General features: G+C 42.5%; 1 protein-coding gene across 1 annotated transcript; it reads left to right on the top strand.

The window, feature by feature from the left end:
* The first annotated feature begins 25764 nt into the window (after positions 1-25764).
* On the top strand, positions 25765-130513 carry LOC143934033 (ras-interacting protein 1-like). The gene is given in 12 exon segments (XM_077457280.1): positions 25765-25777; positions 25780-25897; positions 38852-39450; positions 57521-57897; positions 69171-69809; positions 75713-75750; positions 89544-89695; positions 91126-91241; positions 97462-97702; positions 102109-102281; positions 107830-107977; positions 123182-130513. Coding segments are annotated over 12 exon segments (2814 nt in total). The 3' UTR covers positions 123382-130513.
* The last annotated feature ends 13666 nt before the right edge of the window (positions 130514-144179 follow it).

The raw sequence follows: 144179 nt of genomic DNA, 5'->3' as shown, positions 1-144179 counted from the left end.
GGTGGAGGAGATTTCAATTGTTGTTCCCGGTGCTCTGTGGCTATTTTTATGCAGTTGCTCTCACCAGAGTTATGGCCCCTTCCGGGGTGGATCAACCTTCACAGTATCAGCCACTGTGTAGCTCTCTGGCTTGCCTCTATTGCAGTTCCGGGAAACCTTCGTTCCTCCGTTCATATGCCGTGTTCGGTTATATGTAATGAATAAGAGGCATATCCATGGTGCAGTATGTCTTATAAAGCTTCGTATTTATTAAATAGGCAAAAATATTACTCACAAACGTCCGTTCATATGTGTATATTGAAAGGAAAGATTCCGTTCGGCTAGCACGCCTTCTGAGTTAGCGGTGTATGCTTTCTGGCCACGCCCTACGCGTTTCGTCATCAAAGACGTCCTCTGGAGCCTTAAAGGGTATAGCGCCAATCCTATTCCCCCCCCCTCCCTATTTCATTTTATTCCTTCCCTTATTGGGTAGGAATTTAAATAGGGGCTGCTCTTACCCAAACCACAATCCATAGCGTGACCTAAAACCCCCTTACTTTTATCTAAAACCAAAAGCTACAATTTTTTAAATATTGCAGTTTACCAGTCTGTTTAAAAGTGGGCTATGTTTTTTTTTTTTTTTTCCCTTTATTTATGCTTTTCTTTTAACCTTCTAAGAGAAAATTATAAGCCCGATGAGGATGGCTCTCCCTGTCAGCGCGAACCAAGGAATGCCGGTTACCGCCATTTCCTGGTTCACGCGATGATCAGCTGTGATTGGTCACAGCTGATCATGTGGTAAGAAGCCTCTGTCAGAGGCTTCTTACCACGATCGGGGATGCAGCTTGTCAGACTGACACGCCGCGACCGCGATCGCCTGCTGGACGTCATACGATGCCCAGTCAGGATAACTGAACCACTTCCCAGTGGTCAATATGTATTTGCATGTTTTTTGCATTGAAAAAAAAAGGATTAAATACATTTATTTATTTGTAAATAACTTTTCAATGCTTTGTGCCATTGCCGACAGCTGAAGTGTAAGCAAAACAGTGGCGGTAGGTATCGGTAATGGTTATTGGCGAGTACTAAAAAAAAAACACTCGTACTGGTAAAAAAAAATGGTATTGGTGCATCCCCATTGTTTTCCCTTTTTTCTCCTCTCAAGACTTCATCTTCATGCTACAGAGCTAGGCTCTTTATGTAGCTATCTGGATCGGTGTATACTCAGTGAAAGCTTTGGAGGACATATCAAGATCAAGTTGGACCAATAATTGCAGGGTTAGCTTGGAATTTGACCTTTTGAGCATTGGTCTTTGCTTGTTGCACTTTCCTGACATAGAGAAGTGTATTGTTTCCACTTTGGATATCCCAATAACCACTTTGGTTCCACAGATGCCCTGTCTTAATAAAACACTAATCATACCAGCTGGGGATGGCCAAATGTTGAAGGATCCCATTGACATCATTTTGGTGGATCTTTGGACACCCTCCTAAAAGAAGTAAACTTTGTTCCAGCAAGCAAGCCTAAGCCACAAACTAGAACATTTTATTCCCCCTCTGAGGCCAGGAAGAATCATTTTCTTTTAAAATCTTAATGGATTTTCAAACTTCCAAAAAGATTTTTTTTTCCCCAGAAAAGGATACATGAAGTACAATGAATAGCACAGTATGAATATATTAGAACATACAGTAGTTACAAATTGAAACAGTATAGGCAGTATGTAATAGTTTACGACAAAACAGAATGGTATAGGGCATACCACAGACATATTGGATATAAGGCTACTTTCACACTGGGGCGGGCAGGTGTTGGTGGTAAAGAGGCGCTATATTTAGCACTGCTTTAACTTTTTTTTTTTGCTGTGCTATTAGGCCGCTAGCGGGGCAGTTTTCTCCCCCCGCTAGTGGCCGAAAAAGGGTTAAAACCGCCTGTATAGCGCGGGAAGGGGTGCTTGAGGAGCGGTGAATACAGCGCTCCAAAGATGTGGCTCGCAGGACTTTTCGAACCCCCCGAGGGCTTTCACACTGGAAACATAGGAAAGACGCTTTACAGGCACTCTTTTTAGCGCTGTAGCGCCTGTAAAGTGCCTCAGTGTGAAAGTAGCCTAAAGTGTGAGCGCAAGTTTTTATATACTGCACCATAAGAGTTAATCTTCATCCTGCATGTTATGCATTGATATAACTTTCTGGTCTGCTTGGTTTATGATCGCGTGTCATTGCCAATGGGATAAGCGGTGTGTAGCATCCGATATGCTAGAAAGTCACCATCCATTTATTAATTTTGGGTTTGTCCCTAAAAGTGTGGTCAGAATCTGGTAAGCAGTTTGAGTGTTGGTGTTCACAAGCAGTGAGGAGTATGTATGTATGTCTTGTGGGATTATCTGGGCTGCCTTATCCACACACAATTTTTATTTTTCTTGGTTATGGACTTTGTTAATTGCACTTTATATACTGTATATATTTGGGAATTATTATTTAAATGTATGATTTTGTGAAGCACTTCATTGAAAATGTTTTGGGATTTTTTTATGAATTTGATGAATATATGTAATGTGCATCGTAATTGAGATCGCTAATGTTTATATCTTTATGTGATGATATAGTAAGTGCAGCTACCACTGAGCTATTTACAGTTATTTACACTTATTTCCAAGTAGCACTTTAGAAAAAATTCTTTGTTTATTATTCAAGTAAATAATAGTACTAGTTGGCGTGTTTTGGGGGACGTGCCTTTTTTCTTACTTGAATTTTGCTCTGAAGAAAGCTGACTTTTCCCCGAAACATGTCAGCTGCTACTATTATTCACTTGAACCTAAGGAGTTTCATGTTGGGCTTGCTTCTGGTTTCAGGGTTTTATACAACGATATTATTTATACTGGGTTTGTGAGTCTAATTTGTATCTTTTTTGTTTAATAAATTGATTGGAGATAATGCACTAGGCGTTTGCGCCCTTAGTGTTTTTTTTTTTTTTTTTGCATTTACAAGATTTCCCAGTCTTGAGAGGGCTACAATGCCTGGAACATCCAGTCCATGTTGCACAGTGGTCATCAGTACCAGAAGTTCTGTGTTTAGCTGCTTTGAGATCTCTTATGGCCCGTTCACACGATCTGACTTTTTTGTTCGACGTTTGCTGGCTCAAACTTGTCTTGCATACACATGGTCACACAAATGTTGGCCAACAATTCCAAATGTGGGAACACGGTGACGTACAATGAGCCAAGAAAAAGGAAGTTCTATAGCCTAGGCTTCTTCTGCATGATTCCGAGCATGCGTGAACTTTTGTATGACAGATTGGTGTACACGCGATTGGACTTTCTGACAACAAAGTTTTGTTGTCGGAAAATTTGAGAACCTGCAAGCAAACATTTGTTGGTGGAAAGTCCAACAGCAAATGTTCTATGGAGCATACACACGGTCGGACTTTCCGACAACAAGCTCACATCCATTTCCCATCGCAGAATCCGACTATGTGTACGTGGCATTAGCGATGTGGTGTCAAGTTTTCACTTTTCCTATAGTCCTAAATCTCAGAGCTCTAGACAATACTCTCCAGAATGAAGGGATGCCTCCACTTTTCAAGGTGGGGGGACATTTGTTTGCCTTTGCAGACACCTGTTCAGAAAGCATTTTGAATGCCATGGTAAAATAAATGGTTATTAGGGGGCTACAAGCTAGAATTATGGTTTCTGCCCCTCCCAGGTTCATGCTATTTATTCTACCTGCCTGTGTCCTCCCATAGACAAGCAGGCCTCTGTGTAGAAGTGGCATTGACATTGTTCCAACTGCAGAATGGTTTTGGAGTTACTACTCCAATTTTTTCATGGTCCTGAAACCAAAATGGGGCATCCACCCCATGTAGGAACTGAAGGCTTTACATGTCTTCATTCTGGTCCCAGAATGCCACATGGAATCTATCAGAGAGACTTTATAGTCTGTGTCAACACTAGGGATAATTGCATGACACCATCTTTACAGTTCATCAGTGCTACCTCCATTTTGCTGTGGGTGAAAAACACTACTAGCTTGTAGCCCTCCCGTTTGGCCTGTTATCCTCACCCATAGTTCTCATCAAGGTATTGACTCCCAGGCTAGAATTATTATGCACCCACGTTATTCCTATTGAACTATACCTGGATGACCTCCCGGTGAGGGAAGAGACAGCAAAAATACTGACTGTCAATGTGTTGCAGACCATCCAAACCCTCAAAAGATTCTGTTGCATCCTGAACCTTTAAAGTCAGTGCTGGAACATCTAGATCTTCTCCTAGACACAGCTCAAGCCAGCGTTCTTGTTTTCAAGATAAACTACTAACTCTTTTCCCTTGAATTATGGCCTATTTTCAAGGCAGTACCATTTGGCAGACACCCCGTGGGCTCTCCCAGATTGAGCAGATTTCCTATCTAAAGGGCCGGTCCTGCTTCACAATCACTGGCTTTACCGGAATGACTGTTGAAGCCTGGGTCTTCAGAGATGGAGGCATCTCTGATTTGGTAAATCTAATACTGCTAAAAGCTAGAAAATCTACCTCTTCTAAGGTCTACCATCGTACATGGAAGACATGTTTTACTTCTGATGAATACGTTTTCACCCCAGAAAATACCAAATGGGAAGAGTCCTAACCTTTCTGCAATCGGGTCCAGATCAGCATTTTGCTCTGAGTACTATCACGTGACAAATCTTTCCCTTCTTTTCTCCAAACTGTACATATTAAGTTCCTGAAGTTGCTCTTGATATGATTTATCTCCCAGACCTTTCACAATTTGTGTTACCTGTCTCTGGCCTTGTTCTATCTTATCAATATCTTTCTTAAAGTGATGTCTCCAGAACTGGACACAGTATTCTAAATGAGGTCTCACTCAGCAGGAGGTATCAGGACCTCCTTCCTCCTGCTGATGGCCCCTCTAGGGATGCATCCTAGTTTCATAGTTAGTAAGGTTGAATAAAGACACCAGTCCATCCAGTTCAACCTGAGTGAGAGTCTACAATTGTCCCTATCCCTGTACATTGCACACTCACATCGGTCCCTACCCTCAAGGAGCCCACAATCCAAGGTCCCCATTCATATACTAGGGCCAATTTTGGACAGAAGCAAATTAACGTACCTGCATGTCTTTGGATTGTGGGAGGAAACCGGAGTACCTGGAGGAAACCCACACAGGCACAGGGAGAACATGCAAACTCCAGGCAGGTAGTGTCATGGTTGGGATTTGAACCAGCAACGCTTCTTACTGCTAGGTGAGAGTGCTAACCACTACACCACTGTGCCGTTGTAGTATTCTTTTCGCTTTTCTCGACCCACTAATTTGTGACTAGACCCCCTGATATTTCTGTTCTATAAACTACATTGCTTGTTGTCTTCTTACACACCTAGTCACCAGCAAGCTACCATAATATCAAATTCCAGCTAATTATTACAATGGGTACATGTCTGCATGTTCCACATGAACATTTTTATTTGTTTTAAGTTTTATTCTTTTAACTTTTTTCCCCCTCCTTGTTTTCACCTGCTAATCTGGCCACTAACATATGTCCTGTATTAGGGTGCCCCCACTCTGGATGAGGGAGCAACAGAAGCACCTTTGGACAGCAGCTCTGTCAGTTTGGGGGAGGGGAGTGTTAGATGTAGTTGCAGATTTAGATACACTAACAACCAGTGGCGGCAGGTCCAGAAAGGGCGCTGCCCCCAGCCCATCTGTGTGGCCGTGCACTGTGTGGGCAATAGGTTTTTACCAGGTCCATCACCCCCTCAAATGGCGACGCTCCAATTGGCCAGTTTTATATTGTCCTCCCACCATGTGACGCCAGTGAATCGGCTTCTCGGCCATTCAGAACCCGGAACATGCATCCAATGCAAAGAGTATTGAGAGAGATGGAGAATGGATTTGGATTTGAGGGGACAGCAGCCTGGAGAGTGAGGGAGGAGAGACTAGAGGAGCAGCCTGCTTTACAGGGCCAAGTACATTTAGGTGAATCTGGCAGACGTTCAGTCAATGATGATAATCTTGCATTTACATTTTCCTGGCCACAGCTGACCATCCTTAAAGGGACCTTTCATGAAAGAAATGTGGAAGCTGCCATCTTTGCTGACTTCTCATTTTACAGATGCCAGTTGCTTGCCTGTCATTCAGCCCCTCTTGTTTTAATACTGTGAGTCAGTAATCAGGAACAAGTATGCCAATAAGGACCACTGACCTTAGGCTGACTTCCCCAATGTTTCGGTTCAGTGAATTACCAACATAAGGCTGCCCTCGATGTACATATATAATTATAAACTACATATAGAGACAAGGTTTTTAAATATTGACACATATTGATAAGACAGAAGCTGTGGTGTCATACAGTCCAGGGGAGCTCTCCCGTAGGGTGAGGGCAGACCTGGAGAGGGCCGTCTACTCCCCTCCAAAATCCTCCAGCACCAGCTGCCACTGCTGACAAATTAAAACTAAACCCCAGCTCACATTTTTTAAGCAGTTACCGCAGTTTGTTCCCTTTGGGACAAAGGTTTTACATAAACAAATAAAAGCTGATCCTTGTAAGTACCCCGTCAGTGCTAAATAGTTTGTCTCAATGGTTTGTTCTTTTGAAAAACACAGGACTTACTGGCAGGATCGCTGTGTGATCGCTTCACGGCCATTTTTTGTAACATTGTGTGCAAAATCAATAAAAAGAACCAAAAAAAACACACACACTTATGCCGCGTACACACGGTTGGACTTTCCGGCAGAAAAAGTCAGCGGAATCTTTTCATCGGATATTCCGATCTTATGTGGGACTCATCAGACTTTTTTTTAGAAAATTCTGACGGACCTCGAAATAGAACATGTTTTAAATATTTCCAACTAAATCAATTCCTATTGGGAAAACCGCTCGTCTGTATGCTATTCCGACGGACCAAAAACGAAGCAAGTACGAGACGGCAGCTACTGGCTATTGAACTTCCTTTTTGTAGTCCCGTTGTACGTCACCGCGTTCTAGACGGCCAGACTTTGGTGTGGTCGTGTGTAGGCAAGACAGTTTCAGCGGAACTCCGTCGGAAAAACAGAGTTTAATCCAACGGAAAAAACAGTTGTGTGTACGCGGCATGAGAAGATTGTAAAAGCTTAGCATAAGAGCAGTGTATGTGTGTTTCACTTATTTGTGCTTTCAACAACATATCAAGTGATTTACACTACCACAGTCAAAGAAGAGAGATGGAGAAGACGGCGGTAAGAGGGCCAACAATAGTATGTTAGCTGTTCTTGGACAAGATTACATGCAGCTTGTTCATTCTGAGTTCAGCTGTTTTAAGTTAACTACAGGAAGTACGTTTTATTGTCAGTGAAAAGGCCAATTTTTAAATACATTTTTCGTTTCTGACAAGGCTGCACTCTTGATGGCAAATAAGCTCACTTTTTGTAAAAAAAATAAAATTAAAATAAAATAAATTTTGCAACAAAAATTGCATCATCTTAGTAAAAAAGGATGCGTTGATGGGGGATGGTTTTGAAAGGTTCTATAAAGATAATTTGGGTGCCAGTGATTTTGTTCACTTTTATCTTCTGACAACTGTAGTCTGTTGGTTATAACGGAAAACTCTTTTTTTTTTTTTTTCTTCAAGTTTGTACAAATGAGACTCACAACATTTACTGTCATTAGCTAAGTATTGGGAGTCTTTGCAGGTAAAGTGAGGATAAACATTGTATGAAGCAAGTCCTGTACTGCTCAATTCAGGTTGTAAAATCCAAAATTAACAAAAAATGTTCTTACTTTACTGAATGGTGATGTATTATGATACGTGAGTTATATTCATCTTATCTGACCCCAGGAAGAAAGGGAGGGCTTGAAATTTGTTAAAACAAAGGAAACTGGATTTCACACAGGCAGCCTTTCCAGGGCTGGGACAGAAAGGGAAACTCCTTTTTGAAGAACATCAGAATCCAAAGGGATTTGGCTGTGACTGCAAATAGAGCTTCAAAGAGAAATGATCCATAATCTTTTGCTATAATTACATCAGTTTATTTATTTAAACTGACGTTTTTTTTTTATATAGTGATTTTATAATAAGATACCAGGGGTTTTTAGTCATGTTAGTTGTCAAAATGCAAACTTGAGCTCTATTGCACAGGACTTGGATTTTATTCCACTCCATGGGGATGTCTGTTGTGAATCTAAGAATTGTGTTCAGACTTCAAGGAAAGATGAGTAACAACTGCTAAAGAGACGTTCCGATAAGAGGAGGGAAATCGCTGTGACAGAAAGCGCTTCTCCTTGCAATAAATCCAAAGGTAATTTGTCTTTTTCTATTTTATTTTTTTTCACATTATCAGTTTATGTATTTTGGATGATATGTTTAATTATGGCTGAGATTATTTTCATAGTATCATCATCAGATTCGCCGCTTTTTGAGAAAGCGTTCTTGAGAAAATTTCAATTTTGTAATAAATTTGAAGCACTTAACACGGGAAAGTCTCCCATCATTGGAAATTAAACATCGCATATATCCTTACATTTGTAAAGTTTTTAACTTTGTCTTCTGTAGTGCGATGATGATTGCATACGCTTTTTATATCAAAATGAAATTCCCCCTGTATACACCAATCATTTAGTATATTAAAGTAATAGCGTAGAGAAGGGTTAGAAAACCTGTTGGGTGTTTTCTGCTTTCTAGGCTACATAAGGTGGCAATGCATGTAGCAATTTGTGATTTCAAAATTAACGATCGCAAACAAGTGATTCATTATGCAACACGCATGTTATTATTTCACACAATTCGATTAAAATACAATCAAAAAAAAAAAATAACCAAATATACAATCTATCATTTTTAAATGCATACAATCTGTTGAAACAAACATTTGTTCAATTTTATTTATGATTGGTTCTCTGACACAAACACAGGTGTTTGTTTGATCAGAAATGATCTACAAAAGTCAACCAAAGTCGATTGGCTTGGCAGAGTTGAAATTAATTGAGGGCTCACTAAAATTAATCAGATAAAGGCTCTTGTGATTTCTATTCAAATTGGTAAGTTTAATTCCAATGATTGCGTAAATGATAATACTGATATACATGTGACCACTGGTGGAGAAATTCCCTCTGGCTCCCTGTCCCATGGACAACGGTTTTACCAGGCAGGAAGTGAGGAACAGAAATAAAAATCGAATGGGTTGTAACTCTATAAAATATTTTATTTCTGTCTGTGTTGCTGTTGGCGAGTACCTTCCTGTCTGATAAAATGTCAGCAGGACAGGAAGTAGAGGGAAATTTACCAGAGCCCTGGATAGAACCTGGCAGGGACCCCACTCTATCCAAAACCAGAAAGAGATTTTTTTTTTGGCTGGATGTACATTTTAAGTAGTTTAAACCTAAGCAGTCAATAACTGAACTCTGATCCCTAATCTAAAACCAACAAATGTCTGCCAAACTTTTGAACAATTGTGATGTAAGATTCAGATTTTTATGTTGATACTGACTGATGTATGTATATATAACTTAATAATATGGTAATTTATTTTGGATACTGATTAGTCACGGGTGCTCAGGTTGCAAAATCCGTCACAGATTTGGGCAGCCCACATTACGCAGTTATGACGACTGAAGGGCACTCTAGGGGCCTCATGTGCTTAAGGAACTGCGTGCCTTTCCTGTGTGTGCTAGGACTTCCTCAACAAATAGAAGGCACAGGTGCGTTCTTAATATTACAGTTTTCAGCTCTTCCTTAGTGAGCTGGCTACTACTGAAGAGGTTACAAAACTTGTCAGATGGCCACTTAACCAATTGTCTCCTATGTTTTGTTCCCTTACTACTAATACTATGGTCACCCTCTTATTCTATCACATGTGTCATTCATTTCTCCCTCTCTACTAGCACCTTCCCCTTCCCTCTAAAGCATGCACAGATCACTTTCATACTTAAAAAGCCCTCACCAATCTGAGCAACTTAAGATCCATCTCGTTGCTCTCATTTACCTCAAAACTTTTAGAAATCTTAGTTTACAACTGTCTTGGCTCCTACCTCATTGAGAACAACCTTCTTGACCCCTTAAAGTCTGGTTTTCGCTCAAAGCACTCCACAGAAACGACCCTACTAAAACTCACTAACGATTTGCTAACTGCTAAAACCAATGGCCACTACGCCATACTCATACTATTAGACCTGGCCTGTTGACCACCCATCCTTCTCAATAAACTCCACTCCCTTGGCCTCCAAGATTCTGCTTTATCCTGGTTCTCCTCCTACCTATCACATCGCTCCTTCAGTGTTACCTACAACTCTGTCTCCTGCTCTCTACGTCCTCTTTCTGTAGGGGTCCCCCAAGGCTCTGTTCTTGGACCCCTTCTCTTCTCTATCTACACCTCCTCCCTTGGTCACTTGATTACCTCCCACGGCTTCCAATACCATCTCTATGCCAATGACACCCAAATCTATCTCTCTACTCCTTACATCACTCCTTCAATCACCCCTTGCACTAACTTACTAAAAAAACAAAATATAATACGGCACAATCTGAATATGACTAGTAAACAAACGCATATAGTGTTGAATGGGAATGAACATAGAGTATAAATAGTATTAATGACCACAATGGGCTGTTACAGTCAGTAATGTCCATGAAGTACAAGGTAAAAATAATTAAAAAAGTTAAAATGATTAAATAGAAACTGTCCATAGGGGACTGCCAGTTCTGAGTAGAAATGTAAAAAGTGCTCTGAAAAAGACAAATGGAAGAGGAACAGCGCTTTCTAAGTGCAGTAAAACTGTAAATTTTAATAAAATTTTAAAAATCAATACATTCATAGATGGGCATTGTAATAATTTCAGCATCCGCTAGTCGCCGTCAGAGAGGAGAGGCCATCAGCTGTAAATCCGGCAGAGGCATAGATGATGTGGATGGTCCCAGGCCCGGAAACACCTCTGGATACAATGTTTCAGGTGGTTGTGGAGCACAAACACTAGGCACCAGCAATGGCGGGGATCGGCGTCACTTCCGGGCGTCACTTCTGGGTTAGCGGGGAGGAGCTCACGTTTGGGACATGCATGTCCCTTCTTCAGGCTTTATGGCGGTCATCTTAGATAAGGTCTTTTTATACCCCCTAGGTCACATGATTGTTACCATAGCAGCATAAAAACAGGAAGTAACTATATAAAAAATGACAACACTATTGGTAATGATGAGTATAGAGTGATGGGGGGGAAAGTATACATACATGAGAATAAACATAGCCAAGATATGTATTGTTGGATGGTAAAACAGAGGAGAATAGCGAGTGAGATAAAAATAATAATAAATAAAAATAAATTTAAAAATGAGAATAAATGAGAAAACCATGAGAGAAATAAGGATATGATGGACTCTAGATATTACTTATGTTTAATGCGAATGATGACTAGGACATGTCTAGTTTAATTTTAATTTTATTGTGAGGAAATTATACATTGATTATGGGGACATTTTAGACGCTTTTGAATATTAATATATTTATAAGGGATAAATTATATAAATAATAAGTAGTAGTATTTCAAAACAGTTGCATTATAAAATAAAGAGCAAAAAAAAAAGTGGTAAAAAATGGGGGGGGGGGGGGTGGTAAAAAAAAAACAACTGACATTTCAGCATGGATGTCGCACCACTTCCTTAAATGAAATCTCTCAAAAACCGAGCTGATAACATTCCCACCCATGCCCTCTTCATGACTTTTCCATCAAGGTCAATATGCAACCATCAATCCCTCCCCTCCTGTCAGGGTACTAGGTGTAATCCTAGACTCTGACCTGTCCTTTCAGCCCCAAATCCAATCGTTGTCAAAAGCTTGTAGACTTCAGCTCTGTAACATCTCTAAAATGTGACCCTTTTTAACTAATGAAACCACCAAGCTCCTCATTCACCCCCTTGTTATCTCTTGCCTTGACTATTGTAACTCCCTTCTCATAGGCCTACCTCTCCATAGGCTATCCCCTTGCTGCTGCCAGACTCATCTACGTTACTAACCACTCAGTGCCTGCTATCCCTCTCCGCCAATTCCTACACTGGCTTTTCAATCACCCAGTGAATTAATTTTAAAATACTTAAAGCAACATACAAAGACATTCATAACTCTGCCCCGAGCTACATCACCAAACTTGTCTCCAAATATCACCCAAACCATCTCAGCTTCCTTCAAGACTTCCTGCTCTCAAGCTCCCTTGTCTCCTCCTCCAATGCTGGTCTCCAAGACCTCTCCAGAGCCTCTCCCAGCCTATGGAATTCTGTACCTCAATTTGTCTGGTTATCTTCTACTCTGGCTGCCTTTAGGCGATCCCTGAAAACTCCTCTCTTCAGGGAAGCCTATCATGCCTCCAACTAATCTTTTATTACTTCCCTCAGCTCATCCTCCACAGTTACAACATTTTGTACCACTTGCCCCACCCTATTAGATTGTCAGCTCCTATGAGCAGGGTTCTCTTAACCTCTTGTATTTTATTGTATTGTAACTGTACTGTCTCCCTTTTATCTTGTCCAGTGTTGCTTAAACTGTTGGCACTATATAAATCCTGTATAAAAATATGAATCATTTGATTGCCTTGAATGAGAAGTGAGCCCTATATGTTTCCATGACCATTTTTTGGGAGATTATCTATTTGGGATTTGATATTACGTGGCTGATGATTATGTAAGCCCTATAGTTTGCATTGTTACACACATATGCAATGATGACTTTATCTTTTTTGCTGGTCTTACTGTAGTGATCAGTTATTGATGCCAATTGTATAGTATCAGTGTAGATGGAAGTTTGTATTAGGAAATTTTTGGTCTTTTTTGGAGTTTGCTTGTTGAGTAGGGTTCCCCTGAAAGATCTATTTTTCTTTTTTCTATCTTTAATCCCAAGTCATGGTAACTTGTATGGGTTCTGTGGCTGGTACTAAACCAGCTCTATTGGAGTCACCCTTGCAAAATGTTTTTTTTTCAGGTTTGCATATAGTGGTTAGGTTAGACATGTTGCCAGGTTTTTGTTTCTGTAGTCATTGGGGATTTTTTACTCTATTCCTGTTTGGTCACAGTGTACAAAATCCTTATCACATTATCAACATGATAATTAAAAAGTAGAGGGGGGAAAGCTGAGTACCACTGTCAGGTTTTGTATTACTGTCTTTGTTTCCTCACTTCCTGTCTGGTCATTGGGACAGGAAGTGCAGTGAAATTGCCTTAAGGCTCTAATCCTTTCTTACACCTTCTCCTTCCAAAGAAAACAATGGCAGTGGAACTTTTCCTGTAACAACTTGATAAAAAAAAAAAGTTTTTTAGCAAGTAACATACATTCTATATTATTATGCTACCAAAATTAGTAGGTGCTTTAAATTGCCCCTGGCATTGTTTCTGTTTCTTCTTGCTGGAGGCTGCCATTTTGCTGAAGCCCAGAGACCCTGAACAGCTGTAAATCATAAAGTAGAACTAATCCTATCAATTTAACAGTTTAAAAAAAACAGTTACATTCCTGGAAGGCCAGAATTGCTAACTGTCACATTTGCTTGTGTCCTCAACTAAACTGTCAAGCCATCAATTTTCTGTGTCATAAATGATCACAGATGCAGCACCATGGCAGTTGCAGATCAAACTGAAGCAGCTTTCTTGGCTGTAAAGAATAGAGGTGATTAATCCTACTTGAAGGCTGTCAGAAGATCAGCCTCTACAAATCTGTCAGTGCCTAATAATGGAGAGCAACTGAGCATGTACAAAGCAGGGTGAGAGAGTGTATTACTGTAATTTAAACAGTATAGGCATTTATTTTTAATGTTTTACAAAGCTATACCTGCAAAAGGGGCCAGCCTGAAGTGAAGTAGCATCACTTAATTTTTTGACTAAACGTCCACTTTAAGTTGTAATGTATTGAGTTAAATGAGGGTGGCTTTCATGTTGCCGAAAGCAGCATATACATTCTCACCTAGCCTCCTGATAGAAATTAAATAGCTTGTATGAGACTAAGTTGTTAAATGGTTAGTCCCATTGATATGTCCCTTTATATACGGACTGAATCTAACATTGTTTCCTTATGTCTTTTCGGGACTTCAGCAGATAAGTCTCTGAGCTGGAGTTTTTAGTTTAGCTACCCCTCACCATGGAGTCTCACTTGTACTGCAACATTGTGCCCTGCATAAAAAAAATAGGAGGAATAAGCTCCCCCTACAATAAATGGATTGTTCTGGGACTTGTAAGGATGTAGATATGTTGTAGGGATGTAGAGATGTTGCCTTCAGAATTCCTGAAAGATATCAGAAGCTAGTGTGATATTTATCCTGTTAGCATCCATCCAGAACTGAAATATCAGGTTTACATGGGGTAAAACTTTATATACTTTAAAAAATATATAGTATATGCCAAAGTTTTTAAATTAAAGAGAATTTTTACTGAGAGAGATGTATAGGCTATCATTGATGGTCTCTCTTCTGGTTGGCTGGCTATCATGTTGATCCAGTATCCTCATTATTTTCTGAGCCCCTGGCCTGGAACTAGTATGCAGGTTACAAATTTTGACTTACCTCTGACCTGACTTTATGTATATTTAGCTCAGGTTGCCTATTGTATTGAAATCACAGATGACCAGGCAACTAGGAATTTTTTGAAGGAGGTCAGTAATGACCAGCAATATTTCAGTATGTATTTTCTTTATGGATAACCGTAAATCTTCAGTGGCTCAAAACAGAATTGTCTGCACTACAGGGAAAAATCTTTTTGTTAAGGAGAACATGTTTTACTATTCTATGATTTCATGCATTTTTATGTCTATTATATCCTGTCATAATAAACTACTCAGCAATTCCATCCGACAAATTTCCCTGGAGTCTGTTACAAAAACTACCAGTTTATGGTCACCAATGCAATTGCATGAAATACGGTATATGAATGTCCCATATAATAATTACCAGTAGGAGTCTGCTCTATGGAACAAGAGGACAGATAACAGTCTTATGTGTGATTTAGGTTGGATCTCTGAGCTCTTCCTTCACTTCCTCATTGATAGTCCATTGTTAAGTCTGCTGTCCAGCCTGTTTCCTCACACATTGGCAACAATTAAGTTTAACTATGTTACAAAATAATAAGATAAGAAATACTGCTTGTTTCTTTACCAGTGCTGATATGGTTTATCTGTACTTTCCTAAAGCCTAGTACACACTACACACTACTAGTTTTGTTTTTCGTTCAACCCATTAGGTTTAACGAAAAAAAAAGCTGCTGTACAGCCCTGGCCAAAAGTTTTGAGAATGACACAAATATAAATTTTCACAAAATTTGCTGCCTCAGTGTTTTTAGATCTTTTTGTCAAATGTTACTATGGTAGACTGAAGTATAATTACAAGCATCTCAGAAGTGTCAAAGACTTTTAGTGACAACTACAATAGGTTTATGCAAAGCGTCAATAGTTGCAGTTTTTTTTTTTTATTCTTTATTTAGAACTTTTTCATCTTTACATATAAAATAGCATAAACATACAATACATTATCAAGTCTGTCAGATTGTACATCAACAACAAAATAAAAAAGAGACTTGACACTTATAGGACAATAGCAGGGACTTCTTATCCATACTCCATAAGTCTTAACTCATCCAATCGGGATCTTGATCTGTCTCTCTATAGTTTAAATCTTGATTTCTCCACCCTAACCCCCCCCCCCCCTTTTTTTCCTCCCTTTCCCTCCCCTCCCCACCACCTACCTGCTCCTAGGGAAAAAAGAACATCCTTATAGCCCATATACCTCACTGTATGACTTTGTTAGTTTAAATGTTTTCCAAATTTCCCATTTTCTCTGGGGTTCTCTATCCCCTTCTTCCTCCCTTTCAAAATATTCAATCTTAAATATGTCGTCTATTTTCCCAAACCTTTCTTTAATCGTGGGCTCTTCCCGTTCTCTCCATTTATTCGGGATCATACTTTTAGCTAGATTTAATAGTTGGGGTATAAGAGATCTACTGCAATAGTTGCAGTGTTGATCTTTGTTTTTCAAGATCTCTGCAGTTCGCCCTGGCATGCTGTTAATCAACTTCTGGGCCACATCCTAACCAATGGCAATCCATTCTTGTATAACCAATGCTTGGAGTTTCTCAGTATTTGTGGGGTTTTTTTTTTGTTCATCTGCCTCTTGAGGATTGACCACAAGTTCTCAATGGGATTGAAGTCTAGGGAGTCTCCTGGCTATGGACCCAAAATGTTGTTGTTTTGTTTCCCAAGCCACTTAGTTATTACTTTTGTCTTATGGCAAGGTGCGCATGATGCTGGAAAAGGCATTGTTGGTCACCAAACTGTTCTTTGATGGTTGGGAGATGTTGCTCTTGAAGGATGTTTTTGTACCATTCTTTATTCATGGCAGTGTTCTTAGGCAAAATTGTGAGCTGAGAAGCAACCCCACACATAATTGGTCTCAGGATACTGTTGGAATGACACAGGACTAATGGTAGCGCTCACCTTTTCTTCTCTGGACAAGGTTTTTTCCAGATGCCCCAAACAATTGGAAAGGGGTACTTTACTTTACCCCAGTCCTCAGTAGTCCAATCCCTGTACCTTTTTCAGAATATCAGTCTGAGAGAAGTGGCTTCTTTGCTGACCTTGACACCAGGCCATCCTCCAAAAGTCTTCACCTCACTGTGTGTGCAGATGCACCCACACCTGCCTGCTGCCATTCCTGAGCAAGCTCTGCACTCGTGATGCCCCGATCTCACAGCTGAATCAACCGTAGGAGACGGTCCTGGCGGTTGCTGGACTTTCTTGGGCGCCCTGAAGATTTCTTTACAAATGCAGTGGAACTAATTTTTGGGGATTAAGTTAATTTTAATGGCAAAGAGGGACTTTGCAATTTATTGCAATTCATCTGATCTCTGTTCATAACATTCTGCACTGTATGCAAATTGCCATCATAAAAATACTCATGAGGCAGACTTTGTGAAACATAATATTTTTGTCATTCTCAAATTTTTTGGCTATGGCTGTACTAACTGTCCGATGTTAGTACCGCGATCTCCCCTGTTGTGTTACTCTGTTCTGACAGGGGAACGGCCCCCACCAGAACACTCTGGTTAGCGCTGATCTCCTTTATTAAGAATATTAATGCATTTTTTTGGGGGTGGCCCTCCACTTTAAAGTGTGTAACCCTAAATTATTATTTTTATGTATTTTATAAATCATAGTCTCTATTATTTTCATGTACAAACCCAATTCCAAAAAAGTTGGGACACTGTGTAAAATCTACATAAAAACAGAATACAATAATTTGCAAATCTCATAAACCCTACTGAGAAAATGTACCATTTTAACCACTTCACCTCTGGAAGATTTACCCCTTTCATGACCAGGCCATATTTTGCAATGTAACACTGCGTTATTTTAACTGACAATTGCGCGGTCGTGCGACACTGTACCCAAATAAAATGTATGTCCTTTTTTTCCCACATATAGAGCTTTCTTTTGGTGTTTTTTATTTTTTGCACTATAAACAAAAAAAGACAGACGATTTTGAAAAAAAAAACAATATTTTCTTACGTTCTGCTATAAAACATATCCAAAAAAATAAAATGTTTTCATCAATTTTGGCCAATATGTATTTTGCTACATATTTTTGTAAAAAAAAAAAAAAAACCCAATAAGGGTATAATTGGTTTGCGAAAATTTTTAAAGCATCTACAAATGGGATTTAAATTTTTTTTTTTACTAGTAATGGCGGTGATCAGCGACTTATAGCAGGATTGCGATATTGCAGTAGACAAATCGGACATTAGCTGACACTATTGACATTTTTTGGGGACTGGTGACACCAATACAGTAATCGGTGCTAAAAAAAAAAGTATGCTCTGCAGGGGAGGTGCTTTTACATTGGAAAGACATTGATCCATGCTCCTGCTTCACAGGAACACACGATCAATACCTTCCCTACTGACAGAACGGCAATCTGCCTTGTTTACAAATTTTGATTAGTTTTACAACAGAACAGTTTTCCACTTTACAACAGAGCATTTTAAATGAGCTTTGACCCAGAGACAAGGGCAGCGTTTACCTTGTTTTTCTTGGATGGCACGGTGAACCGTTTTTAAAGACAGGGATTTTTTTAAAGTATTCCAGAGGACGCGAAGATCAGGGGCATCCAATATTGCGTTTTGGCCTTGCCCCTTGCACACAGAGATTTCTCCAAATTCTCTGAATCTTTTGATATTATGTATTGTAGATGATAATACAGTGTATATATAAAGCCTGCAATTTTATGTTGACGAACATTATTCTGAAATGATTTCACAATTTTTAGACTCTTCACAGATTGATGAGCCTCTGCCAATTTTTATTTCTGAAGCACTCTGACTCTCTAAGATTATCTTTTTATACCTAATAATTTTACTGACCTGTTGCCAACCCAATTAGCTGCTAAATATTCATGCAGCTCTTTCTTGTTAGTACTGCTTAGGCCGCGTACACACGGGCGGATTGTCTGCCCAACTTAGTCCGCTGAACCGTGTTTCAGCGGACAATCCGCTCGTGTGTGGGCTTCAGCGGACTTTTTCAGCGGACAATCTGACGGACTTAGTCTTTCGGAATTTCCGTAATTTTGTCCGTCCAAACTTGGTTTTGTCCGTCCAAACTTGGTTTCAGCGGACAGTCCGCTCGTGTGTAGGCAAGTTGGACGGACTAAGTATGGCGCATGCTCAGAAAGGATTTACACGGCCGAAGGTTGCATTGCAGTGTATTGGACGTCGTTTTTCTAGTCCCGTCGTACGTGCTGTACACGTCATCGCGCAAGTTTTCAGCGGACTGTCTGTTCATCGTGTGTGGTCAAGTCCGTTCATTCAAAAGTTGAACGGACTGTCTGTTGGATTGTCTGACGAACTTAGTTGGGCAGACAATCCGCCCGTGTGTACGCAGCCTTACTTTGCCAGCTTTTTTTTTTTTTTTTGCCCTGTCTAAACTTTTTTGAGATGTGTCGCTGCCATAAATTTCAAAAGTACCTTATGTTTTTCTCAAAATTGTAAATTTTCTCAGTTTAAACATTTATGTTGTTATGTTTCTATTTTCTATTGTGAATAACATATGGGTTAATTAAATTTGCAAATCAATGCATTCTGTTTTTATGTAGATTTTTCACATCGTCCTAACTTTTTTGGAATTTGCATTGTACGTCTTATGTCTGAAATACCTGGTTGATCCTGCCAGCGACCTTTCTTCCCTTGTTCTAAACTGACCACATAAAGCACAGAAGCTGATCTGTTTTTGGATGATCATTTTGCATCCTTTGCCTGGTCATTCAGAAGCGCAAGACACTGTGTAGACACATAGCATGCCTCTATCGGGTAGTTTGTTGAGCTCCACACCCTCCAATCAAATACAGTCTGTCTCTGGCGTACACCCCCTCCCAATCACAGTCCACCTCTTGAACATGCCCCCTTCTCAAGCACAGCCTGCATATTGCCTTAAAGTGGATGTAAACACAATTTTTTTTTTTTTTTTGATGTCATAATGTAGAGTATACGATTTCCTATCATTTGAGCCCAGTCTTGTCACAAAGAGTTAATAAGGCTCTGAACAATCATCTTTTATTGTTCAGTGAGATAAATCTTGACAGAGAAAACCTCTCATGCACTAGCCTAAGACACATGCGTTATTTCTTAATTCCCTCCCACTCGCTTCTTATGCTGCTCTGCCAAGATTGGATGTTCCACACCTCAGCATAATTGGGCATGCTGAAGTCACGTAGTTACTTTCCTGTCTTTTCACTGGATGTTAGAGATCATAGAAGTTCAGTGTAAGAAATACACAGGACAAAATGCATATTGACAACAGGAGTGTAAAGGTGGGCGGGGAGTCTACTGACATCACGACTCCACCCACCGAGCTCTAGACAACAGACCCACCCAAAGAATCTGCAGTTTTTCGGGTCTCATAACAGACAGAGGGGGAGACATTTGACAGATAAATATACATGCAGGAGGCATGAATATCCTTATAGATAACCGCTATGGCAGTAGTTTAGAAAAGATGACATTGGGTTTACATCCACTTTAAGCTGAACAGACTATGGAATACAGGCATGCCGTGTGTCTGCACAGTGTTCTTTATCCCTGCACCCCACTATCAGGAAGAAGAGCTGCATGATCACATGACAGAACTCTTTGACCTTGTAAAAAAGTTAAGAAAAGGCAGTTATGGTACCTATATAGTTATATCTGTATTATTAAGTATCGATAACAATGTATGTTCACAACGATTTTTATTATACTAGCCATACACTGCAGATTTCTCTTATGCCACGTACACGCGTAGTAGACTATCCGACGGACTTAGTCTGGCGGACTTTCCGCCGGACTTTCCGAACAAGCTACCTGCCCACACACGGTGCGGTGGACTAATACAGCGTACTAAGTCCGCCGGACTATCCGCCGTACTTTTGAAATGAACAGACTCGCCCACACACGTGGAGGAAAATCCGCTCATTTTGAGTGCGTCTCCAGGTAGCCGGGGCCAGCGAAGGAGGCGTCACTGGCCCCGTCACCTGGTATGGACTTAAAGGGGAATCCCTATGCCGAAAAATCGGTGTGGGGGTCCGATCCTTATTCGAGCACGCTACCCGACCGGCCAGGAAAGGGGGTGGGGACGAGCGAGCGCCCCCCCTCCTGAGCCGTACCAGGTCGCGTGCCCTCAACATGGGGGGTGCCTTGGGGAAGGGGGGCCGCGCGGCCCCCCCACCCCAAAGCACCTTGTCCCCATGTTGATGAGGACAAGGGCCTCTTCACAACAACCATGGCCGTTGGTTGTCGGGGTCTGCAGGCGGGGGGCTTATCAGAATCCGGGAGCCCCCTTTAATAAGGGGGCCCCCGGATCCCAGCCCCCCACCCAATGTGAATGAGTATGGGGTACAATGTACCCCTACCCATTCACCTGTGAAAAAAAGTAAAAAAAAACACAACACACAAGGGTTAAAATAGTTTATTGCACAGCTCCAGTGGTCTTCTTCCGTCTTCGGGGGTCTTCTCGCCGGACTCCTCCACTATCTTCTGCTCTTTTGCTAGCTCTTTCACTAGCGGAGGAGCCTGGCTTTCTTCTTCGCCGCCGCCCTCTTCTTCCGACTTCGGGGGTCTTGTCCCCCTCTTCGGTTTTTCTTGCCAGGCCACCGCGCCTTCTAGCTCTTTTACAAGCGGTGGCCCGGTCTTCTGTCGCCGTCCTCTGGGACTATGACATCATACGGCGATGTCCCTATATAAGTCGCCGCGCCACATGTGAATGGGTAGGGGTACATTGTACCCCGTACTCATTCACATAGGGTGGGGGGGCCGTATTAAAGGGGGCTCCCGGATTCCGATAAGCTCCCCGCCCGGAGACCCCGACAACCAACGGCCAGGGTTGTCGGGAAGAGGCCCTTGTCCTCATCAACATGGCAAGGCACTCCCCCATGTTGAGGGCACGCGGCCTGGTATGGCTCAGAAGGGGGGGGGGGGCGCTCGCTCGTCCCCACCCCCTTTCCTGGCTGGCTGGGTAGCATGCTCGGATAAGGGTCTGATATGGACCTAGGGGGGACCCCCACGCCGATTTTTCAGCGTAGGGATTCCCCTTTAAGTCCATACCAGGTGACGGGGCCAGCAACGCCTCCTTCGCTGGCCCCGGCTACCTGGAGACGCGCTCAAAATGAGTGGACTTTTCTCCGGGCGGGAAAAGTCCGTTCATTTTCAAATTTACGGCGGACTGGCACACACGGCCATACTGTCCGCCGGTAAAAAAAAAGTCCGCCTGACAATCCACCCGTGTGTGGGCTCCGGCGGACTAAAAAAAAGTCCGCCGGAGCCCACACACGGGTGGATTGTCAGGCGGACTTTTCCACTGGATTTTTTGATCGTGTGTATGAGGCATTATTCACCCTGCCAAGCGAATAAGAAAAATAACCATATTCCTCCATCCACACTAAAGAGCGTTGGTGGAGGAATCTACACTGCTGGCTGTACTGTAGATGTCTGTCGGTTGAACAGCGATTGCATCCAGTCAGATCTTTGGGCATGCGATTTTCCACTTGGCACCTTTTTGATTTTTTTCAGTTGGAATTTATTAAGTCAGGAGGTGCTGACAGGGCCACACATGGTTTACATTTTGGACAATTCAGCAAGTATCAGCCTAAATATGAATCCTGTATGGATAGCCTTGTTTGGTTAAGCTCTCACTACAAAGTTTTGGTGACATGTAAAGGAGCTTTTAAAATGACATTGTAAATTGAGTATGGCCAGTCAAAGTGTTTGTCCAGCCAAGCATTTTTTTCTTAGATTTGAATAGAGTGGGGAAGAATTAGAACCCCTCTAAGGTTTATTTTTGCCCTCTTTGTCCCATTGAAGGGATTTCCTTCACTTCCTGTCCCATAGCTAAACAGGAAGTGAAAGGAAATCCCAGTAGCTAAGGAAATCTCTTGGGGACCCCCAGGCTATCAGAACTAGTATCCCCATTGGAAGATTTGCAGGTGGACCTCACTTGCAGGTGGGACTCAGAGGAGAGTTTAAGATTGGTACCCATCAAGACTGCGGCAAAGGCAGGCATTAGTCTGGCTCACTCACATGTAGCAGCAGCTTTTCAGAAGGCCAGGTAGCAGAGATTGGCACTGAAAGGAAGTAAAAACCTTATTTCTGCACATGGAACCTCTGCAGTCTGTCACTGATCATATATTCTGATTATCAGAAGTGAAGGTACAATTCAAATGAAGTGATTGTAGATAATCATAATGTTTATGAACACCTTACAAGTTGTGGAGGCCAACTCAATGATCACTTTGAGGATCTGTCATGCCCTCTACATACAGGGTTTTTTCAAAGCTTCGACTTTCCATGTATATTTCTATGAGTGGAATACTGTATGGTAGTAATGTATAGTTCCCAATTGTAGAAGATGATCCGCAACTCCACATATGCTCTTAAATATCTCGAAATGTATTCATACTCCATAAAAGACAAATGGGTACATCAGATGCTAACGCATTTCAGCCATGATGTGGGTCAAGTGCCACAGGGTTACCGTTGGCTGGAGAACGGTCACTCTGAGAGATAGTTCCACTCCTCATCCGTGGTGATCAGGCCAGAGAATCTTGTTTCCTTATGGTTTTCCAATATGGTAAAGGGTTTCCACCCCATGGGGGAGCTATCTGGAAGCTTTTGTTGCACACAAAAATGACTCAATCGGACTTGGATAAAAGCAAAAGAAAATGGGAGAACTCCATATGGTGTAGGTCAAAAAAACCCAGAAGGCATTTATTTTAAGACAGACAGTACATCAAATCAATAAGTACGGGTACTGGTGATCACAAAAATAGGTGAAAATAGATAACAAAAAAGTAAGGTGGGGAGCCAGCATAGCGAGCCCGAGCGTTTCATCCTCAAAGACTTCTACTTCACATCCAGACTAGTGCCAGTGAATGCACAGGCCCGGCTATTCATCACTAGTCTCCACAGACCAATTCAACTTCAACGTAATAAAAAATGTATTCAACCCAGACCTAACTTACACCTATACCATGATCAACCCTAACATCAAAAAACAGTCATATCCTCACTTTCAGGAGTTGATTCACATCTTAGAAAATCTGTGGTCAGACTTAAAGTTTGCTGTTCACAAGCGCAATCCATCCAACTTGAAGGAGCTGGGGCAGTTTTGCAAGGAGGAATGGTCAAAAATCCCAGTGGTAAGATGTGGAAAGCTCATAGAGTCTTATCCAAAGCGACTTGGAGCTGTGATAGCCACAAAAGGTGGCTCTACAAAGTATTGACTTTAGGGGGGTGAATAGTTATGCACATTGACTTTTTCTGTTATTTTGTCCTATTTGTTTGAAGATTTTTTTTTTATTGTGAAGCAAAGTTGTGGCCATGTTCTGTAAATTAAATGATGCAAATCCTCAAACAATCCATGTTCAAGGTTGTGAGGCAACAAAACACAAAAAATGGCAAGGGGGTGAATATTTTTACAAGGCACTGGATTTGCATCATTTAATTTACAGAACACGCCCACAACTTTGAAGATTTTATTTTATTTTATTGTGAAGCAAACAACAAATAGGACAAAACAGAAAAAGTCAATGTGCATAACTATTCACCCCCCCCCCCCCCCCCAAAGTCAATACTTTGTACAGTATCTGAGATCAGAATGACCCCAAAATAATAGGGAGATTAGTAACTGTCTCTATTTCCTGACCTCCTAAAATCTTATCCTAACCCTGTAATGCCCCGTACACACGAGCGGACTTTTCGACATCCAAAGTCCGACGGACTGAGTCCGTCAGACTATCCGATCGTGTGTGGGCTGCAACGGACTTTAGCTTCGCTAAAGTCTGACGGACTTTAGAAATGAAGCATGCTTTAAATTTTCCCGACGGAACTCCGCCGGACCCGGTCCCCTTCGAAAAATTCGCTCGTGTGTGTGCTACTCCGACGGACTAAAACCGACGCTAGGGCAGCTATTGGCTACTGTCTATGAACTTCCTACGTCGAATCCAGTCGTACGTCATCACGTTCGACTCCGTCGGAGTTTGGTGTGATGGTGTGTGGTCAAGTCCGTTCGGTCGAAAAGTCCGCCAGAACTCCGTCGGAACTCCGGCGGAACTCCTTTGGAGGTCTGTCAGACTTAATCCCTCTCGTGTGTACGGGGCATAAGGGTACATATTCAAGTTTACACATTTCCTTGTTTTTCCTAATGTTTTTGATATATCACAATATTTCACTGTCTGTTTATGATGACATCAAAACGCGTTTTTCAAACATATGTCTTTTGTAACTCTATTTTAGATGTTAATATGCCTGTAAGCCTTTTATTCTCAACAAAAACCATAATAATTACTAACACACAATTGGTTACATGTGAACAACACCCCTGACCGAAATTGGATACAGGTTTGCGTTCAGGGACAATGGTTCTGGCAACATTCACGCTGAATGCTACTAAACATAGCATAGAGCAGGGATGGCGAACCTTGGCATCCCAGATGTTTTGGAACTACATTTCCCATGATGCTCCCCTGCAGAGTGCATGAGCATCATGGGAAATGTAGTTCCAAAACATCTGGGGTGCCAAGGTTCGCCATCACTGGCATAGAGTCTTCAGCTAATGGACCCATCACATGATCATGTACACCTCCACCAATCAACAGGTATTATTTTTTATAATTAATTTAAACGTTTAAAAATGTATACATTTCAGCTTACACTAACTTGTAAAGCCTGCATGAAAGTTTAGTGGTTGGGTTTACAGGTCTTTAAATAGCAATAGTATACTGGTTACACATTCGAATAGCGCAGTGTTTTTGGTTCTTTTTGAAACTTTAAATAGCAATGACAATTTATGCATAATATACTGTACATTCACATCAGTCTGTGCCCTCAAGGAGCTTACAATCTAAGGTCCTCTATCTCACCCGCTAACTTACACATACACACAAGGGCCAATTTACTAGGATGTTTTTGGAGGGTGTGAAGAAACCCACCAAATCACAGGGAGAACATGCAAATGTCATGTAGATAGTATTCTGACAGGGAAAGGCAGAAGCGCTAACACTAAGCCACTGTGCTGCTATTACTTTAAAGTATGTGCAATACATCAGTCAATAGAATATACTGCTTAACTTCAGTGGTGTTTCTTGTCAGTTTTGTTTTTTTGAAGTGTTGTTATTTAATCTCATATGTTTCAGAGATCGATAATCGCATAATAAAGTAAATCTGGTGTATCAAAGACCTTATGCAGATTTTAATAATGTGTAGTTACTGCAATTACTTTGACATTTTCTTTAATTTCATAGTAAGTTTTACTTTTTCTTCTCCCTAGCTCTGCAAAGGTTCTACAATGTTTCACGAAGAGAAAAGGAAGGAAGTCCCAGATTCGGGAAGTTACATTTTCCTGTGGGCCTCTGGATTAATTCTCCAAAGAAGCACTTTGCCAAGCTAGGCAGACGCTGGCCTAGTGTTGGCTCCATCAAGTAAGATTTCTCATTTCCTCCCCAGTCTGAATGTGTGTCAGAGTATAAGACAACTGTTCAGCGTCAGAGTTAATGTCCGTGACAAAAAATATCTTCATGATTTGTGCTGATCGATTTATTGGTTGATACACAGAATACGTATAAAGTAAGGGTGAGAAAAAATTGAGTTTTCATTTCCCTGAAATTTTAGCAAAATCCATCAGACATCTGTGAAATTAACCGTTATTTTAAAATGCATTTGAGTCAATGGTAAGGTGAAATTAGGGTGGATTTTAAAAGGCTTTGAATAACGCCTGAGAGTAGCTCCTTTTAACTATTCTGGACTTGTTCTCCTGTCCAAAAAGGGCACCACATTACCTTATTTTATATCCCCCCCAAAAAGTAATATAAAATCTAAAGCAACAATACACACATAAAGATCAATACACAACAATAGTATAACACAAGTACAAAGAACATTACAAGAAATAAACTAAAATAAAGAGTTTCCACTTAAGCGATTTCTCTTGTGGCGAAATCAGTCATTTCGCTGACATCACTCTGCTCGGTATTGACAGTAAGATATAAGTGTGTGGAACCCGAAATAGTGTAGAAATCACTTTATAAGCTCTTGCTGTCTTTGCCCAACTCCACACAAGGCATTTTCTTTTGTTTTGGATGAAATGACGAAGGGTTATGCTGGTCAAACACTATATGAAAAATCGGCCAAACCCAATTTTGAAAAACAAACATTCGGCCGCGAGTGCAAACGATAGTGCCATCATGTAATGACCAATAAATTGTTTAGTGGACATAAATGATTGCATTTTTTTGTTTGTTTTTTTACATATACCTAGTGCAAACAGTTCGGATGGGAAACACATTAACTTTTCAATTTATCATTGGTTCGGCAGAAAATCTGCAAACTTGTCATTCGTTTTTTTCGGCTCAAAAACGTCCCAACAACTATCGATTTTGTGCCCATTAACTGGCGGAAAAACAAACAAACTGACTAAGTGACCAAATTTTGGCCAATTTTTCGTATGGTCAGCATTAGAGTCAATGTCAGATCTGTCAGATTTATATTCTTGTCTGTGAATGTTAGGACAGGAATTAATAAGAAATCTCTCCAAGGACACAGACAAGAAACCTCATCCATTTTTTAGCAAGAGTGAGCAGGAGTAAAAAATCTGTGATTGTTTTCATTGCTGTCTGTTCTTTCCAATCTCAGTGATGACACTGAGCCCCAGTGGTGGCTGGTGCTCAATATTTGGGGGGGGGGGGACAGATCGTGACGATCAGTGCCTTATACCTTAGGAGGCCAATGCTGCTCCTCGCTCCAGCTTGCCGAGGAAAGAGCCGGGGCTGTTGCTTGTCCTCCCAGCTGAACAGGCATTGCTTCTCCTCCTGGCCAAACAGCAAGTAGGTCCTGAGACCCGATTAGCCAGGAGGCCTAAGATTCCCTGGTCAATCGGGTCTCAGGTCCCGCTTCCTGATTGGCTGGGAGGAGAAGCAGGAAGACATTAGCGAATATTAATTCGCTAATGCCACACAACTGGGTGGCCTCAGGGTGCAGTGCTCAGTGTCTCAGTGCCTCAGGCTCTAATCATGTGCTTCAAAACATAAAAAATGAAATCCATGCGTCCAGCGCCATGCATGTTGATTAGGGGCCAAACACATGGATTAGGGGGTGGCACCCCTAATGGATGGGCCGCCGCTGCTGAACTCTTCATTTTTTTTAACAAGTGTCACAGGGACAATGGATAGGAGCAAAGTACGTGGAAAGCTGCCTATACTCATAGATTTCTTTGGTTCAGCCTGCGGGCTGAACCAAAGAAATCGAACAGGTTTCCCTGTTGAGACAAATAATGTGGATGGACAAATTCCACCTGCTGGGCTAATGTATTCTGACAGCTGCTAGCACCGACTGCCAGAATATCCAGACAGTGCATGCAGCTGAATGGCTGTAGGCAGTGTTCAGCCACCTTTTTTTGGCCCGATTTCTTTAACAAAAATAAATAAAAAGTGTAATCAACTTTTGTTGAGCCAGCAGGGCTGCCCTGAGTACCTGTTGAAATTCTAACATGGTATGGCTATGTTACGTTGGTCCCTAATCAGTAGTACCACGGTGTTTTCTGCATTACACTTCTGCAATGAAGAACAGGTTGGTCACATGACCAAATTCATTCATTTGAATAGCGCTCACAGCTGTTATTATTTTTTTTTAAGCAGATGTATATCGCTGCTTTGTAAATTGGACTTTGGGTGCCAAGAATGAACGTGTTGCATATTCTGAGCCTAGTTTTTAATATTCCAGGCTGCTGCATATACCAAGAAGGAAAGTGTCCTATATCCCAAGGCTCCTACTAAAGTGCTATGCTAAGCAATGCCCACCTTTTTACATTGTGTTAGGGCTGGCGGTGCGAACAGCTGCACTGCCACCCCAGACACAAGGAGGCTTGTGCCAGGTGGACAAGAGTTCATGCATGATGCTGGTTTTAGGGCCAATTATGATGTGCAATTTTAGTGCAAAAACCAAATCACATTTTGCCTTTGCATATAATGTTTGTTCCTTGCAATGCATTCCGGAATATGTTTGATATTGTGGGGAGATTGTAGGAATTACAGCTGTGGCTGAGCCTTGAGAGCTGCGCAGGGTCAGAGCTTCAACCTCTATTGCCTGTCTCTGAGGGAAGTGTGGGAACAGGATTTTTACTGATGGTAGTTGAGTTTCTTCTGTATAGCAACAAGCAGAACATTTGCTCAAGTAGTAAATTACAATACAGTATTGAAAGGTACTGTGGGTCCGAGCCCCAGCTAAAGTAGAAAAATATCAAGCAAGTAATAATGCCATTTTAGTGGCCTCAGCTTTGCTTATTTAGCCACTTGCTTACTGGGCACTTACCTGTATACCCCCTTCCTGCCCAGGCCAATTTTCAGATTTCAGCGCTCTCACATTTTGAACGACAATTGTGCTGCCATGCAACACTGTACCCATATTACATTTTTATCAATTTTTTCACACAGAGCTTTGTTTTGGTGGTATTTATTCACCACTGTTTTTTTTATTTTTTGCAAAACAAACAAAAAAGCCTGAAAATTAAAAAAAAAAAATAGTTTTTCATATTTTGTTATAAAAGTTTGCTAACAGGTTATTTTTCTCCTTCACTGATGTGAGCTGATGAGACTGCACTGGTGGGCACTGATGAGGCAGAACTGATGGGTGGCATTGATAGGTGGCAGGGAAAGGTGGCACTGGAGGGCACTGATCAGCAGCACTGGTGGGCACTAAGGGGACAGATGTCCCTCTAGCAGAAGCCGGTTAACTGCTTTATTTTCTTGACGCTGACAGCGTGAGGAAACAAACAAGCCGATAACCAGATTCTGTTTATTTCCATGAACAGCTGATCACGCCTCCCAGCATTTTAAGCCTGTGCTTTAGTTGTCTTTCAGGCTATAGTGCGGGCGCCAAGTGGTTAAGCAAAAAAGAGGGGAGCTACAAAAACTGGAAGATAGGTACTACATTTTAAAATATTTTTGCAAAGCTATTAGGATACAGTAATTTTATTATTATTATGAATAGATGTGCAAAAAGATTAAAAATGGAGCAGCTCCAAGAAACATGTAGGATCAGTAAGTGAATTGTTAAACCTTAAAGTGCTTGTAAAGGCTTGAGATTTTTTACCTTCATGCATTTTGTGTGCAGCATTGCACTGTCGATCACCGCTAATGAGCCAATGAGAAGAGAGCAGGGGCGGGCCGAGCGACTCCCCATATGTGAATGGACACAGGGGCTTGGGAACGCCCATAGTAAGCTGCTTGCTATGGGGGCACTAGGCAGGAGGGAGGGTCCTTGAGCACTGGTGGACGACCTGAGAAGAGGCTAATCGGGGCCGTTCTGTGCAGTGGTTTTGCAGGTAAGTATAACATGTTTGTTAATAAAAAAAAAAGGAAAAAAAAAAAAAAGTTTAATATCACTTTAACAAGAAACTTGTTTAAGTTCAAACAAAAAATATCTGCTGATTCTGCCATAAATTTTGTAAACTGATAAGACCTCATACACACAGGTTGCTATAGACTAAAAGTATTCCAAGTGCTGTGTATAGCCCACCATACGTGGGAAAGGCTGTAACACGAGGCCATGCTCCTGGAACTACAGACGCTTCTGTGCATCAGTATTCACCTGCTAATGTGCATATGATACAATTCCTGAACACAAAACTTCTGCATTTGGGGAAATACGCTGTACGTGCATGTGCAGATAAATAACAATGCTTACAGCCATTCAACTGTATGGCAGACTGTACATGGCACTTGTGGACTTTAATTTTACACCCAGCATATTTTTAGCCTCTCGCTGTCCATGTGTATGAGGCCATACTCCCTGTGCTCACTGCCTGTGCTGTACTCCTAAGCTGGCTATCCATGGCTCGAATTTCGGTGGATTCCTGTAAATCTTCCAAAATTCAAGCAGTGAATGTCCCTGCTGGCACCACGAGACCTGACCAACTTCAATTAAGAAATTGAAGGAGCTGGGTGGAAGTTAGCAAAGCGGTGACTGCAGCCATTCAGATTGCCAGCTGTCAGAATACAATAGCCAGCAGCCAGAGATTCATCCATCCATGCTGTTCAGCATGGTTTTGGGAGCCAAGTGCTTTCTCTAAAAACGAAATGCGTTTCGCTGGCTTAATCAGTTATCTTGAGGTGAGGGGAAATGTTCTGCAATCCTACCCAAAGTTGACAATGCTTCTCCATCATAGTTACTAATTAGTGGGGTGAACATTGCCACCCTAGGATAGTGATGGCAAACTTTTTTGAGCCTGAGTGCCCAAACTGAAGTTAATAAGTTGGTTTTGTGTTGCAAAGTGCCAAGACAACAATTTGCGCGAGAGAGGGGATAAGCGAAAGAGATGGGGGTTTGTGAGACAGAGGGATGGGGGGTGTGAGACAGAGGGATGGGGGGTGTGAGACAGAGGGATGGGGGGGGTGTGTGTGAGAGAGAGATGGGGGTGTGTGTGTGAGAGAGAGAGATGGGGGGGTGTGTGTGTGTGAGAGAGAGAGATGGGGGGGGGTGTGTGTGAGAGAGAGATGGGGGGGGTGTGTGTGAGAGAGATATGGGGGGGGTGTGTGTGAGAGAGAGAGATGGGGGGTGTGTGTGAGAGAGAGATGGGGGGGTGTGTGTGAGAGAGAGATGGGGGGTGTGTGTGAGAGAGAGATGGGGGGGTGTGTGTGAGAGAGAGATGGGGGGGTGTGTGTGAGAGAGAGATGGGGGGTGTGTGTGAGAGAGAGATGGGGGGTGTGTGTGAGAGAGATGGGGGGGTGTGTGTGAGGGAGAGATGGGGGGGGTGTGTGTGAGAGAGAGAGATGGGGGGTGTGTGTGAGAGAGAGATGGGGGGGTGTGTGTGAGAGAGAGATGGGGGGGTGTGTGTGAGAGAGAGATGGGGGGGGTGTGTGTGAGAGAGAGATGGGGGGGGTGTGTGTGAGAGAGAGAGATGGGGGGGGTGTGTGTGAGAGAGAGAGATGGGGGGGGTGTGTGTGAGAGAGAGAGATGGGGGGGGTGTGTGTGAGAGAGAGATGGGGGGGTGTGTGTGAGAGAGAGATGGGGGGGTGTGTGTGAGAGAGAGATGGGGGGGTGTGTGTGAGAGAGAGATGGGGGTGTGTGTGTGAGAGAGAGATGGGGGGGTGTGTGTGAGAGAGAGATGGGGGGGTGTGTGTGAGAGAGAGATGGGGGGGTGTGTGTGAGAGAGAGATGGGGGGGTGTGTGTGAGAGAGAGATGGGGGTGTGTGTGTGAGAGAGAGATGGGGGTGTGTGTGAGAGAGAGATGGGGGGTGTGTGTGAGGGAGAGATGGGGGGTGTGTGTGAGAGAGACATGGGGGGTGTGTGTGTGAGAGAGAGACATGGGGGTGAGAGAGAGATGGGGGTGAGAGAGAGATGGGGGTGTGTGCGAGAGAGAGAGAGAGAGAGATGGGGGGTGTGCGAGAGAGAGAGAGAAAGATGGGGGGGTGTGAGAGAGAAAGATGGGGGGGTGTGCGAGAGAGAGATGGGGGGGGTGTGTGCGAGAGAGAGATGGGGGGGGTGTGTGAGAGAGAGATGGGGGGTGTGTGTGAGAGAGACATGGGGGGGTGTGTGTGAGAGAGAGAGACATGGGGGTGAGAGAGAGATGGGGGTGTGTGCGAGAGAGAGAGAGAGATGGGGGTGTGTGCGAGAGAGAGGGAGAGAGAGATGGGGGGTGTGTGTGAGAGAGAGATGAGGGGTGTGTGTGAGAGAGAGACATGGGGGGTGTGTGTGAGAGAGAGAGACATGGGTGTGAGAGAGAGAGGGGTGTGTGCGAGAGAGAGATGGGGGGTGGTGCGAGAGAGAGAGAGAGAGATGGGGGTGTGTGCGAGAAGAGAGAGAAAGATGGGGGGGTGTGAGAGAGAGAGATGGGGGGTGTGAGAGAGAGAGAGGTGGGGGGGTGTGAGAGAGAGAGAGAGGTGGGGGGGTGAGAGAGAGAGAGAGACATGGGGGTGAGAGAGAGATGGGGGTGTGTGCGAGAGGGAGAGAGATGGGGGGGGTGCGAGAGCGAGAGAGAAAGATGGGGGGTGTGTGAGAGAGAGAGAGATGGGGGTGTGTGAGAGAGAGAGAGTTGGGGGTGTGTGTGAGAGAGAGAGAGAGGAGAGAGTTGGGGGTGTGTGAGAGAGAGAGAGAATGGGGGTGTGTGAGAGAGAGAGAGAGAGATGGGGGGTGTGTGAGAGAGAGAGAGAGATGGGGGTGTGTGAGAGAGAGAGAGAGAGATGGGGGTGTGTGAGAGAGAGAGAGAGATGGGGGTGTGTGAGAGGAGAGATGGGGGTGTGTGTGAGAGAGAGAGAGAGAGAGAGATGGGGGTGTGTGAGAGAGAGAGAGAGATGGGGGTGTGTGTGAGAGAGAGAGAGATGGGGGGGTGTGAGAGAGAGAGAGATGGGGGGTGTGTGAGAGAGAGATGGGGTGAGAGAGAGAGCTCGGGGGGGGTGAGAGAGAGAGATGGGGTGTGAGAGAGAGAGAGAGGTGGGGGTGTGAGAGAGAGGTGGGGTGGGGGGGGTGTGAGAGAGAGAGAGCGAGATGGGGGGTGTGAGAGAGATGGGGGGGGTGAGAGAGAGAGATGGGGGTGTGTGTGAGAGAGAGAGACATGGGGGTGAGGAGAGATGGGGGTGTTTGTGTATGTGAGAGGGAGAGGGGGCTGAGGAAGAAGGGGGGGTGTGAGAGGAGAGCGAGGGGGGGCTGAGAGAGAGGGAGGGAGGGACAGAGAGAGAGCGGTGTGAGAGAGAGGGAAGGGGACAGAGAGGGGGTGGGGGCTGAGAGGAGAGGGAGACCTCTATTTCTGTCCTATTCTGCAGGCCCTGCTCTGCCTCCCAGCCCCAGTCTTTGTCTGCAGGTAGTCAGTGTATAATTGTGCCTGTCTCCATCCTTGATCCGGGAGAGCTCTCTGTTCCATCCAGAGGCTCCCTCACCTCTTGCGCCTCCCACCTGCCCTTGTTTTCCAGGCCCACAGTCAGCCTGTTCTCTGGGCCCCACTGTTGAAGAGGAGGTTTGAGGAGTCCAGGCTCTGGAAGGCACCAGGGCTGCTGCACCCCTCTTTGGCCGTCAAGTAAGCCTTCCGCGTGGAGGCTGCGGGGCCGCCCACTCACTCGCGCAGACAGTTTCCTGCACCTCGCCGCTGCTTGCTACCGCTCTCTCCCCGCTGCAAACCTAGACCCTCTCACGTGCCCGCAAAGATGGCACTGTGTGCAGCTGTGACACGCGTGCCATAGGTTCACCATCACTGCCCTAGGACAAGAAGTGTGTTACTGGCAGGATCACCAAAGGGAAAACATTTATAAAAGAAAATGAGTGCAGCCATCACATCTTAGGACTGCAATATATTACATTATATTAAATGTTTGTTTGTTTTTGGGTTTGGATACACTTTAATGTTTAGATACACTTTAACCTTTTATGTATTCGCTGGAACCCAATTCATCATGCTTCATATAATTTAGGGACAGGTTGTAGCCTCTTTTCTCGTGATTCCTTGCTGTTCATCTACCCCAGGGGTGCCCAATCAGTGGCCCGCGGAGCACTCTGATGTGGCCCGTGACCTCCTGCTCTGGGATGGAATAGAATACTGTTATTAACCACTTTCAGACCGGACCAATTTGCTGGTCAAAGACCAGACCACTTTTTGCGATTCGGCACTGCGTCGCTTTAACTGACAATTGCGCGGTCGTGCGTCGTGGCTCCCAAACAAAATTAACGTCCTTTTTTTCCCACAAATAGAGCTTTCTTTTGGTGGTATTTGATCACCCCTGCGGTTTTTATTTTTTGCGCTATAAACAAAAATAGAGCGATAATTTTGAAATAAAACGCATTATTTTTTACTTTTTGTAATAATAAATATCCCCCAAAAATATATAAAAAAACATTTTTTTCCCTCAGTTTAGGCCGATACGTATTCTTCTACATATTTTTGGTAAAAAAAATCGCAATAAGCGATTATTGATTGGTTTGCGCAAAAGTTATAGCGTTTACAAAATAGGGATAGTTTTATAGCATTTTTATTAATAATTTTTTATTATTTTTTTTTTTTACTAGTAATGGCGGCGATCTGCGATTTTTATTGTGACTGCGACATTGTGGGGGACCCATCGGACATTTTTGACACATTTTTGGGACCATTGTCATTTATACAGTAATCACTGCTATATAAATGCAGTGATTCCTGTGTAAATGACACTGGCAGTGAAAGGGTTAACCAGTGGGTGGCAGTGTAGGGGTTATGTGTTCCTAGGGGTGTGTTACTAACTGTGGGGGGGTTGGGCTTTCATTTAGTGTGCACTGATCTCTGCTCCAATCACATGGAGCAGAGATCAGCGTCACTAGTTGCTAGGCAGAATGGAAAAATGTTGTTTATACAGCATTTCCTCCATTCGGCCGCTCCGTGAGATGATCGCGGGGATGCCCGCGGCGATCGAGTCCGCGGGTCCCGCGACCGGACTCACGGGGGTCCCGACCAGCGCGGGAGCGCGCCGCCGGCGGCGCGCTCCCAATGGCACGGCGGCAACGAATATTGGACGTACATGTACGCCAATATGCCTGCCCGTGCCATTCTGTCGACGTACATCGTCGTGCGCTGGTCGGGAAGTGGTTAAAGCTCAGTTTATTACTAAAATCACAGTGTATATACAGGCATATCTGTTCTGCGCTGGTTACTGGGCTGCTTTCAAACTGATCCGCAGATGCAGAGCAGTGAACCTGCAGGTGTTACCTGCACTGAGCCAGAGACTTCTGTTATTACCTGTGAGTTTGCTGAGCTGTCTGAAAGTGCACCAAACCTACAGAATATAATGGAAGTCTATTGCAAAGTGCAGAAAAGCCAAAGGTACACTGTGTTGCACCCGCGGTGCTGGAAAACCGCAGTGCATCAGTGTGAAAGCAGCCTTGGGCCTCTTTCACACAGTCAGTCTGACCCAATAGGACTCTCCATTCACCTCTATGGAGTGGTAGATGTAAACTGACTTGTGTCCTACCTCCAATCCGATCCGCTAAAAAAATAAAGAGTTTAGTGCAGAGCGGACACGGACCTGCTATCTGCCTTCTCTGCTCATTGTGGCCCGCGACCGGTTACCGAGTCGCTTAAGTGGCCCTCGTGCATCAAAAGGTTGGGCACCCCTAATATACCCTCTCACTAATGAGAAGATTGGTTTACCTAAGCCTGGATAGTATGGATCGGAGAGGATAGTATAGATGTGTGATTGTTGCTTTTCTTATCATTGTGCTAGGATTTATGTAGTGTAGTGATACCTTTGCTGAGACATCGGTCGGGGTGGGGTTCCCTCCTCCTTCCATCCTGTCCCCTGGTCATATGACAGATAATGAATGAAAGAATGGAGAGGGAGGAAGCTAGAGGGCAGCCAGTGTTCAGCTTACACTGTATCATTTCCGTTAGACCTTGAAGTTAGGAACAGAGAAGAAGACTGGTGCGTGTTCCTGGCTGACATACCATGGCAAAATGTCCATTGTCCAGCCCTGCCTTCAAAAAGTGCAAAGGTTAGATATGAATAGACGAGTCAGCTGGAGCATTTGAATTTATCTGGCTTCCCATTCACATAGTTATTTTCCCAATAGATTAAAACTGAGGAACTTATAACTTAGGGGTTAGCAATGCAATTTAGAAGCATTTCAGATACTGGATATTTGTAGAATTACTCAGTCCCCTGTTTTGGCAAAGCTGAGGCTTCATGCATCGTTTTAATGTCAGTGTATGTCCAAGGGAATAGTAGGGTGCCCGTGAGTCTTTGGCTACATAAGAAACTTTCAGCTGAAATAGCTTTAGTCAGCTGGTCAGCCATAAACATTGCTCTGTGTTTGGTAGTTTCTTACCACCAGTGTGCTGACCAGACCAGGTGTAGCAACAGGAACATTCCATAGAGCAAAAAAATTCCACTTTTAAAGAATTGTCCAAACAAATGTTTAACGGGAGCATTTGCTTGCAATTCCCATGGAAGTGGTTGTCTGGATAAACAAACAACATAAAATGTAAGCTATGCTGAGATGTTTTTCAGTATTTGATGGTCTCATTCAGACACAGTTCAGAAATTGTTAATCTGGTTTTAAGAACACATTAAGAAACATAGGCTCTAAGGCAGGGGTGCTCAACCTTTTGAAGAGCGAGGGTCACTTAAGTGATCTGGTAACCAGTAGCGGGCCATAATAAAATTAAATGGTTCAGAATTTCAAACTTTTTATTCTAAAAAGCATAATGAACATTTTCCTCCTGTACCTGCTGAATGCCGATGGGAGGGAGAAGAGGAGAAGCCGGCTTTTGGCAGTTTCAGGAGGAAAATGGAGAGGATCAGTTCCTGTATAAGCTACCCTTGATGCCTCTTTTCCAAGTGTAAAGTAGAATGTGACAGGAAGGACGCACAGGCCCACTGGCGCATGGGACAGGGTCACCATTATGACCCCTGACGTTACACCGGTGGTGGGGGGGTCAGGTCTTAACTATGGGGTTTTACCACCCCTCAAATGAGCCCTTACTGTCCTAAGCCCCATATGAGGCTGTTTTCACACTGAAGCACTGCAGTTTACCCGCACTGCACTGCAGGCAGGGGCAGATCCAGAGCCTAGTCTCAGGAGGGGCACTGCCAGAAAATTTTGCGGCAATTTGTCAGGGGCAAAGGCTGGTGTTGGCGCTTCAATCATCACAGCGTCATGGTTGATATAGTGTCAGGATGATTGAAGCGCATTATTTCTATTATTACATTGTAGTATAAAATTAAATCGTTCAACTCACCATAATGCAGAATCAGTGGGAGCCCCGAGCATGTCACTTGCTACCGTCACCTCCCAGCAGATGCAGCTTATCACATGCCATTGTTGGCTGCCACCAAATGCGGATTGTCACTTGCCGCATCTCCTGCCACCAGATGTGGATTGTCGCTTGCCAATGTCGCCTGCCACAAGATGCAGATTGTCACTTGCCAATGTCGCCTGCCACAAGATGCAGATTGTCACTTGCCAATGTCGCCTGCCACAAGATGCGGATTGTCACTTGCCCGTGGCTGTGTCCCAGAGTGAGGGCGGGCAGTGAGAGATAATGTAATCTCTCTGCTGCCCACGCCTGCACAGTGATGCCGGTTTTCTGTCTGAATCTGAGCTGTGGTGATGCAGGGTGAGAGATGATGTCAGAAAGCTGCTACTCATCAGAATATGCAACCAAAGTGATGTTGCATTGCGGCCATCTTGGTACACCCCCACTTGTCAGCAGTAAGCCTATAGTTAGAAGTCGGCAAGCGGACATCTTTATACACCCACCGGAGTCTTGCTTTTCACAGTTATTTTTAACAGTAAACTCAGCTTATTTAGTGAAATATAAGTTGAGTTTACTGTTAAAAATAACTGTGAAAAGTAAGACTCTGGTGGGTGTATAACTTATAACACTAGGCTTACTGTGGACGAGTGTGGGAGTACCAAGATGTCCGCGACGCAACATCCCGTCACATATTCAGAAGGGGAGCGGCTTCCTGACAACACCTGCCTGCTCGCTCAGTCACGCGTCCGCCCACCCGCTGGCATAATTGCTCACTCACCGACCTGCTCACCAGCCTGCCCGTCCACTCGCTCACTAGCCGGCCTGCTCAGTCGCCTGTCGGCTCACCCGCTCATTATTTTCTCGGGGGGAGCAATTGCCCCCCCTGGATCCGCCCCGATTGCAGGTGCAGCACAATGAATCTGTGGCTTTACTTCTGCTTTGCCATAGACTTCCATTATCTTGTGGATGTGGTGCACTTTCTGAAAGTGCACCAAAACACTGCATTCAGTTTGAGGTCGAGGGCCACATCGGAGGGCTCCGAAGGCCACAGGTTGAGCACCTCTGTTCTAAGGCAATAGATGGTTCGAATCTTAGCTGGTTCAGCAGGCGCCAGCCGAGATTTGAACCATGTATGGGTCGGCTGATTGTACCCAAGTTGATCTATCGATTGACTTGGATACAACCAGCATGTCAGATTTTTAAGATGCAATTATTACCAGGGGCAATAGCCGCTAGGAATAATCACTGTGTTCTCCTTGCAAGGAAGGACGGCTACCCATGCAGTCCATGCCAGTAGCATCACAGTGGACAATAGATTAAAATGTATCTAATGTCAAACCTTTTTTTAGGTTTTAACTAGAATGTGTTTATTACTGTCGATGTCCCTCTAAAGAATATCCACCCTTCCGATTTGTCCCAGTTACCACCAGTTAATAAACAGCACATTCAAACATCAGAGTATAAATGCCATGGGCATTAAATAGGTGTAAAGTGGTGGTAGTAGTATAATGGTGTTAATATTTTTTTGCTGGTATTAGAAAATAGCTAATTTGGTTTTTATTTTGTCGATCAATGTATTTTGAAATCTATGATCAACATAAGAACATAATAATCCATATTTTATACTTTGCATGTATACGTATATTTACACTTTTATGGTCATTACCAGGTCCACCTCTTCAGACACAGGCAGCCGCAGCAGTGAGCCCGTTGAGCTACGCCAACCAACTAAGAACAAAAACAATCGGCACAAACGCTTGTCTAACCTCTTCCATCGCAGCACAATACTTGTGACTGGCAGCATCAGTGCCGGCAGTTCGGCTGGGCGTTGGGCTAGTGAGAAGAAGTTGTCAGAAATCATTGACTCAGTACCAGAAGACTTGGTGGAGCTTTCTAGCCAGAAGAATCTACCTGGCATTCTTAAGATATTTGGTGATGATATTTCGTCTGGTACCAACTACAAGAGTGTTCTGGCCACTCCACGGTCCACAGCACGGGAGCTGGTAAAGGAAGCTCTGGAGAGATATGCTGTAGCGGATGCAGATACAGAAGCATTTGTCCTTTGTGATGTAGTGGGACGTTTTGTGGGTCACGATGGAGAATGGAAGATGGAGTATCTACGCATAGTGGGGGACAATGAACGGCCTCTGGTCTTACAAGAAATGTGGAAGCCTAAAGCTGGTTTCTCTCGGCGGTTTGAAATTAGACGCAAACAAGAAGTGGAGAAGATGACTGCAGCAGAAGATAATGAGACCGCAGGTGGGCATGGTGTGTAAAACCAAATTAATGTACTATTATTTATGCTGATTTTATTATTTGTATGATTATTGTTCATATACACCATGTAGGGAGATTTACTAAAACTGGTGCAGAATCTGTTGCAGCTGTGCATAGTAATAAATAAGCTTCTAGGTTTGGCCCCTCATTCACACTGAAGGCAGGTTTGAAACTCACATTTCAGTATGAGTTTTGGGGCGACTTAAGACATCTGTGCGGGTTCATGCACAGATCTCTATTGAAGTCGCCCCAAGCCTACTGCTTTCGCTGTACACTGTGAGATTCTCACATGTGCATTAAAACCTGCAACAAGCTTTAACCTGGAATCCTCCCTTTTTTGCTGTATCTCTGGCAGAATACATATTGGGGCAACTAGGGAAGGGCTGGCTCAACCTCCTCTAGTTAAAGTGGTTGTAAACGATCACCTTGTAAAACAATCCATTCCATTTAAAATAGAAATGAAAGGCAAAACATTTGTGTATAGATTAAAAAAAACAATATAAATACATTTTTTCTATTTTATTTTTATTTTTATAAGTAATCACATTCCCTCTGTACTAATGCACGGTTGCCAACCAGTGGTTCGTAGACCATTGACAAATCAACAAACATTGTGTCGGATGTATACCGCCCAATGTTGTTTTCCAGTGTTGTTCTCAGCCAATACTGACAGTGTGCATTGATACCCGATGCCTCCTCTGCAGTTCTGGTTACTGTGAACTCAGAGGAGGCACTGGAGTAGTGCAAAGAGTGGGAGATACAAGGTTGACCACTGTTCTAGTTCATAAGAGCTGGGTGGAGGAGAAGAAGCAGCAGCACACTGATCTTTCCAGGGAATGGCTGTGCAGGGGGGGGTGTTAGGACAAGTAAGATCTTTAAAGGAGAGTACACTGAGTTCCTAGCATAGCTAGAGAACTGACCACAGTGTGGTCTCCTACTTAGTGTGGTCAGTTTCTAATAGGAAAGCAGAGGGACTGGCAAGAACACCAGGGATTTCACACAAAGAAGCAATAGAAAGGTAACAATACTTTTTAATACAAGTACATGGTACAGCATTCACATATCAGGAATATGAAATGTTGGGTTTACATATTCTTTAACTGATTTTATCTGTAACAAGGAAAGCTATGCTGTGCCTGTGTTTTGATCTTTTTCTTGTGTATTGTTTTTTTTTTTTTTAATGGTAGAAATTGATTAATACAACTTTTATCAAAAGGAGACATTTTTACAAATTTGCCTAAATATTTTTTTTTTCCATACATGATCTGAATATAGTTTATTACTGGACAATGCTAGATAATCATTTGTTAAGGACGTTTTCGCCCTGACCTTTTTGCGTTCTTCTTTTTCTATAGGTAGAAATAATTGAATCTATGTCTTTGTTACATCCTTGTATCATGGAACATATACACTCTTGGGTTGTAAATTGTGCCATCCTACAGTGGTGTGAAAAAGTGTTTGCCCCCTTCCTCATTTCCTGTTCCTTTGCATGTTTGTCACACTTAAGTGTTTCGGGAACATCAACCAATTTAAACAATAGTCAAGGACAACACAAGTAAACACAAATGCAATTTGTAAATTAAGGTGTTTATTATTAAAGGTGAAAAAAAATCCAAACCATCATGGCCCTGTGTGAAAAAGTGATTGCCCCTAAACCTAATAACTGGTTGGGGCCACCCTTAGCAGCAACAACTGCAACCAAGCGTTTGCGATAACGTGCAATGAGGCTTTTACAGCGTCCTGGAGGAATTTTGGCCCACTCATCTTTGCAGAAATTGTCCTAATTCAGTTACATTAGAGGGTTTTCGAGCATGAACGGCCTTTTTAAGGTCATACCACAACATCTCAATAGGATTCAGGTCAGGACTTTGGCTAGGCCACTCCAAAGTCTTCATTTTGTTTTTCTTCAGCCATTCGGTGGTGGACTTGCTGGTGTGTTTAGGATCATTGTCCTGCTGCAGAACCCAAGTTCGTTTCAGCTTGAGTACACGAACAGATGGTCGGACATTCTCCTTCAGGATCTCTTGGTAGACAGCAGAATCAGAGTTCCTTTTATCACGGCAAGTCTTCCAGGTCCTGAAGCAGCAAACAGCCCCAGACCATCACACTACCACCACCATATTTTACTGTTGGTATAATGTTCTTTTTATGAAATGCAGTGTTCCTTCTACGCCAGATATACTTGGACACACACCTTCCAAAGAGTTCCACTTTTGTCTCATCGGTCCACAGAATGTTGTCCCAAAAGTCTTGGGGATCATCAAGAAGTGTTGTGGAGAAATTGAGACGAGCTTTGATGTTCTTTTTGCTCAGCAGTGGTTTTCTCCTTGGAACTCTGCCATGCAGGCCATTTTTGCCCAGTCTTTTCCTGATGGTGGAGGCATGAACGCTGACCTTAACTGAGGCAAGTGAGGCCTGCAGTTCCTTGGACGTTGTTGGGGGGTCTTTTGAGACCTCTTGGATGAGTCGTCGCTGCGCTCTTGGGGTAATTTTGGGCGGCCGGCCACTCCTGGGAAGGTTCACCACTGTTCCATGTCTTTGCCATTTGTGGATAATGGCTCTCACTGTGGTTCGCTGGATTCCCAAAGCTTTGGAAATGGCTTTATAACCCTTTCCAGACTGATAGATCTCAATTACTTTCTTTCTCAATTGTTCCTGAATTTCTTTGGGTCTCGGCATGATGTGTAGCTTTTAAGGATCTTCTGGTGGACTTTACTGTGTCAAGCAGCTCCTATTTAAGTGATGCCTTGATTGTGAACAGGTGTGGCAATAATCAGGCCTGGGTGTGGCTAGAGAAATTGAACTCAGGTGTGGACAACCACAGTTATAGTATGTTTTAACAAGGGGAGCAATCACTTTTTCACACAGGGCCATGATGGTTTGGATTTTTTTTCACCTTTAATAATAAACACCTTCATTTACAAATTGCATTTTGTGTTTACTTGTGTTGTCCTTGACTATTGTTTAAATTGGTTTGATGTTCCGAAACACTTAAGTGTGACAAACATGCAAAGGAACAGGAAATGAGGAAGGGGCAAACACTTTTTCACACCACTGTATATTATGACATGTTAGCATTGCTGAAAATGAGAAGACAATTTTGTAAAAAAATGTAACCCGTAGAAAATAATAACCATGCAACATATCAAATAGTAAGATTGTTAAGAAGCCAGTTTCTGCATTGAATGCCACCCAAGACTTTATTGTCAGTTTCCTGAAATCTGTACTGCTGTTAGGTGAAACAATGTCTGTTCAAAGGAGAAATTCCCTTTATCAGTTATAACTTTTTTTTTTTACAAACAGAAGGCAGTGGTACATGAGTCCATTGGGAATAAGTAAAGGTTGCACAAGGTAATGATATAAGGAAAGAGCAACATTTGCAGACAGCAACACACAACTATGAGGATATGTGTACTATGGTCTATCTTTATGGGTGGGAGTCTAGGAGTTATGCCCTGTGATAACACTATAGCGGAGCCAATTGAGGTTACTAAAATGGTGTCAATAAATTCAGCGGGCCCTCTTTCAATTAAGATCTGGCACCGTTCCATTACATACTTTCCACCTGTAAAAAAAAAATATATATATATGGATGAAGGTTTTTTTGGCCACACTTCTTATGTGGGTCTCAGGAGTTCACCCACTTTTGGTCTCCTGTGAGCCAGAATCAGCCAACACCAAGCTAAAGCTCACTGTCGGGCTTTAGCTTGCTGTTGGCTGATTCACAGAACCTCTTTCAGGCTCTGGAAGAATCCCAAACATAGTATCTAACGAACAGCTGGCTCCGCTAACAACTTTGCCCTCTCCCTCCCCTGCCCGGCCCTCCGTGAGCACTGGAGGGGCAGAGAACCGTAACTTACAGTCACTGCTCTGCACTCTGAAAAGACTGCGAGATAAGCAAAAGGCTTTTTCATGGTAAGAAAAGTTTTCGGTCGACTAAAAATGCACCACCTATAGTTTGTTACAGTAATTGCTTTAGCACATTAATATTAAACAATATCATGAAATAATGTGTAAATAAACAACAAATAAACATGACAAAGAAGATAAAAATCGTGGTTTTCACATCCAATAGTGTCTATGGATTTTCCCTATTGGAAATCATGAAAGATTTATCCAGCCAATAGACAAGATGTTGCCAAATTAATATATGTTAAATAAAGTCCCAAAATTTGTGACAGAGTTGGAAAGAAAAGGAAGCTCCAAGGATAGCCAAGGTGACACCAAAAAACACCCTTTCAAAAGGCTTACCAGAAAACCGGCGACCTACTTATTAAGATGGTCAGTATGCAGTCAGCTAGATCCTAAAGATGTACTTCATGGCAAAGGATAAGCATATAGTACCAGCCGAGGTCACTGTATTTATGTAAGGAGGCTCCTCAAAATACCAGATCAATGGAGAGCTCAGATAGACTATGTAAAATAAAATAGCCCCACATAGTGAAATAATGTAAAAGTTTAATAATTTGCACTTACAAGGCAGCATGTAATAAACAGCATGTCGCAAGAGAACGCCATCAAAAAGGTCTTCCTCCAGGTGTCGCGATGTCGTAAATTCTGACGAAAAGCGTAGGGAGGAGCCACGCATACACACATGCTACCATGCGTGCACGGTCAACTGCCAGCTATTTTTGTTAGTGGAGGAAGCCCTTTTAATATATCTTGTCTATTGGCTGGAAAAAATATTTCACGATTTCTAATGGAGAAAATCTATGGACACTATTGGATGTGAGAATCATGATTTTCATATTTTTTATCTTGTTTTTTTGTTGTTTATTTACACATTATTTCATGATATTGTTTAATATTAATACACTGCACTTTTTTGGTGATACTTGTTCTATTGCCTGTTATCAAGGGTATGTGTTCAGCAGCTTTTTTTATTTTAACCATAAGCGCAGAGTTTTCTTTCTGTTTTTCACTACAGTAATTGATTTACATGATAAATTCTGGTTGTTATTTTTAATAATAGCCAAACTCAGGAACAAAAACTTAGGCAGGCCATATATAGTGAGAATTTCTTTCCTGCAACCACAAGAAATGTGCCTGATTCCCCATCAGCACAGACAGTGCTGACAGAGGAATCCCTTCTGACGAGCCATTGTCTTCTCCTGGCAGGGGCGGATAGGAGAAGACAGTGATTATTGCTAAGGATGAGCTCAGGCGTGTTCGCATGGACCATGTGCAGAGCCCGCCAGGAAGTCAGCGCTGTGCTAATCACAGGCAATGAGACATTGCCCCGATGTGCGGCTGCAGAGATCGGGCAATGTCTCACAGCCTGTGATTAGCACAGCGCTGCGCCGACTTCCTGGCGGGCTCTGCACGTGGTCCATGCGAACACGCCTGAGCTCATCCCTAATTATTGCTAGCGGCTATAGCAGCCATTAACGATAACCTCTTCTTATACGCAAGTTAATTGATTGACCAACTCGGTACATTCAGCCTGCCCAAACACGGTTGGAATCTTGGCCTGTTCAGATTCGAAGTATCTATGGTCAGCTTTAATATACTTCAGCTGACCAGTCCTTGGGTGTGGTGGCTGCATTATTTCAGCATAATAAATAAAAGATGACCATGGTAAGCACCTCTGTCAGTGGTAAATGGTTTGTCTCAACCTCCTAACTGCTTCCTCTGCCGGGCAGCTTGTTCTGTTGAAAAACGACAGACCTGCTGACTAGATCACCAGGTGAAAATAAAAGAAAGAAAGCCTTAAAAAAGAAAATTATGTAGCCATCAGATCAAAGAATTGGTAAGCTATGATATAATAAATGTTTGTTTTTTGAGTTTAATACAACTATAAGGGATGAGTTGTCAATAAGGAACAATTTTATAAGCTGAACAAGTTAACTGCTGCTCTGTTAAAATTATATGGACTCCCCTAATTAAAATTCTAAATAAATATCATTCCATCATTACAAATATTCCTTAGCATTCCGTTTTTTTAAAAGTAGTAAACACTGCTTGGGCAGTTGTACCTACAGGTAAGCTTATAATTAATTGTACCTGTAGGTACAAGAAATATCTCCTTAACGTGCACGGTTTAGGAGATATTCATTGTTTCTGCACCCAGGGATGTTACCGGTGCATGTGCTCTGAAGGGATGGCATACTATGCAAGAGTTTACTACTGTTTTAAACAGATGCACAGAACATTTTCACAGTTTTGTATTTTTTCTCAGCATTGACTTTCTTTTTTGCCTGTTTGCATTCTTAACCACTTAAGGGCCAGAAAGATTTGCCCTCTTAAGGACCAGGCCATTTTTTGCGTTATGGCACTGCGCCACTTTAACTGACAATTGCGCAGTCGTGCAACACTACCCATAGAAAATTGATGTCCATTTTTGCCACAAATAGAGCTTTCTTTTGGTGGTATTTTTATTTTTTGCACTATAAACAAAAAATGAGTGACAATTATGAAAAAAAAAAATATATATATTTTTTTACCTTTTGGTATAATAAATATCTCCCCCCCCCCCCCCCCCCCCCAAAAAAAAGTAAAAAAAACTAATTTCTTGATCAGTTTAGGCCAATATGTATTCTTCTACGTATTTTTGGTAAAAAAATTGCAATAAGTGTATATTGATTGGTTTGCACAAAAGTTATAGCGTCTACAAACTATGGGATCAATTTATGGCATCTTTATTATTTTTTTTTTACTAGTGATGGCGGTGATCTGCGGTTTTTAGCAGGACTGCGATGTTCTGGAAGACAGATCGGACACTTTTGACACTTTTTGTGACCATTGACATTTATACAGCGATCAGAGCTAAAAATTGCCACTGATTGCTGTATAAATGTTACTGGCATCGAAGGAGTTAACACTAGGGGGCAATCAAGGGGTTAAGTGTTCCCTAGGGAGGTGTTTCTAACTTTATGGGGGCTGGGCTGACTGGCGGAGGAGAGAGATCGCTGTTCCTAATCACTAGGAACAAACAGTCTCTCTCTCCTCCCCTGACAGAATGGGGATCTCTTTGTTTACACTGAAAGATCCCCATTCTGCCTGTTTCTGGAGCGATCACGAGTGGCCGGTGGCCATCGAGTTGGCTGGACCAGCTGGTCTGAACTGAACTGTGGATACAAGGCAGGATGGATCCATGCTTTCATATTATCTTCTGAACCTACCATGTGAATGTTGCAGCTGAAATGAAGACTCATCAGACCAGGCAACATTTTTCCGATCTTCTGTTGTCCCATTTTGGTGAGCCTGTGCAAATTGTAGCCTCACTTTCCTGTTCTTAGCTGACAGGAGTGGCATCTGGTGTGGTCTTCTGCTGTAGTAACCCATCTGCTTCAAGGTTTGATGTGTTGTACATTCAGAGATGGTATTCTGCATACCTTGGTTGTAACGAATGGCTATTTGAGTTACTGTTGCCATTTTTATCATCTCAAACTAGTTTGCCCATTCTCCCCTGACCACACCAACAAGGCATTTTCATTCACACATCTACTGCTCACTGGATATTTTCTGTTTTTTAGACAATTCTCTGTAAACCCTAGAGATGGTTGTGCGTAAAAAAGATCCCAGTAGGTCAGCAGTTTTTTTAACCACTTGCCGACCAGCCACTGTATATATACAGCGGCAGATCAGCTCAATTGCGCAAACCGCTGTACCCGTGCGGCGGTCTGTGCATATGACACTGTGTGGGCACATGCCTGCTGCATGCCGCAGGAGCTTGCCTGTGAGTCCTGCAGACTCAATGTCCACCAGCGACCCGCGGGCTCTGTCTACTGGTGACCCAGTACACAGAGGCAGAACGGGGATCTGCCTATGATAATAAATTGGATCCCTGTTCTGACAGGAGACATCATGGAGATCTGCTGTTCCCAGTAATTGGGAACAGCGGTCTCTGAGGTGTTCCAGTGAGCCCAGCTCCCATACAATTAGAACAAACCCATAGAACACCGTTAACCCCTTGATTGCCCCCTTGTGTTAACCCTTTTTCCTGCCAGTGTCATTTATAGATTGATCAGTGCATTTTTTTAGCACTGAACAAGAAGTGCTCAAATACCACCAAAGGAAAGCTTTATTTGTGGGGAAAAAAAGGACATCAATTTTGTTTGGGTACAGTGTCGCACGAGTGCGCAATTGTCAGTTAAAGCAATGCGGTGCCATATCGCAAACAATGGCCCGGTCATTAAGGGGGTAAATCCTTCTGGGGCTGAAGTGGTTAAATACTCAGGCCAGTCCGTCTGGCACCAACAACCATGCCACGTTCAAAGTCACTTAAATCCTCATTCTTCCCCATTCTGATGCTCGTTTTGATCGTCAGCAAGTCATCTTCACCATGACTATATTCCTAAATGCAGTGAGTTCCTGCCAATTGTTTGGCTGATTATCAGTTTGTGATACAAAGCAATTAAACAGGTGTTCCTTATAAAGTGCCCCCCCCCCCCCCAATCCATTCTTGTCTTGACAATATCAGAGTACAGAAATGGCCTCCTTGCACAAATGGTTAATTAACAAGCTTATACTTTTCTTGTCCCTCTGAAAGGACAATCTTTCTCCCCATTGGAACCAGTTTGTACAAAGCATGCTGGAAACAGCATCATCAGTGAAGTCCATTCTGTTCATACTGGGAACAGTATGTGTCCCCTTAACCAACTTGCACCAAAGCTTATGAGGGATTATTTGTGAAGGGCGTGGATCCCTTTACTTACTGGCCCAGATGGTGAATAGTTCTGCATGTGCTCTACAAAGAGGCTCACTGCTCCAATACTGGGTAATAAAATGAAGTGTTAAGTCCTGTAACATCCTCTGCTTTATAAGATATATGCAAATATAATTCTGAAGGGATGAATAGATTATTTTTTAGTATAACTGATTTTGCTACAAAATTACTAATTTCTCAATTTGCTAAATTCCCCCATGGGAACTGTACATTGTTGCTTAATTGAAATTTGTTTGAAAAAAGATCTACTTTTTTTTTTTTTTTTTATTATATTTTCTCAATTTTTTGTGTATTTTATCATTATATGTTTGGTGTCGCTTTGAATTTTACATTTTTTTTCTATGAAAAGCAAAAAAGAAAATAATGAGGCTACTGAATGTTTTTTCCTAGAAGAATGGGACTAGGATAGCTGAAAGGACCTTCTGTATTTTTCAGAGTCAATAAGGCTGGATTCACACCTACTGTTTGTGTTTTGAACTTTGTGTTTTCCTGTGAAATTAATGGAGAAGCATCAAAATGCATGTCAATGCATTGCCGTGGGGTTTCAATGCATGTTACAATGTGTTGAATGTCAGAAGATGTCATAATGCACATCAACACACAGGGGCGTACGTGGGACTGCAAAAGACCCGGGACACCCTAAGGAGAGAAATGGTAGACGTGGCCAACGTGGGTTATTAGTGGGAGAGGCTTAGGGGATATAGTTAAATAAAACCTGAGCCTATTCTGCTCTGAGTGAAAACGAAGTAATGCACACAATACAGGTGTCAGCGGTATGTAAGGCACAGCCTAGCACTCGAGACTAAATAATGCACACGGCTCACTAGTAAGTAATGCACAGAACCTAGAGCTCAGGAGTAAGTAACTCACAGTGCTCAAGAGTAAGTAATGCACAGATTGCAGGGGTCAAGACTAAGACCCCATACACACTATTAGATTAATCAGGGAGGCGGCACAGAGACCTTAGGTAACCCAGGAGGAGCTGCAGAGTTCCACAGCAGAGACTGGAGTATCTGTACATAGGAGGAAAATAAGCCGTATGCTCCATAGAGTTGGGCTTTATGGCGGAGTGGCCAGAAGAAAGCCACTACTTTCAGCAAAAAACAAAATGGCACGTTTGAGTTTGCAAAAAGGCATGTGAGAGACTCCCAAAATGTATGGAGAAAGGTGTTCTGGTCTGATGAGACTAAAATTTTACTTTTTGGCCATCAAAGAAAACGCTATGTCTGGCGCAAACCCAACACATCACATCACCCAAAGAACACCATCCATGGGGATGTTTTTCAGCAGTCGGAACTGGGAAACTGGTCAAAGTTGAGGGAAAGATGGATGGTGCCAAATACAGAGATATTCTTGAGCAAAACCTGTACCACTCTGTGTGTGATTTGAGGCTAGGATGGAGGTTCACCTTCCAGCTGGACATTGTCCCCAAACCCACTGCAAAAGCAACAGTTGAGCAGTTTAAGGGTAAACATGTAAATGTGTTAGAACGGCCTAGTCAAAGCCCAGACCTCAATCCAATAGAAAAACTGTGCTCAGACTTAAAGATTGCTGTTCACAAGCGCAAACCATCCAACTTGAAGGAGCTGGAGCAGTTTTTCAAGGAGGAATGGGCAAAAATCCCAGTGGTAAGATGTGGCAAGCTCATAGAGACTTATCCAAAGCCACTTGGAGCTGTGATAGCTGCAAAATGTGGCTCTACAAAGTATTGACTTTAGGGGGAGGGGGGGGGGGGGGATAGTTATGCACATTGACTTTTTCTGTTATTTTGTCCTATTTGTTGTTTGCTTAACATTAAAAAAAAAACATCTTCAAAGTTGTGGCCATGTTCTGTAAATTAAATGAATCAACAAAACACGAAAAATGCCAGGGGGGGGGGGATACTTTTGCAAAGCACTGTATGAACCCCAGTACAAAGGATACAGTGGTGTGAAAAAGTGTTTGCCCCCTTCCTCATTTCCTGTTCCTTTGCATGTTTGTCACACTTAAGTGTTTGGGAACATCAAACCAATTTAAACAATAGTCAAGGACAACACAAGTAAACACAAAATGCAATTTGTAAATGAAGGTGTTTATTATTAAAGGTGAAAAAAAATCCAAACCATCATGGCCCTGTGTGAAAAAGTGATTGCCCCCTTGTTAAAACATACTATAACTGTGGTTGTCCACACCTGAGTTCAATTTCTCTAGCCACACCCAGGCCTGATTATTGCCACACCTGTTCACAATCAAGGCATCACTTAAATAGGAGCTGCTTGACACAGTAAGGTCCACCAGAAGATCCTTAAAAGCTACACATCATGCCGAGACCCAAAGAAATTCAGGAACAATTGAGAAAGAAAGTAATTGAGATCTATCAGTCTGGAAAGGGTTATAAAGCCATTTCCAAAGCTTTGGGAATCCAGCGAACCACAGTGAGAGCCATTATCCACAAATGGCGAAGACATGGAACAGTGGTGAACCTTCCCAGGAGTGGCCGGCCGCCCAAAATTACCCCAAGAGCGCAGCGACGACTCATCCAAGAGGTCACAAAAGACCCCACAACAACGTCCAAGGAACTGCAGGCCTCACTTGCCTCAGTTAAGGTCAGCCTTCATGCTTCCACCATCAGGAAAAGACTGGGCAAAAATGGCCTGCATGGCAGAGTTCCAAGGAGAAAACCACTGCTGAGCAAAAAGAACATCAAAGCTCGTCTCAATTTCTCCACAACACATCTTGATGATCCCCAAGACTTTTGGGACAACATTCTGTGGACCGATGAGACAAAAGTGGAACTCTTTGGAAGGTGTGTGTCCAAGTATATCTGGCGTAGAAGGAACACTGCATTTCATAAAAAGAACATTATACCAACAGTAAAATATGGTGGTGGTAGTGTGATGGTCTGGGGCTGTTTTACTGCTTCAGGACCTGGAAGACTTGCCGTGATAAAAGGAACTATGAATTCTGCTGTCTACCAAGAGATCCTGAAGGAGAATGTCCGACCCATCTGTTCGTGTACTCAAGCTGAAACGAACTTGGGTTCTGCAGCAGGACAATGATCCTAAACACACCAGCAAGTCCACCACCGAATGGCTGAAGAAAAACAAAATGAAGACTTTGGAGTGGCCTAGCCAAAGTCCTGACCTGAATCCTATTGAGATGTTGTGGTATGACCTTAAAAAGGCCATTCATGCTCGAAAACCCTCTAATGTAACTGAATTAGGACAATTCTGCAAAGATGAGTGGGCCAAAATTCCTCCAGGACGCTGTAAAAGCCTCATTGCACGTTATCGCAAACGCTTGGTTGCAGTTGTTGCTGCTAAGGGTGGCCTAACCAGTTATTAGGTTTAGGGGGCAATCACTTTTTCACACAGGGCCATGATGGTTTGGATTTTTTTTCACCTTTAATAATAAACACCTTCATTTACAAATTGCATTTTGTGTTTACTTGTGTTGTCCTTGACTATTGTTTAAATTGGTTTGATGTTCCGAAACACTTAAGTGTGACAAACATGCAAAGGAACAGGAAATGAGGAAGGGGGCAAACACTTTTTCACACCAATGTATATGTATATATATATAAAACTATTTCATTACAAAAGGTTTTCTGAGCTCAAAAAGCTATCTTTGTCTGAGACTTCCTTAAAGAAGAACAAATTCTTTAAAAGCAGCTGTTGAGACAATTAGGACTTTGCTTAGGGCTATGTAGGGGGAGAGAGAGAGATTTTACCGAAATTGCATTATTCTTGTGTAAATTTGAGGGAGATAAAATCTATTAACTAAACTCCTTTCAAGGATAAGTTCACATTTGTGAACATGTTAAATGCTCCACCCGTTTTTAGGGTGGACCATGTAACATGTTCCCACTGCTGCAGCCTCTTCCCGATCTTCTGCCCCTAGTGACAGCAAGCTGGGGATCTGCCTGCTTGGCCGTGTCATTCATTTACAGAGTTCTGTAAATGGGAAAATTACAACTACCGTCAGCCTTGGATGACGGCTTGTACTTTACAGTTAACTACCAGAAATGTAGGTGAGTGCTCTATGTAGTTCATTGATGGGTCCTGACATTGTGTTACTGCCTGCCCATATGGGGTATGAGCAGACCGCTTACATAGGCAGTCTGCAGAAACGCTGCATTTCATTGTGTGCAATACTTTCCAAGTTCCTATTAAAAATATAGTAAATGCAAAAAGATGTGCAGTTACTATTTTTTTAGAAGGTAAATGATGCATTAATAAACAGAAGTTGCAAATATATGTGAAAGCTAAACTTCTGCTCAAAGGCCCTCTATGAAATGTGATCCTTAACTCCAGTCAAATAGAGCTACTATCTTGGAACATACAGTATATAGCAATTAATTAAAAGAAGGTAGATATGTCCTGGTGGTAGGCTATTCCTTCTTAGGCTTGGTTTACTCTGACTACAGTAATGAAATTGTGTGGATTCAGCTGAACTCGCACAATTTCAGTTTCTCATGTCCGTCCCGATTTCGGGGGCGATTTCAGAGACATAATTGTGGGTTTCTGCACAGATGTCAATGGAAATCGCACCCTGAAATCACCAAAAGTAATACAGAAACTACGTTTGGGTATCGGGACAGCACCGCAAATGCTGGGTCGCACTGATTCAGAGGCTGCCATTGCTGCCGATTTTGGCAATATAACAAACTGTAGACATATAGCCATAGAATAGTTATGTAATTTGTAGATAACTTATAGTTGCCAACATTGAGAAATTTAGAAAACTTATAGGGGTCAATGGGAGCAAAATCTCAAATCACTGGCGTCAGTTAAAGTGAAATCTGTGTTAAGGGGAGCAAAATTAACTTGAAATCGCTGGTGTCAGAGTGCCTTAGCACGTGGCCCCTACAGCCAATTTGCAAGTGCCAAGTGTTGAGGATCTTTTTGGGACAGCCTGCAGGGCACAGACACAGCAGGACAGTGTCCAAAATCCCAGGACTGTCTCGTAGGAACCAGGACACTCAGCAACTATGAACAGCATATAGTGAACCCAGTAGCTACAGTATTTGTAGATTATAGCAGTGATTATGGGAGGTGTCATTGCAGGAACATAGGAAGAGAATACACGTCATTCTTCTACGTGTTTGTAATTATCAAACTCCATTATACATTTTTGTCTGATGTCTTAGTCATAGCAAACTTTTACAGCTGAAATGCTTCAAACTTGCATCCCCTTCTTTATTGTAATGTATGGGAAGCAGGCTCTATAGAAATTAGTTACTCAGGAAATTACTCAGTAAAGTTATGTCTCTGGAATTCCTGCTTAATTCCTGATGTGCATAGGAGAATCCGCCAGGCAGCAGACAGTAAAAGCCATGCCCATGATCTCAGATTGTACTTTACTTATGTCACTTCTTTTAATAAAAATGACAAATCATTTAAATAAAGCACATGGCAAAAAAAAAAAAAAAAAGGACTGTCCTTCAACCTTGGCTTCTTTTTTTGGACCACGACGTACCTAGATTTCCTACTGTTGCTTCAAAAGTAAAAGGATGGCCTAATTATACTCATGTCATTTTAGATATTTTGTCAGTTTTCAAATATAAAGTTTTAAAACTAGAGCGGTATACTGTGTTAGCTAGAAATGAGAAGAAGACAAAGAAGGCAAAATTGTCAAGTGATACCTTTTATAGGCTAACTAAAAATATTACAAATACAGTACAACCTTTTTAGGATTCCTTTATTTAGAATATTAAATATTGAGTGACAGAAAAAAATAAAAGTAGGGGGTGATAATTGTTCTAGGAGGGGAAATTTGGGGAGGTATGATAAGAGTGGTGATTTGGGGGGGATATGTGTTTAGAGCGGAGATGGGGGAAGCGGATTTGTGCTAGGATGAGGGATTTGGAGGGGTTGTGCTAGAACGTTAATATGGGGGGGGGGGGCATTTGTGCTAGGAGGGAAATTTGTATTTGGGGGTATTGTGCTGATAGGGATGATTGGGGGGCATTTGTACTTGGAGGGAAATTTTAGAGGTGGGGGATTTGTGCAATGATGGGGGACTGGGAGAGGGTAATTTGTGCTGGGAGGGGGGATTTGTTCTTGGCGGGGATATTTGAGGGGTAGAGGATTTGTGCTAGGAAAGGGGGAATTTCTTTTTTGGGGGGGAGGGAATTGTGCTGGGAGCATATGTGAAATGAAAGGCTTTGAGCTAAGCATGCAGATTAGTATTAAATTTTTTGGGGGCAGGGGATTTTTTCTGACACATAATGCCCATACATCTTGGGGGGGGGGGGGGTGCAGTTTGGCATGCTTGTCCTGGGCTCTAGATGACCTTTTCCCAGCACTGCTTGTAAACGCAGCTCTCCAGCTCAGGCTTTACACTTTAGGGCCTTGGTCTGTCTCCCACAGATCAGACTCTTGGCACCTCCGTACGTACAGCAAGTAGCCTCGTGTTACACTGGCTCCCACCGCTCTCTCCTAGGTGAAGCGCTACTGACTCCCATGCCCAGACCTCCTGTCTGCAAAGTGGAGTCATCTCCAACTGGGAGCCTAGAGCCTTGTTCTGGTGATTACTTAAAGTCCAGAACACAGCGGACTCATTAGTGAACTGGCTGTTTATTAGACCTGGATCGTGGCAAGGTACCGCCCTGCTACAAGGCATATTAATAATGCAGCATTTTTATACTAGTGTGGTTCAAGAGAGCTACCCTTAAAATGAGATCATCTACAGGCACATGTTTGAGATCGGATGGTATATATATATGATATATATGATATCCTAATATGGTCAACTATAGGCTTATGCTGTGTACACACGACCGGACTTTTCAACAGACTAGGTCTGACGGTCTTCCCAATGGACTTTCGGTGGAGGTCTGACGGACTTTCTGAATGAACGGACTTGGCCACACACGACCGGCTAAGTCAGTTCAAAAGTCTGTTAGTTTTGAACGTGATGACGTAAATGGGACTAAACAAGGAAGTTCAAAAGCCAGTAGCCAATAGCGTCATATTTGGTCCGTTGGACTAGCACACAGACGAACGGTTTGCGTGTTAGAAAGCCGAGTCCATCAGACAGATTTGAAACATGTTTTATTTCTGGGTCCGTCAGACTTTTGGGGAAAAAAAAGTCAGTTGGAGCCCACACACAATCGAATTGTCTGACAGATTCCGGTCCGCCGGACCTAGACTGCCGGAAAGTCAGATCGTGTGTACACGGCATTAGAGCATTTTTGTAACTTTTTCCTTGTGACTCTTTAATCCCTTAAAATAAACCTAATAAAAATAGCTCTCCCTTTATCCTTGTTTATTCAAAAAGTCATATTCAAGTATTTACACACATCAAGCAGAAGTGAGCTGTAAAACAAGCCTTTAAAACAAGCCTTTACTGACCTTTGCACCTTTGCATCATTGCAATTTATTCTCAAATCAGTTTCTCGGCAGCCCTGAACACCCTGCTCTTCCATCACAGCAGTGACTTAAGCCACATACCCAAGGGCCGAATTTCGGGAGACAATGGCCAGTTAAGAGGAAAACGGCCGACGTTCCACCCATGTGTATGTCAGTCTGACCAACAGAAGCCGGCCATGCATGCTGGAAAACCAGCAGCTGACCAAATTTAGATCAGCGCTCTTAACCAATGGCAGAGAGTACTGATCGGAGTGTTCTAGTGGGAGGGCCACTCGCTGTTAGAACAGCTTAGTGGGGGGAGGTCCCTGCACTAAACTTGCATGGTTAGTACAGTGGCTCGGACCGGAGCTGACAGTTTTATTTCTTGCAACTTGCTGGGTTGCATGAAAAAAAAAAACTGTTCATGTGTACCAGGCTTTGGAATCCTTCCTGCTATTTAATGTATAGACAGATTACTTACATGCTTTGTGTTTACCTTAGATGGCTGAAAGGCTGCTGGGAGAAAGGGGCAGGGTGAGCTAAGCATATACCCTGTGTTTACCTTAGATCAGGGTTTCTCAACCAGGGTTTCTCTGAAGAATGAGCAATTTCTGCCTCTCAGATAAGTTCCCACTGACATCATTGATCCTTTTGGCTATCTGTAAGGGAGTAATTCTTCCCAATGCCCACAAATGTAAGGAGCATTCTTCAATTGACCATTATATCAATGTATCATGAGTTGTAGATATAGAAACTTTTAGCAGGGGTTCCCTGAGACCAGGTAGTTATTTCAAGGGTTCCTCTGTGTTGAAAAGGTGGAGAAAGTCTACCTTAGATGGCTGAAAGGCTATTGGGAGAGAGAAGCAAAGCAGGATGAACTTGAATATAATCGATTTCAGTAGGTTACCTTCAAATTGAAAGACTGATTGCTCCACAATGTTAAAGGCTGCACAGGTTAACTTTATTTACTGCTGTTTAATATCCAAAGCCTTCCTACAAGTTCAATTTAAACTTCCCTTACAAGTAATTTCCACGATTCCATGACATTGCTCATGCCTAGCTATTGGCTGCTCAGCTCAAGAACCAAATCACTGAACGAAGCTACAGATTTCCCCATACTAGAACAACAAACATTTTGTGGTGGCTGTGGCAAGGGAAGGAGCAGCGATAGAGTGCTGGAGGGGTGAATATCAGTAGGTCAGTGGAGGGTGTAGATTTACAATATGTACACAAACACTGTCTCTTTAATGTAACCCATGCAAACTTTTTGTTATGTGATAAATGTCTTTGGTAATGAAAGATTGTATACATGTTCTATAGTAAAAGAAAAAAAAAAAAAAAAGATACAGAACATCAGTTAAAAAAATGAATTTTATGAAAATCACCTAAAGTAAAACTGATTCTAAACTAGTATAGTTTTCCTTTAAGCCACAGCATGACTGATAAATATTAATTGTACTGTATATCTAAAAACAATACAGTATGTACTATAAATATACACACATATCAATATACACACTAGTGAAAATCTTTATTTCATTTGATGGGAGATAAATATCCTCAAGTATTATTGCTTTCTTCTGAAGAAGAATACTCTGTTCCAGCAAAATGTGCCAGAAAATCTCTATTCAGAATGAAAAAGTAATCTCTATACATCACCTTATGAAATGGAAGTCTGTACAGCTTTCATAGAATATTGATGTATTCATGATGTAACAGAAGACCTGATCTCTCCTGATATAATAAACAGTGCAAATGCATATGTAAGATTGATGATTTTAATCTATCTGAAATAAAAATTTTACTTTTTTTTTTTTTTTAAGAACTAAAGGACTTTTTGTCTATGGCTTATTTGTATACCGATGATACCACTAAAGTCCAATTTTCATGATATGAAATAGCTTTTCAATGTAATTGCTAATTACATAAAAACCTAAAACTTGCTAGAACTAGCAGTCCTATCTTTTAGTTAGGAAGAGGACTAAGGATGGGCTGGGTATGTTTTTAATGAACGTTATCATCATATTACCAATATTCAAATTACTGTCATTTCTACTCCCAGGAATCAATGCTCAAGCACGTAGACTACAGAAGAGTCGTTCCCGGGCAGCTTCTGGTGGAAATGCTCCACTAAGAGAGAGAGAAGAGAGCATCTCCCTGCGTCGCAGCATAAGTGACATCAACTTAAACAGCAAGAAGCGAAGGGAGCGGAAGAGCATAAAGAGCATGGTAACCAGTGACACGGATGCTGGGCAAGATGGAGATCCAAATCAAAATGACGGAACGCAGAATTCAGCTGAAAGGAATAGCAGTATTCATGGTACAGATGACCCTACAGACCAACCTGATTTGGACTTTGAACGTTTTACTCAATATTTGATTCAGCCCCCATCAGAGCACCCATACTTTCTTCTACTGCAAGGCTACAATAAAGATGTGGTGAGAACTTATTTTTTCTTTTCTACAAGTCGACCAGGTTACAGCCTATTATTTTCAGTGGCACTCATTTAGATCAGTGCCACTTAGTCACAGAAACCTTGAAAAGGTACCTACACTATTTTGATGCAACTTTGGCTGCGACTTAGTGCCAGAGAGTGTAAAGTCATATCAAAGTTGTGCTCCAAAGTCGTACTGGAAATTGTGCAACTTTGGAGTCACCCAAGTGAGAATGGACAGCCTTTCTCAACCAGGGTTCCTCCCGAGGTTGCTAGGTGGTCTTTGACCAAGGAGCATTTTTTGCTTCAAAGATAAGCTCCTATTGACACCAATATTCTTTTTGACTATCTGTAAGAGGGGGAAATAATCCCACTGACCACAAATCTAAGGAGCAGCCCACTCACTAATATACAGTGAGGTATAGATACAGTAATTATTGGCTGGGGTTCCCTGAGACCAGAAACTTATTTCAAGGGTTCCTCCATGTTTAAAAGATTGAGAAAAGCTTAGTTAAGGTGTCACTAAACACAAATGATAAAAAAAAAATATCAATACATGGTGTATTACATGCTGTTCATACTCAGTCATGAGATTCATTTTCTGTGTTCTGAAAAAACCTGGTTTATCCTGCTGTTGCCGATCTCCCCCATCTGTCCAACTCACAATTCAGCTAGGGATTTTGCAGCACAGCGTCGGCAGCTCTGCGCGTGGTAGTTTCTATGTTGAGCATTTCCTCCTTATCATATCTGAGCAGCCCATGTGAGTATAGAGTCACATGTAGGCATATACACACCAGGCCACTCCCTCCCACCTCCTTCATGCCCACTAACCAGCTAAACACAATAGGGTTGGGAGATTACATGTAGATTGATGGAGGCTTCATCTCCCTCTTATTCTAACACACAGACTGGAGGGACGTGACACAGGCTTTGACCGTCAGAAGTCCGCCCACACCATGTTATTGCCAAAAAAATAAAAAAAAGATTTGATCTCAAACATATATTTGTATATCATTATAAAACAGTTTATTGATAGTAAATCTTTATTTTTACTCTGTATTCCAAAGGCTGTTTTTTTTATTTTGGACATGTGACCAACAGCAGAGGACTAGAAGCTCCTCTTGCTTATGTTCCCCTGCAGACTGGGAAAGAGCTGGGTCATGTGACAGCTGTGTATCTATTAGGAAAAGGTACTTCCAGTAGATGTTTTTTTTTTTTTTTTTTTTAATTAAAATAATTACGGTGCCATCATCTATATACAGAAATAGAAGGGACAATGTAAATTAAACAGTGTGTGTTTCATATCACTTTCAGGTAACCATTATAATAAGTAAGTACATTCTTCACTGGATAATTATACTGGTGCAGTGGTTAGGAAATATTTGTATGTATATTTTAGGAACCTCTTACTTGAACAATCTCCTTCAGGACATCAACACGAAAGGCTTGATATGTTGTTAGATTCTTTTTTTTTTTTTTTTGGAGAAGATTTTTTTCAATTAAATATTCCCAATATACACTTTACCTATACTCAGTCCTTATGAAGAAAACATAGCTTTTATTTCATCTATTAAAATGGAAGTATAAAATGTTAATAACAAAAGTCCACCATGCTCTTAAAGTGACTAAATACAAATATTCCGTGATATATCTATCTGTGCTGCTACCTAATATTAAAATGTAAACAATAAGGTGAAACAAATCACCATTGTAATAATCCACAGTAGCGCTATTGCGGAGTATTATTAGTGTGATATTGATCATTTTCTTTGCCTTTTTGATTAAATGTAAAATGTTACTTCACAGTCACCTGTACTCATTAAAACTTATATTTTTCTATACCTTTCTAAAGGTTTTAGAACTGTACAAGGTAACCACATGTGTATCAGGTTCCTTCTCACAAAATATCTCATATCTTATTTTAATTCTATTGATCTCTATTGTACTTACTAAAATGTTCATACGAAAAGAATCCTCCTTAAACATTGTATAAACTTTAGCAAAGACATGACTTGATTGGGGAAAATGTGCAAAGCAAGTGGAGACGCGTTCCAACCAAACAATAAAAATTGCACTATCCTTGTGTTAGGTATAAGTTAATAAATCACACGAGACACAATAAAAGTGCATTAAACATATGATGACCTCATCCTAAATTGACATATCTGTGCAAATTAAGTCCATATAAAATGTGCAAACACTATATCTATCTATCTATCTATCTATCTATATATATATATATATATATATATATATATATATATATATATATATATATATATATATATATATATATCATGCAAAAAAGTGCTCAGCCATATATACCACAATCTTGCATGCAAAGGTTCCACGATCTCCTAAGCCCCCAAGATAGACTACATGGAGGAAGTTAAAGTACAGAGGAATAGCCACATAGTGTAATATTTCACCAAAATAATAATAGAATGATAAAATCACACTTGCAATTTTGAAGGAATTATGCAGTATGTCTTACAAACAACCAGCAGGTCTAAGTGGTCAGGCCGACTTGTGGAATAACCGTGTGAGGCCCCTCCCAACACGCGCGTTTCTCTGTAACCAGCCTCTAGCCTCATATCCCTAGACGATGCTTGTTACAGAGAAACACTCGTATAGAGAGGGGCCTCAAATGTGATGTTATCCTACAAGTTTCTTCAAAATTGTAAGTGTGATTTTATCATTTTATTCAAATTTTGGTGAAATACTACACTATGTGGATTTTCCTCTGTACTTTAACTTCCTCCATGGAGTCTATCTTGGCTTACGAGATCATGGAACCTTTGCATGCAATATTGTGGTATATATGGCTGCTATGCAGCAAGGCGTCTGATGGTCTCCTTGTTGGATCAGAGCAGCTGGTAAGGAGCTCATTTAATTGCTTGTGGTGATTCTTTTTGGGAGCACTCTTTCTTTGGTGATTCACATCAACATTCCTTCATGGCAAAGAAGAGGGACTATTAAAGTTTAGAAAATCTGAGCACCTTTTTGCACTATATATATATATATATATATATATATATATATATATATATATATATAGGCAAGTCCGTCGAAAGTCTGTCTGACCTTTTCTGCCGGAAAGTCTGGTCGTGTGTACACGGCATTAGTTGAATGAAACGGGTCAATATAGCTGGTGTGTAGTACCACCAATATAACACTTTATAGGCATTCTCCAATATAAGGACATTTCTTGAGCACTTGGAAAGGGCCATGGTCATAGTCCGCCAGTCCTCTGGGTCTAGCTGTTTCCCCAATTATTTTTCCCTTTGAAGTTGGTAGGGCCTCAACTGAGGTTTTTTTTGTAGAAATTATGAACGAGTATACTAATGATATGCCTGGGGAAGGGGCTCTCAAAAGGAGTCGGGGTGTATGGAGTGGGACAAGATTTAATAAGTTGTTCGAGAAAGTGTCTCAATTGTAGGTAGCTATAGTGTTCCCTCAGTGGGATATCATGAGAAGAGCATAAGGCATCAAATGTTAATATCCTAGTGGGGGTAAACAAAGAATGTCTGTAAACCCATGTGTAGTCCACCAGGAGAATTGGGCCGGGTTTTCACATCCCAGAGGGAACAATGGGCAATGTAGGAGTTCCAATAGTGGAGATCAAGCCCGTGGAGTATTTGATTGAGTCACATAAAAGGAATGGGTTAAACATGGTCCTATTGATTTTGAACGATAGGTAGGAGGGAGTCATGGTAGAGAGGAGACCGGCATAGGGTCAAAGTCAACAAGATCTATTGTTGCCCATAGCGGCATCTGGTTTCATGGAGATGGGAGAGTGGAGCAATACCTGCTGCTGTATAGCAAGCCTGCAAGTTAGGTACCAAGAGATCAGTCGGGCATACAAGACATGTTTATTGATTTGAGGGCGGATAGATCCCATATAAAAGGCAAGAGCTTGCATTGATGAATGCGTAAGATGTAAGAGGGGATGGGGACAGGTAAGACCCGAAAATAGTAAAGTAATTTAGAGAGGTAAGACGTTCGGATGGACAATTGGCCTGAAACTTTCCTGCGTTCATAGGAATAAGGCGGATTCCAAGGTAGGGTAGAGAGGATTGCCACTGAAAGGGAAAGGATGATTTCAAATTCATCAATACTGGATGAGGGAGGTTAACTGACAGGGCTTTATATTTGGAGGGGTTAACACAAAGGCCTGAGAGGGAAGCAAAAGAATCTAGAAGCGAGAATACATTTTGTAGAGAGATCCTGGGGGAGATTAAGGTTAACAAGATATTGTCGGCAAATAAAGATATTTTGTGGGAAGAACCTGCAACATCAATACCAACTGATATTGGAATGAGAGCAAACCTCCTCCGCCAATGGCTCCAGAGGCGATTCAAATCCATAGTACTTAAGTTTAGCTCGAGGGGAATCATAGAGGGCTGCCATCCATCTCAGGAAGGAGGCGCCAAATCCATAATGGCAAAGTACAGACATGAGATAAGGCCATGATGGCGCGTCAAAGGCCTTTTTCACGTCTAAGGATAGAAGCATTGATTCTAACGAACGAATGTGAGCTATGTGTTGCAACTGTAAAATCCACTGAATAGCATCCCCTGCTTGCCTCTGTGGTACAAAGCCGACTTGATCTTTCTTTATTAAGCAGGGAAGGAAAGAGTTCAATCGGTTAGCCAGGGTCTTGGTCAAAACCTTCATATCTATGTTGATTAGAGAAATGGGTCGGAAGTTAGCCCAAGAGGAATGGTCACGGTCAGGTTTGGGAAGACATTATTAGCGGTTAACAGGTCTGAGGTGAAATTCTGGCCCTGTTTAAAAGAGTTATACATAGCTGTCAGATGTGGGGCTATAATGTCGGCAGTTTCCTATAATAAAGCACCGTGTAGCAGTCTGGTCCTAGTCGCTTACCCACTTTCAGGTCTTTGCTACAGTGAAGGACTTCCGAGACTTGAATGTCCTGGTCCATGAGGGCCGAGTGAGACTCTGTCAATGTGGGTAGTGAAAGGCAGTCAAGGAAACTGTCTATGTCCTGACTACCCGAATGAGCAGAGGCCAAGTACAGTTTGGTCAAATGGTAACGGAATTCTTCCGGAACCTTCACTGGATTACTGGTGAGTACATTATGCCTAGTACGCAGAGTGATAGGGGTACATTTAGGAGTAAAGGTATGAAGCCTGTGGGCCATCATCTGATTTGATCTATTCGCTTTGGCATACCACTTCTGGCGGGACCAACGCAGAACACGTTCAGTTCCACCCGTGAGGCATAGGTTTAGCTCTGAGAGAGCCCGATTCAGGATTTTACGGTTAGCGGGAGTGGGGGATTGTTTAAATGCAGTAGAAAGTAATTCCAGGTGGGCCTCTAAATGCCCCTTTCTCGTTCACGTTTAGAAACTATCTGTATGATGTGGCCCCTAAGAACCGAGCCTATGTTGGTACGGAAGTAATCCTCAGAAGCTTTCAGAATATGATCCCAAATCTCCTTGAAAGATAGAAGTGAGTCATTCATTACACAGGGGGATGGGGTGGTCTACTGAGAATAGAGTTACATACTACCAAAATGGGGTCATGATCTGACCATGGGGCAGCTAAAATAGAAGTGGATACTACCAGATGTTTCCTTAACATAAACACATGGTCTATTCTAGAGTGAGAATAGTGGGGGTGAGAATAGTGTGTGTAATCTTTGCCTAGGGGATGGAGTTCCCTCCAAAGGTCAACCAGGTTATGGACTTGTAGGGCGCAAGCAAATTTCCTAGCATCAGGGGAAGGAGCAACACGTTCTGAGGGATGTTTGTCTAAGGAACGGTTTAAAGCCAAATTCGAGTCGTCTGCAAGAAGGAGGGTGCCCTTGTGGTGAGATGTCAGAAGGCCATAGAGATGGGTCAGAAAGGGTTCTGTGGTAGAATTAGGAGCATAATAAGTCATGATAGTAACCTCTGTGACCTGAATGGTACCTTGTAGCAACACATATCTGCCATCTGGATCCGCTATCTGTTTAGTGCAACTGAAAGGGACCGACTTTTGAAAAGCAATGAGCAGCCCCTTTTGCTTAGTTTGGCCGTTGGCAAAAAAAAAAACCTGAGAGTATTGAGTATCAAAATATTTTGGGTAGGGAGTGGTTGAAAAGAGGGTTTCCTGCAAACACGTTATATCTACCTGCTGTCTTTTATGGTATTTGAAAAATTTTACTAGTTTTTGGGGGTAGTTAATGCCCTGAACGTTCAGTTATTTCACTCATTACAATGCAAATCAATTTATAACGTTCTTGAAATGCTTTTTTCTGGATATTTTTGTTGTTATTCTGTATCTTACTGTTAAAATAAACCTACCATTAATATCACTAATCATTTATTTTGTCAGTAAGCAATCGTACAAAATCAGCAGGGGATCAAATATTTTTCCTCCCTGTATATGTACATACAGTATCTCACACCAATAAGAGGAGGAGCCATAAATGACCCACCAAGATGAGGATCGGGTCGCTCTGTGCAAGTTCATTGCATAATACAGGTAAGTATGGTATATCATGTTTATTTAAAAAAATTACTTTACATTCATTTTAAAGCTGACCTATTACTATATATATATATATATATATATATATATATATATACAGTATCTCACAAAAGTGAGTACACCCCTCACATTTTTGTAAATATTTTATTATATCTTTTCATGTGACAACACTGAAGAAATTACACACTGCTACAATGTAAAGTAGTGAGTGTACAGCTTGTATAACAGTGCACATTTTCTGTCCCCTCCAAACAACTCAACACACAGCCATTAATGTCTAAACCGCTGGCAACAAAAGTGAGTACACCCCTAAGTGAAAATGTCCGAATTGGGCCCAAAGTGTCAATATTAGTACAGTTAATGCTTTTAAAGGTTAAATAAAACATACAGTATCTCACAAAAGTGAGTACACCCCTCACATTTGTGTAAATATTTTATTATATCTTTTGATGTGACAACACTGAAGAAATTGCACTTCACTACAATGTAAAGTAGTGAGTATACAGCTTGTAAACCGCTGGCAACAAAAGTGAGTACTAAGTTAAAATGTCCCAATTGGGCCCAAAGTGTCAATATTTTGTGTGGCCACCATTATTTTCCAGTACTGCCTTAACCCTCTTGGGCATGGAGTTCACTAGAGCTTCACAGGTTGCCACTGGAGTCCTCTTCCACTCCATGACAACATCATGGAGCTGGTGGATGCTAGAGACCTTGCGCTTCTCCATCTTCCATTTGAGGATGCTCCACGGATGCTCAATAGGGTTTGGGTCTGGGGACATGCTTGGCCAGTCCATCACCTTTACCCTCAGCTGCTTCCGCAAGGCAGGCGGCACAGTGGTGTAGTGGTTAGCACTCTCACCTAGCAGTAAGAAGGGTCGCTGGTTCAAATCCCAACCACGACACTACCTGCCTGGAGTTTGCATGTTCTCCCTGTGCCTGCGTGGGTTTCCTCCGGGTACTCCGGTTTCCTCCCACAATCCAAAGACATGCAGGTAGGTTATTTGGCTTCTGTCCAAAATTGGCCCTAGTATATGAATGGGGACCTTGGATTGTGGGCTCTTTGAGGGTAGGGACTGATGTGAGTGTGTAATGTACAGGGGCAATTGTTGACACTCACTCAGGTTGAACTGGATGGACTGGTGTCTATATTCAACCTTACTAACTATGAAACTATGAAACTATGAAGGCAGTGGTTGTCTCAGAGGTGTGTTTGGGGTCATTATCATGTTGGAGTACTACCCTGCAGGCCCAGTCTCTGAAGGGAGGGGATCATGCTCTGCTTCAGTATGTCACAGTACATGTTGGCATTCATGGTTCCCTCAATGAACTGTAGCACCCCAGTGCCGACAGCACTCATGCAGCCCCAGATCATGACACTCTCACCACCATACTTGACTGTAGGCAAGACACACTTTTCTTTGTACTCCTAACCTGGTTGCCGCCACACACACTTGACACCATCTAAACCAAATAAGTTTATCTTGGTCTCATCAGACCATAGGACATGGTTCCGGTAATGCATGTCCTTAGTCTGCTTGTCTTCAAAAACTGTTTGCAGGCTTTCTTGTGCACCATCTTTAGAAGAGGCTTCCTTCGGGACAACAACAATTTGATGCAGTGTGTGGTGTATGGTCTGAGCACTGACAGGCTGACCCCCACCCCTTCAACCTCTGCAGCAATGCTGGCAACACTCATATGTGTATTTCCGAAAGACAACCTCTGGAAATGACGCTGAGCATGTGCACTCAACTGGCGGTGGGAGTGTCATGGATGCCAACATGTACTGTGACATATTTAGACATTAATGGCTGTGTGTTGAGTTATTTTGAGGGGACAGCAAATTCACACTGTTATACAAGCTGTACACTCATTACTTTACATTGTAGCAAGGTGTAATTTCTTCAGTGTTGTCACATGAAAAGATATAATAAAATATATACAAAAATGTGAGGAGTATACTCACTTTTGTGAGATAGTGTATATATGATGTGACAGGTCATCTTTAAAAGACTGTAAAGTCACTTTTTTTTTTTTAATAAACATGATATACTTACCTGTTTTGTGCAATGAACTTGCACACAGCGGCCCGATCTTCATCTTGGTGGGTAATTTCTGGCTCCTCCTCTTATTGGTGTGCAACCATAAGAAACCACGTCCCATTGTGGCAAACATGCAAGCTCTATCTTGAGCTGCACTGCCTGCATCCATAGACACAGACAGAGCTGCTCAGCCCTGCCCCCTGTTCCCTAGTCACAGGATTTGACTGAAAGCAGTGGGAGCCAATGACTCCCACTATCTCAACAAAGCCAGTGAGAGCAGGGATAAACCTCTACAGATGGGCACAATGCTTGCTATGGGGGCACATACCTAAGAGGAGGAGCAAAAAGGGCCAGTGGGGGACCCCGGAAATGGAGGCTAGGGGCCACTCAGAGCAGGTAAGTATAACATGTTTAATATTTTTAATGACCTTTACAACCGCTTTAAGCACCTGCCCTGTCTGTCTCGCAGGACTGAGGTGGAGGATACTGGTGATTCTCATTGCACCCAGATGGATAAGATACTCAGACCTCATCGGACTCCATGGGCTATTCCAGATCATCCATATTTTCTGTCTAAGAAATTGGTTTACCACCCTGCTTTAAGGTTACTGGCTTTGATGGCTTAGCTTTTGAAGTGCAGATTCTAAAGGGTAGGGGCCTACATGATCTGGTTATTCTTATGCTCCAAAAGGCTAGGAAACCTATCTCTCAAAGGATGGAGGACTACCTCGACTTGAAAAGAGGGACACATCCTGACCTTTCTTCTAGTTTGGATTACCGCCCTGAGTATTATCTAGGGTCAAATCTTGGCTCTAGCAATATTTTTCTTTTATCCACCGTTTGCCCCTTATTCCTTGGTGAAGGCCTTTTTACAGGGTGTGGTTCATGTAGTTCAACCTGTATGTCCAACTGTTACTCCATGGGATATTGACCTGGTTCCTATCAGGAATAACCCTCTTTGAAATCCCTCTCACGAGGTTGCCTTACTCCCTGCCATTATCTCTGTGAGCCGTATTCATATTTGTAATTCTGGAGGAACCATATTAGGGACAGCCAGCTCATTATTCAAGCCCATTATTCAAGCTAATGGGCTTAGGGATAAGGTTCTAAGCTTTCCTGTCAAAGCTCACTCTCTAGATCAGTAAGTTCATCTTGGGTTCATCATCATCAGGCAACTGTTTCCCAGGTTTGCAAGGCTGCTACCCGGTCATCAGTTTACATGTTGTCTAAGCTTTATCAGGTTGATTTTCAGACTTCAATTGATGCCAGCTTCTGGCATAATGTTTTAGACTCTTTATTAAGCTGTAAGTAGCTCTCAGTTCTTTTTCATCTACTTGTTTTTTGTGGACCTGTTAGCGTTTTGTTTGCTATGTTTCCCACCCCTGGTAAGCCATATTGTATTGCCCTCAATATTCACCTCACTTAAGTGGTTCTAAAGCCCAAAGTTTGCAGGATCCCTTCCTCACCTCCCTTATACTTACCTGAGCCTGATTTCTATCCAGCACTGTGAATGAGAGCAGTGTCTCTCTCTGCTCTCTCCCTCCTCACAGTGCAGATTGATATCAGCGGGAGCCATTGGCTCGTGCTGCTGTCAATCAACCCCTTCGAAGAGGGAGGCGGGGCGAAGCCCAGCTATCTATGTCAATGGACAAAGGCAGCAGTGCTCAAGGGCATACTTTCGCAAACAGCCTCCTAGGAGGGGTACTCAGAAGGGGGGAGGGGCCAGGAGCAGCGGCGGAGAACTGCAGAAGACAAGAATCAGAGCTGCTGTGTGCATAACCTTTGCACAGAGCAAGTATAACATGTTTGTTGTTCAAAAAACAATAAAGGTTTACTATCACTTTAAGTACTGGTTACAATGCATTATATAATGTACAGTTGCCATATTTATGTTATGTACAATTGTGATATTTCACTGGAAGAAATTGCCCCTTCTTGCCATGCTCCCTTCGTTTCACTGCCTCACAAAAGGACCTGTTAAGATGGAAATCCAGAGACTGAAGAATCTTAAGTAATAAGAGCATCAGAGGTCACTAAGTTTGGCAGAATTGCTGATTTGTCAGCTGCCTGACCTCTCATCTCCCATTCTCAGAATGTGTAGTGTGTGAGATGAAGCAGTTAGGAGGCAGCAGTTGTTCCCAACACTTCACATAAATTATCAGGCTGACATAGTAGCTAAAGTCACAAAGCTACCTAATTCACGAAGCTTTAACACCAGTCCAAGGCACTTGTGTGACTGTAACTTTCAATTTTATTGGACTGAAAATAACGTTCACTTAAAAAATATATATTTATAAATTATATGTATAACTATATATTTGTCCTTTTGTAAATTGAGCCTAAATTAAAGATACATTTAGCTGGCTGTGCTGTAGATGGGTAGCATTTCTAACAACATTTAATAGAAAAAGAAGGTTCCAAGAAGGTATGTTCATTTTTCTAATCATGATGGGTCAAATTTATGTTTGCTTTTGACCGCAGTAACCAGAAAATTCAAAGGAGCAGGATGGAAGTTTTTCGTTGAACGAATACATTTCGAACAGTGTATGTGGTTTTCATTTGGTAAAATCCATTCATCTATCCCAGCAGCATCTATCAAAAGCTAAATATGATTTTAAGAGTACAGAACTTTTATGTTTATCGCAATATAAAATAGAATATCAAACTCTTAAAATGTATCTTAATTTAATTGCCATAGCTTAATTTGGATAAAACATTCTCGATTTGTGTTTTTGTATCAGGATTTTGTGATTTATGTGATGACCCGAAAGAAACATCTGTTTGGAAGATCAGAAAAAGCTTCAAGGGACAAAGGACCTTACGTTGATACTTTCCTGTCCGCTCCAGATATACTGCCCCGTCACTGCTGTGTATGGAGGTTAGATTCCTCAACTCAAAAGAACCTAGTCCGAGTAAGACCTTACCGGGGAGCCCTTGTTACTCACAATGGGGCAGTACTTCAGAGAGAAGCTGAACTCCACACTGGTGATTTACTGGGGCTTGGAGAGCATTTTCTCTTTATGTACAAAGACCCTAGAGTGCCACAGTCCAGACCTGCCTGGCTTCCTCAATCCTGGTCCTCTCCTGGCCTGAGTGGGGCCTTTTCATGTCAAATGTGTGGGAGATCACTCCAGGAGCGACAGGAGGCTGTCCAAGCTTACATAGAGAGCAAGGATTTGTTGCTACAATACCGCTCTCAGGAAGAGGATGCTGTATTAAAAGAGATTATTGAGAAAAACGGCAACCCAAGCACTGAATTCAAACTGTCCCCTGCCTACCTCTTCAGCCTCTGTATTGAGCACTCAACAAGAGCCCTGGATCCAGGACACTTTCCTAAACTCTTAATGAAGATTGCCACCATGATTAAGGAAGTTGTCTGGGTAAGGTCATTTCCATTTCTTTTGTTTGCAATATTTATTTTACAGTATTTTGTAGAATTCTCTAGAATTGTATTTATTTTTACTTGTTTCAATGATTAAAAAATTAAGGGGGGATGGTAAAAGCAAACAGGCACATTATTGAGATTTTATAGTGCAAGTTAAAAAATGAAAGCAATTTTTTGATTGGTTGCTTGTTGTAATGATACCTATAATTTTCTTTAGTTTTTACTAATTTAATTGTACAGATTTTCTCCTGTCTGTACCCGTGTGGAAGCCATGTGATACACATATACAAATTAGGTTTTAGTTTTTTTTAAATGTATTTTGTTAATTAAATTATTTTGCCATTCAACTGCTGTAATTCCCCAATTCTGTCACATTCCAGCTAAAATATGTAGCTACGCTTGCAGTAGGAGTGACAGCTTTATAAACAGAAGGGTGATGCATACCTACCTAACAGGGTTTAAAGTATGTAGAGAACTTTGGTGGTTGTTACCAGACGCAGAGGTGTACAATTGCAGACTCTTAAAATATTTTTTTCTACCCTCCTTATGTCATACAGCCAGGGTGCAGGCTTGTACTGTAAAAGCCATTGAAAAGGGTGAAAAATATTTTGTAAATATTTCAGTTATTTGTACAGTTGTTTGGTTGTATTTGCCTTTTATGGAGACATATATATATATATATATATATATATATATATATATATATATATATATATATATATATATATTTTTTTTTTTTTTTTTTGGTGTGTTCCTGTAAAATAAATGTATTATTATTTTATAAAAAATAAGTAAATGTGTTTACTCCAACAGTAACAACCATTGTTTTATGAGAAGGGACTGAGCAGGTACACATAAGGAACCAAACATCACAGAGTCATTATACATTTTTTATGACTAAAGGCACATGTCAAAATTACTTTATAAAACCAAACAATAAGAAGATTCTGGTTCTGATCCTTTATTCTCTATCTTTCTGTGAATTTTCCCTGTCTGTTATGCTATCCTTTAAGGACACTCCTCCTCTGGCTTTTTTAGTTGTATCTCTGCTGTTTCTCTGGTTATGTCTCTGCGCTGTGCTACCTTGCTGAAGCTACACCAGTGCATCATCCATACTTTGCTTCTGGGACTTTTGGAATGCTTTCCCATCAGCATGGTGCTAGATAATTGATATACACAGTGTTCTAAAATTCCAATCCCTTGCCTTCTGTTATAGCTACACTATATTACCAAAAGTATTGGAATGCCTGTGTTTACACACACATAAATTTAATGGCATCCCAGTCTTAGTCCATAGTGTTCAATATTTAGGTGGCTCACCCTTTGCCCTTTGGTTTGACCATTCTTCCAGAAGCGCATTTGTGAAGTCAGGCACTGAGGTTGGATGACAAGGCCTGGCTTGCAGTCTTCACTCTAATTCATCCCAAAGGTATTCTATCGGGTTGAGGTCAGGACTCTGTGCAGGCCTTAAGTTCCTCCACCTCAAACTCACTCATCCATGTCTTTCTGTACCTTGTTTGTGCATTGGTTTGAGCAGTCATGTTGAAACAGGAAGGGGCTATCCCCAAACTGTTCCCACAAAGTTAAGAGCATGAAATTGTCTAAAATATCTTGGTATGCTAACGCCTTAAGAGTCCCCTTCACTGGGCCAAGCCCAACCACTGAAAAACAACCTCACACCATAGTCCCCCCTCCACCAAATGATTTGGACCAGTGCTCAAAGCAAGGTCCATACACACATGGGTGAGCGAGTTTGGGCTCCTCCGCTTCTGGAAGAATGGTCAAACATTCCCATAGACACACTCCTAAATCTTGTGGACAGCCTTCCCACAAGAGTTGAAGCTGTTATAGCTGCAAAGGTTGGGTCAACTCAATATTGAACCTTACGGACTAAAACTAGGATGCCATTAATGTTCATGTGTGTAAAGGCAGGCGTCCCAATACCTTTGGTGGTATAGTGTATCTTGTCCCTTGCATCTTTATGTATACTTTGAACTCTTGTCTTGGTGGAGTTGTCTTACTTTGGTTCTTACATGTTTATTGTTTGATGTGGTTTGTCTTCTTTGATCCATACCTGGTATCCTGTTTTGTACGTTATTTTATCTGCTTTCACCCACTATCTTGTCTGTTGCTTCCCTTTGCAGTCCCTTTTTTGTTTGTGGGCTCCCGTTTCTGCACTTCAAGCTCTTTTTTCATGTTTGTTGTAAGCTGTTTTTCCTGAGATTTTCTTGGTAACTATCCATGTTCCCTACCCATGTACTTCAGCCATTTACCATCACTGTCTGTATCTAGTTTCCATTTGTTACTCCATTTTCATTATTGAAGTACTCCACCAGGGCCAAGCCTGTAATTCAATGTATCTTACCTGGCTATAGTAAGGAGATCATACTCCCAGCTCCCACCTATAGGCAACACAAGTTCTTCTCTTTTTACTTGGTCTTGTGTCTAATTGATCTCCTGACTGATTGTGACTTTTGCTTTGCTGACAGTCACCTCTGACTCTCAACCTTCAGGTTTACCCTTCAAGATATCACTTCTTTTTACTTACATGTTTTGCACACAATGACAAAGTAATTGTTCAAGGATTTTTCAAACTCCCTACTTCTGACTAGTAGCCTTCTACCATGATTCATGAACTGGTTTACCTTTCATTTAAGGAAATGAGTGCAAAGTTATGCAAACCATTAATTTGCAGCAATACGGAAACTAGAACCCCAGCTGTATCCTCTACTGATCTTGTACTAATGAGACTTTACAATTTTGGAAATGACATGTAGCTATATCTATTATGCTGTCTGTGTTTGTTTTGTAACCAATGGTTCTGGGGGCATAGCTGGCCATATGGGGGAAAAGATCGGATTCCTTGGGGTTGATTTAGTAAAGGGACATAGGCTGTCTATAGGGCATCCCTGAAACTGCACTATATGTAGAGCATGCACCCCTGAACTTGGCACACCCCTGAACTCTGCACATAATGTACTCTTGGTATTTATTGCCCCTCCCACTGCTATTTTGTCAAACTCACTGTTCAATGCGGTTTGGCGCGGGGTTCATGGTTCATTTCCTACACCTATTTTCTGAGAAAAAAAAGCCCTGTATAAATGTATGTAGTCATATGCCTCGTACACACGACCGGACTTTTCGAGGGACTAGGTCCGACAGACTTTCGACGGAGTTCTGACGGAGTTCTGACAGACTTTCCGAATGAACGGACTTAGCCACACACAATCACACCAAAGTCCGACGGATTCGAACATGATGACGTAGGACTGGACTAGAATAAGGAAGTTCATAGCCAGTAGCCAATAGCTGCCCTCGCGTCGGTTTTTGTCCGTCGGACTAGCATACACACGAGCGGATTTCTTGGTAGGAACTGGGTCCGGCGGAGTTCCGGCGGAAAAATTTGAAACATGTTCCATTTCTAAAGTCTGTCGGATTTTTGCAAATCAAAAGTCCGCTGCAGCCCACACACGATCGAATGGTCTGCCGGAATCGTTCCGTCGGACCTTTAATGTTGAAAAGTCCGGTCGTGTGTACGCGGCATAACAGATACAACTTGCCCTTTGAGGGCAGCCATAATGCTGATGTGGCCCATGATGAAATTGAGTTTAACACCCCTGCACTAAAGTTTAATGGCAGTTGCCTGCTATTTCTAGTGCACATATTATTGCTTAGTATATTAGGTGTTTAGTAGATGGACTATACTCTTATCATGAGAGCAATATCTCTTCCCCTGTTTTATGTCCACAACACAGCTATTCAACCTGCTCACTGGAAAAGAAAAAACGTAGGACCACTTTTTGTTCTTAATGTGCAATTGTTGGGTGTGCTAAATCAGGGACAAGAAAAACACCCTGCCTCTGTGTAGCTCAGTCAATGGATACTTACTTTCTCCCGTTCTTTACATGTCAGTCATGATAACAATAAAAACCTATTTGCTTATTAGCCAATTTGTGATAGAACAAACATGGCTATCAACAGCCTCCTCCTATTAATTCATAGGATAATGGATGCAAATGGAACATCTTTGAATAACAAACAAGTGGCTTGGGTGATTAAAGGTGGTTTTTCGATATTACTGAGGAGGCATGAGCAGGATAACAAACTTGGACTCTGCACCTTTACAAATAACCCAGCAAGAGCAGTTCCCATATTTATAGATTTTTTTTTCCCGTTCCCATATTTTGATCCTCACAGGCTTAATCTAAAGCAGAATTGAATTCTGGATTGATCTTTAGCTGCTCACCCACTCCTTCTCAACCCACGCCAGTATTAAGACCACTAAGGACTTCTGGAATAATTTTTTACGTGCTTCAAACTTCTTAAGCTTCTAGAAGTAGAAATCTGGTGGATATTCAATTTAAAAACGAGAATTCCGGTTTGAATGAATTACAGATATGATGTGGATCTGTTTTTATGTTGGCGACACCAGCTATTATTATCATTAGCCTGCACTATGTTTTTTTTTTTCCACCTATTTCAATCTCTCTGATTTTCCTTGCAATGAGATCCTTGGTAGTATTGAAATCTAAGGCCGCGTACACACGGGCGGACTGTTCGTCCAACTTTGTCCGCTCAACAGTGTTTGGGCGGACAGTCCGCTCGTGTGTGGGCTTTCAGCGGACAGTTGGACGGACAAGGTTTTTCGGAAATTCCGTAAAACTGTCCGCTGAAACCTTGTTTCAGCGAACAGTCCGCTCGTGTGTAGGCTTGTTCGTCAAACAAAGTTGCGCGCATGCTCAGAAAGGATTTTCACGCCGAAAGCTATAATGCAGTGTATAGGACGTCGTATTTTTCGTCCCGTCGTACGTGCCGTTCACGTCATCGCGCACGGTTTCAGCAAACTGTTCGTCCGTCGTGTGTGGCCATGTCCGTCCATGCTAAGTTTGAGCGGACTGTTTGCCGAAACTGTTGGACGGACAAAGTTGGGCGAACAGTCCGCGCGTGTGTACGCGGCCTTAGTCTTGATCCATGCATGAAAAATGGTTTTATTTAATCATTTAAAATTATAGTATTTGTGTTCATTAAATAGTAACATATTCTTTCTTTCGTGCATATTATTGTCCATGTATCATTATTAATATCTTTATATAGTTATGTGTCAAGTCTCCATTCCTAGAGAGTCGTCTCTGCTGTGGTGATTTCTCATTTACTGTTAATTATACCAATTAACTAATGGGAGTTATTACAGTCACTTTAATATAAGCATGAATAAAGCATATGGATGAATTCCAGAGTGTTCTTCCAATTAATTTCTATTTAAGGACTTGTAGGTACTTTTGTTTGGTAGCTGAGAAAAACTGAGAAAAAGAGGTGTGTATGGTGTTGCATGAAATAAGGAAATTACCTGTCGCTCACTGCACTAGAGAAGACATGGGCACCTATTTCTCTGTGTGTCCTTTTTTTTCTTACTGAAAAAAGATAAGAGGATTGCTCAGGGCTGGATTAACTCTTTGTGGCAAGACTGGGCACAGATGACATGACATCTTATACTCTACAAGGTACAATAGTTAATTAAAAAAAGTTTTTTCGGGTTTACATTTACTTTAAGCTAGGAGTTTACATCTGAGGATGTCACTCTGGAGCCCTATCTAGCAAACACGGAGCACTTCCAACCCAATTTAGCAGTCTTTCTAGTTTAGGTTATGGAACCGTTAGGGGTTGGCAGTCTTGGCACTAGATTAGGTTATAGAAAGTTGGGGGTGGTGGGATCGTGTCTTATAATTAGTCTACAGTTTAAGTCTATTCTTGCTGTTTACCCTTGCCAACATTTCCTTTCCATAATGGTATATTTTAATAAGATAGACATCTTCAAATGTGTGAACATGCTTTTTTTCACAAAGACATAATACTAGTAATATTGATGATAATAATATTAATAATGCTTTGTCCATGCAGGAGAAGATTAAAGAAATTGGAGACAAACAACCAGAAAAGTGAGTAGTGATCATTTTCTGAGTTTTTTCTTTATTTTCCTATGGCAGGAGTCATATCTTCCCTGAATTGATAGATAAGGGACATTTCAGTGATGCATTACTGTCTCAACTCATGACGCTATGTTTGCTGTTTCAGTCAGATGTGTTCATGATAGAGTTATTGTATTTATGGCTTGCCAGAAGACCAGGGAAAGAAGAGCCTATGTCACTTGAAGCTCTGGTGATAAAGAAGAAATATTGTTTTTTTAGAAAGTTGTATATCCTTTCTTTCTGAAATTATGGCTCATCTGCCACCATCTATTAATGTCAGTATCAACTTGACAATATCTACTGCTAGTGTAGAGAAAGTTGTCATTGTAAGATTCTCTTAACTGTTGGATTTATTTAACTGATGCATTTAAAGTGAACCTGTGCTTTGTTTATGCAGGGCTAAGCAACAGGTTCATTAGCCTATGTGCTGATTATCCATACATTTCTGTTCAAAATACAGGAACAAAAAAAAAAGAAGCACTGTGTAAACTTCATATTGATCTAGTTGTATCTATCTTCCTGCCCCCAAATGACAGTGCATCCAGCATTGCATCATGGGAAAAAGGAAACTGAGCTATGTGCTCCACTTTTCCAGGTATTAGTTTCTTACTTTTCCAATACAGAGACATTGTAAGAAGATGGGGGTAGGAATCCACATTAAAGTGACCATGTTACTGTGCCCTGCACAATTACTTAAGCCGATCTGACTATTTTAATCTCCACAATATCGATTAGATTTAATGTTTGTTCATGCAAATTTCCACTGCAATTTTGCAAACCTCAGCCAAAATTGTGAGATCTGGGCCATTATAGCTTATAGAACTGTCATCTAAAGATGAACACCAGCCTTACCCAACACTGTATCCTGGCCTAGGCCGACAAGGCACAGGCCTAGGGCAGCACTTTGCAGGGGGGCAGCACGAAAAGAGTCCCTGCCAGCTTGCGCTACACTTTTAGTGTAGTGCCAGTCTTATGGGGTGGACTTGGCTGAGAGGCAAATTAGTCTAGCGCCCCCATAAACGGCTGCACTGCTTTTGGTATGTGGGCAGCTGGCATTCCGGCAACTGTGGTGGTGGGGGGGGAGTTGGGGGAGCACCGCTTCTAATTTTGACTGTCCTATCATCCTGGACCACGAACCTTCCTCACTGTGCTGTTTTCTGCTGCACCATTGGCATAATTATATCTTCTTAGTCCTCTCCATAAAATTATTAGAAATTTGTAGAACTATAGGCAACACTTTTTTTTTTCATTTTGGATAGCGTAAGGGAGACTTATAGCCCCCGTCAGTTTATTTTTTTTACCATCCCTGTCCCATCGCAGAGATTTCCCTTCACTTCCTGCCCCATAGCCAAACAGGAAGTGAGAGGAAATCTATGCAAATTAAGGGAATCTATTGCTCCCCCACCCCAGGCCCTCAGAACTAGTGTCCTCACTCGAAACAGCGAGGGGTGTGCCCTTGACAGGAAGAGGATGGGTGATATTTAAATTAGGGGGTGCATGAATTTAGTCAGGCCTAGGGTAGCAGAAAACCTAAATACAATACAGGCCTTAACTTCATTCATGCACAGTTGTATAGATTTCTCTGCTATACTGAAGTTGCTTACACAGATTTCACTGCACACTGTTAGCTTTTCACAGTGTCAATTAGAAGGTGACACAAGTCAGATAGAGCCCATCTCATTTTCTGGTTGGAAGATGTCCTGTATCACCTACCCCTCTACTCTTTCAGATAAATAAATCCTGTGCTGTGCTACCCCCTGAGCTATCTGCTGAACCTGCAGCAAAAAAACTAAAAAACTAAATTGTTAACTAAAGTGATGTGCCTATAAATGAAATCCCAAGAATAAATAATAAAAAAAAAAATATATATATATATATATATATATATATATATATATATATATATACATACATGTATATTTTTATATATATTATATAAAGCAACGGTTGTCGTCATACAGCTTTCAACATCATATAGAGTGACTATACACACATTTCATAAAATATAAATATTGATACAAAAGTGATTCATAAAGTGCTCAACTGCATAAGGGCCGGTTCACACTGCGGCGCGAGGCGACACGGCTCGCCTCGCCTCGCTCCCGCAAGTCGTCCCCATTGAGTACAATGGAACCGTTCTGAGAGGAGCGACTCGAGTCGCTCCGACTCAGAAAAAAGGTTCCTGTACTACTTCGGGGCGACTTCGGGGGCGACTTGCATTGACTTCTATGCAGAAGTCCTCTGCAAGTCGCCCCTGACCCCCCCTGCAAGTCGCGGCGAGGAAGTCGGAGACGCCTCGCCGCGGCTCGCAGTGTGAACCGGCCCTATAGGTCCGAAATACTCTGACCATACAGGGTCAGTTTTCAGCATCCTTAATACAAAGATAATAAATGTGACTTGATAGGTGACTGTGAATATAGCGATCTTCAGCAGTGATTACACTCAGGTGCTCCCCACCGCAAGGTAATGGGCGCTCACCACAGAGCGTGTGACCTCACAATTAGGTTTGGTCAGTACACGCTTTTTGAAATGTCAAAACGGATTCCAGGTCAGGTTGCAAGGTCCAAATACTGCTCAAAGACATGACATCCTCATATATATATAAATATCAAAAAGAGACTTCCATAGTGTAATAACGTTTTAAAAGATTTTATTTAATGCAAACAAAACCCTATTATGGGGTATTCACATGGATCTGGTGCGTTAGTGCACCGCTCTATAGCATGCCTTAATAGCGCCAAGCCGTGGATGAGATTGTGTGCTCCTACTCCATAGGACAGACCAGCTGCCTCCTGCACCGTCCAGTCCCCTCCCCTACGTGTGTCGCTACAAGGGACAGTCTTACTATCTGTGGCCATGCGCCTTCATTTTTTTTATATTCACATTTTCTATTTTATTGGAAGGATGTCCTTAATAATTATTTTATGATGCCCAGGCAAACTTCCATCTACCCTTATTAATTTTTTAAGACAAAAAAGGGAAGACGAATTGGAAAGAATTGGGGATCTGAGAAATTGCAGGCATCAGTGCAGTGGATGATATACCATGCACAGTGTAATGACACATGACAGATTGCAGAACATCATTGGGAAAAAGCACAGCCTTGTTCTGTGCATCTAATTCATCCGTCAAAGCATCAAAAAAAAAAAAACTTTTATTCTCTATGCCATCCTGCTTTTCTCTTTGTCATTCTGGTATGCAAATATGTTTGAATTACATATGAGATAGATGAAGTTGGCCATGCTCCTTAATTGATTGCATTACCGCTCTTTCAATCATTGAGGTACCGCATCACACCTAGTGTTACCTAGGGTTGTCTGCGTGTAGGCAGGTAGCCTACTGTATGTATAGTTAGCAACTGGCTGCCCAGGTCAGGGGGAAGGGGTTAATGTTTTTGACTCCTTTCCTGGGGATATTGAGGGGCTTTCGCTGGGGTCCAGTCTTCCGTGTTCTATAAACGGTCAGAGGTTCAGATCCAAAGCAGGCTCCTGGGAACACTTGGAAAACACATGGGGAATCTATGCTAAAGACTTGCTGGGACCTATGGTGCGCCTGTAACCCAAAATCACTAGAAGAACCCTGCAACATGGACTTCTCTGTCAGAGCATCGCAAAGCACTCCGTATTTTGGGTACTGCATACGTAAGGCTCATCAAGAAGTTATGAGACTGCCTTTATGCTTGACTTTTCACATGACCGCAGCGCCTGCCTTGTCCCCAGGCATTGGTGAGCACATTCTCAGGTGAAGTATTACCCCATGCAAGGGTTAGCGACCCCATACAAGGCCTGCTGTAATTCAAGAACCCACCCTGAGGGGGAACCTTTCATGTGACCCTTGCATGGCGCACAACAAAAGAGGAAAGCATGGAGGATGTGACGAACCACCAGTCATTCCCTTCTTACATGCATGCAAATGCAGTCTGCCTAGGAATGCCTACTCCTTCAGATGGATATCTGCTTATCTAGGCATTTTGTTGTGTTCATAACCCCTCCCAAAAGCCAGCTCACTGTTTGCATCAGGCCTGAGGGCTCTCCAGAGGAGTACTGAGGCAGGGTGCTATGATGATTTCAGGAAACTATGCACAGCCCCCCTGCAGACCGCTTCCACCACCATGATCTGCCTGCATTGCGATGAGAAGCCTAGTGATGACACCATGGATCTAAATTCAGGTATTTATTGAAAAAGGAAATATTTTACTCAACATTTACAGCCATTTACAAGCATTTTAATATGTTAAATTTATTTTCCTGGGAAACACGTAACAATAAATGTAAACTTGTAAAATTAGCTTAAAGTGGTCTTTAAACCTCAGTCATGGAATCTGAGCAAAGCACATATATCTGTAGTGTTTACTTATCTCTCTGCAAAGCTCTGTGTCATTTCTCTCTGGTGTTTCCTTCCCTTTTTATCAGCATGAGTCACTTCTGAGAAATTTTCCCGACATATGAGATAAAATTTGTGTCGGCAAGGAGCTTTTCCCAGTGAAAGGCTGTGCGGGGATGGGTGTCAAGACAAGTTTGATCATTGGAGGAGAGCAGTCTGAGTTCCCAGCATAGCTAGCTAACTGCGCTGTGCTTGCATGCTTAGTGTGGTCAGTTTTTAATAGGATAGCAAAGGGACTAGCAGGAACACCAGGACAGGAGGCTTTTTCATATAGTGGGCACATATCAGGGATATGAAATGTTGGGTTTACATTCTATTTAAGTTGTGCCAGATAGGTTTACATTTCTGCCCCTTCCTGTGAAGCTTTGCAGAGGATTACAGGAAATTGATATCAAGACAGACTGAGAAACTATTTAAAGCTGATGTTTATTTTTATTTTTTTAAATCAACACTTGGGACACAACTTACATTTAATGCAAAGTGTTCCTTGTGTTGGTGCCAGCTGTCCTAGTTGAAATCCTCTGACTCCTACCATACCCCTGCAGCTGTAATGTTCTGGTACTGCGGGGGTTAATATCCGTGCAATAGTGATGAAAACTAAAGCAAGACTTTACACAGGAATAAAAATCCCACACCTAACTTAGATATGTCTTCATTAAAAACAACTTTTCAATGTATAGCAAAGCCTAAGTTCGGGCTTAAATATAATGTTTAAAACAGCACCAGGGACTCCCCGTCCTCATACCCTTGCAGCCATAATCTTTCTGCTGCAGGGGTTAAAGCTACAAATCCTGTAGCTGCTCACTTTTAATAAGAGGACACTCACCCTTCCATGGATTCCAGTACCATTTTCACCTGAGCCGATTCTTCAATTGGCTTCAGGTCCAGGCGCCAGCATTCTAACTGGCGACCCAAACGAATGTGGGAGCAGGTACTTGTTAAAACAAGGGACCTGCTCTCCCCCCCCCCCCCAAAAAAAAAGAAATGTTATGCCAAATTTGGCAGAGGAAGGGGACAGGAGGTAAACCCTTTTGGGTGGAGTTCTGCGTTAATATGAGCCCTGAACCTCATCAAGAGGGCTGACTATGCTCACCCTTTCCACCCACTTATCCATTTATACAAGCTTTACTATAGCTTCCATGAATGAAAAGTGCTCTATGAATGGAGAAGACAAGCTTTTCATTCCTCCACCCATTCTCCATTTGTAGAGTGCTTTTCATTGCTTGAAACTCTAGTACAGCTTCTATGAATAAAGGAAGGGGGGAGGAAAGGGTGGGTATAGTTGGCACTCTTTAAGAGTGCGACTTGTCAGGTCCAGCACTTATATGAACCCCCACAGCACCGGTAGATTACGGCTGCAGGGGGGCCGAAGACTTCAGATTTCAACAAGGACAGCTGGCACTAGCACGAAAAACACTATACACTAAATGTAAGTACTTGTGTACCGAATGTACTGTCCCTTGTGCTGATGTTTTTTTAAAACATTTTACTTAAACCTAGGTTATAATACATATTGAAGAGTTGTTTTTAATTAACACATACTGTCTCTGGATCAAGTTTCTGGTTTTTTACACCTGAGTTTACAGTAGTCTTGTCAATATTCCTTTAGCTCACGTTCCTGAAAAGTATGGCTCTTAACTGCTTCAAATCCTACTTTGCTCGAGCGGCCTGTGCACCCCCTGTGATTAGTGCATTGGGCAGGAGGAGGGTTTAAGTGCCCAGTAAGCAAGTGGTTAAAATGGTGGGTGCTGTAGCGATTACCAGTTGGGTCCTGGAAACATCAAGCAAGTGAACATATTCGCCAGCACACTGTGGGTCAACACTTCTGTCCAAGGATTTCTTTTATGGGGAGAGATCACATCACAGAAATAAGTGCAATGTTTCAGGGCCGCGCAGGGCCCCTTTTGTCAGGCATGTGCGGCTCCGAAACGTTGCACTTATTTCTGTGATGTGATCTCTCTCAATAAAAGAAATCCTTGGATGGAAGTGTTGATCCATGGTGTGCTGAGAATATGTTCACTTGCTTGAATTTACAGTACTTCTGCTTTAGTGTACAACACCATTGCAAAGTAAAATCAAGCACAACAGGCACAGACAGGAGCAATAGAAATATTTGTATTGGGACACGATACCCAACAGTCTCTTATTACTACTTAAACGCTTTACAATCTGTTTCTGAATACCTGGGAGAATTATGAATACTAGTAGCATTTTCATATAGTCTTTCTTTTATAACTTTATAATTTTAAGCTTAGTGGTCCCTTAATCTTGGATAAACAAAATGAATGCAGATTTTAGTCTCGTTTGGTTGATTTTTTTACTCTTGTATATATTTTTTATTTCATTTTTGGCAGTCTTAGCCTGGTAAATGCCATCCAAATGCTTATATGCATTACAAGGAATTTTGTGTATTTTTAAAAACAATTGAATAAACCTTCTTGCCTTCACAGCATGTTACAAAGCCTTGCAATAAAAAAAGCATTATGTATATATATATATATTGTCTTTTGTGACCATGTGTGATGTCTTGATAGCGGAAATCAATAAACATTTTTAGTGTTGCATTGTCCCATTATGTGACATGCTATGTGTTTCTTCATACTATTTGATATAGTAACACACGGTAACATCTGTGTCTTTATACAATTTATATGGAATTCCCAGCTGGACCTTAAACAGAAATGAGTGTTTGTTCTTTATTTGTATATAGAATGATTATTTCACTGTGTCCTGGCTTTCACAATGAATATGCATTGTGTTTCAGATGTTTTATTCATGGTACTTTAAACACATAGAACCAAGAATTTGAGACGCTGGGCCCATCCTGTTTATTAGTTTCCCTAGTGTGTAAAAGTTCACACCATTTTTGATCCTCTGCTCTATTTATTTTTGTTCCTAGCCGCCTTATGTCACTTAATCGTTCATAATACAAAGTGTTTTCTCAAAATAATTAATGACACTTTCTTTAAAATATTTGCTTTGTCTACGGTTGTGAACCATTTTTCATCGAAGTCTTACATGAGGCTCATAGGTGACACTGGGCTTTGCTCTATAGTTAGTGGAATTAAAGTGATGTAAAGTCTCTTTTGTTTTTCTATAAAAATAAAAAACATGTTATACTTAACTGCCTTGCTGCAGTGGTGTTGCATAGGGCAGCTTGGATTCTCTTCTTTTTGGGTCCCTCTTTTGTGCTCCTGGCTCCTCCCTCCTGTTGAGTGCCCCCACAGCAAGCAGCTTGCTATGGGGTCACCCATTCAGACATGGAGCTGCAGTTCGGCCCCACCCCCCTCTCTCTCTCTCCTGATTTGCTAACCGACTTTGACAGCAGCGGGAGCCAATCGCATCACTGCTGTGTCTCAGTCAATCAGGAAGGAGAGTCCTGGATGGCCAAGACACTCAGAGCCCATTCACACAGGGGCAACTCCTGATCCGACTTCAGGTCGCCCCTAGTCGCCTCAGGTCGCCTCAGGTCGGACAACATTTAAAAATCAATGTAAGTGAATGAGAGCCGTGTTAATGCACACTACTGAAGTCGCTCCGACTTCAAAAAAGGTTCCTGTACTACTTCTATCCGACTTGTAGGCGACCGGTACCCATTGATTTCAATGGAGGTCGCCTCCAAGTCGGATCTCTGTCTATACGGAGGCGACTTTGACAGAATTATCAGCTCTCAAGAGGGAACTCCACGGCAAATTTCTGAAAAAAATTTGGCGTGGGTTCCCCCTCCGAGAGCATACCAGGCCCTTAGGTCTGGTATGGATTCCAAGGGGAACCCCCTACGCCGAAAAAACGGCGTGGGGGTCCCCCCCAGATCCACACCAGACCCTTATCCGAGCACGCTACCCGGCCGGCCAGGAAAGGGGGTGGGGACGAGCGGGCGGCCCCCCCCCTCCTGAGCCGTACCAGGCCGCGTGCCCTCAACATGGGGGGGTGCCTTGGGGGAGGGGGGGCGTGCGGCCCCCCCACCCCAAAGCACCTTGTCCCCATGTTGATGAGGACAAGGGCCTCTTCCCGACAACCCTGGCCGTTGGTTGTCGGGGTCTGCGGGCGGGGGGCTTATCGGAATCCGGGAGCCCCCTTTAATAAGGGGGCCCCCGGATACCGGCCCCCCACCCTATGTGAATGAGTATGGGGTACAATGTACCCCTACCCATTCACCTGTGAAATAAAGTACAATAAAACACACAACACAGAGAAAAAGTATTTTATTGCACAGCCGGGGGTCTTCCGTCTTCGGGGGTCTTCTCGCCGGACTCCTCCGCTATGTGTGTGTAGCTCTTTTGCCAGCGGAGGAGTCCGGCTTTCTTCCTCCCCGCCGCCGGCCTCTTCTCCCGACTTCGGGGGTCTTGTCCCCCTCTTCGGTTCTTCTGCCGGGCCACCGCGCCTGGTCCGGTGGCCCGGTCTTCTGTCGCCGTCTTCCGTTCTTCTGTCGCCGCCTTCGGTTCTTCTGCCGGGCCACCGCGCCTTCTTATAGCTCTTTTACAGGCGGTGGCCCGGTCTTCCGTCGCCGCCGCCGCCGCCTTCCGTTCTTCTCCTTCTTCTTCTCCTGGAGATGTTGACTCGACGAGCTCTCCGGCCACAATGCCAGGGACGCGCTCCGCTGCCTCTTATATAGGGACAATGGGGCGGTGTCACATGGGTTGATGTCACATGGGTTGGTCACATGGGTTGATGTCACATGGTGACCCCGCCCCCTTACCATGTGACATCAACCCATGTGACCAACCCATGTGACATCAACCCATGTGACACCGCCCCATTGTCCCTATATAAGAGGCAGCGGAGCGCGTCCCTGGCATTGTGGCCGGAGAGCTCGTCGAGTCAACATCTCCAGGAGAAGAAGAAGGAGAAGAACGGAAGGCGGCGGCGGCGGCGACGGAAGACCGGGCCACCGCCTGTAAAAGAGCTATAAGAAGGCGCGGTGGCCCGGCAGAAGAACCGAAGGCGGCGACAGAAGAACGGAAGACGGCGACAGAAGACCGGGCCACCGGACCAGGCGCGGTGGCCCGGCAGAAGAACCGAAGAGGGGGACAAGACCCCCGAAGTCGGGAGAAGAGGCCGGCGGCGGGGAGGAAGAAAGCCGGACTCCTCCGCTGGCAAAAGAGCTACACACACATAGCGGAGGAGTCCGGCGAGAAGACCCCCGAAGACGGAAGACCCCCGGCTGTGCAATAAAATACTTTTTCTCTGTGTTGTGTGTTTTATTGTACTTTATTTCACAGGTGAATGGGTAGGGGTACATTGTACCCCATACTCATTCACATAGGGTGGGGGGCCGGTATCCGGGGGCCCCCTTATTAAAGGGGGCTCCCGGATTCCGATAAGCCCCCCGCCCGCAGACCCCGACAACCAACGGCCAGGGTTGTCGGGAAGAGGCCCTTGTCCTCATCAACATGGGGACAAGGTGCTTTGGGGTGGGGGGGGCCGCACGCCCCCCTCCCCCAAGGCACCCCCCCATGTTGAGGGCACGCGGCCTGGTACGGCTCAGGAGGGGGGGGGCCGCCCGCTCGTCCCCACCCCCTTTCCTAGCCGGCCGGGTAGCGTGCTCGGATAAGGGTCTGGTGTGGATCTGGGGGGGACCCCCACGCCGTTTTTTCGGCGTAGGGGGTTCCCCTTGGAATCCATACCAGACCTAAGGACCTGGTATGCTCTCGGAGGGGGAACCCACGCCAAATTTTTTTCAGAAATTTGCCGTGGAGTTTCCCCTTGAGCTCATTCTCTGCTTGGCCGCGGCAAAAGTCGCCTGGCCTGGGGCGACTTGTAAGTCGTCCCAAGTCGCGCTTGAAGTCATCACAAGTCGTTTTGAAGTCGTCCCAAGTCGCCGCTGTCAAGTCGTGTCCAAGTAGCCTGATCAAGTCGCCTACAAGTCGTGTTGCCCCTGTGTGAATGGGCTCTCATGGACATCACTGGACTCTATCCAGATAGGGCTCCAGTAAGTATTAGAGGGGCTGAGGGGGGGCTGCTGCACACAGAAGGCTTTTTATCTTAATGCATAGAATGCATTAAGATAACAAAAAAAAGCTTCTGACTTTACAACCCCTTTAAACATAAAAAGTTAAGATTTGCTATGTTATAGGGACATTTTAGGAAAGGAATTGTCCTGTAGCAGTACCCTAAAAAGCCCTAAATTGTCCTTTAGCAGTACCCTAAAGAAAGCATTATCTTTTTTCTGGAATTCCTCATAAAAAATATCAGTGCACTCTCTTGTGCCAAAACCCCAATAGCTATGTATCTGCAGCGTGAGATCTAAGGCACTGCCGCTTCTGCCTGCTAGTAGCATGAGATTTGAGGTAAGATTTGGTGGTTACTGTGCTGCTCACAGAGTTGAAATCTCTGATGGAAGAAAACGAAGCTCTGTCTCTACCAAGATGGCCCCTTTAACACAAAGACACAATCCATGTCCGTAATGGGGAAAGATCAGCTGCAGGAAGACCACAGGCAAAAAGGGTGACACTTCCTTGCCTTCTGCCTGCCTATTTTTTAGCCACGGCTTTCATTTCCTCTTCAAGAGCCATAAAAGAGAGCTTTTTCTTTTATTTTGACTTGCTTGCAAAGTTGCACCAGCCCACTAATTCTGCTTCAGGCAGGCGACTGAAGGCTAAGCCACTCCTTTTTCTTTTTTCTTTGTGGGCACCATCTATTTTAGGGCTTTGAACTTTGGCATTTGGGAAACTGATTTTTTTTCCCCACACACAAGTCAGTAGCAAACACCACTTTAACCATTTTAGGACCGCCCCATGCACATATACTGCAAAATCATGTACCTGTACATGATTTTGTTCTTTGGCTCCGGGGTGCGCGCCACTGGAGCCCCACTCCCGCTGTGATTGGACACAGCATTAGCCAAGCAGGGAGTCTGATGGATGCGATGTCCGCCTGGGACCCGTTGATCGTTTTGAGGAGAGGCAGAACAGCGGTCTGCCTATGTAAACAAGATAGCTCACCGTTCTGACAGAGGAGAAAATGGAGATCTTGTCTTTCTGCTAAGCAGAAACATGAATCTCTGTTTTGCTTTAGTCAAAGCACATCCCCCACAGTTTGAAAGTACCCCCTAGGGACACATTAACCCTTTGATCTCCCCTGATGTTAAATCCTTCCCTGCCAGTGTCAGGACAGTGCATTTTTCTTAGCACTGATAATAATGTCACCGGTTCCCAAAAAATGTCAGTTAGGTGTCTGATTTGTCTGCCGCAATGTCACTGTCCCACTAAAAATTGCTGATTGCTGCCATTACTAATAAGAAAAAAATATCCTATAGTTTGTAGACCTTATAACTTTTGTGCAAACCAATCAATATATATATATATATATATATATATATATATATATATATATATATATATATATATATATATATATATATATATATATATATATATTTAACAAAAATATGTAGCAGAATACATATTGACCTAAATTGATGAAGACATTTCATTTGTTACTTTTTTTTATTGGGTATGTTTTATAGCAGAAAGTCAAAAATATATTTATATATTTTTCTAAATTGTCAGTCTTTTTTGTTTATAACGCAAAGAATAAAAACACAGAGGGGATAAATACTCAAAAACACAGAGGCTACTCAAAAGAAAGCTATATTTGTGGAAAAAAATGGACATCAATTTTATTTGGGTACAATGTTGCACAACCGCGCAATTGTCAGTTAAAGCAACGCAATGCTGTATCGCAAAAAATGGCCTGGTCAGGAAGGAGGTAACACCTTCCAGAGCTGAAGTGGGTAAGCAGCTTAGAAGCAGGTCAGAATGAGGCTAGAACCACCTTTGAAGAAACTCAGCAAGATATCAGAGGAACCTCAAACTGATCTGAAATAAAAACTAAAAGCATGCTTCATGTGCCCATGTACACAAGACTTTGGTCGGGCCATAGGATGAGTAAATTTCTTTATTGCAAATTTGGGTTGTGCTGCAAACAAGTCAGTGTTGATGGGGGAATCCCTCCTGCGGAGCCATTGTATTCTCCCGGCGGGGGAAGCCATCCCTGCCAGAAGAACACAGTGATTATTCTATAATAGCTGCTAGCAATAATCACATTGGGTACCTTCAGCCTGACCATACATGGTTCTAATCTCGTTTGGTTCAGCAGCAACCAGGTGATAATTGAACTGTCTTTGGTGGGCTTTACACATCAGCAAAAAGTACAGCTAATGTAAGAAATCATTATCTCAAACATTGTTTAGTGTATCTTAATCCTTAGCTTTATTATAAAAAATTTAGGAAATACTGCTCTCGTAAAAGCCTATCTATCCTTGCCAGTTTGGAAGGTAGGTCTCAGTAGTGAGTCCCTCTTTGTTGAAGGACTGCTGGCTTGAGGTGTTGCAAAACAATCACACCAGATTCTTTGTCTTTTGCATGTCTGAAATATTCTAATTATACTTGAACATAGTAATAGTAAATGTACCCAAATGTATTTCTATATACACAATAGTTGGTGGAGTGATGACCATTAAAAGATTGTATAGTGCACGGGGTAGGAAAAGGAAAATGGAGGGGGGTGGGGGAAGGAGGGAAGGGGAGGAGGGGGGAAGAAGGGGAAAGGGGGGAAAAAGGGACAAAATGGAGGGGTTGAAATGGGGGGGAAGGGAAGGGGGAAGGGAGGGGATGCTCGGGAAGGATATGGAAGGAAAAGGAAGGGGAGTTGGGGGGAATTCAGTTTCAGAGATTCTGATGGATCCACCTGCGTCCACTAGAATAAAACAATGTATCTGAATTAGTTTGAATAATTTGTTATGTTGTTACGTTATTTTGGATGCTTTAAACATTAACAAAAGGCCCAAAATATCGCATCCTGTCATCCAAATAAAAATAATTAATATGAATGAATTTGTTGCTTTAGTTTTTTTCGGATTTATTTTTCTCCACTGCAGATAAAGCAATAGAGCTTGGTCAAGGACATTCACTAGGAGTCAGTTGGAAAGTCATGTTGTTTCTTTTAGAACAAGTTTTTATCCAGTTACAAATAGTTTTTTAACAAATCTTAAAAATATTTTTTTCCTTGTACAATATACAGTGTGTACTTTGTAGCTAAATCTATGACTATGGGTGTATCTACAAAACATAATGACATTTTTTTACCACTTGAATGCTTTTCTTATTTTCCTTACCATATTTTAATGTTTTATTTGAATGTTTTATTTGTTCACCAAAGCTTGCGTGCTACAGTGACATAATATCAGTTAGTTGGTGATTGTTGACATTCATTGTTTGGAGTTTAAAGGCTTCTACTGTATGTGTACTGATGAAAAGCTCTTTTCCTGACACTTTTCTGTAGATTGACTGTTTTTTTTTTTTCCTCCTGAAATAAAGATTGCTTCTGGTTGAGTTTCTTGATAAAAATGATAAGAACATTTTTGTTGATTATTTCAGCCAACAAGACAAAAGTTTCTTGAGTACATTGGGGATTGAGGAGGTGGCCACTGATCTTCGACCTTTAATGCTATGGATGGCAAATTCCATGGAACTTCTCAATTTTGTTCAGAAGAAAATCCTAGATATGGAAAAAGAATGGGATTCAGAAGGTTTATATTGTTTATAAATATTCACTTTTATGTATTTTTATTAAAAGGCATTGCATCCAAATCTTACAGTATTTTTCAGCTTCTGCCAAGAACCTGTAAGGGCAAAGAAGGGATTAATGGGGGCTTCCAGATGCCTATCAAGAGAATCCTTAAAAGAGGGAACATTTTCAATAGGCACTGTAAGGTGCTAATTGGGAAGTGAAATGCGCCAAAAAACGTTATAGACAAAATGGCAGGGGTTACCACAATAAAGCAAAAAGCTCAGAAAATCTTCTGCCTGTAAAACAGCACAGTGTGCTACACACTGTGAATTGTAGTATTAAAAGTAACGGACCAGTGCAAACATAGATGGAGACTCTGTTTTACCTTATCCAGGATGCTGGGCCTACTAAGGGTCCAGGCTTCAACTTTCACGGTGGGCATAACCCCGAATGGGTCTTAAAGCGTTATTAAAACCAAAAATAAAATATATTGCAGCGTACCAATAATTACATGTGGTGACTGCATTTGTTTTTCCCCAGAGTACACACTCGGGGTAATCAATCTGGTATCTATTATACAGCTGAGACAGTAAGCAGTCAAAACTTTAAAAAAAAGCATAAAAGAAAAGAATTGAATAGTTAAAAGAGAAAAATAATTCTCTAGAGAACAGGTCCATCACCTAGGCTACTAGGGAGAATGTAGACTCTTACGAAGTGGGTGAGGTCATATGTGTGCTCTAGGGGTGGCTCTAGCAAGTTTTTTGCCAGTGTCCAATTACCTGATGGTAACCTGCATATCATCCATAGCTTATGAATATCAATCCTATGTCCAATGTATTATATCTTGCGGAATAGAATAGACTAGAAGTCCTCTGATGCTATGATTAGTGGCCAAGGCCAGATTTACTATTACACACAGAAGGCAGGGGCCTATAGGGCGCAGGTGCAAAAAAGTTAGCTGTAGAGATGCTGATTGCACATTTTTTTTCTATAATTAGTGCAAATTCTCATCTCCTATAAAATAATTTACCATAAATAAATATATTCTAAGCCTTGTTAGGACCACCAAACTAAAAAAACTTTTGTGTCACTGAAGTGATCCTAGCGGAGGTGTGTTACACCAAAACCTGTGTACCTGCAGGCTCCACTAATCCAAATACAGATCTATAAGTGTAGGCTACTGAGAATGAATCTACAAATGCAACTTAAAAGGGAGACATAAATATTGACTGCAGTTTTTAATAAAATACTACTATATAGTGCATATTTTCTAAGAAGAATGATGAGAGAGAATAAGCAGAAATGTGTGATCAGCAGTAGTAAAGACTATGAGCAGAACTGTTGCAATGTACTACGTATATAATCAGGATGATGATGATAAGAAAAAACATTGCTACTAGCAACTATTACTTTTACTTCTGTAATAAAAATAATAATTCTTTCTTCCAGCATCTTCCCAGGATGCTTTGCTTTCAAGTGACCTGGAGGCATGCGAGGAGTCTATGGCCCTTCTTGATGAAGTCATTATGTATACCTTCCAACAGTGTGTGTATTACCTTACTAAGGTATGGAAGATAGTTTTATTATATGTGGCAATCATTTACAGGTACTTTAAGTGCTACTAAACCCACAACAGTAAAATCAGTCTGTATATATAGTAAAGCATGCTTGTTATACCCCCTGTGGAACATAAGGGGCTAATCCTCTGCATTGTGTAAAAAGGCTTTTTGATCCTATCTTACCTGATCCTCCCCTTCTTCCACTGCCCCCTAATAATTTCCTGATAACACAGAGTCTATGGAGTCAGGCTGCACATGCTCAGTGTGGTGTATTTTGATAGTTATTTTTTTTTCTTGGGAGGGTGCATGTGATCAGCACAGGGCCAATTAACTCTGTCCAGACAGAGAGTCAGGGGTCCTGTAGTCTCAAAGGATAGTCAGAAAACTCCTCTTACAAGCTTTAACCAGTCCTCGGCTGGACACTGACAGAAGTCACAAGACTGCTATATACTACTGATGAGAAAAGGTATTTAACAGTTTATATATACTAAAATAATTGCATTTCCATGTTCTGCTTACTGTGGGAGACCAGATATAGTGAATCAGGGTCCTGGGTTTAGTAACACTTTCATAGTGCTGATTGTAGTTACGATATCGCATCAATCATTTAAGCTTTTAGGATTTGTTTTTGTAAATGCACTACATAATGTAAATGTTTTTATTTTTTTCTGTCATGGCCCCTCTATAGAGTGTGTTGCTAACTATGGTCTATGATAATAACAATTTCTGCACACCATGCACATCCTATGTTAATGACTAAAACAAAATACTTGTACTTAATAATATGCCTTCTAAGTGCTCTTTGGCGTTCAGGCACCACAATCCTCAAGTAATCTGCATGTCATGGGGTTGTGGTTGCCATGCATACAGATGACCTGTGGGATGGAGTCTGTCCACTCAGCAGTAACCTCACTCCAGGTGGGAGAGTTTCTATCCTCCGTTGATACAAAGGACATGTATTTACTCGTACCTACCTTTCAGCCTCATCAGAGGTTTCTGCGAGTTGCAATACAGGAGCGTAATTTTCAGCTTGTTGCTCTACCCTTCGGGCTTGCTACAGCTCCCCGGGTGTTCACAAAGGTCCTAGCACCTGTATTGGGTCTTTTAAGGGCCCAAGGGATCCTGGTGCTTGGGTAACTGGACAACCTTCTGCTCAGAGATCACTCACTAAAGGCTCTAGAACAGAGCATAACATGCACATTGCGGTATTTGGAAAGCTTAGGCTGGATCATAAATACAGAAAAGTCAACCTTGAGACCAGCTCAAAGTCTAAAGTATTTGTCTGATCCTAGATATGGTCCAAGCAAGAGTACTGGTGAGCCACCCGCAAGGATCTGTGCCCTGAAGGATCAGGTGCATCAGATAAGGGGCACCAGACAACCCTCCATTCGGCTCTGTATGAGTTTTCTAGGGAGGATGTTATCCTCCTTCGAGGCTTTGCCCTATGCCCAGTTTCATTCCAGGCCTCTACAACAAGACATCTTGTTGGCTTGGAACAGGAGAGGACAAGCCCTGGATTATCCAATGTTTTTATCTGTTCAGGCACGCTTAAGCCTAAACTGGTGGTTTCAGGATCAGAACCTGTGAAAGGGAAGATCCTTCCTCCTGGTAACTTGGAGAGTACTGACTACAGATGCCAGTCTCTCAGGCTGGGGTGTGACCCTAGAAGGGCTCACAGCTCAGGGGAAAGGGTCAAGAGGACAGAACAGATCCTGCCCATCAATGTGCTGGAATTACGGGCAGTACGTCTAGCCATATGGTCCTGGACGATGGAGCTTCAGGACTGCCCTATAGTTCAGTCCCAACAATGCCACTGCAGTGGCCTATATAAACCACCAAGGCGGTACCAGGAGTTGTTCAGCTTTGAAGGAGGTGAACCACATACTAGCCTGGGCAGAGGGACATGTGCTGATTCTATCGGCAGTCCATATCCCGGGAGTAGAGAATTGGAAGTCAGATTATCTCAGCCAACAGCAGATCTGCCCGGCGAAATGGTCTCTACACCCAGGGGTGTTCCAGGGAATTTGCCAATGCTGGGGATGGTCAGAGATTGACCTACTGGCATGCAGGTTAAATAACAAGCTACAGTAGTTTGAGTCCCGAAAAAGAGATCCTCTGGCAATTAGAACAGATGCTCTGGTAGTTCCATGGAGCCAGTACTCCCTGGTCTATGCTTTCCTTCTGATCCCTCTCCTTCCACATTTGTTGCACAGGATTCGGAGAGAGGAAGTTCCAGACATTCTGATGGCACCAGCCTGGCCCAGAAGGCCCTGGTTCCCGAAGATTGTGAGACTGACAATAGACGGGCCATGGACGCTTCCATGTTGCTCCAATCTACTGTCTCAAGGTCCTATATTTCACCCCAATTTACAGTCTCTAAATTTGACGGCATGGCTATTGAAGCCAGGATGCTAAAGGACAGTGGCATCTTAGGACCAGTGGTGTCTGCCCTAGTGAATGCTAGAAAAGCTGTCACTAGGAAGATCTATCATGAGGTCTGGAAGACTTATATTGCTTGTTGTGAAGCCAAAAAATGGCATCCTCGGAAATACGTGATTGGGAGAATTCTCTATTTTCTACAGTCAGCTGTGGAAATCAAATTGGCTTTGAGTACAATCAGAGGTCAAGTTTTGGCCTATCAGTATTCTTCCAAAGACCTTTAGCCTCTCATTCACTGATCCAAACCTTTATGCAGGGGGCAAATAGCTTGCTTCTCCCCATTAGGTCACCTATGTGTTCTTGGGACTTGAACTTGTTGCTGTCTATGTTAGAAAGACAACCATTTGAGCCTATAAAGGAAATTCCATTAGACTTGCTTGTCACGCAAGCTAGCCTTCTTGATGGCCATCACCTCGGCTAGAAGGGTGTCGGAGTTGGTGGCCCTTTCATGCAGGGAACCATACAGGGAACCATACTTGATCCTTCACCACGACAGGGTTATGTTACTATTCCATACTTTTTGCCAAAACTGGTGTCAGCCTTTCATTAAATCAGGACGTTATTTTGCTTTCTTTTTTCTCTCAGCCTCGTTCGGCAGAAGGGAGACGATTCTTTGGACGTTGTCCAGGCAGTCAAGGCTTATTTGTCTAGATCTGTGGAGATCTAAGTATCAGACACCTTTTTTGTTTTACCAAAAGGACCCAAGAAGGGGCAGGCAGCTTCCAAAGCTTCCATTGCCAATTGAGTCCGTCAATTGGTCATTCAGGCCTATGGTGTGAAACGTAAAGCTCCTGACTTTAGGATGAGAGCTCATTCTATCGGGGGTGTAGGAACCTCCTGGGATTTTTTCCATCAGGTATCTGTGACTCAGATTTGTAAGGCTGCTGTCAGGGCTGAGCTCAGCCCTTCCTTCTCTGAGCTGGCTGCTCAGCTGTTGTCTAATTGCCAGCTCCTATCTCTCCACAGTTACTCAGGATGATATCCTGTTCATCAGTCCTGCCTACTTAAGCCGTCCAGTCCAGAGCATCTCTGCCTTCACCTTGGTCAACATCATAGAAAATATCTCCTGTGATCCTGTTCAAGACTTGCTTTGCTGACATCCCTTCTGGCTCCAGATCCTGCTTGCTGTTCCACTACATCAATCCCTGACTTCTGGCTTGGCTGACTATCTGTTCCGGTTACTGAACTTTGGCTATGTTTTGACTATGTTTGTTCTTTTTTACTTTTACTATTAAACAAGTGTGATTTAAACTGTACTTCTGTTTCGGCCTGATTTCCTGGTTTCTGACAGCTGCTACCTGGTCTTCAGTGCATGCGTTCACAAAATTTTATCAAGTGGATGTTCGAGCAGCCAAGGATTCGGCTTTCGGCTGCAGGGGTGTGTAAGGTCTGATGGCTATTGTTTGGCAGAGTGTCTCTCTGCCCTCAAGGCATCACATCAGGTAATGAATATTAGCCTAACTCTGTGTCCCATGATGTATGAAAAAGAAAATAGGATTTTTTCATCATACTTACCTGTAAAATCCTTTTCTTTGAGTACATCATGAGAAACAGAGGTCCCTCCCCTCTTTTTGAGGATTTGGTGCTTGAAGTACTTCCTGTATGGGAGGGGTTATATAGGGAACCACTTCCTTGTTAAATACCTTTTTATCTACCAGTGTCCATTGACCTGGAGATGAAGTATAACCCAGTAGGTCCCATGATGTACTTTTACAGGTAAGTATGATGAAAAAATACAATTTTTTGTTCCAAATATGTGTAAAACATTGTTCATAAAAGACATAGACAATACAATAACCCTCCCTCAAAAACCTCCCACAGAATAACAGATCAAACAAATCAGTTAGATAGGTAGTTTACAACTAGATTTGCAGATAACACATCAGGTGTCTTCTGTGGGTAGGCAGTCTTAGTTACATAGTTAGTTAGGTAGAATAAAGTCACCAGTCCATCCAGTTCAACCTGAGTGAGTGTGTCTACAGTTGTCCCTATCCCTGTACATTGTACATCACACACTCACATCGGTCCCTACCTTCAAGGAGCCCACAATCCAATTAACCTACCATGTCCTTTGGAGTGTGGGAGGAAACTGGAGTACCCGGAGGAAACCCAAGCAGGCACAGGGAGAACATGCAAACTCCAGGCAGGTAGTGTTGTGGTTGGGATTTTAACCAGCGACCCTTTTTACTGCTAGGTGAGAGTGCTAACCACTACACCACTGTGCTTGCTCAATCTCAACACATTTCGCAGGAGTGCCACTTCTTCAGGAGGTAAGGGGAGCTGGAAAGTAAAGTATAATAATTTACAATACAGTACAAAATAAATAAACATAATTAGAAATGATACCATACTAACACCATACCAGTAGTATATTATAGACCCAAGCATAAATAAGTGAAGGTGTAGCAAGGTCAGAGGCAGAGGATTTAATAACTCTTTTCTTGGTATGTGTTTGTTAATGAGGCCTTATGTGCAAAGAGGAAAATTTGATCTTTTTGAGCTTGGGAAAAGGTTGTGTGTAGTTCTCGTTCCCATATTGTTATAAACTTGGGGTGCTTATTATGTTCACCCGACATCAACATGAAGTATGACAGAGGCAATGTGTGTCCTACATGCACTGCAACTACATAGAGTGTTTCAAAGAGGGTAATTGCTTAAAGTGGTTGTAAAGCCTCAAGGTTTTTCACCTTAATGCAGTTAAGATGAAAAATCTTATGCATTAAGGTGAAAAATCGTCTGTGCTGCAGCTCCTTCCAGACCCCCGCTTTTTCTTACTTGAGCCCCGATCCAATCCAGCAATGTGTACAAGCGCATTGGTTCCGGACGCTGTCTCTCCCCTCATTGGACAGATTGATATCAGCGGGAGCCATTGTCTCCCACTGCTGTCAATCTAATCCAGTGACACGGGAGCTGGGTCGGGCCAAGTCCTGCTGTGTGTGTCAATGGCCGAAGCAGCAGGCGAGCCCGCACCCAGTGAAGAGGAAGGGCCTAGAGCACCGGCAGGGCACTCCAGATAAAGTGGATCAAGTCTGCTCTGTGAAAAATGATTGCACAAAGCAGGTAAGTATAGGTATGTTTGTTATTTTTAGTTAAAAAAATTTACAACCCCTTTAAGTGTTTTGATACTCATCTGGAAGGGATCGGTAGCTTAGCTATTCTTAACGAGGAAAACATGTTCTAAGCCCAAGATGCAAGCTTTGAGCTCTGTTAAAAAATTCTGCTGTCCTTAAAGATTGATATACCGTATATATTTATATAATAAAAATTATAAAATTAAAGTGTTTGCTGATTGATGCAATCATACATCCTTTGTATATAAATATAAAACTATACATGCACTAGAAAATAGAGGGCTAGCACTGTCAACACTCGTGCTCTTAGAATGAATGAATAGAATAGAGGTGAATAGACTGTTATCATACTCAGCTAGCAGTTTGTTTCAAGGCATGGTTCTCGGGGTGAGCGCATGGTACAAACACATTTCTATCAACAAAATAGCAAAAACTGTGCAGGAATAGCCCCCATGAAGACCCAGCCCATATAGCTCTGACATGCAGCATGGCTGTTTGGAACATTTTTATTATGCATGAGAATGTGTTATTGGCAATCAGCAACAGGGTTGTAATGAATATGTTGGTTAATTAGAAGTCTGGAGGGGATAGCTGAGCAAAAATCTGAAATATTCAGTTCATATTTACATATTCCAACTGTGGTTTGGCTGGAGTACAGCTTATATTGAATCTTGTTCTGTAAAACAACATTGTAAGTGTTTTATCCTTCTTTTTAGACATTGTATGCAGCTTTGCCAGCCCTTTTGGAGAGCAATCCTTTCACCGATCCTGCCAGTCTCTCTGATGTAGGAGAGCTGAGCAATATGCCAGAAGGCACACGTGGAACTCTTGCCATTTACCAGGCTACATTGGATTTAACTCGGGAATGTGAACTACATCCAGATCTTGTGTCTCAAACATTTGGCTATCTCTTCTTTTTCTCCAATGCATCACTCTTCAATACTCTAATGGAGAAAGGTAATTCATTTTACCAGTTTGGTTAAGAAAGAACCCGTAGCAATGATTCTCTAAATAGGTGCTGGTTGTTTGCTTCTCCTGCCATTCCCAGTGGTGGGTACCTCAACAACTAACCTACACACCAGTAGTAATAGGATGGTATCCTTTGTAACTGTGGGCAGCTGAATATGCTGTCTGTTCACTTCCTGGATTCACACTAACACACAGAGGCACACTTCTGAAGCCCCGCAGCTCTCATTGGCCCTCTTATGACTCACCCCCCCCCCCCCCCCCTCCTGGCAAAATCTCACTAGAGTGAGAGAGAGAGCTGTGCATGATGTCATAAGCCTAGACTTTTTACCAGACAAGAAAGAGGAAGTGGGCTGTAGAAGGTTTTTACTGGCAGAAAATAAAATGCATTCACAAAACGCACTCACCCCCTTAGTTGCCTGTGAAATGGTCCTGCCAGACTGTATTGGGTGACTATTCTGCTAAAACTTTGCATATTGGTACTGCTTGGACCTTGAGGAAGGGGGTATACCTGAAAGCTTGTCCTGAAAATTTGGATGTTAGTGCAAATACAATAAGCATCATGGTACTCACAGTCACATTGTTTTTGTGACCAAAAGAAAAATTATTACGAAAATAATAGAAGTCACTGAGGGTAACTAGCCTGGAAAATTAAGGTAAACCAGGCAATAGTTTGGTCTAACTACTGCATTCAGGCCCTCTTTAGCCATTGGCCAGTATACTAATAAAAGCAAGTCTACCTGCGGTGGGGCCCTTGAACTCGCGTAGGAGCACTTGACCTTCATCTAAAGGTACTCGTAAAGGGAACTCTTTACAGAGTCCCTAAAGGTTAAACGGAGAAGTATAATACACACTGAGGTGGCTAAAGGCTCCTCATCACACTGATGCTATGTACCTACACCTGTCCTGCTGATAGCAATAACTCCACTGACCTAACAGACTGGATGAAGGCAGATACAGCACAGGCTGCTCCGTCCCAAGGCACCCCTACATTGCTCACACCTTTTTTTTCTAGGGGCCAGGCAAGAGGTAGCACAACACTCTAGGGCTCCCCTCTCAAGCATGTGCGTATATCTAATGCCTACATGGTTCCTCTGCTCTGCTGCCAGACTGTACTATTCTCTTTCCTTTGGGGTTCACAGTCTGTCCCTGGCAGGCCTTCTCACCCTGGTGCCCTTGTGGAGCTCTCTCTCTTTCGTCACACACAGCAGCTCTTTCTGTAGGCTCCGGCCCAGTCAGTTCCATATTGTATCTCACTAGATCTCTCTCCATGCTTCTCGTTTCCATGCTGCATTCACTTCTTCCTCTGAATTTGCTTTTAGTAAACCAACTCCATCGATTCTAGAAAACAGATTAGGTTCCTATTGCTTTTTCAACACACGTCCAGCTTATTAGTATTGCTTCTACTCATTGCTGTTTGATGCCTCTCACATCTACATATTTGGCAGATGAGTCCCTGCTTGCATCATTAGCTTTAGATGTATCTCTTTCAGTGCTAATTGACCACTTTATGTGCCATTAGAATTGCTGGGCATACTACATTGGCCTCTCTTCAGTACCTACCTTCCTGTGCTGAAAATATCATTCACTTATATGGGAGACTGAGAATCTCTATGGGCACTGGTTAGCCACCTGTCCACCTGTATACCACAGTACTGAAACCAAGGCCTTTATACTCACAGATGAATGTGGTGTCACAAGCATAAAAGAATGTAGAGATTCACTATGGTCACAGGATAGTGACCTGAAAAAGCTCCCACACGCAAAGACATATGTGAAAGTTCCTGTGTATGGAGAGTGTCTAGGCCAGTGTTTCTCAACTCCAGTCCTCAAGGCACCCCAACAGGTCATGTTTTTAGGCTTTCCATTATTTTGCACAGGTGATTTGATCAGTTTTACTGCCTTAGTAATTACCACAGCCATTTCATCTGAGAGTAATCCTGAAAAAATGACCTGTTTGGGCGCCGCCAGGACTGGAGTTAAGAAAGTTAAGTTAAGAAACACTGGTCTACGCCAGTGATGGCAAACCTTGGCACCCCAGGTGTTTTGGAACTACATTTCCTATGATGCTCATGCTCTCTGCAGTGTAGTTGAGCATGATGGGAAATGTTGTTCCAAAACATATGGGGTGCCAGGCTTTGCAATCACTGGTCTATGCCAACTTGAAACCAGCATGATGACATCATCGCACTGAGTTTTGAAATCACGATACAATATTCCTGTCCCTGGATCTTAGACCCCAGCAGAGAAATTGTAAGAGGGTATGTTAACATTAACAACTGTTAACCCTAATACATAATGAGAATACATTCATTTAGCATCTTTCAAATGGTTTGCAGACAGTGTCATACATTTGAGATGTTATGCTGTAATCTGCTGCAGTTGGCCTGAAACTGGGATGGGACGTTGGATTTTCCATCATTCTGCTTAGCAGCATCTTTGCTTAATTCTCTCACTCATCTTTTCTGATGGAGGAGGGGCCGGTCTTATGCAGCATCCATAATGTAGCAGTTCCTCTCATTGTCCTGCCAGGTTATCTGCAGGAAGTGGTGTGCTTCCTTCTAGCCTTGCTCTCAGGACTGCTGGGAGCATTTTTTTCCTTCGCAGCAGGAAGCAGAAGGTCGCCTGGACTGTAAAGAGAGAATGACGTGCCTTTCTTTTTCCATAACACCACCAGCCCTTAACTCTTTAATTAGTCCAGCAGGAATCTGTTTCTGTGTAGTATGCACTGATTTATGCTGCAGTTTTAGATTAAGGTGCAATTTTCTGCCCACTGTATTACAATGGTGGAAAGGACATAAAAACAAACAAAAAAAAAAGATATCGCTTTTTACTATTAAGTGTGGTTTACCATTTTAATTTAACCAATCATTTGAGTAGTAAGGGCTACCACAGGCACATATGAATGGAAATCCACTTCTGTTCAAGCTACCAAGCCAACTGTCCACGGGTAAAGAGGTCAGGGAGAACATACATAGAAAATACATAATTGTGCTTTAATGTAGATCAAGCATTCTGATTCTGTGCTGTCTTCTCTTGTTAGATAGTAAGCTTTAAAGCTGTAAGCTTGCCTAAAAGACACATCTCCCATAAAAAAAAAAGAAAAACTATGACCTAATCTAATTTAGCACGCCCCCCCCCCCCCCCCCCCAATAGGTCTCACCCCTTTTACCTACTTACCTCATCCTCACAGTGGCAGCTTCATCTGGTGTTTACATCCTCAGGCCCAAAATATTTTCCATGCTGACCACACTACCCATAATTAAACAGTGACTCCCTATAGATCTGAATAGGGCCCAGTTCCAAGACTAGAGATGGTAGGAACAAGGCCTAGTTCCAGTCTATGGGGTGTTGCTGAGCAGGTTCAGAATGTCACTGTTAGGAAAAGATAAGTACCTACCAGGGTGGGACTGGGGTTTGATTTTTTTTTTTTGTTTGTTTAAATTAGGTATTAGGTTCAGGCAGTGTTTCTCAACCTGTTTTCAGTCAAGGCAATCTTTAAAATCACAGACTGTCCTGAGGCACCCATTCTAAAATGTAAAAAAATATTCTAATAGTTTTACTTAATGCGGCAACATCCACATGTAGGACACGCACTGTTAGAGGTGTTTTATTCTTGCAAAGCAAATACACTTTTGCACACTGGTACTGACTAGTATTCCAATGTTTCTCTTCTCCCTCAATTTCTCTCCATCAGTCAGCTAATGTGACCCCAGTGCTGAGGGAGAGGAGCAGAGGAGGGTCAAACAAGGATGTTGTGGAGGCAACAGACATCCTCCTTATCAACTGATGATATCATTGGTTGTTATGATGCCAGTGTGTAGAAAGTCATAGGCTTTGTGTAACTAAAAGGAAGGCTTGATCAACCTGCTGGCTTGTATACATTATTTGATCCATTTTTAGGAATTTTGCCAAGACATCCTGGTTTAAAAAGGCTGGGTTAGGGGGATAGAGAGGGTTGGTTGGGTACAAGTGAAATTGTTCTTTAATATAATAGAATAAATGCATCTCATTACAAATAGGCAGTTTAATGACTAAAGATGACAATGGTGGATTTATATGAAATATGATGGAGATACCAGACACACTAGTTACCATAGTCATAAAAATCCTAACACATCTAACATCCTAGACATACAAAGGTGACCCATGCGAAGAGTCCATGGTGAGACTTGATGCTGAGGCTTTGATTCTGCAAGGCACTGTGCCACCTTCTCTTGTAGGTATATAAAAACATCCAATGTCATACTGTAAATGTAGACTCTCCCCTAATCACCACTATACCCGGTCAATGTGCTAAATATGGACACTTTTTATCTTTTGTTACCGTTATGCAAGTGAGTTTATATGTCTTATTTTTCTTGTCTGTTACTATTCTGACAGCACATATTTTTCAGGTAATGGGGAACCATTCTACCAGTGGTCAAAGGCTGTCCAGATACGTACAAACCTTGATCTGGTTCTGGACTGGCTCCAAGGAATAGGTCTTGGTGACATTGCCACAGAATTCTTCAGAAAGTTGTCAGCAACAGTAAACTTGCTGTGCATACCTAAAACCAGTCTCTTGAAGGTATGATATGATAAATATATTTATTTTGGCTTTTTACCATGTATGAAAAGTTTTACAAAGCATATACTGCAGTATTGATAAAGAAATTAAGTTACTGTATGGCCTAGATAAGAGAACTAAAGGAGGAAGAACAATCATGGCAGGCAATCAATTGAATAATACTTTTGTTGCACACTAAAACTGAACTGTAGGCAAAGGTCTAAATACACTGTTGAAATATTTTTGGGAGCTTCATTACCTGCCAAAAAATTTGCTCTTGTGTACTTCCTTTCCTTAAATTCGCACTGCTCTGCCAGATGGCACAACCAGGTTTGTAACCTACATTTTCTCTACTGCATATAATGCCACGTACACACGATTAGACTATCCGGCGGACAATACGCCAGACTTTGCAGTGGAGGTCCGCTGGACTTTCCAAACGAGCAGACTTGCCCACACACGACCGGACTTTTCCGGCGGACTAGGGACTTTGGGCAGCACAGTGGTGTAGTGGGTAGCACTCTCGCCTAGCAGTAAGAAGGGTCGCTGGTTCGAATCCCAACCACGACACTACCTGCCTGGAGTTTGCATGTTCTCCCTGTGCCTGCGTGGGTGTCCTCCGGATACTCCGGTTTCCTCCCACAAACCAAAGACATGCAGGTAGGTTAATTGGCTTCTGTCCAAAATTGGCCCTAGTATATGAATGGGCACCTTGGATTGTGGGCTCCTTGAGGGTAGGAACCAATGTGAGTGTGTAATGTACAGGGATAGGGACAATTGTAGACACTCACTCAGGTTGAACTGGATGGACTGGTGTCTTTATTCAGGGGACCAACCTTACTAACTATGAAACTATAAGGTCTGGCGAACAATCCACCGGACTATGGCGGGGGTCCACCAGACTTGAAATGAACGGACTTGCCCACATACAGAGTAAAATCTGTTGATTTTGAACGTAACTCCAGGTAGACGGGACTAGAAAAGGAAGTCAATGTCGCCACCTCCATCGGTGAGATTGACACCTCGCGAGCCCCGTCGCCTGATATGGATTTAAAGAGGAACCCCTATGCCAAAAAAAGGCGTAGGGGTCCCCCCAAAGTCCATAACAAACCCTTATCCGAGCACGCAGCCTGGCCAGTCAGGAAAGGGGGTGGGGATGAGCGAGCACCAGCCCTCCTGAGCCGTACCAGGCCATGTGCCCTCAACATGGGGGGTGCTTTGGGGAAGGGGGGGCCCTGTGGCCCCCTCCACCCCAAAGCACCTTGTCCCCATGTTGCTGATGACAAGGGCCTTTTCCCGACAACCCTGGCCGTTGGTTGTCGGGGTCTGCGGGTGGGGGGCTTATCAGAATCCGGGAGCCCCCTTTAATAAGGGGCCCCCAGATTCTGGCTGTGTGCTTGGATAAGGGTCTGGTATGGACTTTGGGGGGACCCCCACGCTGTTTTCCCCTTTAAATCCGTACTAGGAGACGGGGCGCGCAAGGTGTCAATCTCGTCGATGGAGCCGGCGACATTGACTTCCTTCTCTAGTCCCCTCTACCTGGAGTCACGTTCAAAATGAACGAACTTTACACCGTGTGTGGGCAAGTCCGTTCATTTCAAAAGTCCGGCGGACTAGCACAAAGACGGGCGGATTGTCTGCTGGACTGCCAAGTCCGGTGGACAATTTTGAGTCTAGACTTCTTTCTAAGTCCACCGGACTTTTGGGAAGAAAAAGTCCGCTGGAGCCCACACACGGGCAGTTTAATCCGAATGTGTGTACGCGGCATAAGCAGTACAGCCCGGTCACCTCTTTGCCGTCCCCTTCCAGTGATTGGACATGTAAGGGGCAGTGGTAGACTGATGAGCTCATCCCTTTGCTCACTCTGTTATCCCCCACAGCACACCTTGGAATGGATCATAGTCCCAGAAGTTTCTCTACTAATATAAGTTCCACTAAACAAGAGTTTGATATTAAGACAAATTCAGATACTTCCCCAAGCTGAATAAAAAAACATGTTATCTTTTTTTTAAAAACAAACAACTGCTTTCATTGGTGTTTTATATCTACCTGAAAATCAAAATTCTAAATAATATAATTAGGATACATGTTTCCAGTGCTGTAGAGAAAAAGCTAAGATAGAAATTTGCTTTGTTAATATAGTAAATACTGTAGTTGTAGTTATTACTTTAATTAAATGTAATGCTTTATTACTTTAATGCTCATTAATAATGCAACAATATATTCATATTTGTGTTCTTGGGTTGGTGTCTCCTCAGTAGATTAACATTAACATGCATAAACGCTAGACGCATCTAGTGTAGAGCATTAATGCATACTAATGGCCAGAATAAATAAATATTCTTGCCATCAGAATGCATTAATGCTCAAACCCTAGACACACCTTAACACATGTGCAAAATGCTGCTGCTAAAAAGCCAAAAGAGAAGTATGAGTTTTTTGAGGGGTTTTTTTCCAATCATACTTACCTAGGTGGATGAAGCATCATTCCGATACTGCATCTGTCCCCCGCTGTGCAATCAAACATGGCTGATTACTCAGTTCTCTCCCCCGCTCTGAGCAGAGAGCTGGTAACTGTCAGTCACCCTTGTCTGACCTGCCAACTCCATCCTCCTCCACTTTGTGTCACTAGAGCGTTGGGCTGTGGAGGGAGCGGGAGCGGCTTTCTCAGGCTCTCAGCGGCTCCCTGAAAGGCATATGCCACTCAAGGCTCCTGGGTGGATCCCAACCATGTGGTCACAATCTTTCCTTAGCTAGGACTGGCTCTGTGTCATCAGCCAACAGCGGGCTTCAGCCTGCTGTCTGCTGAAAAGGGGTCACAGGGTTGCAAAACGAACTGCATTCCTGTGATCCACAGGGGAAGTACAGCCAAATGAGCTTTGGCTGTGCTTCTCCTTTAAGAAGTATTTTCTATATTAGTTTTAGGTATACTATGTGCTTAGGAACACATAAATCTATGGTGGGGGTTTCTCAAATTTGGTTACAAAGACAAAAATACTTCATATAATTAGTTTATCCCTATTTTCCATCTGAGTCTAAAACTGACGGACTATATTTTCCCCTAATGTGCTAATAGGTGGGAGCAAATTTTATGCTTACGTTATCAAATACTAATATGGTGGTGAACATGTAACACTTATATCACCTAATTTTAGACCTGTTCAGCTCTCATGTTTTTGGACATACGAAAAAAAGTATTTCCTCCTCTGTTTTACTGCTCTAGCCTGGTTGGACAGTTTGCTAGCCTGGATGTGTCTGAAGACCAAAGTAAAGGATGGTTTTGCCAATGACATCCAGTGGCACTGCATACATCATAAAACATTTTCATATAATACCAATATATTGTCTAGTGTTTTAAAGAGAACGTTAAACCCTTTGTAAGCCATAGAATTTACAATCTCATACCCCTTGCACAGTCACAGGGCTAGTTAATTTTTTAGGTCTGTTTCCTGCATAGGGGGACCCAGATAATCACCATTGGGGGGGGAAGAGTTATTTAAAGGATGCGTTCCCCTTTTGAACATGTTACACCTGTATTTAGAATGTAACATGTTCAGCAACCTTGCCCCCTGTTCCCCTTGACAGTGGATGGGGGTTCCTCTCCCCTACTCCCACTGTCACATTTTAATTTGGCAAAGCTGTGCAGAGCACTGTAGCCTTATGAGTTTATGTGAAATCTCCATTAATACCTGTACAAGATTGTAAATAGAAATATATTTCCGTTAGATTTAAATATATATTTAAAGTATTGAGTGTTGTGTTGGTGTTACTGTAATTAGTTCAACTTCAAAGCTTGGCCTTTTGTTTTCCCTGATAACATCTCACCTGGAAAGTAAACAACAGCTTTCTTTGACTCATCCAATCAGGCTGTTCCCAATATACATTTACTAGGTACAGTGACCAATTAGGGAGAATTAGATTAGCCACACTACAGAAAGTAGGGGGGGATATAATACTTTGTGAGCAAGCCAACTCACTCTGGTGTGGGAGCACACGGCAGTCACCATGGGCTGACCTGAAGTTAACAGGTAATCTAACTCTAAACTTGCACCTTATATTGTATTGTAAATATGGTTCTGTGAGTAATTTGTAAATATCATGTAAGCCAGGGGACCTGCACTGTACATTGTGTTGTAAATACTCTCTGATGTGTAATTTGTATATATTATGTAACCCTATAAATAAATGTGTATTGCTGATTGAACTACCTCTTTTGTACAAGATCTCTCAGATCCAGATATATATATGTCCATACTACTACAATGATTGAGGTGTATGCACATAATCATAAATACTAGTCAACAGCACCACCTGCACAGATACATCATTCATTCACAGGGATCTATGAATGAATAGACTACAAGTCCCATCTCCCATCACAGAATATGGATTTGTAGTTTCAATGGAGTGCAAGCATACTGATCAACATACCCATAGTACATTCACACTCCCTCTAGCTTTCAAACTGAAAACCTGTACAGAGGTATGGGCAGAAAGAGAATAATAAATGTACATTTTGTTTACCTGCAAAAATATGTGCATTTTGTTTTTGTTTAGTTAAAGGTGAACTTTAAATCTTGACCGCTTAGCCCTACATTTTATTCACCCTCTAGTTCCTAAAAGGTCCTTTTTTAACCCAATTTATCAATCACTGGCCAACTTCTGGGTAGCAGATCCGCCACTAAATCTATAGATACACAAATATAGAAGGGCGGAAAGAAAACATATAAAGAAGGTATGTGTTCATGTATTCAGCAAAGCTGGCCATACATTTTTTTTAATATCATTTAGCTAGTTTTAGAGATGGGTGGAAGAATCCCTCTTTCTGGGACATTGTATTCTGGCAGTGGCTCCCTCTGCTGTCAGAATACACTAATCAGTGTTGGAGCTGCTGATAAATGGAAATTATTCCCAAATGTCCCTTCAAGATTAGTCCATTAAATAATCATCTTCTGTCGAGCATGGGATGCCACAAGCTGATCGAAATTCAGCCTTCCCCTTCTGGACTGACTGAATTTCCATCAGTGAATGGCCAGTACTTTGTATGTGGCTGATATCTTATCTCAGCAATTGTTTAGTAGAGGGCTGAATAAGAATCCGCCAAATACAGTGCACCATCTAGCGGATAAGCTTCCATTTCTGGCCTCCCGTTGTCTGTGTCTGGCTTCAGTACCGCTGAATTACAGATCGGGAACAAACAAAAATTCTTTATCCCTATACTCATTATAGGTCAGTGACTCTATAAGGATTGACATGAAAGCATCAGCATGACAGCCAGGAATCTAGTGTGTTGGGAAGACATACGAAATAGCAGGCTTTACATATTTCTCTGATGACAGGTTTGCTTTAATGCCCAGATCTTTGTGTGAGATATCAGTCTGCTTGAGTTTTAGTCCACATTTGTTTGGGCAGAGTGCCAGACATGAGCGGAATTAGGGGAACATTGCTTTATATAACATCATGCCAGTAAAAGAATGTATTTCTCCGAGTGCATAGTATGCTAAAGAACCTCTGTGATCACTGCGTATAAAATCATTAATCAATAAGGGTTTGTGTTTTTCGTACACAGCTTTCCTGGAGCACTCTGAGGAATGATTATTCTGCACTAAGCACTTCTCAGCTGAACCACTTGTTGAGAAACTATCATCTGGGAGTGGGACGGTCACATCCAGCTGCTTGGGACCCCCCTGAAGAGGAAACCGATGAGATCACAAACAGTGAGTTCAATAAGTGCAGTCTGACCTTGTACTTTGCCCTTCTCTCTTTGATTCCGCTTCCTTGCGACTTCTGTGGACTTTGAGTTTGTAGGACACATTATTGTAATGCTCAGCTGCTAGCTGGAAAAAATGATAACAGAACTGGCAAGATGTTTACTGTTTTAAATGTAGAAAAAAAGTTAACTTTTTAAAGATGATCTCATTTATTCAGAAAGGAAAGTAGGCTAACCTAGATCAACCATTGAGAATGACAATTTTTCTGATCTACACCACTTCTCAACATAGTGAAAAAGATCTGGACACTAGGATATTAGGACTTGTAAAGTTACTAAACTATGCCAGACCTTTTATCCGAGCGGGATCTGCATGCCCTATTGGCAAGGGCATAGTACCCTTACTCATTCACCATAAAAAGTGTAGTGTTAAAAAAAAAAGATAGTAGGCAGTTTTTCTATATTTTTTATTTAAACGTTATTTAAAAAACAAAACCAGTGTAGATCTATCTTCAATCACGGTGCCTGCCGCCACCACTGACCCGAGAAACAAAAACGCTCCGCTCCTGATGAAAGCTACCACAGTCTTACAACTCTGCCAATTGACAGTTCCTAAATAACTAACTTGTGACATCCCTGACCCAGCATGCCTCCGGTCTATAATGTCACAAGGGGGCGGTGCCACCAGGAGACATCATCGGGTGGCACCATCCCTTAGTTATTTAAACTTTTACTAAATCCAGTAATATGAAAGTAGCTCATCCACCCTCCCTCCACCCCTCACAGTGCCCACAAATTATAAATCTTCTTTTACATTTAAATTCTGCCACTATATACCTTTTTGGATGATCTGTATACCACGGTTACGTGATAAACTGCACATTTTCTCCATTGCTGAGAGGTCAGGTAGGAGGAGATTTCACTGCAGCCTGTATATACCCCTACATGTGTGATATCAATTAATTAATTTATCAAGTAAATCTTCTCTCCAGCATAAAAGACACAACTGAGCATGTGCAGATTGGCTACCCTGCCCCTGTTAGCTGGCCTTCCCAGATAGACAGTGTAGAGGGGGGGAGGTTATTTATGCATGCAGGATAAAACAGCCTTTTTACACAATGCAGAGGATTAACCCCTTAAGTTCCACGTGAGTATAACAAGCATGCTATGCTACACATACGGACTGTTTACTGTTGTGGGTTTGTGGGTTTAGTAACACTTTAAGAACTGTCAAGTGCTTTGGGGAAAGGTAGGGCCTTTTTCCCTCAATCCTGGCTGGTGGTTGTGGGAGTCTCCTGGCAGGAGGCTTGTCCAAATCTGAAATCCCCCTTCAACAAGTGGGCCCCCAAATCCCCGGCCTCACCCCCTAAAAAATAATTTGCTCTGCTCCCGATGAAGGCTACAGCCATCTGTCAGCTGTGCCATCTGACAGTTCTCAAATTAATAAGTGACATTTCCTGGTGGCACTGTCCCCTTTTTGACATCACCGACCGAGGGCATGCTGGGTCGGTGACAACACAGGTTCGTTATTTAAGAACTGTCAGACAGTGAGGCTGGAAGACAGTGGTAGCTTTTCTTTGGGAGAAAAGCATTTTTTTGGGGGTTCGTGGTGGTGGCGGACACCGTGATTGTTGATAGATCTACACTGGGGTACATTTTTAAAAAAAGATAAAGTTTAAATAAATAAAATAGACTGCCTACTGTCTTTTTTTTTTTTTTTTTACACTATACTTTTTTTTTATGGTGAATGAGTAGGGGTACTAGGGAGGCCCTGTTAAAGAGGGCTTCCAGATCCCCCACCTGCAGACCCCCACAACCACCGGCCAGGGTTGTGGGAAAGAGGCCCTTCCTTAAAGCACCCCCCCATGTTGCGGGCATGTGGCCTGCTATGGTTTGGGGGGGGGGGACTTACTTGTCCTCGCCCTTTCCTAACCTGCCAGCCTGCATGCTCGAATCAGGTCTGGTGTGGATTTTTTTTTGGGGGGGGGCACACCATTTTCTTTTTACATTTTGGCCATATTTTTTCTTACATTTTCATTACTGGAATTTTTTTTTTTTCATTCAGCTTTTAGCAGGGAACCCCACTGACAGCTGATGACTCATTGGTTGTTAAAGTGGTTGTAAACCCTTACAAACCACTTTGACCTACAGGTAAGCCTAGATTAAGGCTTACCTGTAGGTCCAAGAAATATCTCCTAAACCTATACGGTTAAGGAGATATTTACCTGAAGACAGCCATCGCTGTCTACGGCACATGCTTACCCAGGCGCACTGGGTAAGCCACAGATCACGGCGATATGCCGCGAGTGTCGGCTCCTGTGTGCATGCGCGGGAGTGACGTCATCGCTTCTCCGGCGAATCACAGCGCCGGAGCAGCGAGACCCACGGAGACCCACCAAGAAGATGGATGCTCGGAACTACAGCGGACAGCGGTGACTTCGCTGGCTCCTGTGTCAGGTAAGTGACACATAATGGACTACTATGCGATGCATAGTAGTCCATTATGCTTTACCTTTGCAGGGAATCAAAGAGGAAGTAAACCCATCAGGGTTTACTTCCTCTTTAAATACACTATTTAGAAATCTGTCTGACTGTTTACATGTTGAATTAGAAAATCAGAGGTGTTGTGTAAGATTAGCAAATCTGTGAGATCACTAGGTTTACCACTACTTTTAAAATTGAACATCTAACATGGGATGTCTAAATACTGTATTTCACCTTATACATTTACTGTTAAAAACAAGTGTGAAATGCAATACTCCGCTGGGTGCAACAAGATGTCAGCTTGAACCCTTCTCATTGTATCCTTATTGTGGAGGAGTGTGGGGTGTAGCAAGATTCACCGACAGCCACCGGCATCCTTAACAAACAGTAAACAACATGGTTGTTAAGGAGCTGTCAGCCCCTGTGTCCTTAAAGAGGAAGTAAACCCTGATGGGTTTACTTCCTCTTTGATTCCCTGCAAAGGTAAAGCATAATGGACTACTATGCATCGCATAGTAGTCCATTATGTGTCACTTACCTGACACAGGAGCCAGCAAAGTCACCGCTGTCCCCTGTAGTTCCGAGCGTCCATCTTCTTGGTGGGTTGCACTGCTCCAGCGCTGTGATTCGCCGGAGCAGCGATGATGTCACTCCCGCTCATGCGCACGGGAGCCAATGCTCGTGGCATATTGCCGCGATCTGCGGCTTACCCAGTGCGCCTGCGCGCCGCTGTCTACGGCGCATGCCGGTGACTGTCAGACATTTTTTCACCTTAATGCATAGGATGCATTAAAGCGGAGGTCCACACATATTGTAAAATATATATTAATCCCTTCCTGGCATTCAACAGATGTCTAAATGGAAAAAAAAAATGTTGCTGTTTGTTTATCTTGTAATTGGTCTTTATATTGGAACTTCCTGTTTCGAACCCCCACGGGGGTAGGCATTCTTTATTCCCTGCTTCATGCTGTATCCTGGGAGCGTGGAGCACTGTCTCCTGAGGTCTAAGTGTTTGTTTTGTATTGTTTGCATTGTTTCTGTTGCCATAACAACGGGAAGGGAACTTCCAATGACAATGCCATTGTGATGGCAACCTGGAAGTTTACGCCGCTCCGCGCCATTAACACTGAGCATGCGCGGGAACGAGCGGTGAATGCTGGTAGCTCAGCATTCACCGCATCCAGGAAGGAAATGCTTGTGGGCTTCAAATGCCCACAAGCAAGATGGAACCAGTGGTCCACAATTTTTAAAACTTTGTTTTTTATTAGAAACCAGACATCAGGGGACAAAGTTCACCAATACAAGTGAGTGTTACATTGTTAGAATGCCAGTGTCTGCATGGTTGAAAAAAAAAAAAAGAATGAATGGTTGGTGGACCTCCGCTTTAAGGTGAGAAAAACACAAGGGTTTACAACCCCTTTAAATATTGCATGTCCTGTTTTATGTGGTTTTTACCAAGTGCTTTTGATTTATGTGGTCAATACCACATAAAGCAATAGGGAATTGACATTTGCAGGATCGCATGCGGTATTTGGAAAAACACCTAAATACTACATGCAATCTGGTTCTTTGAATGGAGCCTATTGCCACAAAAATGGATTGTATTGGATGAAAGGCTAGTTAAATAGTTTAAATAGTGTAACTGTACATATGTGAATCGTGTCTTCAGTTTAAATTTGTGTGTGTGGAGATGCAGGGAAATCCATCCTGGGTAAACCCAGAAGCTCTTACAACTTCTAAAATGCATGATGTTTCCAGTAGGAAGTCAGAGAAGAACATCTTGCACAAGGTCACAAACCATCTGTCCTGTGACATTAGGAAATGGTGCCAGTCTGGAAACAAATGGTACATTTACATGGTCATTGCATTTTTACACAGTTTATACTATGCAAGTATTTTTTCAGCTGATGCGTCATAGTCTTTTAAAGGGTTAGTTCAACTTTACCAAAAAACTGGCTATGCAGATAAGGGGTATTTTAGATGAAAACAAACTATACAGCTGTGATAAAGGTTGAATAATGTCCTTGCTCTTGGTGTAGGCCAGGTACTTGCCTCATGAAGCCTGACTGGAATACGTATAGAACATTGCAAGGAGAGGTTTAGCTGTTACTGTTCACCCCTGCTGTCACAGGAATGAGCTTTCAAATGCTGAGCTCAAAGCTGCTGGGAAGAGAAAGCACATGTGAGGGGGTTTGAATTGGAGAAATAGCTCACTTCTGTGATGTTGAAGGTGTACAGTAAGCCCTTGTACACACAGTCGGACATTCCGACGGAAAATGTCAGATCGGATCATGTTGTCGGATAATCCGACCGTGTGTGGACTCCATCGAACTGTTTCCATTCCGACTGACAAAATTTGAGAGCTTGGCTATAACATTTTCTGATAACATGATCCGATCGGACTTTGTCCGATCGTTTGTAGAGAATTCCGATCGGACAATGTGGCACGCATGCTCAGATCAAATTCCTAGACCAAAGCTATTGGCTACTAGCCTGAACGTAGTCCCGTCGTAACTAAATTACGTCATCACGTTACGAACGATCGGATTTTCCGACAACTTTGTCCAACCGTGTGTATGCAACACCAGTTTAGGACAAAATCCGTCGGATTTTGTTGTCGGAATGTCCAACCGTGTGTACAAGGGCTAACAGGTAGGCCTCTCTTAGCAACATCCTAAAAGTTTTACAGTCAGGCTTCATGAGGTACATAAATGGCCTACACCTATAGCAAGGGCAATATTTAACTTTGGTCAAAGCAGCACAGCTTGTTTTAATCTATTTTATCTGCACAGGCAGCTGTTTTGGTAAAAGTGAACTATGCATTTAAAGGGAGCGTATAGAGGTTTTGTATATATTTATTTTGCCTTCCCTACTACTATGATTGTGTTGTGGTCTTCGCTGCATTTCTAACCTAGGAAAACTACATCTTCTGTGCCTGAAATCTGTACCAGAGCTGCATTAATTAGCTATTCAACAGAGTACTACCAGGGTCTGCCACACTAACCAGGACCAATAACCATATGTCATTGGAGTGTTGGAGGAAACCCATGCAAGCACATGCAGATCATGTATTTAGTTTCTATCCTACAAGGATTTTTCCCCACAGAAGTTTTTTCAAACTTCCCCCACCAGCCCTCCCTTGCTCAAGGAATGTATTGAATGCCGTGCATGCATGCGCGGACTATGGCTAGTTAAACAAAAGGGAAAATGCTTACTGACTAAGGGGGCATGGCTTAAGGGCGTGGTTCAAGGCGTGGCACCGTGTGCAGGACGTAAGCGCACGAGGAGCACACAGCGCAGGCGCTGGGGACTAGAGAAGAGACAGACGCTTCATAGCTAACAGCTGGAGTCTGACACACAGGACATGAGTGCTGGGGGCATGTAAGGTTGATACAGGCATTTCCAGTACAGGAAATAACATTTACATACAACACTAAAGCTAAACTTTATTAGCATTGTCTTTGCTAGACTATTTGCTCAGCGAGTTATGCCTCTTTTTGTGCTCAGCACTATGGCTCCCAAAAAAGACACCACAAAGGTACCAAAAATTCCACCCCCAGGTGCTGGGAACTCCAGGCGTGCCTCCACACTGTCAAGCGACTTTAATCGCATCCTTCATCAAAAAGGATAGGAAGCATGTTAGAACCCCCTCCCCCACCTTAGAACCCTTACCAAGGGAACAGTGGGTAGAGGATGAGGTGTTACCCTTAGGCGATCAGGAAGAAAGGCGAACCAATTACTCCTCTGCAGAGGAAACAACGGTAGATGAACCTTATTCAGCCTCGCAATCTGAGAAATTGCTGGTACAATCTCTTACGGAGATGGTTTGTGCCTCTTTCAAGCTACCCCTAGCGGAGTCAGCTGAAAGTTCTGTTTTTTCTTTAGGTTCCTTAAAACCTTCACAGCCTTTTCATGCATTTCCTATACATGCATTAATAGAAAAGCTTATTTATAGTGAATGGCATCACCCGGATAAGCATTTTCTCCCTCCAAAGAGATTCACAGCACTCTATCCCATGGAGGAGAAATTCACAAAAGATGGAATATACCAGCAGTTGATGCTGCGATTTCCACTGTGAATAATAGTTTAACTTGTCCAGTAGACAATGCACAAGTGCGTAAAGATCCAACAGATAAAAGGTTGGAAGTTAAAATCCTCTTTTTCTTTGGCAGGTGCAGTTACTCAGCCTGCAGTTGCTGCAATAGGCATCTGCCAGTCCCTAAAGGACCCGTTTAGACAGGCCCTTGAGGAGGTCCCTGCACAACAGGTCTGTGATTTGGCCAAACTACCAAGAGCGCTATGTTTTGCCATAGAAGCCGTGAAAGACTCTTTTCAACAGGCGCCCCGCCTTCTGCTTGTGATAGTACACATGCGTAGGACCCTGTGGTTAAAAAATTGGTCAGGCACAGAAGAAAACCTGGGGCTGGAAATCAGCAAAGCAGAATACTAAAGCCCCTTTATGAAGAGGCGCCCCTCTTGCCAGAGTGGGGGGAAGACTTCTGCAATACTCAGAAGTCTGGCAAGAGGAAATTCAGGACAGATGGTTTATCTCCATGGTGTCTCTAGGATACAAACTAGAATTTCAGGAGTTTCCACCGTTTCGTTTTCTGAGATCAAACGTTCCAAAAGATCCAGGGAAAGGGCAATCTGTTTTGGGCATTAGAACGATTGCTAGCTCAGAGGGTGATCATACAGATCCCCACAGAAGAGCAAGGTTTGGGGTTTTATTTAAACCACTTTATGGTACCAAAATCGAATGGAGATGTCAGACCCATTCTAGATCTAAAGAATAAAAATCGGTTCCTGAAGATCTGTTCCTTTCGCATGGAGTAGATCAGGTCAGTAGTTTCTATCCTACAAGGAGGAGAACTTCTGCCGTCTATCGACATCAGGGATGCATATCTGCATGTCCCTATATTTCCTGCTCACCAAAGGTTTCTGTGGTTTGAAGTAGAACAGCAGCATTTTCAGTTTGTAGCCTTGCCCTTCGGGCTGGCTACAGCACCACAGGTGTTTACAAACGTCCTGGCCCCACCTCTAGCCATGTTAAGGGCATAGGGTATAACAGTCTTGGCGTACTTAGACGATCTATTACTAATAGACCAGTCGGTGGCTCGTTTGGAGCAAAGCATGCACATTAACTGGTTGTTTACCTGGAAGGTCTGGGTTGGATTCTTAATCTAGAGAAGTCTTCCTTAAAACCGCTAAAAAAGCTGGAGTATTTGGGCCTCATCATAGACACAGCCCAGAAAAGGGTGTTCTTGCCAAAAATCATCTCCATAAGAGAGCTGATGCGGATGGTCAGGTTGAAAGGAAATCCCTCCATTCGCCTTTGCATGAGGTTGTTAGGAAAGATGGTGGCTTCCTTCAAAGTGGTACCCTATGCCCAGTTCCATTCTAGTATTCTGTCTGCTTGGAACAAAATGATCCAAGCTTTAGACTTGCCAATGCGGCTGTCCCCAAGGGTGTCCCAAAGCCTCAGTTGGTGGTTACTAACCCAGAATCTGCTGAAAGGAAAATCCTTCAGAAAAGTTATCTGGAAAGTGGTAACGACAGACGAGAGCCTTTCAGGCTGGGGAGCAGTACTAGAGAAGACAGCTGTCCAGGGACATTGGTCAAGAACCGAAAGAGCCTTGCCCATCAATATCCTAGTGATTCGGGCAGTGCGTCTGGCTCTGAAGGCCTGGACTTTCAGGTTCCAATCCGACAATGCCACAGCTGTGGCCTATATCAATCACCAAGAGTCTGGCAGCGCAGACAGAGGTAAAACATATTCTAACTTGGGCAGAAATAAATGGTCTTTTTTCTCTGACATTTTTCGGGCTGTTTGCCAAAGATTGAGGACTCTGGATGTAGATCTTCTAGCATCCAGATTCAACATGAAGTTAGTCAACTTTGTGTCCAGGACAAGGGATCCACTCGCATGAGGAACAGATGTGTTGGTGACCCCATGGGATCAGTTCTCACTGATCTATGCATTTCCCCCTATTCAGTTTCTGCCATGACTTCTTTGCAGGAAAGAAAGCTGGTAATTATGGTAGTTTTTCTGGTAGTGCCAGCATGGCCCAGAAGGTCATGGCATGCAGAAATCGTAAAGATGGCAGTGGAGGATCCATGTTACTAAGTGGAGTCGGCAGGTTATAATTCAGACTTATGATTTAAGGGGTAAGATTCCACCTTTTCAAGTCAAAGCGCACTCTACCAGGATGGTTAGTGCTTCCTGGGCAGTGCGTCACCAGGCCTCCATGGCTCAGATCTGTAAGGCCGCAACTTGGTCTTCAGTACATACATTCACCAAATTTTATCAGGTGGGTGTAAGGAGGCATGAGGATATCACCTTCGGGTGCAGTGTGCTGCAGGCAGCAGTATAAGTCCTCAAGTCTGGGGGTGCCCTACAGATTGTCTCTCCCTCTCCTCAAGTAGCATTGCTATGGGATGTCCCACATAGTGATTACTATGGTGCCCTGTGCTCCATGATGTACGATAAAGAAAACAGGATTTTTATAACCGCTTACCTGTAAAATCCTTTTCTTGGAGTACATCATGGGACACAGAGGTCCCTCACCTCTATTTGGGGTTTAGGTATATTGCTTTGCTACAAAAAATGAGGTACTCCTGGAAGGAGGAGGGGTTATATAGGGAGTGAAGCTCCTATTTTTAATGCATGCTAATAGTCTGCTACTGTAGCTTTGCTTGCTGCAGTATGGCATTGCATGCTATTGCTGAGCCTGTGATCTGCTAGGACTCACAGATCCTTTTTCATCCTTAATTCCCCCAGAGGATCTCCACCTAGCAAGTAATATGCATTCTTATTTTGAGCCCCTAAGTGTATTACCGTATTTATCGGCGTATAACACGCACCCCAAGTTTAGGAGGGAATTTTAAGGAAAAAAACTTTTAGGAGGGAAGTTTAAGGAAAAAAAACTTACATTTAAATGCCCATCAATGCAGCCTTATCAGTGTCCATCTGCAGCCCTGTCTATTATTACACCCTTGTCAGTGTCATTTGCAGCCTTGTCATGCAGCCTTGTCCATCATTTGCAGCCTTATCAGTGTCATATGCTGCTTTGTCATGCAGCCTTGTCCATCGTTGCACCCTTGTCAGTGTCATTTGAAGCCTTGTCAGTTTCATTTGCAGCTTTGCCTTTTAAAAATGGCAGATGTTCTGTGTATCTCGGCGGTGCTCATTAGCTCTTGGAGGCTCTCGGCTGTTCTCGCCAGCTTTCGCCCGCTCTCGCGGCTTTCGACCGCTCTCGGCTGTTATCGCCTGTTTTCGGCCACTTTTGGCCTCACAAAGCTGCCGAGAAGGGCCGAAGATGGCTGAAAGCCGCCCACAGGCTCACGTCTGCGGGGGATCGGCACATAACACGCACTGACGATTTTCCCCTGATTTTAAGAGGGGAAAAAATGTGTGTTATACTCCGATAAATATGGTACTTTACATTTTCCTATATCAAGCCTCATTTGCCATGCCATGCCATTTTCCATCCCTTTATTTTGCGAAGGTCTTCCTGTAAAGTGTCTATATCCTGCGATAAAGTAATTGCCCTGCTTAGCTTTGTATTATCAGCAAACACTGAGTTTGAACTGTTTTCTAGCCTCTAAATCATCTATGGACAAATTAAACAAAATTGGTCCCAGGGCAGAGCCCATTTACAACTCCAGACCGTTTAGAATATTATTATTATTCAGGATTTATATAACACCAACAGTTTGTGCAGCGTTTACAACATGAGGTCAGACAGTACAGTTACAATGCAGTTCAATACAGGAGGAAACAGAGGGCCCTGCTCATTAGAGCTTACAATCTAGGAGTAGAATATACACTATTTATCCCCACCCTCTGGATGCGCTCATGTAACCAGTTTTTATCCAGGTACATACACTATTGTTGATGCCAACAGATCTCAATTTGTAAATTAAGCGTTTATGGGGAACTGTATCGAATGCTTTGGTGAAATCCAGATATACCACATCCACAGACCTTCCTCCATCTAGATGACAACTCACTTCCTTATAGAATGTTAACAGGCTGGTCTGGCAAGAACAATATTTCATAGATCCATACTGGTTACTACTAATGAAACTGTTTTCATATGCAAATTATTGGATATGGTCACTTATCATCTCCTCCAATAGTTTACATACTATTAATGTTAGGCTGACTGGTCTGTATTTCCCAGGTATATATTTTGGCCCTATTAGGAAAATTGGTACCACGTTAGCTTTTTAAAAATCAGCTGGTGACATTCCAGTCACTTAGCTGTCCTTAAAAATTGAGAATAATGGTCTATCAATAACCTGGCTAAGTTCTTTGAGGACTCTCAGGTGTAAGCCATCTGCTCCTGGTGATTTATTCACATTAAGTTTGTTAAGTCTTTTTTTGAAAGCTGGCTTCTGTTAGCCACAAAGACACATTCTGTGCAGTGTTACTAGCAATACAGTCTTGTTTATTATACCCCTCCTCTTCTTTTGTAAAAACTGAGGAGAAGAATGTGTGTACAGTTGCCTTCTCCTTGTCACTTGTAACTAACTTCCCCTGATTATCCTTTATGGGATCAATTTGCTCTGACCTCACCTTTTTACTATTAATATATTTAAAACGTTTAAGGAGGCTTTCTTTTCACTCTTCTCTGCTATGTGTCTCGTGTGGGCTAATTTGGCTGCCCTAATCATGCTCTTACATTTACTATTGTATTCTTTGTAGTTTTGGATGCTGATTTTTTGAGGACAGTTTTTTTTTATCATTAACCTAGAATTTTGCCACCCACGTTTAACCTTAGTTCTGTTATATTTGTTGCCCATTGGAATGCACTGGCTAATGCCATTATTTAATACTGTATGGGCTTGTGAAAAAAAAATGTATACTCCCCTAGATGGATGTAGCATTGATCCAATGCTGCATCTGCCCCTGCTAGCTCTAAAATGGAAAACCCAGCGCTCAAAGAGCACTGATTCTCAGCATTCAGTGAGTAGAGAGCCGGTGACGGTCAGTCACCAGCTCTTTGCTCTACCCCTTCAGTGCTCACTGGAGTCCTGGGCTGCGGAGGGGGCGGGAGCCGGCTGTCTCCATCTCCCAGCAGCTCATTGGGAGGCTGAGCCAGCTGCCGGTCCAGGCATGTGCGTGAATCCTGACTTTAAGGCCCCTTTCACACTGGGGCGGTGCGGCTGTCAGCGGTAAAGCGCCGCTTTACCGTCGTTTTAGCGGCGGTCTGCGGGCGCTAGCGGGACGGTTTTAACCCCCACTAGCGGCCAAAAAAGGGTTAAAACCGCCCGCAAAGCGCCGCTGCAGCGGCGCTTTGCCAGCGGTATTGCCGCGCTGTCCCATTGATTTCAATGGGTAGGAGTGGTTTAGGAGCGGTGAATACACCGCTCCTTCACTGCTCCAAAGATGCGGCTAGCAGGACTTTTTTCACCGTCCTGCCAGCGCACCGCTCCAGTGTGAAAGCCCACTGGCTTTCGCACTGGAGTGAAAGGGGCTGTTTTTTTCAGGCGCTACACAGGCGCTATTTTTAGCGCTGTAACGCCTGAAAACCGCCCCAGTGTGAAAGGGGCCTAAAGCATTATTTTTAGTTGGGGCATCCACCAATTGACACATGGAACTGTCATGTAAGACGTTTAAAGTGCCTCATGATAATATTGCCCTGCCTCAACGCTATAACTGCCTTTGAGAGAAGATTGGTTTCTTCTTCATCCTTTAGTATCCTGTAGCATGCACCCACTATTCATTTCCTGTTTCTTTTTTCCCTTTGAAGCTCCAGCCACAATGATTCCACCTTGCCCCGTTAGCAATGTCATCCTTCATTTTTTACTAGCAAATCATTCTTGACACAGACCTCTCCCCCCTCTTCTAGTTTCCCTGTCCCTCCAATAGTGAATACAACAGTGAATACCCCTGGACAGTTGAGAGCCAGTCATGTAAGCTTCTGATACTCCCACAAAATTGAAATTCTTATTTATCAGCAGTTCCAGTTTCTCCTTCAATTTAACTAAACTTCTAGCGTTTGTGAACATGCCTTTTCATTTTGTATGAGCAGATTATTTTCTCTTTGTTTGTTCTGAGACTGCAATAGGATCTCGTCAATCTACCTTGGTTTTAGATACTCTAGTTGCACTACCAATATTGCTCCCCATAGCACCCCCTGACCTTCGCTCACTGCCGGCTAATTCCTCTAAAATTCCTCTAATTCTTCTAAAAATTCCTCTAACCAATATGTACCTTGACAGCTGTGTCCTCTCCAGCCCCACCCAACAATCTGTCCATCTGATCTACAATGTTCCAAACCCGAGCCCCCAGTAAACAATATACTGTTCGGTGATCACTGACTTTGTGACAGATTGCCCTATCTGTTCTTCTAATAATTACTGTAAGTCCCCTACCACCAAGATTTGTCTATCCTTTTCTGTAATCTTGCCCCCATCTCATTGGAGGAGTTGTTCCCCTGGCAGCAAGAGGGGTAGCTCTGCTCCAGTAATGGCACTGCTTGATTGATATCCCCAACTTCATGCAAAATGGCATACTGATTGGGCTGTGCCAGCTCTGGACTGTCCTCTCAAATGCTTTTCTTTCTACCGTGTCTTCTATCTGTCACCCAACTAACCTTCTCTGGAGCTGCATTTCCATATCTGCACCCACCTCTATACTGGATGCTGCCAGCGCCTGACGGCTTCAGTCCAAACTCCCTATCAGGTTGGTGATGCTTCACAATGTTGCCAGCTGCCTCCTTAGATTAAGAATCTGGGTTTCCAAGGTAACAAATTGCTCACATTTTGCGCAGCTGTATTCACCCTAAAATGGTTGTTCAAGGAACATATACAGTGCCTTGCGAAAGTATACGGCCGCCTTGAACTTTTCAACCTTTTGCCACATTTCAGGCTTCAAACATAAAGATATAAAATGTTTATTTTTTGTGAAGAAACACCAACAAGTGGGACACAATAGTGAAGTGGAATGAAATCTATTGGATTTTTGAAACTTTTTTAACTAATAAAAAAATGAAAAGTGGGGCGTGCAAAATTATTCGGCCCCCTTGCGTTAATACTTTGTAGAGCCACCTTTTGCTGCGATTACAGCTGCAAGTCGCTTGGGGTATGTCTCTATCAGTTTTGCACATCGAGAGACTGAAATTCTTGCCCATTCTTCCTTGCAAAACAGCTCGAGCTCAGTGAGGTTGGATGGAGAGCGTTTGTGAACAGCAGTTTTCAGCTCTTTCCACAGATTCTCGATTGGATTCAGGTCTGGACTTTGACTTGGCCATTCTAACACCTGGATACGTTTATTTGTGAAGCATTCCGTTGTAGATTTTGCTGTGTTTGGGATCATTGTCTTGTTGGAAGATAAATCTCCGTCCCAGTTTCAGGTCTTTTGCAGACTCCAACAGGTTTTCATCCAGAATGGTCCTGTATTTGGCTGCATCCATCTTCCCCTCAATTTTAACCATCTTCCCTGTCCCTGCTGAAGAAAAGGAGGCCCAAACCATGATGCTGCCACCACCATGTTTGACAGTGGGGATGGTGTGTTGAGGGTGATGAGCTGTGTTGCTTTTACGCCACACATATCGTTTTGCATTATGGGCAAAAAGTTCGATTTTGGTTTCATCTGACCAGAGCACCTTCTTCCACATGTTTGGTGTGTCTCCCAGGTGGCTTGTGGCAAACTTTAGACGAGACTTTTTATGGATATCTTTGAGAAATGGCTTTCTTCTTGTCACTCTTTCTTCCAGAAAGGCCAGATTTGTGCAGTGTACGACTGATTGTTGTCCTATGGACAGACTCTCCAACCTCAGCTGTAGTTCTCTTCAGTTTATCCAGAGTGATCATGGGCCTCTTGGCTGCATCTCTGATCAGTCTTCTCCTTGTCTGAGCTGAAATTTTAGAGGGACGGCCAGGTCTTGGTAGATTTGCAGTGGTCTGATACGCCTTCCATTTCAAAATGATCGCTTGCACAGTGCTCCTTGGGATGTTTAAAGCTTGGGAAATCTTTTTGTATCCAAATCCGGCTTTAAACGTATCCACAACAGTATTACGGACCTGCCTGGTGTGTTCCTTGGTCTTCATGATGCTCTCTGCGCTTTCAACAGAACCCTGAGACTATCACAGAGCAGGTGCATTTATACAGAGACTTGATTACACACAGGTGGATTCTATTTATCACCATCAGTCATTTAGGACAACATTGGATCATTCAGAGATCCTCGCTGAACTTCTGGAGTGAGTTTGCTGCACTGAAAGTAAAGGGGCCGAATCATTTTGCACGCACCACTTTTCAGTTTTTTATTTGCTAAAAAAGTTTAAATTATCCAATAGATTTCGTTCCACTTCACAATTGTGTCCCACTTGTTGGTGATTCTTTACAAAAAATAAAATTTTTATATCTTTATGTTTGAAGCCTGAAATGTGGCAAAAGGTTGAAAAGTTCAAGGGGGCCAAATACTTTCGCAAGACACTGTACATGGCGCAGGATGTGCACTGAATTGCACATCATTCCCAATGGACATGCTACCCACTAATCTAATGGGGATAATCCAGGAAAGATTAGGAATTATATTTTATACAATTTAGTGTTAATCTTCATTCCTAACTTTATTTTAATCTGAGCACTCGTTTCTCTAACTGTTTGGGATCTCCTGTTCACTGTTGCATTTCCCTTCAGAACATTACAATGTATCTATTGTAGCTTTACTATCTATTGTAAAAACTTTTCCTGACTCCATTCTTTGTTCGCAGCAGATATCTTTGAGAGTTTCACGGATCATCCTCCACTTATCCTGCCCTGTGACAACTTCCGCATGCAGCTATCACAGCCATTAACCGATGATGCCTTCCACAAGCAGCTATGTCATCTCCGATATTTTGTATGGGACCTGGAGCAGAAATCCTTGCCGGCTAACCAGAGGGCCCTGTACAGGGTGGACACCAGTCAGTAGAACATCACTATGAATGAAAATTAAGTCAACGGACGATGTAGAGCCTAATGTATTGCTTGAACTGTGTTTGCCTGTGTCACAGAACATTTTTTAGACTGCCCAGGGATAAGTGTTAAAAAGGTATAAGACTCCAACTGCTGAACTTAAAAAGGTAAACCTAAAGGGAAACTCAGATATCAATATTTCTTTATATTTAACCAAAATATTAAATGCACATAAAATTATATTATTTGTTCAAGTCGTTCCACATATGAAAGATCAGCAAATGTATTCATAGCATGCACAACATTCAGTAGGTATTGCCACTGGTCATTCTTACAAATCCGCTAAATTATGACAGCCTTCTATAGTAAAACATATTTGATGTAGAATGCAATCAGTTACAAAACACTGCAGGCTCCACATCATAACCTGCCTTTTATGATAGAAAGTGTAATATGCAAGTGCGGTGTGGAGTAAACACTGCAGTGTTCAGCAGATAAAGATATCGGCTCTCCATTTTAAATGGGCCCCTTATCGTGGCATTACATATTTAGTTGACTTATGTTTTCTTCAATCTTCTTCATAATGTTTCCAATACATATGTGGGTCTAGAACATATGCAAAGAATACCTAATTACATTCTTTCCACTGATAAGTGAACAGTCACAGTCACAAAGATTTTGGAATATGTCTTTGTGTAAGTGGTCTGATTATCAGCATAAGCATTGTCTAAAAAGTTGACACTGTTTGATTTTCTCAGGATAAGTATGGCCAACCTAAGTAATTGCACAATACATTTAAAGAATTCTGATTGGCTTATTAAATAAGGCAACGAAGACAGTGACCCAAACTTGCCAATCAAGTGTAATTTATTATATCATTCAGCTCAGTAAACAGTAACATCTGATTATTGCTGCCACAGACCTCCTAAAGTACTATCTGTATGGCTATTGTTTTGAGACTATTTTCTGTACTTTCTTAGCCACTTTTTCGGAAACAAGTATGCAGATCTGCAAAGTCAGAGAAACTTGAATACCTGTTTTGGTCAGAAATCTATAAGGGCAGAAGGTCAGGAAAAAGAGCCTGTGTTTCTCAATGTTTGTTGTATGAAATGAATACATTTTAAAGGCATGGTCTACTGTCCGCTTTGCTCTACTATCCCTTCATTATTTATATGTCTGTTTTACTTGGTGTATAATTTTGAGCTCACTAACATTTGCCTTCCATTAAAAGTTCTGAAAGATAGGACATAAAGGACTACTTTAATTTCACATAAACATTTTAGTGTGCAATTTTTTTATCTTTAGTTACAGGTATATGTGTTTTTTTTTACACCTTGTGAAAATAGAATCTACCATTCTATTGTCTAGAATACTACCATGTGATGTAATATGTTCATAGGTTGGTACCAAGTCTATTCAAAATACAAAATACAGGCTAAATCTATACTACTAGCCCTCCCGCTCCCAACAAATCTACTGCTGACGACCAGACCATCCCCGTGGACCTCCCTTCTTTCCTATTCCTCACTCTCTTTTTTTCTCCCTCCATTCTAACTACGGAGCTTTCTTCCTAAACTGATGACATAGACTCCTTCCTCTCTAACTAAACTATTCATAACTGTTCTCAAACAATTTTGCCTTGTTTATACCCTTATTACATGTAACCCTATTCTGTTGAACATCTATGTGTTTTTATAAGACCGTCTTGTCACTTACTAGATCACTTCTGTCTTTCTTACACCATTTTTGTTTACTGTTATATGATATAAAAACCCAATACATTTCTTTACCAGGAAATCTATACTACTACTACTACTAGTAACTGGACCTAAATGTGTGTTATGTGGCGTACATACGACCGGACTTTCCAGCAGACTAGGTCCGAAGGGATTAGTCTGTCGGACAATCCAATCGTGTGTGGGCTAGTCCGTAAATTTTTTGAAAAAATACCGACCTAGAAATAGAACATGTTTCAAATCTATCCAACAGACTAAAATCGGGAAAACTGTTTGTCTGTGTGCTGGTCTGACGGATCAAATATGACGCAAGGGAAGCTATTAGCTACTGGCTATTGAACTTCCTTGTTTAATCCCGTTTGCATCATCGCATTCAAAACTAACGGACTTAGTCCGTTCATGTGTGGCCAAGTCCATTCATTCAGAAAGTCAGTCGGGAAGACCGGCGGACATAGTCTGCCGGAAAGTCCGGTCGTGTGTAAGCGGCAAAAGGCACATTGGGAGGTATGTGGTCTAAGGCATATGCCTAAATTACCTAAAGCTGACCATACGTGGAGTGAATTTTGTCTTGTTCTGGATAATCCAAGTAGAATTTGAGCTTTGCTTGGCTCTGTCAGCAGTCTCCCACTCGACATCCCTCAATCTGAAATTCAAAAGTTGGGTGGAAAATTGTCAACTGAGCAGGGGCTGCATTCAGTCAGATATGGGTATGTTTGGGTATTCTGACAGCTGCGGATGTCAACAGTGGATATTCCTCCACCCAAGCCATGTAGCATGTATAGAACATAGATAGGATTAATTAAGCTTAGAGTATATGGCAGGGATATGCAATTAGCAGACCTCCAGCTGTTGCAGAACTACAAGTCTCATGAGGCATAACAAAACTCTGACAGCCACAAGCATGACACCCACAGGCAGAGGCATGATGGGACTTGTAGTTTTGCAACAGCCGGAGGTCCGTTAATTGCATATCTCTGGTATATGGCAAGCTTTAGGATGCTTTGATTTACACATCCACCCCTGAACCTATTGTGCTGGTTTAATTAAAGAAGTTATAACAAATGTTATTCCTCATAATGGCCATTATTTTCAGAAAAGGTGGCTAATAAAAGCTGAAATTTAGTTACATGGCTAAAAGTAACAATGGTTATGGTAATAAAAACAGTGCAACAGTTATAGTGCTAGTAGTAGTTGCTCTCAATTGACTAGTTCTGTAATGTTAAAGATTTGCTGCCACTCATCCAAGTGGCATCCTTGGTTTTAATGAGTGTCAGGAACATACCCCAGTATTTATATCCACACAAGAAACTTGATCGCTTTCATCCATCACCATGGAGTGTGCCTGGGCAGGTGCTGTACAAGAATATGTTGGGAGATGTTAAAATCATATCTGCCTTGACACAGTTTATTGGGGTTGATTATACTATAGACTAAAGGCTTTTCACTTTGCAAAAGAAGATGTATGGGATTCATGGTGGTGAATGCATAGTGGACTCATGCTTGGTGAATAAGGTGAAGCTCTGCTAGCTTCCAGTATCCAATTATGTGCAAGCAAAAATGCTGGTTATTTACCCACATGATTGGGTACTCCTTGCAAAGTGAAATTTCACCACATCCACTGAGCTCCGAGAGCAATCCTCATACAAATACGAATAAATACGACTGAGTTACCTATATGGCTACCAATACTGGGGCATATTTCTGATCAGTGACGGCTGGTGCTCAAAATATTTGGGGGGAATGCAACAAACTGAAAAAGTCTGAAAGAAAAACATCAGTTGCAGCCTCACTGTGCCCATCAAACGCAGCCACTGTGCCCCATCAAAAGCTGCCACTGTGCCCCATCAAAAGCTGCCACTGTGCCCCATCAAAAGCTGCCACTGTGCCCCATCAAAAGCTGCCACTGTGCCCCATCAAACACCGCCACTGTGTCCCATCAAACGCCGCCACTGTGCCCCATCAAACGCCGCCACTGTGCCCCATCAAACGCCGCCACTGTGCCCCATCAAACGCCGCCACTGTGCCCCATCAAACGCCGCCACTGTGCCCCATCAAACTCCGCCACTGTGCCCCATCAAACGCCGCCACTGTGCCCCATCAAACACCACCACTCTGCCCCTTTAAACGCTGCCACTGTGCCCCTTTAAATGCTGTCACTGTGTCCCATCAAACGCTGCCACTGTGCCCCATCAAACGCTGCCACTGTGCCCCATCAAACTCTGCCACTGTGCCCCATCAAACTCTGCCACTGTGCCCCATCAAACTCTGCCACTGTGTCCCATCAAACGCTGCCACTGTGTCCCATCAAACGCTGCCACTGTGCCCCATCAAATGCTGCCACTGTGACCATCGAATAGTGCCACTGGGCCCATCAAAAGTTGCCAATGTGACCCTGCCCGCTCGCCGTCTGTCCAGCACTTACCCTGTCTCGATGGTGGGTCAGGCAGCAGGTGAAGGCGGCGAGCGGCAGGACCTTGCAGCAGGTCAGATAGTGGTTGCTGTGTCCTCTGTGCATCTCCTCCCCTCCTCCGGATCGGCTCTAATCAGGTGCTTCAAAAATACACCCCCGCCACTGTAATTCAGCTGCCCGGCATCTGAAAAGGGGCTGGACGCTTCAGATTCACATTTGAGCTGAGGAGGCTACTAAGATGAATATCATAAAGTCATCAACATTCAACATTAGAGAACAACCCAGTTGAATGTGACTAACAGCTACCAGCTATGCAACCACCAGGATAAATTAGAACAGTCTAAAACATGTGTTGTAGCTTAGTAAATGGGGCCACCTGCTGCTTAAAGTGAATGCAAACCCTAACAACAAATTTATTTTTTATTTGATCTGGTAAATATTTCATACCATTGTTACATCTGCTTGATGAGCATAAAAAAAAAAACTACCCGTTGATTTTGTCAGAAATTTTTAGAGCTGTCCTGTGTCCTTACAACATGTTCTGTGTTATCTCCAAGAACTATATAGCCCTTTCTTTTATTATGTTGGACTACAAGTCAATTAGTCCCTATCTTGTGGATTAGAAGACAAGGGTAGTTTAACAAAAGACAATAGGCAGGGCTGACATTGCTTGTCTAGAAAAATACTGTGTGTTGTCAGTCCACAATAAGAAATAGAACAGAGTGAAGTGCATTTGTGGCCAATGTTTCCAGAGTCATTAAAGCTATAAAGCATGAGCAAATGTGCATGTATTGGAGAGATGTACTTTGTTAGTGTTTTCTTTTATTTTCCCCTGGCGTACAATTTAGTTACTGCCTGTTATTCTGAGCAAAGAATTACCATGATATACTGTATTTTAAATGTGCTCACACTCACATATACTATAGCAGTGATCACTTCTGCATGTATAGCATTTTTACAGAATCCTTATAATGACTTTTTTTCTGTTGGCAGGGGGAGCATACTGTACAAAAGCATTTTTGGATCCGTAACTACTTATGAATTTAAAACAAGTTAATTTTCTCATTAACCTGCACTGTTTTTCCCCTAATCTCTTCTTTGTAATGTGCATTGCTAGAAAAGTAGTTAAGGTACATTTTGGCATCTAAGTGATACTGAATTTATTATAATTTTATTTATATAGTTATTTGCCATTTTGTGTTGCTTTTCCTTGATATTTTTCATTTTGATATAAATTTTTAAATGACTTAAAGGGTCATAGTTTTCTTCTGTATAGATGTCACATCCACCAAATTCTCATACCCTTTAAGGACTCCAGTGGCAGGATCTCAGCATTTTTTGCTGCTGCAACCCGCAGGGCTAAAAAAAGTCAGTCTGTTTTCCAGACCACCATCATCCAAATAAAAAAAACCTGACTCTTTAACCTGATTTTCCATAATGTAAAGTGAAAAGAGAAACACACTAATTGACTGTTTTTTTTTAAGGTATAACTAAAGCCAAAGCTTTTTTTCCTTTTTGGATCAATAGGGGAAGATTTTAAATCAACTGTTATCTTTTTGTCATCTGTGTCTCTCTTGATATTTCCCTTCACTTCCTGTCCTGCACACTCAACAGGAAGTGAGAGGATATATTTCCTCTTGGCTGGCAAGAAACATGTGTCTCGTCACTCTCATTCCTCTTGACATTGGTGATCAGGTCAATTAGAAAGAAAGAATCTCCTTAAGGGGGACACAGACATTGTTAATAAAACTTTGACATTTGTGTTTTAACTCTTCATCACTTTATCCAAATCTAAAAAAAAAGTTTTGCCATTAGGTATAATTCAATAATGACACCAGCGCAGTTATCCTATACAATCATATTCATTTTTAGTTTTACAGTTTTTTTTCTAAGCCATACTGATGAAAAGACTGTGTTTCTTTTTGTTTGAATGACAGCTCCTTGCAAATAACACTTTTATCTATTAAAGCGGACCTTCAGTCATTTTTTCATCTTTCCATCTATTAAATATTCTGCCCTTGTTGTTTTAACTTTGGACAGTAAAATGTTTTTTTTTTCTGCCAGTAAATACCTTATACAGCCCGTTTCTTTTCTGGTAAAAGGTCTAGGCTTATGACATCATGCACAACTCTCTCTCTCACTCTCATGAGAATTTGCCAGGGGGGGGGTGATAAGTGATAAGAGGGCCAATGAGAGCTGGAGGTGTGACTCCTTGTGTCTGTGTAAATCCAGGAAGTGAACAGGAAGCAGCTTCAGCTGCCCACAGTTAAAATGGCTGCAGCCAGACTCAGTGGAGGGAGATTTCTGCAGCATTTTTGGCAAGTACAGAATCACAGTGTATATAAAAAAATATGCAAATATGGTTGGAGGGAAACTTCAGAATGGCAAAGATGTTTTTATTACAAATTATGTGAGCAGACCGCAGTTCCTCTTTAAAACAAAACAATAATCAGCTTAAATTCTAGTTTTTAAAAACAAATCCTAATGCACAAATGTTCACCTATTAGTCGGCAAGGCTGCCCATCACATTAAAGGACCAACAGTAAGGTATGGGTGGTGGGAGGGGTGTGGCCAACCATGACTTTACAGTTAAAGTCAAAATTAGCAAATAGGTTTAACAGGCAACATCTCTGAACCTACTCATCATTCTGACGTGATATTGTGACATGCAGTTATCACTGACGGTAACCTCTGATTGTGTATATTTTGACATGCGCTCAGTATGAATTAATCAGGTTTGTGACAGGTTTTCCTCCATTAGTGTGAATAAATATAATAGCTTGATTTATAGCTGGATGGGATTATCATAATAAGCATATGTATAGCCACATAACCAGAGGTTAAAAATGTGTTTGTTTTTTTTTTATGTTTAAAGCTTTGTATGATCTATTGACTGAACAAGGTGAATATTTTTGTAAGATTTGAAAAATAAATATTATAACTGAAAAATGAAAAATAGTTGTTTGAAAGCATTGTGTTAAAATAAAGCAATATAAAATTGATCTTTATGTGTGTTAATTTATTATTACAGCTTTCTGAAAAGAAATAGAATATATTTTATTTTTTATTAGAATATGCAACAGACTCAATCAAACCAACCATTGCAGATAATAATACTACAAATCTGTGAATTTGTTAGGGAGCTTGGATCCCTAGTATGTAATTCTTGCATTTTTGTTGTTCAGTCATTTGGTTGTGTCCGACTCTTCATAACCTCATGGATCATAGTGCGCCAGGCCTTTCTGTCCACCACTGCCTCCTGGAGCTTGCTTAACTTCATGTTCATTGTTTTGATGATGCTATCTATCCATCTTTTTTTCTGTTGTCCTCTTCTCCTTTTTCTTTCCATGTTTCCCAGCATCAGTATCTTTTCCAGTTTGTCCTCTCTTTGCGTTAGGTGGCCAATATATTCAAGTTTCACCTTCAGGGTCTGTCCTTCCAGTGAATATTCAGGGTTGATTTCCTTTAAGAGTGACTGGTTTGATCTTCTCGCTGCCCAAGGGACTTTTAAGAGTCTTCTCCAACACCATAGTTCAAAAGCATCAATTCCTCGGCATTCAGCCTTCTTTATGGTCCAACATTCACATACATTCACATAAAACTTGAATACTTGTACATAATTCCCTGTCTTTAGCCTACATATTGTATATAACTACCCTTTTGTTGCCCAAATTTTGGGATAATAATCTGTTGTTGTTTTTAAATCGCCCCACACTGAGCTGCTGGTGCTGATGCAAGGGAAGGGGGTGCCATTAATTCACGCATCTGCTAAAGTGCAGTATGTTTCTCTGTTGGTCTGGAACACACATTCCCCAGCCACAGAGATGTAAACCTACCCTTAATTAAAAAAAAACTTTTTTTAGACTATATAATTATAATCCCGTATTAGTATGTCCTTAGTGGCCGCCACAGGGCATGCGTGCGGTGCTGCATGGCGGGGGACCCGATGTTTACACACACAAATTCCCATGCTGGCACTTGTGCATGCGATTGCGCCCACCGGCCACATGTGATCGCGTGCACGAGCGCCAGCATGGGGATTTGTGTGTGTAAACACACAAATCCCTGTGCTGTCAGGGCAGAGGAAACATGTTGTTTGTTCCTACTAAGTAGTAACAGTGATATGTCTCCTCACCTAGTAAGTCACATCTCCATACAGTTAGAACACACTGAGGAAACACACGTTTAACCCCTTGATTGCCCTCTAGTGTTAACCTCTTCCCTGCCAGTGACATTTACACAGTAATCGGTGCATTTTTATAGCACGGATCGCTGTATAAATGCCAATGGTCCCAAAAATGTGTCAAAAGTGTGCCATCTGTCTGCCGCAATGTTGCAGTACCGCTAAAAATCACCGCCATTACTAGTAATAAAATAAATAAATAATAAAAATTCCGTAAATCTTTCCCATAGTTTGTAGATGCTATAACTTTTGCGCAAACCAATCAATATATACTTATTGTTATTTTTTTTTAACCAAAAATATGTAGAAGAATATATATTGGCCTAAAGTGATTTATTTATTTAAATTGGGGGATATATATTAAAAGTAAAAAATATTGTATTTTTTTTTAAATTGTCGCTCTTTTTTTGTTTATAGTGCAACAAGAGGGTTAACTTGCAAGTAAGTTGCTATGGGTATGGCAACCAGCCATTGGCATGCTACCTGAATAGGTGATGGGTTCCCTGGTAGTGAAGGGGTTCGATGTTAAGTTACATCAAAGTTAAGGACATCTATACCCGGTCACTTCGTACGCAACAAAAAGGGTTAAGTGGAACACGCATGAGGTCTGCGCTATGTGCTCAGCATGACCCAATTCTGTTACTGGCTGTTAGGTAACCGAGGTACTGTGACTGGTGAAGTGGGTATAGGCTCTGTATGTCCCTCCTAATGCAGCACATACAGTAGATATAGAAAATAATCACCCCCTTTAAAATAATCAAATGTTGCTTTTCAGCTTGTAGTGAAGACAGACACAGTTTTTGTTTTATACAGCTGTATTTACTAGTGAAATCTATAACAACATGTCAGAAAAAATAAAAAACAGAATCACTGATTGGAAAGGATCCCCCCTATGTCAGTATTTAGTTGAACCACCTTTTGCTTTAATTCCAGGCTTTAGTTTGTTGGGACATGTCTCTACTAACTTTGCAATATTTTCCCACTCTTTGCAGAACTGCTCAAGTTCAGTTAAATTTTATGGTGATCATTTGTGGACTCCAGTCTTCAAGTCATTCCACAGATTTTCAATTGGGTTTAAGTCTGAGCATTGACTAAAGCCCCATACACACTAGCAGATTTTCTGCTGATTTTTGTCTTCAGATTTACCAAAACCATGTAGTGCAAGGGCCTGCCTGATTGCATACAAATTGAAACTCCTAAGGATTGACCACATATTATATGATTTTGGTAGATCTGAAGACAAAAATCAGCAGAAAATCTGATAGTGTGTATGGTTCTTAAGCCATGCAAGGACATTCACCTTTTCCTCCTTCAACCTGTGTGGTAATTTTTGCTGTGTGCTTTGGGTCGTTGTCATGTTGATAGGTAAACCTTCTTCCCATTGACAACTTTCTAGCAGAGGGCAGCAGATTTTCCTCAAGAATTTAACAGTATTTTGCCCCATCCATTTTTCTTCTATCCTGACAAGTGCTCCAGTCCCTGCTGCGGAGAAACACCCCCTTGACAAGATATTACCACCACCATGCACTGTTGGAATGGTGTTATTTGAACGATGAGCTATAATGGCTTTTCAACAGACATGTTGTTTGGTGTTGAGGTCAAATAATTGAATTTTAGTCTCATCTGACCACCTTAAACGCACGATGAAGATTCTGAGGCCACATGGAAAAAGGTGTTATGGTCAGATGAGACTAAACTATAATTATTTGGCCTCAAACAGATTTGTTTCCTTTACATCTCAGATGTACAATAAAACATCCCCTAGGCTTTTTCCAGAGCAAATGGGTGGCAGGGAGGCAAAAAAAGAAAATGATAGGCATAATATGCCAATGACCATTCTATAAAGTTGCCAGAAATTACCAAGCCTATATAATATGAAATATTACATACGACTGAAATATTTAATAAATGTATTTAGCAAGGACTGATACTAGTCCACAACATTGCATAATGGAGTAAAGTTTATTTTTGATGTTGATTTACAGTATATGCATTAAACAACCATATATATATATATATATATATGTTTTATATCTTTTGAAATTGCAGGGTTACAGAATATGTCCACCATTCTTTTGTATATAATTGTTATAATATAAAGTCAAGCTACTGGCACTCTTGGTTGTGAGTTTGTGTCAATTGAACCTGTGTGCTTTAGCAAAATAGAACATATCCTTGCAGAGCTAATAGGGTTATCACCGAATAAGAAAGTGCTTTCATAATGTCATCAGCCATTTCGGGCTGGGAATTGTCAGAGAGACGGCGCTATCATAAGAGTATAATAACTTTTGCCCTGAAAGAATGCATGCTACTAATATCTCTAGATTAGCTAGTACGTATTTGTTAAAAAAACAGACAAACTCTGATGACAGCACTGTCTCTCTAGATATCTAAGTACAATTCAGAATTATGTTGTGCATGAACTACAACACATGAACCACAAGGGAGCGCCAAGCCACCCATTTACTGTGAAAAAATACAACACTGCCTTCTTAAAACAGAAAATCTTCATCACAATTACAAAACGTAAATTAACATAAAAGGAATTTATTTGTAACAGTTGTAATAATTTAAATCATTCTTATATGCCAAAGTGTCAAAAGAATGCTATAGTTAGTGCTTGTAGCATGTTAACCTTTGAGGAAAGCAGAATGTTAAACTAAAGACAGTTTTTGGATTATTTAATACAGATGTAATGTTTAAAAACATATTTCCGTATGCTTGCCAAAGAAACCTGATTTGTTTTGAAAGCTTGCTTATATTAGCTTGTTAATGGTAATGTTTTAACCCTAAGCTTTCTGCTTTAATAATTAAACAGAACTGGCACCCTAGAGATGTATAAAACAGCCAACAATTGCTTCTTGTGGCAAAATGTAATAGGTAAAAATATGTGCGGATGTAACCTTGTTGTAAAATCCATCCTAAAACGCACAATATAATCAAAACAACTAACTCTACACCAACCTACTCTAACACTTTTTTCCCCAATACTTAAATTCAAAGCAACACACGGTAAGTACAGAAACCCTACCCTAATGCCCTGTACACAAGGTCGGATTTTCTGACAGAAAAGGTCTGATCGGATTATGTTGTCGGGCTCTATCAGACTTTTTCCGCCGAAAATCCATGATCTGACTTTTTCAGATCGTTTGTAGAGAATTCCGATGGACAAAGTGCCACGCATACTCAGATTTAATTGAGACCAAAGCTATTGGCTACTAGCCTCTATGTAGTCCCGTCGTCCGTAACGAACGTCACCTTGTTCCGAACGATCGGATTTTCCGACAACTTTGTCCGACCATGTGTATGCAAGACAATTTTGGCACAAAATCCATCGGAAAAAATCCGAAGGATTTTGTTGTCGGAATGTCCGGCCGTGTGTACAAGGCTTAACAATTAACCTAACCATACAATTTTACGTCTAACCGAACATTTAACACTTAAAACTGAAGTGTAGGTATGGATGTTTTTCCAGCTTGAACCAATGTTCAACATACATATGGGATGTGGCTAAAAAGTTTGGTGAATGGTATTCAATCAAAACAGAAGATACAAACAAATTTCCCTTATTGGCCTTCAAAATAATCGCCATCCTTCACAATACTTTTGGCAACGTTCATAAAGCTTCTGGAAATTGACCTGGTCTTGGCCACCATGTTGCAGCTCAGTTTCAGGGTCTTGGAAATCTTCTTATAGCCTAAGCCATCTTTATGCAAAGCAACAATTCTTTTTCCAGATCGTCAGAGAGTTCTTTGAAATAAGATGTGGAACTTTCAGTGACCAGTATGAGAGAGTGAGAGCGATAACACCAATTTTAACACACCTGCTCCCCATTCACACCTGAGATCTTGTAACACTAACAAGTCACATGACACCGGAGAGGGAAAATGGCTAATTGGGCCCAATCTGGACATTTTTACTCAGGGGTGTACTCACTTTTGTTGCCAGCGGTTTAGAATTTAATGTCTGCGTGTTGAGTTATTTTGAGGAGACAGCAAATTTACACTATTATACAAACTGTACACTCACTACTTTACATTGTTATTTCTTCAGTGTTGTCACATGAAAATATATAATACAATATTTACAAAAATGTGAGGGGGGGGGTACTCACTTTTGTGACATACTTTATATAGACTTTTATCATTTTTTGTGTTTTAAATTATTTGCACTTGTCATTTTTTTTTCATTGCACTTTAAGGTAGGTTCAGACAAAGTTTTAGCTCTCTGTATATGTTCAGTGTGCACAAAATCATAAATAATAGAAGCGTTTTTTTTTTTTTTTTTAATGATTGTACCGAGGTTTATGTATATTTATACATGTCTAATGTGTCTGCAAGACTCTTTATTGTGGCACAGCAATCAAAGTATATTTTTTTTAATACAAAAAACCTGACGATTTGTTTCCTTGTACCTTTTTAGCCCCTCTTACTGTTAACAATTTGGCCATACCCACTGTTTGCCACCCCCGGACCTGTGATGCATTACTAGTCTCCCTTTAACCCTGGGGTGCCCAAAGGCGCCTCTGATTTTTTTTTTTTTTTTTAACAAGCAACAGCCCTGGCACGGAGGAAGATTGCCTCTCACAGCCACCATAATTTAACGACAACCAGGTCACTATCCTCCTGAAGTGTCCCTCATTATTAAAATTAAAATTCCTCAGTTTTAAATTTGGAAGGCATGGGTATGTATTGTTAAAATTTTTTACAGATTTGTATAGAAAAGAGAAATTACTAAAATAATTATACACTTCCTGTGCTGGAGACTAAGTTGTTGTTGTGTTTTCCTTTGCTTTCAATACTTGAAATTGTTAGTCATCAAAACAAAGAGATAAATTGGGACACAAGCGGCAAAAAAAACCTGGCAGTGGCTCTAGCTTTTTCCTATTTTATCCAAACTGTCTACAGTTAACATAGCATTTCCAAACACTCAACTAAGTTCCGCCACCTCCTCCCCAAACTTTTTATTGACGTTTCAGTTAACCACTCAAAGTTTAAGGCCGGGTTCACACTGGAACCGGCTGTGGATCCCACAGGAGCGCTGTGCGTCACTGTTTCCTGTTTCAGTGACGAATCGGGCGAATCTATGCCTGAATTCGGCCCTGAAACAGAGTCAAAGATCCACATTATTTCAGTGCGCGCGCCGCAGCCTCAACGGACATATGTGAACCGGCTCCATAGGGAGCCAGCCACATTCTCCTGCTATGTGAACTGGATGCAGGGAAACCCGTATCTAATTCGAATAGGTGTGACCCCGGCCTAAAGGTTAGTTCTGATGCTCTGTGTAAGCTCCAAGTCAAAGGTGAGGGTTAGCATGTGACCAAATGCCTATGCTTTTGACAATGTGATTAGTATTAAAGTGGAAGTAAACTCCCCTATCGTTTTCAGCCAAGGAAGCTGCCATCTTTGCCTCTGTTTAATCTTCAACTGCTTTGGTGCTGCACATGTGATTCGTTATGACACCAGCCATTGGATAGTTTGGTTGAGAGCACAGCCAATGTGCAGTTAGCATTCCCGGCATGCCTTTTTTTTTAACTGTTTAAATCAATGGGTTTACTTCCACTTTAAAGGCGTAGTATTTTTTTTGGGAGAGGCAAGTGCGTCAGCCAAAAAAAATATTCTATATTCATCGGAGACATACAGCTAACAAATTTTATATGAATACTTGTGTATAGGATCTGATTAAGGTTGCAATAACAAAGGTTACTGAACTAGACAGCTATACATCAGATAAATTAAAAATTGTAAACAAGGCAGCATAAATTGTGATACTTTTGTGTAGCGAAGTCCCAGGCCTCCTTCAGTCTAATGAGAACCTCCAGAGCCAAGAACTGCTGACATTATTCTGTATAGAGTGGGTTGCAAGGCATAGTGGGTTTAATGCAAGATCGATTGATGGGCACCAGGCACTTCTTGAATGCAAAGAGATTTTATTTCTCTTGAACAGCATTGTGGGATAGAGGGTTTAAAGCCAGGACACCAAAACACAAGGCATCCAGCAAGACACCACATCTGCATGTGTAGGATTGCTGTCTCCTATGGCAACATTATAACAGTTCCTAACCCTAACCTTTTGTAGGTTCTCACTCTCTGAGCTCCCAGTCTCTCTCACTAGACTTGCCAATTCACTGCCACTGAATCATATGAGCTCTTCCAATCTTCACTTTAGTATCTTCCTCAAGCGTCACCCGCACTTCTCTGCTGTGTTCCTAGCTTGGTACTTCAGATTCTTCTCAAGCTTCATCCCACTGGCCTGCTCAGTCCCTGGCTTGATACACAAGGCTGCTCTTCAAGCATCACAGCTGCTGGCTGGGTCCCTGGCTTGACAGCTGCTGATGTTTCCCAATTCTTCACTGTTCCCGGATGGTGAGAATACTGCTCTGGAACATGCTTGAGATACTCACTGTGGTCCCTGGTAATAAGGTGGTTGGTCCCTTAGTGACGACACCTTCCCCTCCACCTCATGACAGGTTCTCCGGCTGGCAAAACCTTCACTTATGGTTGGACTGCAAGTTGCAATCCCAACCCTACGCTGCTCTCTTGCTTCTGGATAGGCCCTCAGACAACCTAGCAGCCAGATGTGCCTGGGATGGGCCCAATCTCCAGCCTAGCAGCCTGGACAGCACAATACACGTCCACCCAGACAGCCGTCCAGGAGGCACAGAACAGTGATCACCTGACCCCACCCAAATATATATGTTCTCCCAGCAGACCAAGGGGGTCCAAGAAAACCCCTTCACATTGGCTGACATACCCCATATACTGCTAATCTGTCCTTGCTTTTCCCTTATCTTATCTAATGTCACCAGGTACCCAGCCACCTAGCAGCAAAAGAGAAAAGTGCAGCAATTCCAGACTTAGGGTGAAATTATTTGATCCCTAACAATGAGCCAAGGTAACTACACCTGGAAGGTAAATTTAGGAGCAACCCTGCCCAAACACCAGGGTGCTACATCCTCCCCCTGTCTACAAAACTACGTCTCAGAGTTTGCAGAAAATAATTTGAACTCTCAAGCCTGAGAGTGAATATCCTGTCAAAAACTGGGATGGCGAGAAAAAAGAACAACAATAATAACGGTATATGTGGCGTACTACATGAAATAAACATGAATATCAGACACATAAGAAATTGTAGATCATATTCTGTCTGTCAGCATATATACAGCTCTCTCTCTCACTTTTGGGAGAGTTTGCCAGGAAGGGAGGGGGAATGAGTCATAAGAGGGCCAATGAAAGCTGCAGGGCTGCAGAGCTGGAGGCGTGCCTCTTTTTATCTGTGTAAATCCAGGAAGTGAACAAGCAGCAGCTTCAGTTGCCCACAGTTAAAATGGCTGCAACCAGACTTGGTGGAGGGAGATTCCTGCAGCATATTTGGCAAGTACAGAATCACAGTATATATAAAATAATATGCAAAGTGGTTGGAGGGAAGCTTCAGAATGGCAAAGATGTTTTTATTACAAATGATGTGAGCAGACTGCAGTTCCTCTTTAAGTAGTGGATGTGCGTGGAGGATTATATTTGGAGAATAAGGTTATCATTTCACTTTAATTTCACAAAGACTGAAAATGAAAATAGAAAGTAATAACACAATGGCCAACACAAATGTGCACACAATATGAAGAGTTATTTCACTGACTCATTCTTCCTGAAAATATCCATTACCTAAGACAAAATTATATTATTTTTAAGGGAGGATCTTTTTAAATTATTATTGTAATATTTAACCAAACGCAGTCTTGAACTGGCCCTGATACTTTTACTTTCTTGCAAATTTTAAATTTTTTTTTCATTTTCATTTACGTTTTATCTGAATTTGATTTGATCTGACATGATTTCATGATCTGCATGTTAGCCCTGGTTCACATTGATGTTACTTTGAAATCATGCTACTTCAAGGTCAAGGTCAGCGCGATTTCAGGGGCTGCTTGATAGACATCTGTGTGGCTTCATGCACAGATGTCTATTAAAGTCGCACCTGAAATCGACAAAAGTAGTGCAGGAACTACTTTTTCAAATCGGTGTGGTGACACAAAATTGGTGTCGCACTGATTGGAACAGTGCCATTGCCCCCGATATGCTGCAACTTGTCATGTGATTTGATCTCTCAAATTGCATGACAAATCACTCCAATGTAAACCTAGGCTTAGAGAGACAGCCTAAAAAAAAAGAATAACACCTGTCAAATCAGCAGTAACTCCAATTTTACAGAGCTACAGCTGTCCCTAGTATCTGACAGTTCCAGGTGTGTTGGGTGCTGCCTCCCTGCTCCATGCTGTGGCTCCACCAACCAGCTGCTTCTATACTACAGAACACAATATAGATTTAGGAGCAGGTGGGTGGAACCACCACACTGTCATATGGAGAATCCATAAGCCTATGTATGTTACACTATACAGTGCCTTGAAAAAAGTATTCATACCCCTTAAAATGTTCCACATTTTGTCATGTCACAACCAAAAATGTAAATGTATTTTATGTGATAGACCAACACAAAGTGGCACATAATTGTGAAGTGGAAGGAAAATGATAAATGGTTTTCAACTTTTTTACAAATAAATATCTGAAAAGTGTGGCGTGCCTTTTTATTCAGCCCTCTTTACTCTGATAAGGCTCGGTTCACACAGGGGCGACACGACTTCAGGACGACTTTGTGAGGCAACTTGGAGACGACTTGAACACGACACGACCTGGGGCAACTTACAAGTCGCCCCAGGCCAGGCGACTTTTGCCGTGGCCAATCAAAGAATGAGCTCTGATGGGGGAACTCCACTCCAAATTTCTGAAAAAAAAATTGGCGTGGGTTCCCCCTCCGAGAGCATACCAGGCCCTTAGGTCTGGTATGGATTCCAAGGGGAACCCCCTACGCTGAAAAAACGGCATGGGGGGGTGCCCACCCCAAAGCACCTTGTCCCCATGTTGATGAGGACAAGGGCCTCTTCCCGACAACCCTGGCCGTTGGTTGTCGGGGTCTGCGGGCGGGGGGCTTATCGGAATCCGGGAGCCCCCTTTAATAAGGGGGCCCCGGATACCGGCCCCCCACCCTATGTGAATGAGTATGGGGTACAATGTACCCCTACCCATTCACCTGTGAAAAAAAGTAAAAAAAAAACACAACACGGTTAAAATATTTTATTGCACAGCTCCGGGGGTCTTCTCGCCGGACTCCTCCGCTATCTTCTTGTAGCTCTTTTGCTAGCGGAGGAGCCCGGCTTTCTTCCTCGCCGCTGGCCTCTTCTTCCGACTTCGGGGGTCTTGTCCCCCTCTTCGGGTTCTTCTGCCGGGCCACCGCGCCTTCTTATAGCTCTTTTACAGGTGGTGGCCCAGTCTTCTGTCGCCACCGCCGCCGCCTTCCGTTCTTCTTCTTCTTCTCCTGGAGATCTTGACTCGACGTTCTCTCCGGCCGCAATGCCAGGGACACGCTGTGCTGCCACTTATATAGGGACAATGGGGCAGTGTCACATGGGTTGATGTCACATGGGTTGGTCACATGGGTTGATGTCACATGGTGATCCCGCCCCTTACGATGTCACAGTCCCGGAGGATGCTGGGACTGTCGCCATGTGACATCAACCCATGTGACCAACCCATGTGACATCAACCCATGTGACACTGCCCCATTGTCCCTATATAAGTGGCAGCGCAGCGCATCCCTGGCATTGCAGCCGGAGAGAAGGTCGAGTCAAGATCTCCAGGAGAAGAAGAAGAAGAACGGAAGGCGGCAGCGGCGACAGAAGACCGGGCCACCGCCTGTAAAAGAGCTATAAGAAGGCACGGTGGCCCGGCAGAAGAACCGAAGAGGGGGACAAGACCACCGAAGTCGGAAGAAGAGGCCGGCGGTGAGGAAGAAAGCCGGGCTCCTCCACTAGCAAAAGAGCTACAAGAAGATAGCGGAGGAGTCCGGCGAGAAGACCCCCCCGGAGCTGTGCAATAAAATATTTTAACCATGTGTTGTGTTTTTTTTTTGTACTTTTTTTCACAGGTGAATGGGTAGGGGTACATTGTACCCCATACTCATTTACATAGGGTGGGGGGCCGGTATCCGGGGCCCCCTTATTAAAGGGGGCTCCCGGATTCCGATAAGCCCCCCGCCCGCAGACCCCGACAACCAACGGCCAGGGTTGTCGGGAAGAGGCCCTTGTCCTCATCAACATGGGGACAAGGTGCTTTGGGGTGGGCACCCCCCCATGTTGAGGGCACGCGGCCTGGTACGGCTCAGGAGGGGGGGCCGCCCACTCGTCCCCACCCCCTTTCCTGGCCGGCCGGGTAGCGTGCTCAGATAAGGGTCTGGTGTGGATCTGGGGGGACCCCCACGCCGTTTTTTCGGCGTAGGGGGTTCCTCTTGGAATCCATACCAGACCTAAGGGCCTGGTATGCTCTCGGAGGGGGAACCCACGCCAATTTTTTTTTCAGAAATTTGGCGTGGAGTTCCCCCTTCAGAGCTAATAATTCTGTCAAAGTCTCCTCCGTATAGACAGAGATCCGACTTGGAGGCGACCTCCATTGAAATCAATGGGTACAAGTCGCCTACAAGTCGGATTGAAGTAGTGCAGGAACTTCTTTTGAAGTCGGAGGCGACTTCAGTAGCGTGCATTAAGACGGCTCTCATTCACTTACATTGATTTTTAAATGTTGTCCGACCTGAGGCGACTAGGGGCGACCTGAAGTCGGATCGCAGTGGAACCAATTGCCTTCAGAAGTCACCTAATTAGTAAATAGAGCCCACTTGTGTGTAATTTAAGCTCAGTATAAATACAGCTATTCTATGAAGCCCTCAGAAGTTTGTTAGAGAACCTTCGCGAACAAACAGCATCATAAAGGCCGAGGAACACAGCAGACAGATCAGGGATAAAGTTGTGGAGAAGTTTAACCACTTCAATACCAGGCACTTTTGCCCCCTCCTGCCCAGGCCAATTTTCAGCTTTCAAGGCTGTCGCAATTTGAATGACAATTGTGCGATCATGCTACACTGTACCTAAAGAACTTTTTATCAGTTTGTTTTCACAAATAGAACTTACTTTTGGTGGTATTTGATCACTGCTGGGGTTATTATGTTTTGCGCAACAAATAAAAAAAAGGACAAAAAATTTGGGGAAAAAAAGGGTTTTCTTTGTTTCTGTTATAATCCTGTAAATAAGTATGTTTTCTCCTTCACTGACAGGTACTGATGAGGTGACACTGATGGGCACCGATAGGCGGCACTGGTATGCAGCATTGATGGGCACTCAAAGATGGCACTAATGGGCACTGAAAGGCTGCACTGATGACTACTTATGGGGGGCACTGATTGGCATCGATAGGTGGCCACTGATGGGCATGGATGGGCACTGATAGATGATAGATCACTGATGAGACATCTGGCAGGCAATAATAGTTGGCGCTGACTGGCAAGATGTGTGGGCACTTACTGGCATCTTTTGGGCACTTACTGGCACTCCTGGTCATCCATCCATTGTGGTTAACCCTGGTGGTCCCGGCAGCATCCCTGGTGGTCCAATGTGGGCATCCGCAGGGGGGCTGTGCTGATAAACAATCAGAGCAGACCTCCCCTGTCAGGAGAGCCACCAATCGGCTCTCCTCTACTCGCCTGTGTCAGACACGAGTAAGGAAAAGCCGATAAACGGCTCTTCCTGTTTACACTGTGATCAGCCGTGATTGATCATGTGGTAAAGAGACTCTGTCAGAGGCTCTTTACCGAGAATGGTGTATCGGTGTGTCCGACTGACACACCGCACCATCGATTGCTGCGCGCACCGGCAGTTATCCTGAAAGACGTCATATGACATCCAGTCAGGATAACTGAAAGTGGTTAAAGCAGGGTTAGTTTTTAAAAAGAATATTCCAAGCTTTGAACATCTCATGGAGCTCTGTTCAATCCATCATCTGAAAATTTAAAGAGTATTGCACAACTGCAAACCTAACAAAACATGACCGTCCACCTAAACTGACAGGCTGGGCAAGGAGAGCATTCGTCGGAGAAGCAGCCAAGAGGCCCATGGTAACTCTGGAGGAGCTGCAGCGATCCACAGCTCAGGTGGGAGAATTTGTCCACAGGACGACTATTAGTTGTACACTCCTCAAATATGGCCATTATGGAAGAGTGGCAATTGTTGAAAGAAAGCCATAAAAAGTCACGTTTGCAGTTTGCTAGAAGCCACGTGGGGAACACAGCAAACATGTGGGAGAAGGTGCTCTGGTCAAATGAGACCAAAATTGAACTTTTTGGCCTAAAAGCAAAATGCTTTATGAACTGTTCAGATAAAGTAAACTCAAGATTTTAGAGCATAAGTCTGGGATTTGGAGGCACGGACAGATTGAGACGAAGAATTTAGAGGCTAGGGGCATCAATCCAGATCTTGGAGTGTTGGCTTGCACTGGTTGGAGATTGCAAAGGCAATGTTGTGGGATGCAAGTGTATCAGCCTGGTGTGCAAGATTTTTTAGGATGAAGTTTGAAACAGGATAAGTTCCTTGACTACTTAATGTGGGT

The sequence above is a fragment of the Lithobates pipiens genome, unplaced genomic scaffold (assembly GCF_037356315.1).
Source record: "Lithobates pipiens isolate NorthernLeopardFrog02 unplaced genomic scaffold, aLitPip1_a1.2 Scaffold_27, whole genome shotgun sequence".
Taxonomy (NCBI): Eukaryota; Metazoa; Chordata; class Amphibia; order Anura; family Ranidae; genus Lithobates; species Lithobates pipiens.
This window is presented reverse-complemented; position numbering and strand designations above follow the sequence as displayed.